Source organism: Cornus florida, unplaced genomic scaffold (assembly GCF_030987335.1).
Source record: "Cornus florida cultivar Cherokee Brave unplaced genomic scaffold, ASM3098733v1 CherokeeBrave_3.0.0_Hap2_Chr11, whole genome shotgun sequence".
Lineage (NCBI taxonomy): Eukaryota > Viridiplantae > Streptophyta > Magnoliopsida > Cornales > Cornaceae > Cornus > Cornus florida.
This window is the reverse complement of record NW_026775581.1, coordinates 89,521,523-89,624,296: the sequence shown is the minus strand read 5'-3', so window position 1 is coordinate 89,624,296 and position 102,774 is coordinate 89,521,523. Positions and strand designations below refer to the sequence as shown.

The following is a 102,774-nucleotide window of genomic DNA, read 5'->3' as shown; positions in this document are numbered from 1 at the left end:
GACAGTAGGAGAAAAGTTGAAAGAAACGATTTATTTTTATTTTTTACTTTTATATATTAGTTTTAATTAAAATCCTTTGAGATATATATATATATATATATATATGGTACTATAGTAGATGATTTGAATTTCTTAGGTGCAAGAGTCGACTAGGGCTTAGATAACATTGCTCTGGTTAATATATTATGTAGGAATGGTTTGTCAATTATCATGGAGATAGTTTATAACATCAAAAGGTCAAAAAAAAAAAAAAAAAATCACAAAATTTTCATGACCGTTTTGACTTGAAAAGAACCATTTACAAGTATAATAGAAGAAACATCAATACACACTAATTTTGCTAGCGATGCATGCTGTTTTACGATCAAATTTCATCGATACACACTAATTTTGCTAGAGATTGTGGTCTCGCGGTTCCTAATGGGGTGTTACCGCAGATGTTGTGATGATCAGCTCCGATTGTTTGTGAGATAGTACTCTACTCCATCAAGAGAAAAATAAAAAAAGAAACCAATCGAGTTAGACTCAACTAGTTTGAAATTTAACATTTAAATTTAAGTTTCGGGCGCGATTATTACTATTCTGGACTTTAAATAATTTACTTGCCATTGCATTTGAGAGCATGAAAGTGGAGATGAGGATTTCAAATCGGAGAAAAACGATTTTATACTTTGAACCTAAATTTTAAGTCGGGTCATTAAGAAGCTCATTTACCGCCAAGAATTTTAGCCTATTAAAAAAAGGTGAAAAAAAAAAAATTTATGGAAGGGGTAATAAAATAAAGAAGTCCATCCCGAACAAAACTGATAATAATAATAAAATAAAGAAGCCCATTTCAAATCAAATTGGACTCAATTCGTAAGGGCTCGTCAATACAAGCTCACGTAGACTCGCTTTTATAAAATTGTACATACACACTGTTTGGTTCCTCAAGTCACGTTTTAGTAGAGTGTACTTACAAGTAAATTTGATAAGTCAATTAAATGAAAATGTTTCATTGGTAATTTTTTGAACACGAGTTCAACCAAAGTCTAAATCGTACTTGAGTTTTTAAAATGTCACAATTTGGATGCGAGCCGGAGATGAGCCCATATACGAGCGAGACCGAATAGTCTAAAGCTTGACCGGGGGGAGAGAAAGATTTGGCAAACCAACTTCAAGCAAGAATAAAGAGAATAAAGATTTGAATATAACTTGAATATTATTAGATACACTTCGGCTAACAAAGGTTCTCTCCCCTACTATCACGGGGCATTTCATAAACAATAGAACTTGAAATTTGAATACAGAGAGAGTGAAGTGATATTGTACGTATTCTAAATGTGTGTGTTTTCTATATCAACCTCCAATGGCATCAATCTCTTCTCCTATCATTTTTACTCCCTCCACGAGCGTCTTCTCTTGAAATGCCGGTCATCATCACTACTCGAACCATAATCTACAGCACCAAAATCACCACTCTTCCTGTGATGATGATGACGATCTTCGTGACAGATGACATTTTTAGTTGCCCTGTGATGGTCCGACAAGAGCTTTCGTTTCTTGGAGATCAAAGCTTCTTCCTTTGCAAAGCTGATGTTGGAGAAGACCCTAACCGTCTGTTGCTTTCGGTGGTCTGCTCTTCCTATTTTGGCACTTGATTTGGGTGGCGTTGCCGATGGAGGTGGTCTCGCACTTCCTAGCGGGGTGTTACGGCAGCGGCTATAATGATCAGCTCCAGTTGTTTGTGAGATAGTGCTCTACACCATTAAAAAAAAAAAATCAATCGAGTTAGACTCAACTATGTTGAAATTTAACATTTAAATTTAAGTTTCGTGCGCTCACAAACTCATATATAGATTATTACTACTCTGGACTTTAAATAATTTACTTGCCATTGCATTTCAAAGTATGAAAGTGGCAATGAGGATTTCGAATCGGAGAACAACGATTTTCTACTTCAATTCATCTTCAAAACACCAATTCCGTAGTATTAAAATTTGAAATATTTTTATTTAAAATTTTGCTTAAATAATTCGATCAATTTATTGATTTTATGAATATCTACGCAAAAAAGCACTCAGTTTAGTGAAAAGACTGTTGTATATTAGCGAACAAAGAAACCACCCATGGAACACATCAAATCGAAGAATGCAGGGCGATTTTCTTGGCCACACCCAGAGCGTTTGTTTCGTGTTTTTTTTTTTTTTAGTAATGCAAGATTTTGTTATTAAAAGAAAGGTTAACATTATTAGACAATATTCTTGTATCCAAACGTATCTAATAGTCAGTCCTTCAAAACATTTACAACATATAAATCTAAAAACTAGAACATTATGTAGGAGAGAAAATAGGAAAGAATCAAAGTAATTTGTGCAGTAACAGTTGCAATGGAGAGGCCGAAGTGGCATCAACAAACTGATAAAGTTGTGCAATCCTAATTGAGTTGTAAATTCTTGTATATTCAGCCCTACTTAAACTCCATTTCTCTGCAGCTAAATTTGGAAAATAATAATAATAATAAATTGCAGAAGAATTGAACTGGCTGTTATAAAATTACAGGGTCTAAGCTCTTTTCATGGAGCATGAAGCCAGGAAAATAAAAAAAAACAATTTTAAATGAATATTGGAATACATCCAATCCCGAATTAGGAATGATACAATATTCTTCTTCCATTTATTATGGAGGAGTAGGCAAGTATTCTAATGCCGAATTGTCATTCGGCCAAATAGTTCCTGCCAATATTTGCTTCTAACCATGAACCTTTATCTGCTCAGAATACATGTATAAAGAGAAGAGAGGGAAATTTGAGAAACAAAAGGACATACAGGTTTTGATTTCAATGAGGGAACATCAGGATGGCTGCTCACTTCCCTATTGAATTCCCGATCTCTGGACGGATCCCTGAAGAAAGAAGAAGGAATAGAATTTATAATCAAACAAAATGAGTATAACAGTGATTCGCTTGTACAAAGCATAAGATTTTTAAGTTACAAAAAAACTAAAACCATAAATAAGTAACAAGAAGCAAATGGAGCTGGAAACACATGAATAAGAACGCTAAATCCACTTCCACAAAAAATGGAACTACACAAGTTCATGGTTTTTAGTTCAAATATATATAGATATATATTTGAGTTGGTTTTTCCTTTTTCAAATAGACTTGTGTCAACTATAATAACCACCCTAAACCACAGTTGACTTGGCAGTAATCACAGTATGCCGCCAATTACAGACAAAGCTCAGTGCTGTGTCCTATCACTTGGCCTACTATATGAAAGGGAAGGGAAGACAATCTTAAGGTATAACTAATGGTCTAGCGCTCTTTCAAGAAAAGAGAGCACAAATAACTATGATAGAAGGAAAAAAACAATGAAGCATACCTTTGAGGTGGGACAAGAGGCAACATATAACCATGTGCTCCAAATGAATCTGGAGGTAAGACACCCCAGAATGGAACGTCGAAAGGATTAAACCCATAGCCCATAGAATCAAAAGTGCAAGGGGCAACACAGCCTTCCATTCCAGCTTGCATGCCAGTCCAGTATGGATTATAATAGGCGGAATGGTCAAACATCATATAGTTCTCAACAGCAAGATCTTGAGAGGTTCCCCACTGCATCTCCGCAGCTGCAAAACACCAAAGACTTGAATGTAATGATGTCCAATCACCAAGACCAGAAAACCTCACACCATTTGAACGTATTATATTTTCCCAAAAAAAAGACATTCAGAAAGAACCTAACTATTAATGAAGTCTCAAGAGGTATCGAAAAAAATCACAAACGTACCATTAAAAGGTAAGCAAGTTTTCTTCTTTTTCTTTTTATTCCCTGAAAAATGAAAGCAAAATATAAGAAGTTGCATGTGAAAACAGGATTATTTCTTGTAATGTCTCTTGTGCAAAGTCCAATTTGGCATGCAAGTACCACATTGGACTCCCTATGGAAAAACGACATAAAACCAGGGAACAATATGCTTTGAAATTTTCAGTATCTAAGGAACAGATACTTAAAAGCATTTTATGACAAAGCCGGAATCTGTAATCAGCTATAAAGGATCACAAGTATCAAACAAGTTTACCTGCCTCACCGGAAACTGGCTTCTGATGCACTTCCCCGTCAGCCGATGGGGTGCTCCCCTTTGATCCTGATTCCCTCGCAGTAATAGACTCAGGCATGGCTTTAGAAACATCTGTGACTCTTACAGCCCTCCCTTCCTCCAAAATTTGCTGCAGTACACTAACAGTTGTGCTCTTCTCTGCAGTTTCCTTAATATTTGGAGTTTCCTCATTTTGAGTCGGTGACACTTTCTCTGCCTTTGAGGCCGACAGCACAGGGGACGGAATCTTAGGCTGTGGACAGAATGCAGGCTTCATATCTGAAATACAACCTCGAGCACTGCCAGAATTTTCTGTACTGCTGTTATTGGATTCCAAATAACGGTTGATAGTAACCCTGAGTGTTTTATTGGGCAAAAGATCATCTGCAAGTATATTTGTGGTCCCACAGACACACGTTGATTTGGAAATGATGCGATCTCTTATACCTGAAGAGAAAAATCTAGTCATCAGAATTTGACCGAACACTACAAATGAGCCAACTAACAGCAAAGATTACAACAAATAAACAGGTAAGGTAAAAAATCCTCATGGTAGTCAACCATGAATTCACCCGAAGAACAAGAAGAAAAGAATGCAAGGCACCCAGTAAGTTCTAATCAACTATAACGGATAAGACCACTGAAGGATCAAGCACAAACATTTGCATTGCATACATATTTTAGAGATAAACAAGAAACACCATATAGTAACTACTAAATGTGCCATTACAAAAGAGAACATCCAAATAGTTAGAATAAAAATTTAAAACTATAGGGAACTGCAGACATATCAATTTGCACAATCAGAACCCAAAGTATCATTTATGGAAAATATAATAGTATTAAACCTTACATTTATCACAAATTTTCTATATAATAGTATTAAACCTTACATTTATCACAAAAGCTTTTGAAGCAACACTTGCTCGTCAACGCAGCATCTTTCATTACTTCTTTGCACAGTGGACAGTGAAGTTCTGGTGGAAGATTGACAATAGAACGAGAGGAAGGCAGCCCCTCAATTTCTTTTTCAAAAATAACCCTGTACAATATACAATTATTAAAACTTTTCTGAGCCAAAAGCGAGTCTTTATAACAATAAAGAAGAAACAAGACCGGTAGCAAAAGAAAGAGATCAGCTTACTCATTTGGCTTCAAAACAGCAACAGCACCACTTGGTAATGCATATGAACCATCTGGGGTTTCCATTAACATAGACCTTGGAATACCAGTAGGAGGTCTCACTCTTTTGATATCAAAATTAGGATCACCATTGGTAGGGCAGTGCTGAATAAAATGCCCTGAATAAAAAAATAAAAAAATAAAAAATAAAAAATCATTTTTGTTGGACTTCCTAATATGGTATATTTTCACTACATAGTCAAATTCAAAACCAGGAAAAACATTTTCGTACCAGGCTCCTTGCATCTGTGACATATGTAGCCTTGAGGAGGTGTTTTCAGCTCCAACACTCCTTAAAAAGTAAAGCACAATTTTAGTATTGAATGCATAATAATTAACTAAAATATTAACATGAAAGTATAATAGCAAAGATTTATAACTAAACAAAAATCCTAGATTTGATTTAATGGCTGTTCCATCAACACAACCAAAAAAAGAAACCACCTCGAGAAAATCAAAACACCAGTAGAACAGCAAAGGCAATAGAGAAGAACATTGAGAATTATCTTGTTATACATATTACATCATAAATAGAAGATTTACATAAAGAGACATGTAAAAGAAAATCACCAGAACTATGTCCACCCCTCATTCTTCTGCCCATATCCCGTCCAAAACCCCTGCCAGGACCAAAGCCATTGGAAGCTTGACTGAAAAATCAGAAGAAATACAACATGTAAGATTCTAAAGTAGACCGTCATCAATGACAAAAAACATTTCATCACAATATGTGGTACAACAACAAAAGCAAGAAATTAACTCACTGCTGCCAATCCAAGGCAGGAGTATCAACTAAAGCCTTGATCTTTTTGTCCTCATCAGCATCACTAAGAGGGGGAGCATCCTGAAAAGGGTTGTTGCACTGAACAAGCGGAAGAGAGGGAGCATCCTGAATTGGGTTGCTGCACTGAACAAGCGGAAGAGGGGGAGCATCCTGAATTGGGTTGCTGCACTGAACAAGTGGAACTGGCTGGACCTCAGGAATAGTATATAAGTCATCTCCAAAATCATACCATTCTGAATTGTCAGGCTACAAAAACCCAAAAGTGAATAAATTATTATGCTCAGACAACACAAGAAACACTGAATTCCATAAAACAAAGCATCATCCATGCAGATAACCAATATAGCAACTTAGACTTACACATCTTATGACAGATGAATCAGTCCCCACAAAGTTACTCTTTACTGATGGAGCATCCTCAGATTTATTTTCCATCTTTGGCCTGTAGGACACAACACACATTCCAAAATCAGCCAAGCACTCACAATTTGTCTTAAAATGAAGGGGGCAAGACATAGAGGGGGCTTTTTCAATCTTAAAGCACCACCAAAGAGAGAAGAACAAAACAATATTCAACTCACAGTGCATCTTAAATAAAACCCAATTTAACCAATACAAATGAAAAGGAATGAGATGGTACCCTTCTGGTTCAATAACCTTTTTGATAACAATGGGTTTGCAAGGTCTAGGAACTCGACGAATTAATACAGAGGTACGTTCCGGAATCAACAATGCTTCATCAGTAAAATCTGAAATCACAAAATAGATAAATCAATCCATAAAAACTGCCCAAAAGGCATGTTCCCCTAGTCCTAACCAATCAGCAATACAAACCCCTAAACCTTAACTGTACCTTCGCTAGTAAGAGGGTCAGTAACTCTGAGATCAAAATCAGTGCCCCTGAACAATTGCTTGGATTCACATATTTTTGCTTTCAAATTAAAAATTGATATGTAAGCCTCATCGATTGAAATTGAGTCGTAATCTTTTGCACTCTTGAACTTGTAATACACTGCTCTATTTATTTGCATTTTTCGAGAAAAAGAACAAACAATGCCCTAAAATTTAGAGGCCAATAAATTCAATAATCGAGTACAATGTTTGAATTACAATGTTTGAATTACAAATTAAGCGTAACTGAAAGGTCCGATCCTTTCAGTGAGAAATCAATGCGTAGTAAAGATTATATTCACAGATTAAAGAGAATTCAATCTAATAAACTCCGCACGAAGATGAATATCACAACTCACGAATCCGTCCGTAAGCTTCACGAACCAATCTTTCCTTCTTCCTTCCGAAGGCACTTTTCTTTCTTTCTTTCGAAGGCACACAATTCTCTGTGAAAATAGGAATTGGAGGAATTGGGTAGGTATATGGTAGGTATATATAGGAGACCGACTCTGTGTTTAGGGTTAGGGGTCCGCACCAGGAAGATGAATATCTCTCGTTCAGAAGCCGAATCGCAACAATAACCGATTCACGAATCCGTCCGTCAACACGAAGCTTCACGAACCAATCTTGCTTTCTTCCTTCCGAAGACACTTTCTTTCTTCCTTCCGAAGGCACACAAATCTCTGTGAAAATAGGAATGGGAGGAATTGAAGGGATTGGGTAGGTATATATAGGAGACCGAGTCTGTGCTTAGGGTTGGTTACATGTTTGTGTTGCCTTATTCAGGGGTGTAACTAATTTAGGATTACACGATCTAGTGGCGTGTTGTTTTTCTTCAATTGAATTGTACAAAGTAATTTTTTTTTTTTTTTTTTTTTTTTTTTTCTACTTCTTAACATTTTTATTTTTGCAATTATGTATTTGCACTTTATTAATTTAAAAAAAAAAAAATTCAAATGGTGGGGTATTTTTGCACTTATGTATTTGCACTTTATATATGTGTGTGCCCGCGCGTATGACTTGATTTTTATTTGCATTTGTATATGTATTAATTCAACGAGTGGGTATTTTTGCACTTAATGGTGTATGTTCCTGATTAAGTCCCTCTTCCTCCTAGTTTGTTGGGTTTTAAATGGGATTTTTGATTCTTATATTTGTCAACTACATAATTTCTTATACTACCATAAGTCTTAAGACTAGGTTTTGTTAGAAGGTAAAATGTTTTCCTTGTAAAATATTGTAAAAAAAAAATAAATAAATAAATTTTTATTTAAAATGTTCTTTTTATTTTTCAGTGTTTGGCAACTCTCCGTAAAACATTTTCTAAATCAACTTTTGTGTACAATTCACTCTCTCTTTCTTAAGTATTCTTCACCAATAAGACATAATACATTTTCATTAACTCTCTCTCTACCTTCCCTCCATCTTCTTTTCGATACTCTCTCTATACCAAAACATGTTATCGACCCAAATTTATTCCTTGACCAACTCAAATTTGTGACCCTCTTTTTATTTCCTCTTTTTATCTCTCCTCTCTAAATGTATACATATAGAAAGAGAATACTGAATATTAAGATTAGTTATTAGAGGGACATAGGGGTTCATGACTTACGGAAATATTTTTGGTAAATTATTTTTAATCATTTGGAAGTAAAATAATTTATATGAAAATTAATTTTTTAACTATGAAATCTTCCAAACACCCAAAAAAAAATGAGAAAAATAATTTCTGAAAAATATTTTACAAGCCTTAATGCATAACACTTTAGCAAATTACTTTTTAGTAACACTTTAGCAACTTACTTTTTAGTAACTTTTTGTTGCTGGTGTGGCTTGAGATGCTGCCATTGCTTCCTGAGATTTAGCATTTAGCTTGGCATGAGCTGAAAATAGAACTTGTGTAGGACACCAGTCTGGTGCCGGTTTACGTAGCAGTGCTCGTGTGAGTTCATTATCCATCGAGTCTTGACCCACCAAGTCCCATGACCAAACTGGGGATCACAACCTTCACTTTATTGAAATATATCATCTATGGAGAAACTTTTTTAATGCAAATTTAAACACACACATATATATGTAGTATACATTTTGGAGTAAAATTCTAGAAATCCCAAGTTAGCTGCAGAACAAACTAAAAACATAAAAGAATCAATAGACAAATTAATGAATTTTGTTGCACCAATTACTGGTAACCATACAATATACTTCTAAGGCAAGAAGAAAAAAATAGATAAATGAAAAATGGCAACTTTTTTAGGGTTCCCACGCACATTCAATAAATTTTCCCTTTATGAGGCACTTGGTAACGGGTCAAATATAACATGTTCCGACCCTTTCCCTTATCAATGACCAAATAAGACTAAAATGCAATGATCAAATAAGACTAAAATGTGAAAGGCAAATAATTAGACATTTTTTATTTATTTATTTATTTATTCAATTTCCGAAAAAAAAATAAATAAATGACATTAACAGTATAGCAAATGAGAAGCCTCACGCGATCAGGGCTTTGATTGAATGGTACATTAAGATGAAAAAACTTGAGATGTGTTTACAATTTCAACACAATAAACATTTCCAATGATACCAAAAACCCTGTGCTTCTATTTAATTCAAGTATATTTAATATTATAGAAAGCTGCAACAGAACAACTGAACAACAAGAGGAGGCTGTGATCGGCTCTATAGGTGTTAAAACAAAAAAAAAGATAAAAAAAAAAAAATCATACATCGGTCAAGATTAACGATGACACGATCACAACATAAGCTAGAAAGAAGAATATGGCTATCTGAATGAAAAACTTTGGATTTTCCCTCATGTTTGGAGATGTAACCGCCCTGCAAACCAGAAAGCAATTTCGTTATCAAACCTCGGAGAAAATGATACCTATGCATTACACACATACACATATATAGAGAGAGAGGGTCGAATTTGATTGAAATAACTCTGTACCGTTCAGGTAGCAAGAACAAATCAAGTATCAAATCCCTCCCGGCAACCCCAAAAAAAAATAAATAAATAAATAAATGAAGAAGAAAAGAAAAAGTAAAAGAAAGAAACAAATTACCTAGCAATGCGTTGAGATAGCCTTTGGAAGGGCAAGCTCTGAATGAAGACAATGCCCGGTCCTGTTAAAACAGCTGTTACGAGATTGTCACCCTGCAATTTCACATCCACATTGATTGACACCAGGTTTTTTAGAATTGAACTTTTTAACAAAAAGAATGACTAGAAAAAAGATAATAATAACAAAAGAAAAGAAAAAGAATTTGCCCGTGTACTCATTCTCTAAACTCCATGAGTAACTCCACTGGTATATAAAACAGGAGATCACCATCAAAATGGTTTAAATATATGAAGAATAAACCTATAACAACAGTGATCACCAGAAACTGAAGGACTTGCATGGTTTAAATATATGGAGAATAAACCTATGACAACAGTGATCACCAGAAACTGAAGGACTTGCATGGAAGAGAGGAATGTTGAAAGAACATGGATAAAGCATAAACAGATAGAAACCTAATATTTGAGCTTACAATTTTTAAGTAGCAAGAACTGTTGAGTGGATTCCTATGACGGAAAATATTTTAGAGTGGGCAAGGTAACCTAGCGGTATCAGCCTCTTACTTCCCAAAGGAAGGTCGAGGGTTCAAGCCTCCATGGAGGCATGCGTGTGTGAGTACCAACAATTGCAACCCAAGGGTTTTTATGCAACCCAAGTGTGCGCCATATCACTTGGGCGTGGGCTACGTCCCAAGTCACATGATCCTCATAGAAGGGGTATTGCCCTTAGCGAGCTCAAATCGACACTTCGAAAACAAATCTTTCTCCAATCATCAAATTCACTTTTGTAAATCCAAGAACTCATTTTGCGAATCTGCATATTCTAGATGGTTTTCTCCCAACCACGTGTCTCACTTATTACACCAACGAATTTAGATGAGCCTTGTACAAAATAAAACTTGCTAGAAAGTTGTACAAATAGAATTGAAAGTTGAAACTACAACATTGATAGAGCGCTCCTACATCCTTGACATATTCTCAATCACTTTATAATAATTATTTTTGTATCTTTTATCTACTAGGGATGCGTTATAATTACAAGAGCTATCTTTACAAGTTCTTGACATTTATATACTAGTCCAAATAGTGTTAAATGTGTATATATAAAATATATTTATCTATATATTCGATAGACACTTGTTACATTCACTTTGTTTACCTAAGATAAGATGTTGATACTTTTAGTGTAATGTATGGAATATATGAGTCTATGACAAAGGTGGAGCATTTCTATTGGATCAAAACCACATTTGTAGGCTGACAATTTCTCTGGATAGGTCGAACTATTGGTGCAAGAGGGAAAGACTCGTCGCTTCTACATCGAAGATGAACTCTTGTTGACAAGAGGGGGTCGAATCTATGTTCTCGGGCAGGAGATATAAGAAAAGAGTCGCTTAGAGAGTGTGTAGAGTGTTCTAAGTGCTTCAAACTACTTGATTCTTTGGCATTTCGAAGACAGAAAGCTGTCGAATGATGAATAAGATTTGACACCCTATATTCCTTGAAGAAATTAAAATAAACATATATATTTCTATGTCTATGTTTGTTTAAAAATAAAAATACATTATAACATTTATATAGTTTAAAAAATTATTAGAATATGTTATATATCTCCTAACATTAAAAAAGTACATTACTAACCATATCTTGCCAAAATGAAGTGTCTACTATAAAACATAAACCCATTTTCTCACGCTTATTAAGTTTTTATAGTTTTACCAAGCAACGTGCCCTAACAATTGAATGAAAAAATGGAAGTGTTATGATGCGTATTCCTATTATGTAAACATTTATAGTAGCATACAAATGTACAACTCTACCACTCTGAGCAAATTTTTGTTATGCCACTCTCATGCTTCACCCCCACATTTCTCCCCACTCTGTTAGCCTCAAGCTAGGCCTGTTTAGGGGCCATTTTTGTACCTTCAAAAATAAAAATCGAAACTCACAAAATAAAAAGAAAATTTTGACTTTGAACTAACAATGATTCAAGCTAAGGGAATTGCAATATGAGAATTTCCCAATTATTTTTTGTAATAAAAAAGTTCCATCAATTCATAACCCTTTGAACGAAACTTGATGATAGACATGAGGGACCCCACAAACTTTTATAATAAAAAATTACTTGACAAGAACCTCGAGCTTGCCACGTGCCACCTCAAAACTCTCATATTGGATTGATGACTTTGGCATGTCAATCTTAGTTACCTTTATCCTCGCACCACTAGCCTTTGTGCTTCAGGGATCTGGTTCCTCGAAACGGGGAGCCAAGAGAGCCAAAACAAGTACATAAACCTCCACGAACCCATTCTTACCCCAATTATAGCAAAACCTCTTTTCCATCACCAACATCAGAGTCCATCCATTAATTAACCCTTCACTGTACATCAACTCCAATGAAGCTTTCACACCAATTCCTCAACACCTTAAATACCTCTGGACTAAGAAGCACAAGTACAGGCAGACAAAGCGACATGGCAATTCCTAAAGGAGTTGCACTAAAACAGTGGTGATAAACAGAAAATTGCAGTTCTTAACACGTCTTTCTCCTAAGACAAACCCTTTAACACAGTCAAATATTCAACACCTTTATAAGTTTTGTGCAATCTTTGCAGTTCTTAACATGACTCTCTCTTAAGAAAGAACATTGAAAATATGCGTCTCATTTTCATTTGTTTGGCCCATAAATTCTTGATATATATGACGCAGATATGTTCGATATGAAGAGAAAATGTGATATTTTTAGGAAAATACAGGTTCCTGAGAGAAGGTAAACAGAAAAAAGATTGAGGTCACTAGACACAATATAAGGAGGAAAGATGTTTGGTAGTTTCATTATATAGACAAAAAGAATGAAAATCTCTTCTGCTTCTTTTCTCAGTTGCCAGCTGATACAAATACAAAGTTACCAAGATACATAAGTTAGATCATCATTAACATCATCATTGCCTTGATCCCAACTGAATGGGATCTGCCACATTAATATACTTCTTTCACTCTTTAATATTACAACTCATATCTCTTGTCATAACTAATTTCATAAATCATATCACTAGAAATATTTGGAAACTGATCAGAACCTATGCAACTATCAAGGACTGGTGTAAAATGAAGGAAATTTAATCAGTCAAGACTCACTAATTTCAAGTAATATTCAAAATTAGAATCACTAGCTACATATTTTTAACATTAGGATCAAAAAATATATACGGAGCAAATAAGAAAATAACAGTAAGAAAAATGAAATTAAAGAAAGGAAAAAAAAATAACAATAACAGAAACAACTTACCCCGAAGACCACCCTTCTAACAGGACCATTATATTTAACTTGTACATTGACTGTTGCTGACATGGCAACAACGCAAGACATATCAACAGCAAGTACTTCATCCACATCAAGATTTTTCTGTACAACTAATAGCAAATAAAAAGCCCCAATGGAGCTTCCACAATCAGTCCAGCAAGGATTAAAAATATCAATTTACATTTTAACAGAATTTGTATAGCTGAATTAAGATTCATTTGATATCGGAAAAACTCAGGGAGTTCCAAAGAAGACATTCTTAATTTTAGCATAAACTGCAATAAAAATCCTATTTTTAGAAGTCTATAAGATCCCGCATGAACTGAATTAAAAAAACACTGCAGAAACACTTTGGATGGCAGATCATACTCCATAGAGGATGAATATCCTATGATTAGCTAGAAAGCAAAAAGCAAAGCATTGCCATTACCAACTTTTCCTTTTCTTTCCCTTTCGGGCAACTTCTCATAATATATTATGCAAATATTATATTACAAGAATAAAAGAGTAGATTGTCCCTTTGTGTCCCCGGATCTGTGTAGGTGGAAGTCAACTTCGCGGAAGATTAATTGTTAGGATAGTACTATTTCCAAAACATCTTATGATGTTCCTAGAGAAATTTAAAGCATATCTGCATGTCAATTATTCAGGACGTACCAAAATATGCTGTGGCTGTAACATTACCTACTTGAAAAATCTTGAGGTTCGTCACCACAAAATGTTTTTAGTGCAGGTCTAAGTAATACCTATTCGTTAATGAATAAATAAATAAAAAGTAGAGAGCTGACTGAGAATAATTGGTAGAGAACAGTGGCAGCAGCATTTTAAAGTGTATAGAAGGTGTGGCGAGCATGGCTCTAAGGCTCAAGGTTTAATTTGGCACGTGCTAGATGAAGTAAGGTCCACTTGGAGTCCTGCATAATTGGGGAAATTTGGTCAAATTGCATAATTATGGGCTTGCATCAATTATGATCAAATTGCATCAGTCAGTAGTAATTACTTTTATTATGCTAGAGTCAAATATTGATTACCTCACCAATGGGTTAGTGGCCTAGCGGTATCAAACCCCTACTTCCCAAAGGGAGGTCGTGGGTTCAAGCCTCGGCAAAGGCATGTGTGTGTGAGTACCAACTAAGAAAATATATATATATATATATATATATATATTGATTACCTCAATTACAGGATGGTTACTTTTATTATATTATAGAGTCAACTTTTAATTACCACAATTATGGGGTAATCTCAAGGTCATAAGATGCTATAAGAAGGGTATGATGTAAACTTCGTGAGGCAGTGAATGAATGAATAAAAAATATCCTTGAGATTTCTTTGTGAGTGATTCATAAATTCTGAGGGTGTGAGGCCTTCTCTAGGTGTGATACCTAGGCCCTGTTGGAGTGATTCCAATAGGTAGCTCAATTCTATTTCTTTTCCCTTTGCTTTTCTACAATTTTACTATCAAACCTCCAAATTTCACCCCTAGTTCTTTTAACTTTCAGCCTTTGAATTCCATATGTCTTTATCTATTTAAGGCTGCTCTTGTATTCTACATCAATAATCCACTGAAAAATAAAAGTATCTGACTTTAATAGAGTAACACTCATGTAGACATGAGATTTCCTTGTTTTTCACCTTACGCATGAAGATCCTTCACAAAAGAAGTGTAAATGTCCCAAGATTTGAAGACAGATCAAATTCTCGGTCTCTTTAGTTTGCATCTTAAGATTCTTAACAATTTTTGTTATAGATCGAAATAGAACTTCCTAACAAAATGATCAACGGAAAGAAAGAAATCTAGCAAACAACAGAATTAAGACTTTAGGTTAAAGTAATAAATAATACATCCATGTGCTAGCTCTTTGAATCCAGATACTATGGCATGCCTCAAAAAACTAATGCACCATGTTAGACAGAATTAAGTTTTCACTTACTTTGGGATTACATTCATTATTAATTAAGGGTTTGCTTCCTATAAATATATTGCAAAATAAATCCAAAAAGTTAATAAATAAGGCCCAGCATTACTAAACAAGCACAACCTCTGCTCACACAAGACACGTCACATAGTAAAACCCATAACTCAAAAGGCCAGGTCATGTTTTGTCCTAGTTGCATTCCCCTAAATATTTAGGCAAAACCTAACCTCTTGAAATCCAACATAAGTGCTTTATGAGACTGATAGTGACTGAGAGAAGCATACCAGATCCACCAGCAGCTATGAATGCAAGCCCTTGGCCAGATATCTTCTGCCTCAAATATCCCTGCAAATAACATCAGCATGCCCATCAAAGTGATAAGCAGTGAGGTAAGTATGCATAATCAAAAGAAGTGCTAGAAATTAAGCAAAAAGACAGCAAGTTAAAAGCAGATCCATTATCTCACTTCAGCACCAGCAACAACATTACGTGCCCTCTGATCAACTGTATTATTGACTTTCACATCATTGATAGAGCAAAGGAATGCATCTGGCTACAAAATAATATTAACAGAGTAACATAAGTATCCAGTAAAACCAAAGGCATTGTAGCCTAATGGTACTTCCTCACCTTCCAAAGTAGAAGGTCGAGGGTTCAAGTCCCCAAAGGGACAAAGTGGGTGTGTGAGCGTGTTTCTTGCCAATAAAAAATAAAAATAAAAAGGTATCCAGCAGACTATGATGAAAAAAATTAAGAGAGACGAGATGAATACAGCATTTCCAGAAGACATCCTATATTGCACACTGCAACATGCCAGGGTATGGGAAAAGGAATTCAGATTTGTGTGTGTGTGTGTGTTTTTTTGTGTGTGTGTTTTTTTGTGTGTGTGTGTGTGGGGGGGGGGGGAACAATAGTGCAAATAGACCAAAAATAAGCAATACCTGGCATAAAATCTCACCGCCAAACATTGCCAAATCAATCTACAAAAAAAAAATTTGTCAAGCAGACGTATATAAGGATAATGGCTAGTAATATTCATTGTAAGCGTAGGATCACAATTCCCGGGTAACATGTAAACTTAGAATAAACAAGATAAATGCCCTATGTACTGAAATTTGGCATGAAACGAACCGGGAGAATTCTTGCAAGGGAAGGTGCCGCAATGCCGACAAAACCATCACTTGAACCAGTATTGAGAAGAACTATGCTACTCAGACTCTTGCCGAAAAGCCACTGCCACATACCGGCTTCATTTTCAGGAACATAAACATTTTCCATCTGGACAGACCCAGACATGTAGCACATGGAACCTACATATCATTCAAACAACAGTCACCACATGATTATCTTGAAAACAGAAAATTTTATAATGGTTTATAGTGTAAAAATCCCAAATAAGATATCAGTTAGTAGAACAACAAATACGGTCTATTCAAAACTTGTGTTCTAATGTGTCAAAGTGTCCTGTGTTGTTCAAGTACAATCATCGAATACAAGGCAGACACAGATTTGCGAAGAACAATCAATAATACAGAATAAACAATTTGATACATAGTGTGGACCAGACAAGACGAATAGCTGAAAGAAACCAATAAATGTTATCCAAAAGACCAAATATAATTTTCATGTTATTGGCAGTATAGCATTCCTCAATCCCATTTGATATTTTAATCTCTTTGTACAAGACAATGAAAACTCATGCCACATATAGTGCGCCATTGGCATCAATAACTAAACTAAAACTTTGAGGCATTTAGATATTTTTTTTTTTTTTCTTTTTTAAAAAAGGGACCATGTCACTATTGCGCAGATGTGCTTGCAACTCAAAACTGAAAATTAACACAGGATAACATCATGCAAACTGTGAAAAAATTAATTCCAGGTAACTTACCAGGCTTAGCAATAATCTTTTCCTGTGGCTTCAACATAATCTGATAATGTGATCAAATTTGTTAAGAGAAAAAAAAAAACTTCCAAATAAAAGGCAAGACTTTATCTTCCAAATATATATAAAAAATAAAAAATAAAAAAAACTTATGGGGATAATTTTATTATAAATACCTGAACTATCTGAGCTTCACCACCCAAAATCTGAAAAGGTGTTACAGCATCTTGTGGACTCTACAATCCATTATCCCCATGATATTAGCAAGGGCACATAAAAATAATCAAGGACGAAAAAACTTACTAGCTCTTTTTATAATTCTTTTACAAAGAAAAAATAAACTTCAAGAAAATCAACCAAAAATAGGAAAATTTTGTATGGAGACTTTCTACAGACTACAAAATGTATAATTGGTGAGCCTAAACCTCAGGTCAATTATGTGAGGCATATTGTCAATCACTGTAGCAACAACTAGCTCTTACAACATTCATTATTGCATTTCATATTAAAATGTGAATAATTTTTTTCCATCTTCATTATGAAGTGAGCGCGAGAAAAATATAATTTTTAAGATGAATCATCAAGACAAAAGATTGCATATTGATTTGTATTAGTCCTAACTAAATTTTCTATATACATCAACATATATAACTATATATGTGTATATAAGCCAGATAGTATTCTAAATTCATTATGGTGAGAATTCAAACTCGTGGTGGAAGTGCGAAGAACCTTAGTGGAACTTTTTAGTGGGACATAAGGAGAATGACCACAGTTATAGCACTTTTAAACATTTTACTAGGATATCAGTCTGCTACACTACTCCAGCTTCAGTTCTGTTTCACTTTAAGCACCAATACTTCATCTAAAAATAATAAATTAAATACATGAATTAATTATATTCATCAATGAAGTCAACTTATTCATTGCACGATTTTTATGATAGGATTGCTCTTTTAGAACAACACTTCAGAATAACCTATTTATAGTTCACTCTACTGGAACTAAATATACTTTTGCTCAGTAGCCATCCTACTCTATTCTAGTTCTCTTTTTCATCAATACAATTTCAAACAACTTTCAAAACTTTTTCTAGATCTCTTTTTCATCAATACAATTTCAAACAACTTTTAAAAATATGGAGAAATACTTTAAACGCCAAAGACCTAAAAATTAGTATAACTAAAACATAATATGTGGAATGTAAATTTGATAAAGTAGTAGAAGATGACAATATAAATATTACACTCAAGATTATATAGTTACTCAAAATAACTATTTTCATTATTTAGGGTCAATATATTAAAAGAGACAATAGAGTGGTTATTAGATTAGTTATATTTGATGGAGTAAAGTGTTGGGGTTGAAAAAGAAACAACAAAAGCAATCATGCAGCGGAAATGGAGAATGTTACTATGAATGATGGGAATGACTAGAAGAGATGAGATTAATAATAAATGAGTGAGGAAAAAAACTACGAATAACACATGTTAATGATAAAATTAGAGGAAGTAGAGGAGGAAGAGTTGCTTGCTACAAAGGTAAGCGACATAGGGCCAACCAAAACTTATGGGATGAAGTAATTCAAAATGATTTTAAAATTTTTTTAATATTAGAGGAGAATGGTTGCATAACAGGAAATAATGGAAAAACCAGAATTCATATGGCTGCCGCTGATCCATCCATACACACACACCCACACCCACACACACACACCAAAAAAAATGAGATATTTGAGAGAATTGTGGATAATGCCTCAATGGCTAGTTTCAAATGGTACAAAATTACAATTCTACCCCATTTTGCTCTAAAAGAAGAATCTATATGGGTCCTCACCATGTAAAGATGAATTTCATGAATTATTTTAAATTTGTCAGTAATTTTGTCCACAAATTATAAACAATGCAGTGAAATGTAATTAATGTTGTTTAAAATTTATTTGACAAATACGGATATAGCCCTAACTTTCACAATTGCGTGCATGGAATCAATGTATTTCAATTTTATCTTCGCATTGGAATCAATTTTCATATTTCCCACTCACGAAATAGTAAATATCTTTCCAATTTCCATATTTTACTCATTGCAAGAATAGCTCTCCATATTTTTCTTTTCTTTTTTTTAAGAAAAATATATATTTATGAAATCTAGAAAAATCTAACAATATATCTCAGTACTTCGACACCTTATATATATATATATATATATATATATATATATATATTAATTTTAGAACATCTCTTATTGTCTTTTCTCTTAACTATTTCATGCCTAAACAAAATATCTCCTCCTCCCCATTTTGTACTCTCTTTTCTTTGCAATAAATTTTAATTTCTCATTAAAAAGTCATTATTCAGTGTTGATCTTATTAATTCAAGATGTTTTGATAGGAGGAATGGAGTTGAGGCCACAAAAGTGGTTGCCCTCAAGACCACTAAAAGGCCATGCTTATTTTGACTTTTAAGTAGATGATTCAGTACACAAGTAATTAATTGAGCTTCACTCAAAAAAAAAAAGGGGAAAAAAAAGAAAGCAACTGTTGTTTTTTGAAGGTTCATGTGCAAATTGTTGTGTGTTTGTCCACGCACACCTCAAACCTTCAACTATTACTGATTAATCCTTGCTATCCCTCCATAAGCCTGCAAAGTAACAATGCCTTACATTCCACACAAGCCCATATTTTCCACAAACTATTGCGGAAAACGCTTGTAATGACATAAGAAATTGGGTTACCTAAATTACAATTGCAATGTTATATCGTCATATCAGCTAAGTGGAATTTGTGTTCTCTTGCGTCCCAACAGCTAAATAAAAACACATATATATGTATACATACATATGAATTTTAGTTCCTCTTTTCTCCAAATTTAATACATAAAGATACATACAAACATGCATATACTCATATATATATATATATATATATATATATATATATATATATATATATATATATATATCAAAATACGTGCATATATATGATAATGAAGATGAAACTGTGCGGATTAATCACTAAAATCAAACAAAAAAAACCTTGAAATTGAAAGCAAATTCGAATTGTAGTACCTGATAAACGTATGGTTGGAAAGGTGTAGAAAAGAAAGGAGCGGCCATGGTGTAAAGAGAGAATCAATTGGAACGGAGATCGAAGAACAATGATTTCAAGACATCAGAGAGATCTGAGCTCGATAATTTCAGATCGCAGGACTACGAAATTCAAATTAGTCAGGAATTGTCGAATGGTTTTGTTTTTATTTTACAAGGGTTTTGGTTCTCCTGATTCAATTGAATTCCAAAAATGCCTTTGATTGCATTGTTTAATTTCTTTTAAGCCTCTGCTGCTTTTTAGCTACAGCATATACTGTGTTGCCATTTCTAAATGGCAATATCGTCATTTGAGAAATAAAAAGTTGCAATTATATGCTGTGCCGGTTAGCTAACGAGTACGGGGCAGCATTGCGCTGAGTGGCGTTATGTTATTGATGTGGCGTTATGTTATTGGATAACACGTTGCCCTCTACGTGGCTAAAGCTTTGAAAATTACTTACTTAGTTCGTTGCCACGACGTCGTATGACTCATATCTTTATCGATATTGTTACACAAGTGGACCGCGGTAATAAAAAATAAAATGATAATGCTGTTTAAAAAAAAAAATCAAATCCAGAATGTTAGTTGAGGTATTTCTCTCTCTTTGATGTATTGAAATCTTCGATTAAACAGTTAGGTTTAAGAATTATTAATTTGTTTATAATTTTAGTTTAACTATTCAGTAATTGTTTAAATTTGATTTGTTCATTTTGATTTACTTTTTAGAACCAAATAAGCTTTTAAAAAGAAAATTAATTTATACACTTCTTACCTCTCTTTTTTGCGGTGGCTATTGCGCCTTGTCTAGTTTACGGTTTAGAGTTTTTGTGGCGGAATTGAGGCGGGTTTGGTTAAACTCTACTTTAAAACGGGTTTGTAATTATTATACCATTCTCGCTCTTACTTCAAAACAAATTTGGAATTGTTATACCATCCCGCCTTTATTTCAGTAAATAAAATACCGGTATTCTGTTTGATTGAGGGGTGCGGTGGGAGCGGGTCGAGTTATGTCACTTTTATTATGTAGGAAAAAATATATATATAGCTTAAAGTGCTCAAATTGGATAGATAAAAAAGTTGATTCAACTTTTAAATTACTAAATAGTAAATATTAATATATTAATAGACACTTCCAACAACAAAGTAATTAGAGTTTTAAAAATAGTCCAGAGAATGGTCCAAGCCCAGTCACTGATAGAGAGGTTCTCTCCCCATGTGGTTCCTATTTATAATGGGGTCAAGGTGAAAGGGACTCTCATTCGATGGAGCTTCTCTTTCTTATTCTTAAGCAAGTCTCCCAGAGCGAATTACATAATAAAAATTCTGTTTGAAAATTTAGTAGATCACACGTATTAGTTAAAGTTTTATGCATTCTTTCTTTTGATCAAATTATAGTAATAATTTTGACAGTTTCTTATAATTTGATTTTATGGTATTTTGAGCTGATTTTTTTTTATTAGATCACATTTATATTGATACATTATTTTCTTTACTGAAAATATGTTAATTCAAAAGAGACCTCGTGAGGAGGGGAAGGTGTCTTCTGTTGAATGGAGGGATAGTAGAAAAGATGGATGAAATAACATATTTGTTTTGTTTGGACAGGGAATGAGAGATTTTATATATATTTTTAGTACCATACAAGTGATTTTTAAAGTAAACAAAGACTAAAATTGATATTACATATTTGTAGAGTAACTTTTTTTCCCTTCTTCTGTAGGGATGGTAACGGAACGGAGTTGGCTAAATCCTACTATGTTTCGTTAGAAAATTCGTCATACCAATTTTATCCTTACTCCGAGACGGGTTTTTAATTGGTGTATCATCCCTGATCCTACTTCGACAGACAAAGTACTGATTACGGCTCGCTTATTCGGTTTAATTGTGAAGGAAGCGTGAGTTATGCTACTTTTATTATGTAGTAAAAAAAAAAAACTAACCCTGTGTTCAAATTGGGATGATAAAAAAATTAGTCCCACTTTTAAATTACTAAGTAGTGAATATTAATATATTAATTGACATAACGAAAGTTTTAAAAATATTAAATATATATATTTTTATATATATAAATTTTTTAAAAATACATATATATATATATATATAACCGGAGCGAGGGTGATGGCGGGGCCTCCATTAAAAGGGGACGAAAACGCGCCCAGTCACTGCCATTCCTATTCTACTCTTTCCCCATTTTGGAAGAAAAAAAATATTTTCAAAAAACATGGGTCAGGAGGAATGCTCCATCCCTCTCTTTTTTTCCTTCCTTAGAAGTAAACGTATCATTCCTCAAATCATTCATCTCTTCCATCTTTCCCTAAATCATTCCTTCCGATCAAATATAAATATAAGTATTAAATTGCCTTTTTACTTTTATAACTAGTTTGAGTCTTTTGACAGTGCATGCCCTATTGGTAGTTGACTAATTGATTGGCTCTAAAATCTTCCACAAATCTAAAGTTGAATTTCAACTTGGTGAAGATTGTTAGCACAACAACTTCCCAGCTCGTAAGTCTGTAAAATATGTTATTTGTTAATTTTTACTTACCCAAAAAAATAAAGAAATCTTTGTGAAAATTACTTACCAAATAGAAAATTTTAAATTGACTAATATACTTTCCCCATATTAAAATATGTTATTTGTTAATTTATTATACTTACCAAAAAAAATAAAAAATCTTTGTGAAAATTACTTATCAAAAAGAAATTCTAAAATTGACTAATATATGTACACATATTAGGTGTTTCTTCACCGGTTTAAAGAAAAATGAAGAGTCTTATCCCACCTTCATTGACTAGTATCTTGTTTTCAAGATTTCATCATTCGCGGATTCACCTTAGCTGCATGAAAATTTCATTAAAGGTTTTCATATATATATATATATTAAGATAATACTTTCCTCCTGACATTAATGTGTCATAATATCATTACACCTATTTTTACATTTTGAGAAAAAATAAATAATTTTGTCGTTAATGTGTCATAATATCATTACACCTATTTTTACATTTTGAGAAAAAATGAATAATTTTGTCGTCTTCTAAGTGGGTGTCACTCTCAAACTCCCGTTGCTTCCCTTCCTGTACACTCTCACTCCCGTTTTTATTCCGTGTGACTTATAGTGCACCTGCTTTTTATATGACCTAGGCCTTACTGATGAAATAAAAATAAAAATAAAAAAGGCATGTTTGCACTTATATGGAATGGAAAACAGAAAATGGAAATAGTTTCGAAACACGCCCAAAATATACAATAGCAATAGTTAGTCGTTAGCGTGAGCTGTTTGTTTCCCTCCGTACGACCCTTTTTGTTAAGTCTCGAAAGCGCCTTTTTGTTATTCTTTTTGTTATTTTGTCCCACACATTCTTCCACTTTTCTCTCTCTTTCTCTCTCGTCGATCTTCACACATTTTCCGTCAAAGTTCGCCTAGAAAATCTGTTTGCAATTCTTACACTTCTAATCTTGCTCGGAACTTATTCCGACGTCGTTTTTTTCCGGTCTCTCTTTACGCTTCCTCCATCAAAGGTATAGTGTTTTCATTGGGCATTCAATTATTATTTTGTGATTGAAATTATGTATTTGTTAATTTATTTTATTTATCTGATTATAAAGATTCACACACACATGTATACATGTTTCTCCTTCATTTTTTCAAATTTCTATTTGATTTGTTGTCGTACAATTTGAATTGAATGTATAGAAATTTGTCTTAATTGTTAATTGTGTTTCTATTCCATAACTCAGCTACTTGATCATTCTCCCTCTAATTTCATGATATTAGATTGAATATGGCATCTTTCGTAATTTATTGATATTTATATGTATAACTAAATGCTGTGTTTGATGTCCTAGAAAAAGTAAGAAAATGGACTAACTTAGAATTTTTTTGTTGTTGTTGTTCTAGACACATAAATAAAAACCTCTACCATGCTGTGCCTAATGCTTTTATTTGGCGTAGTTGAGCTGAGTTTTTGTTTTTGTTTTTTTCTAAATTTTGTTGTGGTTAATATCAAAATTCACCTATAAAAATAAAAAATAAAAAATAAAAAAATCACTTATCAGCACTTTCCTCATCAACAAAAACGATTAATAATTCATGCATACAAGTTATAAATTTGTTCTTATTTTTCAATGAGCTAGTCTTTTGGTGATGTGTTCTGTTCTTACTTCTTATGTTCTCAGAGTTAATGATCTCCCATAATAGAAGTGTCTGATGTGTGCAGAACTTTAATTACTTCTTTTTTAAAAAAATAATAATTCGAATGCACAAGCATAAACACACTCCCCTTAACCCACACCTGTTATATACACAAACAAATCCTTTAACATTTATATATTTATACATCATTGCGTTTTTCTTTTTCTTTTTCTTTTTCTTTTTTTTTTTTTTTTTTTTTTTTTTTTTTTTTTTTTTTCCTTTTGGGACATCCTTCAATTTCTTATTAATTTTCTTTTTATGTCCGAAGACTCAGAAGCTACAGAACAGAGAACTTCTCTTAGACAGAAATCAAATTTTGGCTGATTGAGTATGGAAATGTGTGGCTTGTTGGTGTCCGTAAGCAACCAAGTGGAGTGAATTTTTGAACATTTGGAGCTTAGTTTCTCCTGGGGAAATATGTACATTGGTTTTTCATGCTTACAACTCTTGGACTTGCATATTAGTTTTTTGATTGGCGAAGTTCAAATATTCTAGTACAAGCAAATTCCGGTGGTGGTAGATGAATAAGTTGTTACGGGTCATACTTGTTTTCCTGATGTTCAGACTTGATTGGAGAAAGTTTTTTTTTGCTGGTGCTGTAATTACACTAGTTGTGGTTGTAATTCAAATTCATTCACTTCCTAATCTGCTGACCGTATGGATGCTGTCCCCAGCAGCAACATTCTCTTCATATGAGCCCTTGAATAGTACCATGCATTTGGGTGAAAACCCTTCCTCGGGAATGGTTCAACAGTTTGAGCCCATTCTGGTTTCCCTCAGCATTGCTAAAAATAAGTCTGCTGAAGTAAAACAAGATGATGAAAAGAATGATGTGCCAAGGGCTGTAGTTACTCCTCTCGGTCCTCCTCCTCCTAGTAGAACCTTGCCCACTCGCTTGCTGGTACAATCTCAAATTTCTAATCATAATATATGAAGCTTTTACCTCTATGGTCTTGCTAACATTTCCTAAAAAATATTGTTAATTTTTTAGAAAGACATAAGGTCATTGAACCCAGAAGAGGCACTTGTTTATGCTAAAAAAGAGATCCTGAATGCCTCAAATGTCGCTGATGATCCAGATCTCTATGCCCCTTTGTTCCGGAATGTTTCAGCCTTTAAAAGGTACATACCATGGAACTTCTATAAAATGTTACTTTGTCATTGTAATAGTAAGACATAATCTTATGAAAGCTTCATGTTTAGTTTCTATGATTCATTCAATATATTATTGTATACCCTTTTTTTTTTTTTGGTGTGTATGGGTGGGTAAATTATTATAATTGTATATACTGCTTACAAAAAAAAAAAAACTTGAACTAACATTGGAGTGTATACATGCTTTAGACTGTGAACTGTGATGTTTTAAAGATGTGCATGGGGAAGTTTTTGGTTATTGGACTGGCAAAAGAATATATAATTTACTATATGGTGCATAATTTTTTGAAAAACTATTTGCATAAACATTATGTTTAAAACAATAACTATGTCCAAATTCAGGAGCTACGAGTTAATGGAACTCATACTCAAAGTTTACATTTACAAAGATGGAAGGAGACCTATTTTCCATTTCCCCTATCTCCGTGGAATTTATTCGTCAGAAGGATGGTTCATGAAGTTCATGAAGGAAAGTGAGCAGTTTGTGACGACGGACCCAGAAAAGGCTCACTTATTCTATTTGCCATATAGTGTGCGCCAGATGAAGAGGGTTCTTTACGTGCCTGAAGCACGTAACATTAAACCACTAGCAATCTTCCTCAGGGACTATGTAAACATGCTTGCCACAAAGTATCCTTTCTGGAACCGTACTCATGGATCGGATCATTTTCTAGTTGCTTGCCATGATTGGGTATGTTAATTTTATTAGACCTGCATCTCGTCTGTTGAAATGCTTTGATGTGTCAGTTTGCTTTTAGTTACATTTAAGAATCAAGGATAAATCACAATGCACGGTGCACTCTTAACATTGAAATTTTCTCTGGCCTGAAGTGAGTAACTTGAATAATAAAAGATGCTATAATAATTTGTAGTTCACATATTTCCTTCGACATTTTGGGATCAGTTAGAAGGAGTTTTAAACATGCTTTTGAAGGCATAATTGTTCATATGGTGTAGATTTAGAGGTCCAATCCTTCTACTCATGACAGGCCAGTTGGTATACTCTCTTGACCAGGTTGTCATAACCAGTACTAAAGACGTTGAATTTCTTTCTATTTCATTTCCATTGACTACATTCTTATTAATTTAATTTCTCCCCTTGGCTAGCTATTGAATAGACCATTGCTTGGTGCAATGGTAAAAGTTTAGATTGAAAAGTGCAATGGTATAGTTTCGAGTATGAGTATAATGTCAAAATTAGGTTTGTCTCAAGTCATCCTCAAAGCACTTTGTATGGGCAAGACCAACACTGGGTAATGACCTTTTATTTTCTTTTCTTTTTTATTAATCTTGTCGGAGTTCTTGCATTGTGAATTATTTCAGCACACAATATGTAATAGAATAGTGGCCAAAACTGCAGACTTCCATTTTTCTAGAAATTGTCCTCTGAAAAAGTTGAAATCTTTAGTGTCAGTTAGAGTTGCTAATGAAGCAAACTGCTAAGGACATGCATTAACCAAAATTGCTGCATGTCAAAATTCAAGATTTGAATAAAGAGCTACTGCATCAGCTGTATTCTTAGGCTCTGTGAGAGGCAACACTCTTATAAGATGTCGTCTAACTTAGCTGGATCCGAACAAGATGGAATTACAAACTACTAGCCAACCCCAAATGGTTGGGATAAGGCTTTGTTGAGTTGAGTTGCCATCTATCTCAGCCAGTCAGCTGGTGAAGTATGAGATGGGGTGTGGTCGTTCCACATATATAGGAAGACATGTTTCACATAACAGACAGATGAGTAACAACTAAGAGTTGCTCTCATTGTATGTGCAGAGAGAGACGGGGAAAGATTTAATCAATCCTATTTTGGAATTTCAGCTCCACCCTCTATTTCCTTATTAAATTGCAGTTTGTTCAAATAACTCCCATCCTCTCTTACCTAACTTTTGTCTGATTTTTTTTTTTTACTTTTTATAGGGCTCGTACACAGTGACTGAGCATAAAGAGCTAAGCACAAATACCATAAAAGTTCTCTGCAATGCAGATGTGTCCGAGAAAATTTTTGTCGCTGGAAAGGATGTTTCCCTAGCACAAACCACCATAAGGCATCCCAGAAGGCCTCTGCATGGTCTTGGTGGAAGAAGAGTGTCACAGCGCCCAATTCTCGCCTTCTTTGCTGGAAAGATGCATGGTAGGGTCCGTCCCAAACTTCTCAAGTACTGGCGTGGCAAAGATAAAGATATGTGGATTTCTGGGCCTCTACCCAGTAAAGTCCCCAGAAAAATGTCTTATGCTCAACAAATGAAATCAAGTAAATATTGCATTTGCCCAATGGGTTATGAAGTAAATAGCCCCAGGATTGTGGAGGCTATATATTTTGAATGTGTCCCAGTGATTATAGCTGACAACTTTGTCCCTCCATTAAATGAAGTGCTAGATTGGGACGCATTGTCTGTGACTGTGGCCGAGCAGGATATACCCAAACTGAAGGAGATTTTATTGGCTATCCCTATGAAACGATACCTTACCATGAAAAATAATGTGAAGATGGTGCAGAAGCATTTCCTTTGGAACCCAAGTCCAATCAGATATGATTTGTTCCACATGGTTTTGCATTCAATTTGGTATAGCAGGCTGAGCCAGATTGAAGTACCACAATCATCATAAACTCTTGGGATTCTTTTAGGTGGGTTCTAGTACATGAAGTATAGCTAAATTTGAATGTGGACCTGGTAGAATTAGTCTAACTCGCAACAGCTCGTGCTTATTCCAAGACTTGAGTGGCATACCTCTTGTGATTATGGAGGAATGAAACAACAGCTGTTGAACTGGGTTCTGGTTTGCTGTTCAGAATCGTAGTACATTGAGCTGAAAACAGGGTTGAATATTTGGTGGGAAAATTGTGACATCTAGAACGAGGAATGGAACATGCAAATCATGCAATGGAGGTACTGCATTATTGGTAGTCTGAACTGCTACTGTTAATGTTGTTTTGCCACATGATTACTTAATATAGTCAGCTTCGACCCCACTTGGCTTCAAAAAATGTGTACTAATAGATTCTCTTTGCTTGTGCTGTGACCAACCAAAGGATCCATCAGGGTGACAAAGGAGCTGCTGCCACTTTACCGATTAAGCATATCTGAATAATTTACCGCGTTTCTGTGAAATGACAGCAGCATTTTTGCACTATGATGCGTTATTACCATAAACTAGATGAAACTGTAGAAAAGATACTCCTACGATGAGAATTATATCTATCGTTTGCCTTACACAATGATTAGACTGAAGCAAAATAGTAAGAAAGTGACAAGGAAAAATGCTGTTAGTCCCCAGGAAGATTAACATTTCATGATTCACCATTTATCCCACTCCCCCCCTATGTTTAGCTTGCGAGATCTTAGGTTTTAAATTTTTTTTCTAATCGCAGGTAGAATGAGAAGTTCTGTAATTTTTATAATGCCCCCGAGATGACCGGGCAGTTCAACAAATCCAATTGTTTTGTATTTTAATAGAGACACAAATGAAGGTTCAATGTACCAGATTTCTTTATCTTGGCTGTCTCTAGAAGGTGAGTATAGCCAAGAATACAGAATTGGAGTGATTTCTTCGGAATCTATAACATGAACACTTTGGTGTTCATTACCATCGTATGATTTTAATGGCGGTCTTTTCATAGAGACAAATCCAGCTGTTTTTTCCTTTATTTCGTGACTTCGATGTTGACTTGGTAATGGAGTCAACTACGTTGCTCTTGTTGTCAATAAAGTGTGCCATTTTACACAGACTCTGCTCAGTTCTTAGTGGACTCAATTATTATCTTTGGCCATGTTAAATCAAAGTTGTTCTTAGGCATTTTGTTGTATATGGAAGCTTGGTCCAGTACGACCTTGGTTGTAAATGCTGCTTAGTTTTCGAACTATAATTGTGCCAAGAAATTGATGTCTATGTACCAATACTAAAAGATTTAGTTGTTTTAGGCCTTTTATCTTGGTATTTGGCAATCCATGATTGTTTAACTAAAGAACATATATATCCACAAGCACACTGTTAAAATTCTGCACCAATTAAAAAAAATTCAACGGCAGAAACTTTACTATATATTATCCAGACCTCCATTTTTTTTATCTGAAAGCCATGGATCCTCATCGAGTTCAAGAAATTTATTCACCCACTCTAACCCGTAGGTGCCTTCACTCGAGAAATCAAAGAATTCATTTGCATTGAAGCTAGGATCCATGTATCCGCTTCCATCAATGCCTTCTTTGTCGGCCTCGTGGATGGCCACAGTTTTTTGAGGCGTAGTCTCTTGTGCCGTTGAAGTTGCTGCTGTTTTTTCTTTATGTTTCATTTTCTTGCTCAAATGTGAATTCCAGTAATTCTTGATTTCATTATCAGTTCGTCCTGGAAGTCTCCCAGCAATCAATGACCACCTATAAAAAAAAAAAAAAAAAAAAAAAAAAAAAAAAAAAAAAATAGAACACATAAGATTAAATATGTCAATTTAATCATCTTAATTTTCTTTTGAATCATTAAGTAGAAGCAAATGAACTAATGTTGTCGTTTCCATAATGCTCATAGGTTGAGACAACTGTATTTAAACTACATTATGGTTTTTGTCACTTTGTATTATCACTAACCTGTTCCCAAGTAGCTTATGAAGCCTAAGTATCAAGTCCTCTTCTGCATCAGATATGTTGCCTCTCTTGATGTTTGGTCTCAGATAATTCAACCACCTCAATCTACAACTCTTCCCGCATCTGTTCAAGCCTGCAAGAACACGAATCAAAATTTAGAAAAATGCGGTTCATGAATTGTGTTAGAGCATAAAACTAGGATACATTACCTGATTTAATTGCTACTGTTTTCCACTTCTTTGCACCATGGATTTCTATATACTGGGCTAGTTTTTGATCTTCCTCAGCTGTCCACGCCCCTTTGTTAAAGACATTTTTACTACTACTAGATCCTTCGTTCTTCCGAGCCATATTGTACACACACAGAGATAGATGTATATGCTTTGAGTTTGAGAAAGTCTGTCAGCTAGCTGAAAGTTAGCAAGAGAGAGAGAGAGAAGTGTGGGTGTGCTGAGTTTTGTGCAACCTAGCTAAGAAAGGTAGCTGTCTTTTCAGAGAGAGAGATTGCAATTGAGAAGAGATGTACTACTGTAGGTAGGGTGAATGTGAGAGAGAGAGAGAGAGAGAGAGAGAGTCAGTTTGTTTGAAACTTTGATGTTTGAGTAATCGAGAGTAAGTCAGCAGGGATTAAAATATGGACTGGGGGGTATGTTGTTGGTTAGGATTACTGCATAGTCAGTCCATTCTATCTACCCTTCCCCTCCCAGGGAGGAAAATGAAGGAACCTCAACTACCTTTCACACACTGTTTGAGAATGGGAAGTAGATTGTAGGAGGGCAAGTAAGTTAAGTTTGTCTCCAGCTTCAAATCAGTTGAAGAGAGGAAAGGAATATGCTTTCAAACATAAAGTCCGTTTGACATGCGAGTTTTGTGACACCAGTGTTTTGGGTAGAAAATAGAATCATGTTTGATAACAAAAATTTGTCTTTAAAAAATTAAAAAAAAATTACGTTATGAAATATTCGAATAATATGAGTACAAATTAAAAAAATAATATCAAACCCGTCTTAAGTTTCCCTTTCTTGGAGGAAAGGATGAAGAACAGCTCTGTCTTGGAGGATGTGACCCCATCATGACCACCACCCAAGAGAGACAAAAACCATTACTAGCAGCAGCTTAAGGACATTAATGGAACACGTGGATCAAAAAGAATTTGTGTGGATGACACAAGGGCTCATTTCTCCCAATTATTTGAACCCTTTTTATATTGTAATTTATATTATTTTTGCGGTGAATACCATAGAGAGATGTCATCAGAATCCTAGTGGTCCATAACCCTTAAAGTTAATTATAATTCCCTCTTGCAAATATTAGTAGTACATATTTACACTTTTGCCATAAAGTTACCCCTTCTCTTCTCTCTAAAATTAATGCCAGCAGACCTAGGTTCTTGTAACTATTGTTTTCTTCAAAGAGAAACTTTTAGTTTTGCTCACACATGCACGTTCTTATGAATTTAGGAAATTGATATATTCTTTTAAAAAAATTCAAATTTTTTTAAAGGTTTTTTTTTTTTGTCCAAATTTTTTGGTCAACATTACAAATTAATACTATTCAACATGATCTAGAGGGTTTTGGATGGAAAAATTAGGTTCATGTACTATATTGAATGTTCTTCAAAGACAAACTTGTTCACCATCCATTGCTGACTTTGTTCACCCATATATGGTTGGATGGATCATCACGTCTTATCAAAAGGGGACAACTTGTATTGATTGATATGCAGGGGTTTTAAGTTTGAAACTTCAATCAATCTGAATTTTAGAAAATTGATATAGAATTTAAAAAAAAAAAAAAATCAAATATTTGTAAAAAAAATTAAGATATGCACGGTTCAGTTTTATAAAAGTAATTTTTAAGAAATTATTTTTAAAAAAATTATAAATGACAGTTATTTGGAAACTATCAAATGGATACAAGCTATAATTGCGTTTTTAGAAAATATTTTTCAAGTTCTAAAACAATTTAAAAAAAAAAAATTATTCTCCGAAAACAGAACTAATTTTTTTTTTTTTTTTTTTTTCAAAATTTTTGTTTAACAATTACTTCAGTATTGGATGGAAAAATAAGGTGTTATAAATCTGACTTGGACATTACTCCGTACATGGATGGAATATATCAATTTCCTAAATTCATAAGAACGTGCATGCGTGAGCAAAACTACAAGTTTCTCTTTGGTGATCTTTTAACTTCAGTGCACCAAATAACTACTACTTCAGCTGATTTTTTCTTTTTTTTTTAGCACGCTTTTGCTGAATAACACCAAAATACCCATTTATACAATCCAAAATTTTCCATTCTCGTCAAATCTTTTACTATTTGGTTGAATTGTTCATTTAATTTATTCTGCTTTGATTGTTTGGTTGAATCAAAATTTTATTATTTTTACAGGGACAATATTAATATGTCATTCAGCACCAGTGGGACACGTGGTAGAACTTGACCCATAAATGCTGAAAATTCATAATACATCATAGGTTATTAAAATATGCTTTCTTTCTTAGGAATAATAAAATTCTGACAATATATATATATATATATATATATATATATATAATTTTTGTGAATACAATATATTTGTTGTGCTTTTATTTCAGCAACCTAAAATATGTTGGTTCTAAAAAATACTATATAAAATAGGGCAACAGAGAGACAGACACAAATTTGAAGGTGTGAGACTGTTTCGTAGAGTCGTAAGCCAATGAAATTCCGTAGTCAAATCATCAAATCCAACAACAATAAAGAGAAGCACGTGTCCCTCGGCTTTGTTGCTGCTTTTTTCTTCTTTTATTTTCTCTTCCTCTGTCCTACCCCTTGTCCTTTTCTCCAATGACATAGAAGGAATAGGTCAAATTTCTTTTCCTTCCATGCAAAAGATGAGTAATTATAATACTAATAATTATTAAGATAAAGTGTAAAAATCTCTCCTAAACTTTACTCTCTCACCTTAAAAATCCTCCCGAATTAATAGTTTAACTTCTTAAATTATTAATTTTTTTACAAAAAACATCCGGTAATGTTTCATTTGATTTCTCAGGCCAATTAGGCGTGTGATGCACACATGCTAACAATATATTTTTAAAATGACAAAAGCTACCCTTATACTATTAAATGTATAAAATTAAAGTTGAAAAAAAAAAAAAAAAAATCCCAAATTAAAACCAAAATCTGTTCTAGTTCACAGCCGTCACAAACCAAACCCTAAGACAAAACCTCTTACGCGATCTGAATTTCACCATCGCCGTGTCCTCAGCCACATTCTCTCTCTCAATATCGTCGTCGCGACCTCATCAACGCTGTGAACCTGTTGTCGCCGCCACTGCTGTGAACTTGCCGGCAGCGCACGCCTCCATCTCCAGCGTCGAATGGGCCTGTTGAGGAGTCAACGAGGATGGGTATTTTGCAATTGGGTTTGGTGAGTTTGTTACTCACTTTGCAGGCCGGACGTGTTCAAGAAGGCTATAAAACATGGCTTCTTTGTTGAGGAGTTTTTCGGGCATGTGGGAGGCAACACAGAGAACCTCTATTTGGAAGAAATCAACGAGGATGGGTAGTAGTCCAGGTTCCGATCAATGAACTGCTCGTTGGTGTCATTTGTTTGAAGGTAGCAATTGTCATCAAAACATGGTTTCCAATAGCGAGTGGTGACCAGCGATGCCGATGGGTTGTCTTCACCTTGGTACTGTAAATGGTGAAAAATTGTCATCAAAACATGTCTTCGAAGAACGAGTGCCGACCGGCGATGGCGATGGCGATGGCGATGGCGATGGCGATGGCGATGGATTGTCTTCACCTTTCGTACTGTAAATGGCGATGGGGTTTCTATTTGGGGGTTAGGGTTGAACTGGCAGATTGGGTTTCAAATTGGTGTTCTGAGGAAGTTTGGATTTCAGCAAATTGGGAAGCCAATTGGATTTCGGCGAACTCCTCATCGTCGCTCTGCTGCTGATGCGCTGTGATTGTTCCCGGAGATGAGGAGAGCAATACAGACCTTGACTTGATCGTAGTCGTAGCTGGGGGATGTAGTGGCGCCACTCCAGGAGAGCGGTGTGGGTAGGTGTGGCGGTGGAGGCCGACGACCTCTGCGCCTGCCCGGCCGATGGTGTTGTAATACGTATGTAATGTGTATAATATATATAACATAGTATATAATAAAGCACCAAAACGCTGTCGTTTCACCAGAGGGTAATTTTGTAATCTTATTTTTCAAGACTTGCCTGTTGTCCTTAAGTGTAACTTTTTAATAGTTCAAGGGGGCATTTGTTAATTTAGAAAATTTTTTTGCACTTTACCTTAATTATTATTATTTTTGGTTTAGGGGAATATTATATTATAATGCTAATAATTATTATTATTTGACAAAGACACATGGTTCTTTGTTTAAAAAGAAACACACATCTCATGAAATAGCCAAATTTGTGGTCAACTTGCCTAACATTTTCATAATTCACTTTTTAGGAGAATCCACTCCCTTGTGTACCTATTGTATCTTTTTCTTCCACAGGTGAGGGAACAAAAAAGAGAGAGGAGAGAAAATCATCTTTATTAAAAAAAATTATTATGTTTTATTTTCTAAAATAACTTTTCTTTTTTGGTGTATGTTTGGAAATTTTTATATTTATTTAACTTAAAAAATCTTTATTTTTTTTCTTTTTGGTTGAAATTCAGACGAATTTGTGAAATCTGCCCCTACTTATGATGAATCCTCCAAAAGTGCGAAAGTACCACTTATGCGTTCTAGTCATTATCCTTAATAACATAAGACAATTTGTTTCTGTGTTTTAATTTTAGCGGGATTGTGAATTTATTTTCTCCCTACCAACTCTTGAGTCATATATATCAAAGAAAGTTAGAAGAATGATGGTCTCCTGAAATTCAGGCACCAGTGGAATGATTTGTCCAGTTATTGAATAATAATTCTTCAACTACTCCATGAATTTGGACTAATCTCAACTTTTCAGGAAGCTAATCTTATGATTTTTCAACTACTACATATATATATATATATATATATATATATAGGCATAGCTCACCATGATTCTTAAGTAATTCTTCTTATTTTATATATATATATATATATATATAGGCATTAGCTCACCATAATATTTTCTTATTATAAAAAGAATCTAATAGATATTTTTTTTGGGAAATTAAGAATCTAATAGATTATTTATAAAATATTAAATTAAGTACCATGTGGGGGCATGTAACATAAGACAATTTGTTTCCGTGATTTAATTTTAGCGGGGTTGTGAATTTAAGTTCTCTCTAATAACTCTTGAGTCATATATGTCAAAGGAAGTTAGAAGAATGATAGTCTCTTACAATTCAGGCATCATTGGAGTGATTTGTCCAGTTATTGAATTATAATTCTCCAACAACTGAATGATTTGTTCTGTGATAATTATTCTTCAACAACTCCATGAATTTGGACTAATCTCAACTTTTCAGGAAGCTAATCTTTTGATTTTTAATAATATATGCAGAGCTCACCATGATTTTTGAGTAACTATTTCTACATTAAGGTTCCGTTTGTTGGGACGTAAAATATTTTTAAATATATATATATATATATATATTTTGATATTTGGTTGTCGTAAGATATTTACGAAGAAAAAAAATATTACAACTTCCGTCCATTTAAAGTGAGACAGTGGAAATAAAATTTAACAAAAATAATTTATCCATCAATTATCGACAAGTTATTTTACATGTTCCGCCCGATGAACTTGACCTCAACCTCGACGTAGACTTTTGTCAAATACTGACAAAGTAAAAATAAAAAAATATTTTATTTGAAAAAGAAAAATATTTTCTAAAAAGAATATTTTAGGGGCCTAAATGTCTTATAATATTTCTTATTATAAAAAGAATCTAATAGATTTTTTTTTGGGAAATTAAGAATCTAATAGATTATTTATAAATTATTAAATTAAAGTACTCTGTGGGGGCGTGTAAAATGAGGAGAATGAAAATACTGTTTTTGGTTTTTTTACCTCTCAAAAATTCAAAATAGAAGTTTCCAAAAGTTAGGTAGAAAGGAGATTTCTTTTCGACTCTGTGGGGTTTCAAATAAAACTCTCTTATGTTTTGAAGTGCATATTATAGTCTTGAAGTGCATATGTTTTGAAGTGCATATTTTTTGGGGAGCTAGTTCGCATATTATAGTCTGCCCGTCTATATGTATGTATATTCATATATGTATATAATTTACTACTCCTTATAATAGTAATATTTTTAGAATGATAGAATACTATTTTCTGATATTTGTATTTTTTTTTTCTTCCCTTTTCTAGTGAGATTACATAATAAACACCATTTTTTATAAATGAAAAAAATGATTAAAGTGAGCGTGTGAGTATTTAAGATCACAAATGAGAAAATAAGTATGTGAATGTCTTGTCAAAGAAAAAAAAATAATAATAATAAAGAGATGTTAGTTGATGACTATGAACTCATTGATGTGAACCGTAAATTATGTCTAATAACATTTTGTGCAATGGGCAATGGTGGACCTAGGAATTCATATATTTAAAATAAGATAATTCTTTTGATAAAATAATAAATATAAAAATCTAATATTAATTAATGTTGTGTTTGGTACGTAATAATAGAGGGAATATAAATAAGAATGGAATAAGAAAAAAATTGGAATGTAATGATCATTCTTCTTCCATTATTTGACTTTATATATGAAATGACGTATGAATGGATTGATAATAATCAATTTTGTTTGGTTAGACTAATTTAAAGCTTAAAATGGATAAAATTTCAAATTGAATTTTTCAAAATACCACTCTCAATGATAAATCAATTAAATTAACAAAATAATATTTTTCTATATTTTATAAAAAAAAAAATGGGTGGCGCTTGTGATGGTGGAAAGACATGATGGTGGTTGTGGTGGAAAGTGACAACGATGGCAAGCAATGGTGGTGAGTGTAGGTGGAAGGCAGCGGCAATAACAATGGTAGAAGGCAGTAGAGGTGGCGAAAGGCGGCAATAGTGGAAGGAGTGGAGGTGGCGGTGGTAATGACAACAGTAGTAGTGGAAGACGGTGATAGTGGTATCAGTGGCAGTGACGTTGGTGGAGGTGACAGTAGTGAAAGGTAGTTATGGTGATAGAAGGTGGTGGCAAAAGATAGTGGAAGTGGCGGTAGTTAAAGATGGTGGAAGGCGATGGCGGTGGTAGTTTTTAGACTTGAAACATGAGTTTTTTTTTTTAAAAAAAAAAAATACTTGGAATAGATGGAATAAATTTTAATTACAAAAGAATAATCATTGCCACTTTAAATTTCATACAAAATAAAAAAATAGTTAGAATAGGCATTCTATTGAATTCATTTCATTATATTTCAACATACAACGTAAGTGCAACTCTCAATCCCTCCTACCGTTTAGAATTATTTAACAATTTAATCATTTGAAAGAGTCGATACCAAAGTATGAAGTGTCCAAAAGTTAGAGAGATTAAATTGGGAAGACAGATTGGAAGTGTGGGGCAAATAGAGAATTATTTCAAAAATTTATATGAACAAAATAAAAATAAAAAATAAAAAAATCCACCTACCCTTCCTCACGTGACTCCATGGTTGCAAAGGGGAATCCCAAACCAGTTGAAGAGAGGTTAAAATACAGCTAGCTAAAGGAGGACCCGAACTGACAATTCCATTGTCATCTTAGTTGGTCTTTTGTTTTTGCTAGGGAATAAAAATATGCGAAAGCAAGAATGTGAAACCTTCTTTTTCAAAATTTTTACCAAATGGACCAAAAAGATATGGTCTTTTCATACAAAGAATATTCTTATAACAACGACACTAATTGAACACAAAGGTTTTTGTTTGAAAGATAACAGCAAAAGCACTTTTTTCTATCACCACTTTACTTTTTATTTCTTTTAAAGAAATCCACAATTTGTTTTTTAAAAGAAAAACACCATCACAATTCCAACTTATTAAAACAGGTAGTCTTATGCGGCGGGCATATTATATATATCTATATCTATATTTATACTATTATTAAATGTGTAAAGTATTTTAATATTTCAGTATTTATTTATTAATATAAAAAAATATTTATTAATTAATATAACACTCTAAAAATTAACTAATAAAATTCAAATTACCTATTTATTCTAAATTTATACTGTTATTAAAAGAGTTTTTATAAATTCAAATTACAAATTCTCTAATAAATCTATAGTATTATTAAAAGAGTTTCTATACAAGTGTAACACAAAATATATATCTATATCTATATTATTATTATAAAAGATAATGACATTCATCCGGCCCGACCCAATTATGAATATGTCTTTATTAGGAGATGACACATGTTATCATCCTATTAATCCAAAAAGCCTATAAATAGAGGCATTGAGAAAGGAAGAATGGTATAGAAATTGAGAATTCTAGAAATCCAAGGAACAGCATTTAAGAGACTCAACCAAGCCTTGAAGAAGCCACAATTTCTTTGAAGACAACAAGCACATCTAAATTCGTAGATCAAGATTCGTCAACACAGTATCACATCTATCAGAGAATTGTACTTATTTTTTTATAATTTAATTATTATTTGCTTCATATGTAAAGAATACATCAGAGAGTTGTATTTATTTTTTATAAATTAATTATTATTTACTTTGTAAAAGTGTTAATGCATTATAAAATATTTAATAAATCAATTGGTATCAAATTAATAAATTAATTATTATTTACGCATTGAATTAGTCGATCCATAATCAAAAAAGTGTTTGTGATTGTTCCAGAAGAAATGAAACAAAAGATACGGTAGAGCTAGGACAGTTATTGTATTGAAAATACAAATTCTTGTTGTGCCCCCAAAATTTATTTTGGTTCGAATCATTAGCGGAAATAAGCAAATGATTCTGTTGATACATTCGAGTAATTAAACTTTTTACAATTAGTAAGCTGGATTTATTGTCATAATTTGCATTTTCCGGCAAAATCGACCTATTTAAACCATACACTCCTGAAAGATAAGTGGATATAGGAAATCGTGTTGCCCGTAAAAGTGTTGATGCATAATAAAATATTTAATAAATCAATTGGTATCATGATAACATTTTTTTAACTAATACTGCAGTGGGTCTAACAGGTTGGGCTAATAAGAAACTCATATCTATAATTTCATTTAAAATTATATTTAAATGAATATTTGGACTTAATGGAATGGCTTCTACGGTTCATGCGGGTTGGTTTTATTGGGGGATTATTTAGGAAACTCCCACATGAGTGGGTTTTGAAATTCACAAGATGTTGACAAAATAATTCAATTTTAAATATGTTATCTTTGATATAAATAAATTATCAATAAAAATTATATAGGTAAAATAAAATAAAAACTCGAACACAAATTACCTTGAGTTTTTTAATAAAAGGAATTCTAATTAGATAAGGATATATTTTTTAAAAAATAAAATAATTTCTCTATTTTATTTTCAAATAAAACACATTAAACAAGGATATATTTAAAGAGTTTGTATAAAACTTTAACACAAATCACCTATTTATCTATTTATTATTAATTTTTTAATAAAAGAAAATCTAATTAGACAAAAAATTATTAATATAAAAAATATTTATTAATTGATATAGAAAATAAATATTAATTCTCTAAAACTTTGCCATAAATTATCTTTTATTATGAGTTTTTTAATAATAGGAAATTTAATTACACATGGATATATTTAAAGAGTTTCTATAAAACTCTAACACAAATTACCTATTTATTATTTTGAGTTAAAATAATAGAAAATCTAATTAGACAATAATTTTTAATATAAAAAAATTATTAATTGATATATAAAATAAAATAATTTTTCTAAAATTCTACCACAAATTACTTATTATTATAGTTTTTTAATAAAAAGAAATCTAATTAGACAAAGATATATTTAAAGAAAATAAAATAATTTATATAAAACTTTACCACAAATTACCCAATTTTTTTCAATAAAACTCTATCACATCAGATAAAAATATATTTAAAGAGTTTCTATAAAACTCTAACCCAAATTACCTATTTATCAATTTATTTTGAGTTTTTTTTATTAAAAAGAAATCTAATTATACAAGTATTATTAATATAAAAAAATATTTATTAATTGATTTAAAAAAGTGGTTTTAAAAGAGTTTCTATAAAACTCTAACATAATATACCTATTTATCTATTTACTATGAGTTTTTTAATAAAAGGAAATCTAATTAGACAAGAATTATTAATATACAAAAATATTTATTAATTGATTTATAAAGAGTTTTTATACAAAATTTTAACAAAAATTACCTATTTATTTATTATGTGTTTTTAATAAAAGAAAATCTAATTAAACAACAATTATTAATGTAAAAAATATTTATTAATTAATATAAAAAATAAAATAATTTTTCTAAAACTCTACCACAAATTATTTTTTTTTTTTGAGTTTTTTTTTTTAAAAAAAAGGTAATCTAATTAGATAAGAAATATTAATATAAAAAAATATTTAATAATTGGTATAAAAATTGTTTTTAAAAGATTTCCTTTAACATATATTACCTATTTCTCTATTTATTTTGAGTTTTTTTAATAAAAGAAAATATAACTAAACAATAATATGTTTAAAGAAAATAAAACGATTTTTATAAAATTTACCACAAATTAATGGTTTTATTTTCTATAAAACTATATCACATTATATATTTATTACGAGTTTTTTAATAAAGTAAAATCTAATTAGACAAGAATATATTTAAAGAAAATAAAATAATTTCTATAATACTCTAATACAAATTAGCTATTTTATTTTCTATAAAAATCAATCACTAATAACGTTTATTTATCTATTTATTATGATTATGTTTACTGAAAATAAAATAATTTCAATAAAACTATACCACAAATTACCTATTTTATTTTTTTCAAAACTCTATCACATATAACCGGTATTTATATTTTTGTTATGAGTTTTTTAATAAAAGGAAATCTAATTAGACAATAATATATTTAAAGAAAATAAAATAAATTTTTAAAAGAGTTTATATAAAACTCTAACACAAATTATCGATTTATCTATTTATCAAGAGTTTTTTAAGTAAAGAAAATCTAATTAGAGTTTTTTTATTTTTTTAAGTAAAAAATAAAATACTTTTTATAAAACTTTAACACAAATTATAGTTTTTTAATAAAAGAAAATTTAAATAGACAAGGATTTATATATATATATTTAAAGAAAATAAATAATTTTTATAAAATTCTATCACAAATTACCTATTTTATTTTCAATAAAACTTTATCACATTAAATAAGGATATATTAAAAGAATTTCTATAAAACACTAACACAAATTACCTAAACTCCACCACAAGTTAATTATTTTATTTTCTTTAAAACTTTATCACATATAACCTGTATTTATCTATTTATTATGGGTTTTTTAATAAAAGGAATTCTAATTAGACAATGATATATTTAAAGAAAATAAAATAATTTCTATAAAACTCTACCTCAAATGACAAATTATTTTATAAACTCTACCACTAATTACCTATTTTATTTTCTATAAAACCATATCACATTAGACAATGATATATTTAAAGAAAACATATAATTATATAATAATACATATAAATAAAATATAAAAGTGTAAAGAGTTTTAGCATTTTAGTATTTATTTTTTAATATAAAAAAATTATTAAATTAATTTTAAAATAGAACTCTATCACATATAAACTCTGTGTAAAGAGTTTTAGCATTTCAATATTTATTGTTTAATATAAAAAAAATTATTAATTAATTTTAAAATAAAACTCTATCACATTTATCTATTTAATATAAGTTTTTAATAAATAAAAAATCTACTTAGACAAGGATATATATAAATAAAATAAAATAATTTCTATAAAATAATTAAAAAATATATAAAAACAAAAATTCGATAAGTTACAAAACATTCATGACGTGCACCGTACGTGCCTTTTGCTAGTGTATATATACACACACGCCAAAAAAAAAAAAAAAATCTACCATCATCGGTCTTCTATCTCAAATGTCTGGTAAGATTGGTCTTATGTATGAAGAATAAAGTAGAGAATACATACTCGTGCCTTTGTGATTGACTCCACGATTTTATTGCATTAGCCTCCTTTTCAAAATTCAAAAGTAGGATTAAAAATTTTATATTATTTAATAGTACAATTCTTTCTTTATTTCAATTTTTTTTTTGGAACAAAAGTATAAATTTGATAACATGCACACTCTCACACCAAAGCATCGTTTGCAAATTAATTAATAGTGAAAAGTGAATCCATTGTGTATTTGATTAACATAATTTTAAAAAAAAATCATAGAAAATTAAACTCACTATAAAAAAAAAAAGAAATGACATTATTATAAATTCATATAATTTTCTCTAGAAATAAAATTTTCCGTTAAAAAAAAATTATGAAAAAGTTGTGTGATTATCAAAAGTACATTTCCCTCAAAAATTTCTTTTTCCTTCTAAAGTATTTAAAAAATTGTCATTTCATTTCTTTTCTTGTTATTTCCATCACATCTTATCTTTTTACACTACCTTTGGGGAGAGCTATCATCTTTTTATAATTAGTTTGGTAAAAAGGAAAGGATGGAAGTATGAGCCATCTCTCATCACCCAACATTTTCCTTCCAAAATAGTTTGGTAATCCGTCCACCGGAGAAACCACCAGATTGAATGAATGAGACTGCGAACTCGACGGAGAATTCTCCTTGATCACCGGAATGTAACTGCTGGCCTGTAACGGTCATGTGCTTCAAATTGCTAGGCTTGGATTGGGCCTTCCCATGGTTTGTCTTTAGTGTAATGGGCTTATCATGTAATTCCATTGGGCTTTGGCCTCTCTTTGTAGTTAGCACTGTGCTAACTCCTCTTGGGCCACTTTGTAACTTTCTTCTTTTTAATATAATTAATCTTTACCTTTCAAAAAATAAATAAATAAAGGAGAATAATGAAAATTTGGAAATAAGGCTGCTAGATAAACTTGCAAAGACATCTTTAACCTCATTTTAATGTACTAATTTAAATATTCAAGGGCTTATAAGACTTGGCTCTATCATATTTTATGGAGTTTGAGCTAATGAAACAAAGCCTGATACAAACTAACGGTAAGAATTCCTCAAAAATAAACTTCCTCCTAACGATTTATTTTTATGGTCTTTTTAATGTGTCACCATATATCGGATTTCTAAATTTCAAAAATCTCATAAATTTCAATAATCCTTATAATTTTTCATTGATTGTCCCCTCATCTCTGAATACATGTTTTATATTTTATTTTTAGATATCTCAAAATAAGAATATTTTAGAAAAGTTCAGATATGCTTAAAAATATTTTTACTTACTAATTTAAATCTTTAAAATTAAAAGGTCTTGAAATAATAGGGGTGCATATGGCCCTTCAAAAAGCTGCGACTCAAGCTACAAAACATAGAAACTTTGTGTTAGCAGAAATAAAAAATTGGCTGATCTAGTATGGAAATATGTGGCTTGTTCGGAATCTATAACATGAACACTTTGGTGTTCATCACCATCATATGATTTTAATGGCTTTCTTTTTCACATTGACAAATCCAGCTGTTTTTTCCTTTATTTTGTGACGTTGATGTCGACTTGGTAATGGAGTCAACTACGTTGCTCTTGTTGTCAAGATAGTGCCATTTTACCTGGACTGTGCTCAGTTCTTGGTGGACTCAAATTACTATTATTCTTGGCCATGTTAAATCAATTAGACTGAATCATCAAATCATAAAATGCCCTCAAATTTCAAAAACTACAGTCATTCCACAACTGATGTTCTGAATTTATTGTTCTCTTGAGCTGTGACATTCTGGTGGTGACATGAGTCAATTCAAGCTATCCTTGATGGGAAAATTGAAGTTTTAAAACTTTGCGAGGGGTTTTTATATATGGATCTTGATTAATTATTTAGAGACAAGTTTTATGCAAAAATAAGAAGATGAATTATTCAATTATTATATTAAAAATTAAATCTTTCTTCTAAAGTGAATGTTTTCACTTATTGTAGATCTTTTAGTTAGATCATTTCTCCTATGATTTCCTTCTTCTTGTCAGTGATCTTTCCTTTAGGAATCATTCATAAACTTTAATGAATGACCTTGGAGGTAAGGCTTGTATAGCCTCCTTTAAATGAGAAAGTTAACCCTAAAAATCTAGAAATAAAAATTAAAGACAATATATTTTTCTCAATCTCTAAAATCACGTAATATCTCAAATCTAATGGACTTCCAATATCAAGTTGGGCTTGGGCTTACTATTTTCTTAGCTACTATAAATTAATAATTGGCCTGATCCATTATACCATGGACCCAATTCAATTAATTCACAAATCAATTTCTATACTACTAAAAGAAATTAATTGGACGTACTCCAATTAAATAGTAAATAACCTCTAAGTCAATGTTGCATTTTTACCCCTCTATGCATAATTATTTATCAGATTATAAAGCCATCAATCCGACTACATAATTAATATATTTATTTTGATATCTTTGATTATTTCCAGCTTGATCACAATAAAAATTTATTTGACAAAAATAATAATTTAGTAAATTAATACATTGAAAATATTTTGTCTAAAATATACGAAGGCATTCGAATTTAATTTGTGATCAACCATAATCAATAAAAAATAAATACAAGTAGCACTGATACAAATATTGATAATATAACCCTTTAACTATTAACTACATAACTACCAAAAGTGCTGGTCTTTGGATCTCAAAGCATCCGCCGAAAAATCAAAGTAATTATTAATTAATAAAATAGTTTATACTTCTCTCATGTTTGAGAGTCAAATGTTATGACAGTGATAGAGACCAATTGCATACGACGGCTCTCACAATATATTTCAACCTATCGTGGATTCAATTTAAGTCTTAGTTAATTAAATATTTATCCATAATTACCAACTTTGAACCATTTATGATTAATATTTTATAACCTTGTATTAATTGTCATCACATACATATTTAAATATATCTTGTAATCAAGTAGACACAATCAATTCCATAATGAATCGAAAAAATAATACATTACATTCACCAATTGTATAATACATTAATAATAATATTCAGATAAGGAACAATGACTTTTACATGCAGTCCACGCAAAAATTTGATATGCTGGGGCATACAAATCCCAACAGCTCCCACTTGCCCTCATAGCTAATTCGAATCACATCTAACTCTTATATTTTCTATATGACAATTAAAAATCTTGATCGGTAAAGCCTTTGTGAATGGATCAGTAAGCAGGTTGTGTTCCAATGTAATCTTGGCAACGAGTATATTTCTTTGTTTTACTACATCACGAATCACATGATGTTTCCTCTGAATATGTCTTATTCTTTTATAAAACTTTAGGTCCTTGGTTTGGGTTATAACCGTACTATTATCGTAATAAGGAGTCATATGCCGATCTATATGCTCCACAACCTATAGTATAATTAGAAAGTTTCTCAACCAAACAGCTTCTTTTGCTGCCTCAGAGGCTGCAACTATTTGCGGAAAAAGAAGAAACAAGATGAAAAATAATCTATGTATACCTTTTAGAGGATATGATACAACTTATTTATAACACACTCTTAAACAGCCAGCTATACAAAGTCAATGGCAACTATACAATCCTGAATTGATTTCTAGAGATCCTACCTACCACACAAAATAAGAAAACTAATTAACTAATTAAAAGATACAAACAAATAGTGAATACACGGTAACTACAGCTCAGCAATACAGCTGTAATGCCAATTAGTGAATAATTCTTTTGTAATTCTAACACTCCCCCTTAAGCTGGTGAGTAGATGTCAACTATTCCCAGCCTGCTTCTTAAATCTTCAAAGAGTACCGTTGTAACTCCTTTTGTGAGTATATCAGCCAATTGTTGATGAGTTGTTACGAACGGAGTAGTAATCTGTCCACTTTCAATTTTCTCTTTGATGAAGTGTCTGTCCACTTCGACATGCTTAGTGCGGTCATGTTGAACAGGGTTGTGAGCTATACTTATTGCAGCTTTATTATTACAAAACGCTTTCATAAGAGATGTAGATTTTAGTTTAAGTTTTTTTTAACAACTTATGTATCCATAAAATCTCACAAATTCCCAAAGCCATAGCTCTGTATTCTGCTTCTGCACTGGACCTGGTAACTACATTTTGCTTCTTGCTCCTCCAAGTAACCAGATTGCCTCCTACGAAAGTACAATAACCTGTTGTAGATCTCCTATTAGTGATTGAACCAGCCCAATAGGCATCTGTGTAAACTTCCACTAAGAGATGTTTAGATTTTTTAAATAGAAGTCCTCTGCCTGGTATAGCCTTTAGATACCTCAGAATTCTTTGAACAGTTTCCATATGACACTCCAAGGGAGAGTGCATAAATTGACTTACAACCCCTACAGTATAGGCAATGTCTGGTCTTATATGGGATAGATTAATCAATTTCTCGACGAGCCTTTGATATCTCCCCTTGTCAACTGGATTTTCTTCAATGTTAAGTCCCAATCTATGATTCGGATCAATTGGAGTCATTGTTGGTTTACTTCCTAAAGATCCCGTTTCCTTAAGCAAGTCAAGAATGTATTTTCTTTGAGAAACAAACATACTATCCTTTGACTTTGCTACTTTCATACCTAGGAAATATTTGAGTTTTCCTAAGTCCTTAATTTTAATTTTTTTTGCAAGTTGAGTCTTCATATCTTTAATTTCTTTGAAGTTGTCCCCTGTCACAATAATATCATCAACGTAGACAATGAGAATTGTAATCTTTTGATGAGGAGAATGCTTGAAAAATAACGTATGATCTCCTTGACTTTGCAAGAAGCCACACTTTACGAGAAACTTTGAGAATCTTTTGAACCAAGCTCTAGGAGACTACTTTAGCCCATATAAAGATTTTTTTAACCTGCAAACCTTCCCATCATTTGAATCTCTGAAATCAGGAAGTAAATCCATATAAACCTCTTCTTCTAGATTACCATGAAAAAACTCATTTTTTACATTAAATTGATGTAAAGGCCAATCTATATTAATAGCAAGAGAAAACAAAATTCTTACTGAGTTCATTTTCGCAATCGGGGCAAATGTTTCTTGATAGTATAAGCCATAGGTTTGAGTGAACCCTTTGGCAACGAGTCTCGCCTTATATCTTTCTATTGACCCATCTGATTTATACTTCGCCGTGAAAACCCACTTGCATCCTACAGGCTTCTTCCCTTTAGGCAGATTTACAATTTCCCAAGTTTCATTTTTCTGTAGAGTTTTTATTTCCTCAAGAACTGCTCCTCTCCACTTCAGGTCTTTTAGAGCTTCAGAAATATTAGCAGGAATATTTTCTGTAGAAATTTGAGAAATAAAAGCCTGAAAGGAGGGGTTAATTTGATGATAAGATAAAAAATTGGAAATTGGATGTTTGGTGGTACATAACCTTACCCCTTTTCGGATAGCTATGGGAATATCTAAATCTGTATCAACCTGTATCAAAGAAGGATTAGGTGAACTACCTGACCAAGGACTCACCGGGTGCTTACTTTCCAACTCTGGAGTTGAAAATTGATTGTGAGTGAAAGTGTCGGGCTGTATAGTCTGACTAGATTTTCTTCGTAAGTACACAAGTGGAGTGTTTAGCTAAAACACATTTCTGTTCTCCTCTGGTTTTTTAACTTAAAGATCCTCCATTATAATCGGTTGTTCTGGTAGAGTACTAGGAACATAATCAAGATTTATTAAGAGATCATAGGAAAGATCTTCCTTGGCATCACTAATCTCCCCCTGAAGATCAGACCTAGGATAGTAAGAGAAATCTTCAAAAAATTTGACATCCATTGTGACAAAGTATTTCCTCGTGGGAGGATGAAAACATTTGTAGCCTTTTTTGTTTGGGGAGTAACTAAGAAAAATGCATTTTAGTGCTTTAGGATCCAGTTTAGACCTTTCTCTACTTAGAAGATGAATGTAAGCAACGCACCCAAAGACTTTTAAAGGAAGGCAATTGAAAATGCTTTCATTTGTGGAAAAGGATTTAAGGCATTTAATCGGAGTTTTCATATTGAGTGTTTTAGAGGGCATTCGGTTGATCAAGTAAGCTGCCGCAAGGATAACGTCACTGCAATAACACTTAGGTACACTCCTAGAAAACATTAAGGTTCTTGCCACTTCAAGTAAGTGTTGATTTTTTCTCTCAGTTATCCCATTCCGTTGAGAGGTATCAATGCATGAAGATTGGTGTAAAATCCCATTTTCATTCAGATATGTTCCCAAGGTTTCATTAAAATACTCCCCCCCCCCCCCCCCCCCCCATTATCGGATCTAAGAACCTGAATATTGGTGTGAAATTGATTTATAATCATCATATGAAAAGACTTGAAAATATTACTGACCTCAGATTTTTTCCAAAGCAAATAAATCCAAGAAGTACGAGTGCAATCATCAATAAAACTGATAAACCATCTAAAGCCAAACAAGGATAGGATACGGGAGGGTCCCCAAACAACACTGTGAACCATAGAAAAAGGAATAGCAGAAATTTTATTACTAATTGGAAAAGGAACGTGGTGACTTTTAAAAAGTTCACAGATTTCACACTGAAAATCCGAAAGATCTAAACCAGAAAACAAATCAGGATATAACACTTTAAAAGACTTAAAGTTCGGATGACCAGATCTGAAATGGAGCAACCATATCAGATTTTCTTTATTACTGACTAAAGTATGGGCCTGAGCAGTCACCTTTCCAGGATGCAGATAATACAGCCCATCTCTCTCTTCACCACTGCCAATCTTCTTCCCCGAGGCTAGATCCTGAAACAAACAAGAAGTAAGAAAAAAAGTCACTGAGCAGTTTGGATTTTTTGTGACTTTGCTAATGGATAAAAGATTACAAGTAAAATTTGGGACATGTAGGACAAATGAAAGAGACAGAGTATCGGATATAGGGATAAAACCTTTTCCATAAATAGGAGCAAACGACCCATCGGCAATATTAACCTTATCTTTGCCTGAACACGGATTATATGTTAGGAAATCATAGGAGTTATCAGTCATGTGATCTGTAACTCCAGAGTCTATAATCCAAGGTTTATTGGCGCTACTCAGGAGGGCAGTGGGGTTAGTACCTAACTGAACAAAGTGGCTAGTGGAAACAGAATTATTAGTAGAAGAATTTGATATACTAGAGAAACCAGCACGCCTCAAGATTTGGTGTATTGCATCGAGTTGTGCTTTAGAGAAAATCTAATCATTAGAGAAATCCTCTGTATTATTTTCTATAGAATCAGCCACTGCTTAAAAGGATTTCCTTTGCGGTGGGCGACTTCCCTTGTCTCCAGTGGGAGGTTTCCCATTCAATCTCCAACAGATTTGTCTAGTATGCTGTGGTATGTTACAAAAATCACGCCACCTTAAGTCGGTTTCTCCCTTTTTATTAGGATTTTTATATAGTCCAGCATTAAATGGAACTCCTTCAGTTAAGAGGGCTGAGACTTCGAAAACAACAGTTTTAGAGAGAACTGCTTTCCGATCTTCTTCATTACTCACATACGAGAAACTTTCCACCAAAGAGCAAAGAGGCTCCTCTTCAAGAATCCTCCCACTAACTTCATCAAAATTTGAGTTGAGTCCAGCAAGGAATTCAAAAACACAATCCTCCTCCAAGATCTCAACAAATTGTTTAGCGACTTCAGCATCATTGATCTCACAGCATTGGTGAAGATCTAGCTCTTGCCATAACACCATAAGAGTATTAAAATACTCTGTCATGGAGGAATCTCCCTGCTTGGTGTTTTAAATTTTCCTTTTTAGCTCAAAATTTCGTGGAGCCCTTCCTTTCTTAGAGTAGCTCCGAGTCACACTGTTCCAGATTTCTTTTACAGTGGAAAGGAAAAAAAGTTGTTTACTAATTCTTGGAGTCATGGAATTAATTAACCATGTCATGATTTGGGAATTTTTCGCTTCCTAGGAATCATAAGAAGGATCGGATTCTTTGGGTTCTTTAATGGTCCTTCAAAGGTATCCCATTTTCCTTCTACTTTTGAAGAAAAGCTACACTGATTGGGACCACTCAAGGAAATTTTTTCCATTGAGTTTCTCAGGAGTAATTTGGAAGGTTGGGTTATTAAAGTGAATCACTGGTTTTGTCACAACAGGAGCTGGAGTTTCTGCCATTTAAGAAGAAAAGAAAGAAAGAATAACTATAGAAGAGAGCAGCCACAAAGAGGCACAAAGGCTGGGCTGGAAGAGAGGAAAAAAAAAAAGGCACAAAGAAGTCAGATTCAGCAACCTTGCTCTGATACCATATTTGCGGAAAAAGAAGAAACAAGATGAAAAATAATCTGTGTATATCTTTTAGAGGATAAGATATAACCTATTTATAACACACTGTTAAACAGCCAGCTATATAAAGTCAATGACAACTATACAATCCTGAATTAATTTTTAGAGATCCTACCTACCACACAAAATAAGGAAACTAATTAACTAATTAAAAGATACAAACAAATAGTCAATATACGGTAACTACAGCTCAGCAATACAGCTGTAATGCCAATTAGTGAATAATTCTGCTTAATTCTAACAGCAACGTACTCCGTTTCTATGGTTGAGTCAGCAGTACAACCCTGCTTAACACTCTTCCAATTAACTGCCCTTCCATTGAGTTTTAACACATATCCATATGTAAATATCCTTGCATATAGATCAAATTGGAAATCAGAATCCGTATATCCGATTGGAACCAGATCATCACCTCCATAAATGAGCATGAGACTCTTAGTTCTGCTAAGGTATTTTAAGATATTCTTCACAGCTGACCAATTGTCAAGTCCAGAATTGGACTGATATCTATTGACAATCCATATATAATAGCATATGTCCGGTTTGGTATAGACCATGGCATACATGAGACTCCCAACTGCCGAAGCATATGGTATCCGCCTCATTTGCTCAATTTCCTCATCAGTCTAGGGAGGGACTGGTCATTGGAAAGAGCCAATCTATGTCTAAATGGTAAAAACCCTTTCTTAGAGTTCTCCATTCCAAACCTGGTCAGAACTTTATCAATGTAAGACTCTTGAAACAAGCCTATTTTCTTTTTAACCCGATCTCGCAAATGCCATGATAAAGATAGAGAGCAATTGTATACGACGGCTCTCGCAACATATTTCAACCTATCGTCGATTCGGTTCAAGTCTTAGTTAGTTAAATGTCCATCCATAATTACCGACTTTGAATCATTTATGATTACTATTTATAACCTTGTATTAATTGCCATCACATACATATATAAATATATCTTGTAATTAAGTTGACACAATCAATTCCATAATAAATCGAAAAATAATACATTACATTCACCCATTGTATAATGCATTAATAATAATATTCAGATAAAGAATAATGACTTTAAAGCAACAATTTGCTATACTAGGGCATGCAAATCCCAACACTCTTCTACCGTTTGTTCAACTTAAATTCTTGAATTCAAAACTAGGGTTTTATGTCACAGTATCCCAAACCCAAGCCAGAAAGCGGAAAAATATGTCATTTCGACGAAAATTTGATGCTCGGGCCTCATCGGGGCCTGGAACTAGATGTTAAAAAGTTTTTCTGGGAGTTGGAGAACCAAGTTGTTCTTAGGCATTTTGTTATACTAGGAAAAGGCACGTGCGATGCACGTGTTGAATGTTTTGTAGATAATGTAATAGAGTTTTATAGAAAATAAAACAGCCAATTTATGGTAGATTTTATAAAATTTATTTTATTTTCTTTAAATATTTTATTGTTTAATTATATTTTCTTTTATTAAAAAAACTCATAATAAATAAATAAATAGGTAATATGTGTTAGAATTTGATAGAAATTCTTTTAAAAACTCTTTATATATCAATTAATAAATATTTTTTTATATTAATAATTTTTGTCTAATTAGATTTCAATAAATAAATAAATAGGTAATTTGTGTTAAAGTTTAATAGAAACTCTTTTAAAACCTCTTTTTATATGAATTAATAAATAATTTTTTATATTAACAATACTTGTTTAATTAGATTTCCTTTTATTAAAAAAACTCAAAATAAATAGATAAATAGGTAATTTGTATTAGAGTTTTTATAGAAAATCTTAAAATATATATTTGCCTAATGTATTACAATTTTACTAAAAATAAAATAGGTAATTTGTGGTAGAGTTTTTCTAGTCTAATTAGATTTTCTTTTATTAAAAAAACTTATAATAAATAAATAAATAAGTAATTTGTGTTAGAGTTTAATAGAAATTCTTTTAAAAACTCTTTTTATATCAATTAATAAATATTTTTAAATTTTAATAATTCTTGTCAAATTAGATTAGCTTTTATTAAAAAAAAAAATCATAATAATAAGAAGTTTGTGATAGAGTTTTAAAAAAATTATTTAATTTTTCATATCAATTAAAAAATATTTTTTATATTAATAATTTTTGTCTAATTAGAATTTCTTTTAGTAAAAACTTGTAATAAATAAATAAATTGGTAATTTGTGTTAGAGTTTAATATAAACTCTTTTAAAAATTCTTTTTATATCAATTAATAAATATTTTTATTTAATAATTTTTGTCTAATTAGATTTATTTTTATTGAAAAATTCATAATAAATAGATAAATTGGTAATTTGTGTTAGAATTTTTTATAAAAACTCTTTTGAACCTCTTTTTATATCAATTAATAAATAATTTTTTTATATTAGTAATACTTGTCTAATTAGATTTTCTTTTATTAAAAAACTCACAATAAATAGATAAATAGGTAATTTGTAGAATTTTATAGAAACTCTTTATTATGTATATATTAGTGTTTATATATATATTTTTTATAAAAATAAATAAATACTGAAACTCTTTGCACATCTAATAATAGTATAAATAAAAATTATTTTTAATAAATACTGAAACTCATGAGCAGAGCTTCTGTATTTTACTCTGTAATTTTAGATTTATATAATTCTCAATTTATCTACTCCTTCCTCCGTGCCTCTATTTATAGGCTTTTTGGAATAATATGATTATGACATATATCCTTTTCTGACAATGACATAATCATAACACGGTGGGCCGGTTATATTGTGATAATTACCCATAAAAAAATAACTATTCTTTTTATATTGAACTAAAAATAAGAGTTTTATATAGAATGTGATTGATTTTATTAAGTAATTTTTAGAGTATTATAGAAACTATTTTTACAAAAATTATTTTTATATCAATTAATAAATATTTTTTTATATATATAAATAAATACTAAAATAGAGAAACACTTTGCATGATTTTATTAGATAATTTTCAATTAATAAATATTTTTGATTTTGATAATTGTTGTCTAATTAGATTTACTTTTATTAAAAAAAAAACTCATAATAAATAGATAAATAGGTAATTTGTACTTAAATACTGCACATCTAATAATAGTATAGATAAAAACTCTTTTTATATCAATTAATAAATATTTTTTTATGTAAATAAATAAATACTGAAACTCAGAGTTTCCGTATTTTACTCTGGAATTCTAGATTTCTAGAATTCTCAATTTCTGTACCCATTCTCCTTTCCTCCATGCCTCTATTTATAAGCTTCTTAGATTAATAAGATGATGACATGTGTCCTTTTCTGATAATTACATAATCATAACTGGGCTGGACCGGTTATATTGTGATAATTATCTATAAAAAATAACAATTCTTTTTATATTGAACTAAAAATTAGAGTTTTGTATAGAATGTGATTGATTTTATCAGGTAATTTTTAGAGTTTTATAGAAATTATTTTTACAAAAACTATTTTTATATTAATTAATAAATATTTTTTTATATAAATAAAAAAATACTGAAATATTAAAACACTTTGCATGATTTTGTCAGATAATTTTCAATTAATAAACATTTTTTATTTTAATAATTTTTATCTAATTAGATTTACTTTTATTAAAAAAAACCTCATAATAAATAGATAAATATGTAATTTATGTTAGAGTTATATAGAAACTCTTTTAAAACCTCTTTTTATATCAATTAATAAATAAGTTTTTATATTAACAATACTTGTCTAATTAGATTTCCTTTTATTAAACTCATAATAAATAGATAAATAGGTAATTTGTACTAAAGTTTTATAGAAACTCTTTAAATATATCTTTGTCTAATGTGATATAGTTTTATTGAAAATAAAATAGATAATTTGTGATAGAGTTTTATAGAAATTATTTTATTTTCTTTAAATATATCTTTGTCTAATTATATTTAATTTTACTAAGAAACTCATAATAAAAGCTAATTTATGGTAGAGTTTTAGAAAAATTATTTTGTTTTATATATCAATTAATAAATATTTTTATATTAATAATTCTTCTCTAATTAGATTTTCTTTTATTAATAAAATTCATAATAATAAATAGATAAATAGGTTAATTTATGGACCATTTGATCAAGCACAATTGATTATAGATTGAATTTTAATTTTATTAGGTAATTTTGAGTTTTATAGAATTTATATCGTGGGATATAATAATTAATGAGAGCTCTTTATTGTGAATTAAACTCTTTTTATATTTTGTTAATTTAAATTTTATTAGGTAATTTTGAGTTTTATAGAATTTATATCAATTAATAAATAATACTAAAACTCTTTGCACAAAGGTCGAGAAAGTACTACAACACTTGAACTTAGCCAAAAGACCAAGAAAGGTTAGCCAAAAGGCCGACCCAAAAAAATTTAGTACTACACTTGATCTTAACCAAAAGGTCGAGAAGGTGTGATTATTATTTCTTTAATTCTATAGTTTTATAAGAGACTTTCATACAATTCTTTTTACTTAAAACCAATGTGGGACTTTGTAATTTAAATTAAACTCTTTTTATATTTTGTTAATTTGAATTAATTTTAAATTAAACTCTTTTTATATTTTGTTAATTTGAATTAATTTTAATTTTATTAGATAATTTTGAGTATTATAGAATTTACATCAATTAATAAATAAATACTGAAATAATGAAATACTGAACACTTTGCACATTTAATAATAGTATAGAATAGATATAGATATGGAAGCTTCGTCTAGTACAACCTTGGTTGTAAATGCTGCTTAGTTTTCGGACAATAATTGTACCAAGAAATTGATGTCTATGCACCAATACTAAAAGATTCAGTTGTTTAATTTAGGCCGTTTATCTTGATATTTAGCAATCCATGATTGTTTAACTAAAGAACATATATCCACAAGCATTCTCTTAAAATTCTGCACCAACTAAAAAAAATTCAACGGCAGAAACTTTACTACAGACCTCCATTTTTTTTATCAGAAAGCCATGGATCCTCATCGAGTTCAAGAAATTTATTCACCCACTCTAACCCGTAGGTGCCTTCACTCGAGAAATCAAAGAATTCATTTGCATTGAAGCTAGGATCCATGTATCCGCTTCCATCAATGCCTTCTTTGTCGGCCTCATGGATGGCCACAGTTTTTTGAGGCGTAGTCTCTTGTGCCGTTGAAGTTGCTGCTGTTTTTTCTTTATGTTTCATTTTCTTGCTCAAATGTGAATTCCAGTAATTCTTGATTTCATTATCAGTTCGTCCTGGAAGTCTCCCAGCAATCAATGACCACCTATAAAAAAAAATTAAAAAAAAATAGAACACATAAGATTAAATATGTCAATTTAATCATCTTAATTTTCTTTTGAATCATTAAGTAGAAGCAAATGAACTAATGTTGTCGTTTCCATAATGCTCATAGGTTGAGACAACTGTATTTAAACTACATTATGGTTTTTGTCACTTTGTATTATCACTAACCTGTTCCCAAGTAGCTTATGAAGCCTAAGTATCAAGTCCTCTTCTGCATCAGATATGTTGCCTCTCTTGATGTTTGGTCTCAGATAATTCAACCACCTCAATCTACAACTCTTCCCGCATCTGTTCAAGCCTGCAAGAACACGAATCAAAATTTAGAAAAATGCGGTTCATGAATTGTGTTAGAGCATAAAACTAGGATACATTGCCTGATTTAATTGCTACTGTTTTCCACTTCTCTGCACCATGGATTTCTACATACTGAGCTAGTTTTTGATCTTCCTCAGCTGTCCACGCCCCTTTGTTAAAGACATTTTTACTACTACTAGATCCTTCGTTCTTCCGAGCCATATTGTACACACAGGGAGATAGATGTATATGCTGTAAGGGTGTGTGTGTGTGTGTGTGTGTGTGTGTGAGAGAGAGAGAGAGAGAGAGAGTCAGTTTGTTTGAAACTTTGATGTTTGAGTAAATGAGAGTAAGTCAGCGGGGATTAAAATATGGGCTCCCAGGGAGGGTAAAGAAAGAACCTCCTCAACTACCTTACACACACACAGTGTTTGAGAATGGGAAGTAGACTGTAAGAGGGCAAGTAAGTTGAGTTTGTCTCAAGATTCAAATCATTTGAAGAGAGGAAAGAAATATGCTTCCAATCATTGGGCCCTTTTGGCATGCGAGTTTTGTTTGGGTAGAAATTATAACCATGCATGTTTGATAACAAATATTTGCTTCAGTTTTAACGGTACAATTACTAAACACATAATATTATCAATTTGGTAATACAAAAAATTTTGATATGTTATGAACTATTCAAAATCAATGTCAACTGTTTTAAACATGATATGAACTCAAATTTAAAAACTAATATCAAAAAAATAATATCAAAGGTGCCTAAAGTTTCCCTTACTTGTTCTTGTTGTTCTTGATTTGCTCACCCATGTATGGTTGGATCATCGTGTCTTACCAAATGGGCACAACTTGTATTGATTGATATGCAAGGTTTTGAAGTTTGAAACTTCACTCAATTTGAACTTTATATAAATTTTTTAAAAAATTCGAATATTTGTAACAAAAGTTTAAGATATGCATGGTTCAGTTTTATAAAAGTAATTTTAAAAAAATAATTTTAAAAAAAAAATTATAAAAACAGTTATTAAGAACTATCAAATGGACACAAGCTATAATTGTGTTTTTAGAAAATATTTTTTAAATTCTAAAAAAAATTAAAAAAAAAAAAAAATTATTCTCAGAAAACAGAACCAATTGTTTCTTTTTTCTTTTTAAATTTTTGTCTAACATTACTACAGTATTGGATGGAAAATTAAGTAGTTATAAATCTGACTTCGACATTACATGAATGAATACTCATTTTTTTAACGGAAAAATAAGGTGTTATAAATCTGACTTCGACGTTACATGAATGAATACTCATTATCTTTGCGTACATTTCACAATTATTGATTTTAACTTTAGAGTGCACCAATGATTACTACTTTTGCTGAATAACACCAAAATACCCATTTTTACAATCCAGAATTTTCCATTCTCGTCAAATATTTTAATATTTGGTTGAATTGTTTATCCAGTTTATTCTGCTTCGAATTTACGGAGTAATTGTTTGGTTGAATCAAATTTTTATCATTTTTTTACTGGGACAAAATTAATATGCCATTCAGCACAAGTGGGACCGTGGTACAATTTGACCCAGAATGTTGTCTGTCCCATCACTTGTCCTTTTCTCCAATAAAATAGCAGTAGAAAGAGGTCAAATTTATTTTCCTTCGATGTAACAGAATACAGTAGTAATTATAATGCTAATTATTATTATTATTATTATTACTCCCTCCCTTTCACAATAGAGGTTCATATTTAAAAATTAAAATTTTTAAGGGATATGCAATTAATGCATTATTCATTTTAAAATTATCAAATTATTCTTTTTAATTTAAATATATATGTTACAAAGTTTAAAATTTTTTAAAAGATAAAGGATCATGAAAATATAAAAAAAATATGTTTCGACTTTTCAAAGACAAATAATTTGGGACATGTAAAAATGAAATAATGGACTACTAATATGGGACGCAGGGAGTATTGGTTTTGAGGAATATTATATTATAATGCTGATCATATTATTATTACCTCCGTCCCATATTAAAGGTCCATTTTTAGAAATAGGAGTTTTTAAGGAGACATGCATTTAATGCATTGTCCCCTTTTAAAATTATTAATTTGTCCCTTCTAATTTAAATATATATAATTATAAAGTTTGAAAATTTTTAAAAAGGTAAAGGACAATAGTAGAAATATAGAGTTTATTTGTTTTAATTTTTTAAAGAGGACAACTAATTTGAGACCTTTAAAAAGAAAAAAATGGACAACTAATATGAGACAAAAAGAATAATACTATTGACCGTTGGTGAATCTCTCACTCTCTTTAGGATTTTTTTGTCGAAAGTTCCCTCCGCTAACATAATTTTTTGAAACGGCCCGACTTATGATGAACCCTTCAAAACTGCCAAAGTACTACTTATGCGTTCTAACCATTATCTTAATAACACAAAACAATTTCTTTCAGTATTTTAATTACTCTTGAGTCATATCAAAGGAAGTTGGATGATAGTCACTTAAAATTCATGCATCATTGGAATGATTTGTCCAGTTATTGAATAATAATTCTTTAACTGAATGATTTGTTCTGTGAATTGAAGAATAATTCTTCAACTGCTCCATGAATTTGGACTAATCTCAACTTTTCAGAAAATTAATCTATGATATTTAATAATATATGCATAGCTTTCCACGATTCTTAAGAAATTCTTTCTACGTTACATGTCTTATAATATTTTCTTATTATAAAAAGAATCTAATAGATATTTTTTTGGGAAACTAAGAATCTAATAGATTATTTATAAACAAAAGTACTCTGTGAATGAGAAAATTTAAGGGGGTACTTTCCATATTTTTATTAAAAAATATATATATTATTATAATATATATATATAAAATATAAGAGAGAGAGAAAATCCAGGGGGAACACGTGCCCTCCTGGTCCTTAACTGGCTCCGTTCTTGAATTTGGCAATGGAAGGTGGTGGTGATGGAAGGGAGCGATATAAGTGTTTGGTGACACATTATAATAAATATTTTTCTTAATTAAATTATTTTTTAATTTATTTGGTAACAATTTTCTTAAAACACTTCTTTTGCTAATTTTACAATAATATCCTTTAATATGATGTTATCATATTTAATAATAACAATTTTATTAAGGAAATGGTGTAATTGTGATTATAGAAAATAAAATGGACAAATTTGTCTAATGAAAAAGAGTTGCCCAATCCAATTTCATAAGTTACAAATCTACTCAACTAGATTTGGCATCAATTTAAAGTGCTTCTTATGGTTACTAAACACATCTAAATGCAATTTTTTAAAATAAAAACGTTTAAGCTAGATAAGCAATCCCAAACCGGCTCTATCTATGCATTTGTGATTAGACTACGTCAACGGTGGGTGGAGATTACTCGTCTGTAAATAAGTAAAATACTATTTGATAACTTAATTCAGTGTTTAATTCTGAAATGATTAAGCGCTTATTTAATTAAGTGTATTTGGTAACGCAATTTGAATATTATTGAAAACGATAAGCACCGCTTAAAATTGGATAAAATTTTAAGTGACAGAGATATTACTTATTACTTAATGCTGAACGCTTAAAATTTTAAAAAACATAATAATAATAATAATAATAAATTTATTTTTTATTTATTGCTTAAAAATTTGAATACTTAAAATTCAGCTCTTAAAAATTTCAATACTTAATTTTAAAGTATTATTTTTTTTTGTTCATCTTATATATGGTCAAAAATCGTCTTATAATTTTTCATGTATACTTTTAGAATCTTCCACTTTAATCTCCTCATACCACGTGTACACAAATAGAACCTTCCACTTTCAAAGGTGCAAAAAAGTCACTACCAGAAAAGTTCATTGAAATTACCAAAAATGGAGAAACACTAGAAGGATTTATTCATCTTCTTAAGTTAGGATGTCTCAATCTTCTTGGGGTTTGATAGGAGATGGGTGGATATGCTGATGGATTGTATTACTTCTGTTTCTTACTTTGTTCTCATTAATGGGGAAATGGGCGATACGTTTTCTCCTTTTAGAGGTCTGAGACAAGATGACCCTTTGTAACCTTATCTTTTTCTTTTCTGCACCGAAGGCCTTTCAACCCTGTTCCACGAGTCTTTACATAGAAAACAACTCTTTGGCCTTAAGATGGGGAAATGTTGTCCTTCTATTTCACACTTATTATTTGCCAATGATGCTCTCATTTTTTGTAAGGCTAAGGATCTAGAGGTAGGGAGGGTGAAATCTCTTCTTGACAGATATGAAGCTTTAACTGGTCAATTTATTAACCTGGATAAATCTTGTTTGTATTTTTCTCCAAATACCTCTTTACCTCAAAGGGCTCAATCCAGTTCTTCTCTAGGGACATGGTTTGATTTCATTTCTGAAAGAGTCTCTTCCAAAACCAAATCTCTCAAAGGTAATTTACTTTCCAAAGCCAGCAGAGAAGTTCTGATTAAGGCTGTTCTTTCAGCTCTCCCAACTTATGCAATGCAGTGTTTCAGACTCCCCAAGACCAATTGCAATGTCTTAACCAGTAAATTTCTAAATTTTTGGTGGAGCGGTGAAGAGAAATCTAACAAGATAAAGTGGATCAGTTGGGACACCCTTTGTAAATCTAAAAGAAATGGTGGCATTAGTTTCAAAAATGTTGAAGCATTCAACTTGGCTCTTCTGGCTAAAATGGCTTGCAGGATGGAGGTTGGTGATGGGTCTCTGTTGTATAAATGTTTTAAAACGAAATATTTTAAGAATTGTAACTTTTTGGAGGCCCCCAATAGAGTAAATGCTTCTTGAGTTTGGAAGAGTATTCTTTCACCGAAGGAGGTTATTAAAAGAGGCATGAAGTGGCGCACTGGTGATGGTTCAGCGATTAACTGCTGGGTTGATAATTGGCTTCCAGATAGGTCCAACCTTGCTATGAGTTCAAGAAAACTGGGCGCTATTTTCTCTTCTGTGGCAGATTTGATCATCCCATCAACCCATCAGTGGAATTCATCCTTAGTACGTCAACACTTTAATCGGCGTGACAGTAATCTAATTTTACAGATTCCTTTAAGTGTGTATGGCATGGCTGATTTTAAAGTTTGGGTCTCTCTACAGATGGTCAGTTTTCGGTAAAGAGTGCTTATCATGTTGCTCTCTCAATTCTTAATAATTTTCATGTTTCCCAATCTGATGTAGGTAGTAGTTCTGATGCCCGTAAAAGCACGATTTGGAAAGATGTGTGGCATATTTAGGCGTATAGAAAAATTAAAATTTTTATGTGGTAATGTCTTCATGAGCGGCTGCCAGTAAACAACCAGCTCAGTTCTCGTGGGGTTACAGAGGTGTCTTGTTGTGCTTTCTGTGGTTTTTGTGATGAGACAGTTGATCACCTTCTTTGCACGTGTCCTTTTGCTTGCACCGTGTGGAAGTTGAGTCCTTTCAGATTTGATTTTGGTGGCCAACAGCCTTCCTTTTGGCCCAAACGGTGGGTCAACCTTTGCTCAGTTTGGAGCTCTTCCGACACCTCTGCCAATTGTATTGGGCTTGCTGCTTTTATCTGTTGGTCCATTTGGAGGTGCAGGTACGATCTCGTTTTTTCAATGAAATTTTGGGACCCTTTTGATGCTGTTCAAAGGGCTCTTAAGCATTTTTAAGAATTTCGTGAGGTTTCTCGTCAACACAGTCTTCTCTCTTTCCATTCGTCTATTGTCTCCTCCCTGTTGGAAAAGTGGTCTGCCCTAGAGAAGGGTTTTTACAAGCTTAATTTCGACGCTACTTTTCACTCATTTTCTCATTCTTGAGGAGGAGGTATGATTCTCAAAAACCATTTGGGTCAACCCATAAAGATTGCCTTAGTGTTTGTTGCTCATGTAAGTAATTCTTCTTTGGCTGAAGCTTTGGTGCTTCGTGAGGCTCTTTTGCTTCTAAAGAGTTGGGGCTATATGAATGTGGTGTTTGAGGGGGACTGCCAATCAGTCATGAGATTGCAGCCCACTGTTGAAGCCCTCTGTGTGGTGTTTAATGATATTTCAGCTCTTTTGAAAGAATGTGTAGGTTCTTCTTTAGCTTGGATTCCTCGTGGAGGAAATGTTGTAACTCACTTGTTGAGCAGGAAGGCTCTTGAAGCCAAATGTGGTGATCTTGAGTGGAGTATCTGGCCCCAGTGGTTGTTAGATACTCTTCTCTATGATTGTATGTGTTCTCTTTCTTAATCGAAGTTTCCTGTTGGTGTTAAAAAAAAAAAAAACCTCCATTGGACCAACCTCCACATGTTTTTAAATAATGTTGTCTAAAATGTCTCCAATAATTCGGTAGCATTTTTTGTTTGTTGTAGGGTTCTCTTCCATTCTCCATCCAGAAATGTACTTATTTGGCAAGTTGGTTTCTAATAATGTTGGGTAAAGTGCAATAAACCTCCTTGTCTTATTAGGTAATTACAAAAAATCCCTTTAAATTAAGTATTGCCTCTCTGAATTATTATAGAAACAGACTGGCCCATACATAAAGCGAGGGATGGTGATTTGCAATAGAAAGAGTTAAGGTAAAAAAAAAATAATGATTGTTGTGTCAAAAAATAACATTTTGGATGAAATGCATCATTGGAGCAGAATTATTAAAATATAGTATTTTGACACTGTAGCTCTTCTCAAAATATAGATTTGAGATGCAAAAATGACATTTTGCATTGGAGATGATCTTAGGGTATGTGAAACCTACCACATTTTTTGCTCGTACCCTTTAGACCTTCCATATGCTCCTGTGTCGGTAATGGCTTTCACAAACTCCGGTCGATTAGCTAGGGCTGACGTCACTCCTAATGACACTAGCTTTTATTAAAATAATAATAAAAAATATCTAAATAATTGATTGATAATTTCGTAAAATTTTGATTGGGCTCCGATGTAATATATATATATATATATATATATATATAGGGCTCCGATGTAATATATATATATATATATATATATATATATATATATATATATATATATATTAGTGTATGATTATCGTAAAATGTTTACGAAGAAAATAAAAATAACTAATTCATCAATTTTAAACAAATTATTTTACAACTCACTAGATGGACTTAATATCAACCTTGACCTAAACCCTTGTCAAGAACCGAAAATTAAAAATATATATATATATTTAAAATAATATTTTCTAACAACGAGATTGATTGAACATAAAGGTTTTTGTTTGAAAGATAACAGCAAAAGGACTTTTTTCTATCACCACTTTACTTTTTATTTCTTTTAATTTAAAGAAATCCACAATTTGTTTTTTTTTTTTAAAAAAAAGAACTCACAATTCCAACTTATTGCAACAAGTAGTAACTTATGCGGTGGGCATATGTATATATACATGTATATATAGTATATAAACACACACAAAAATCACCATCATCAAATGTCTGATAAGATTGGTATCATGCATGAAGAAGAATAGTCGTGCCTATGTGATTGACTCGACGATTTTATTGCATTAGCCTCCTTTTGAATATTCAAAAGTACAATTAAAAAATTTATATTATTTTTCACATATACATATATGTATAATATATACAGAGTATATTATATTGGTTGAACCACCGTGAACCAAGAAAAAGAATAATCAGACTTACTTTCAATTTTTAAATGTTTACTAGACCGAACGCAAGTAACTTCTTTGATTAACTGAGTTACAAGATTTAAAAAAAAAAACTTTGCTAACAACTCCGGGCCCACATGGATGTAACTTGTGGAGTGTCCCATGAGGGCAATTGTTTTATATTTTTGGACCCACAAAGATGCACATAATTGTGTAGTCTCAATCGAACGATACTGTCGTCAACACATATGTTGTCACATAGATAATGGCATACGATGATGGTCCAATGAAAATTTGGAAGAAAAAATGATCATTGTCCTATTGTTGCACTTGTCACTAAGTGATCCAAATATAATAATCGTATACAGTGGTACTGATTTCCAGTCTTTTGGCCTTAGTCAATACCGGCCATATTTAAGGCTGTGGTCATTCCCTGCTAGACAGGCAACCCCATAAAACAATTCATCCATCAATTATTGGAATATATAAAGGAAACAATTATGTTTGTGTATAATATATATACACAGTATATTCCTCCTCCTGAAAATTCAAAATAACAATTCTTTCCTTATTCCAATTTTTTTCTTTTTGGAACAAGAGTATAACTTTGATAACTAGGCATCGTTTGCAAATTAATTAATAGTGAAAAGTGAAATGAATGAAAGGAAATATATTTTCCATTGTGTATTTGATTAACATATAAAAATAAAATAAAAAATAAAAAAAAATCATAGAAAATTTCCAACATGAAACTTACCATAAAAGAAATGACATTATTGTAAATTCAAATAATTTTCTCTAGAAATAAAAATTTCCCGTATTTTTTGTTAAAAAATATATATATATATGAAAAAGTTATGTGATTATCAAAAGTACATTTCCCTCATAAATTTCTAGAATTTCCTTTATTTTCTTGCTATTTCCGTCATCACCATGGAAGTGATATCTTATCTTTTTATAATTAGTTTGGTAAAAAGGAAAGGATGGAAGTATGTTTCCTTCCAAAAGTGGGAGAAAGAGGAAGGAGAATAATGAAAATAAGGCTGCTAGATAAAGACATCTTTAACCTCATTTTAATGTACTAATTTAAATATTCAAGGGTTTATTAGTAAAACAAACTACTTTCTTCCCTACGAAGCACTAATCAATACATGCATCATTTCTGAAGTGAATACAATAATTCACAGAGCACCCGTGAGTGACTTAGCTCTATCATCTTTATGGAGGGTTGAGCTAATGAAACAAAGCCTGATACAAACTATCAGTAAAAAATTTCTTAAAAATTAACTTCCTCCTAACGATCTATTTTTATCATCTTTTTAATGCGTCACTATATATCGGATTTCAAATTTTCAAAAATCTCATAGATTTCAATAATGCTTAAAAATTTTCATTGATTGTCCCCTATCTCTTCGAATACATGTTTTATGTTTTATTTTGAGATATCTCAAAATAAGAATATTTTAGAAAAGTTCAAATATGCTTAAAAATATTTACTTAATAATTTAAATCTTTAAAATTTAAAGGTAGGGGCGCATAATTAGATATGGCCCTTCAAAAAATTAAGATTCTTAAAATGAACACTCATTTTTTAAATGAAGAGGATAATTAACTATTAAGAAGCAATAAAATCAGACTAGCTACAACTACTCATATCTTTGTATACGAGCGAGTTTGATATGGGGTATATATTAAAAACAAAATTAAATTTTTTGATATAATTTTACAACCCTTTAGTTCCGCGCTCTAAAAACTTATTGTCGAAACAAATATATGTAGAGATATAATGAAGTTGCAATATACTCCGTAAAAAATAAAAAAATAAGTAAAAAAAAAGGTGGTTTATATGGATTGTGACATCCGCGCTCCAAATACATCCACCAGCTGTCCACTAATATTTTTATTAAATTGAAATGACAGAAAAGCCCATCTTTCCTCCCTCTCTCTCTCTCTCCCCATTCAGGGTTGTTTCTTCTCTCCTCTGACCTTCTATCCTATACGGCTCCTGAATTGTCTACTCATGGCCTCCACTTGTAAATGAAGTTGCCAATTCGAAGTTTTAATCCTATGTTTAGTAATCTTTCCATTTGCTAAATCTTTCTACTACTCTCATACTTGAATCCAACTTAACAGACCCAAATATCCCAGTGAAAAAGTGACATCAAAAGGCTCGAGAATATACCTTCAAAATTGAAGCTTTGAGAGAGAGGAGGGCTCCAAGATTGTAGGGATAAGAGAGCGAAGCAAAAGGATGTAGCAGTGATTGGTAACGTAGGAAGAGGATAGAGAGACAGAACACTTTGGGGCGCAATGTATATAGGGGCTTTATTGTCATTTCATTTTTATTTATTATATATATATATATTTTTTTACTGAGAATGAGGGTGGAGCACTTTGGGGCTGGAATATCACCTTCCATATTATACACACATATTTATATTTTATCCCTTACCCAGACCAATAGCACCGGACCAGGCAAAGGAATAGCCCCAAATTCATGAAACATTACATATATTTATTTCCACCTTTTCTCCACGGCATCAATTGGGGTGAAGAGAATTAATTGAAAAATTGGAATATAAATTTTTTAGGTAAATAAAAAAATACTTACTGCTCCCAGCTGGGCAGAACAAAGAAGGAATCATCTGCCTTTTCAGGCTATATTACAATACCCTGATACAGAAAGCAAACAATCATAACTTATGGCAAGAGTAAAATAAAGGGAAAGGAAAAAAAAAAAAAAAAAGATTGGTACACAATTTTACTTTTAAGAGGTTTTCCACAACAAAATGAAAAAAGTTGGAGAAGAATGCTAGGCATGTCATACTTATGACAGATACATTATAATCAAGAAGTAATGCACATGCTTAGAATGAATTCTTGGAAAGCGTTTTGCAAATTGTTATTCATCTTTATCTGTCTTCCTACTTTATTGAAAGCTAAATTTTTCTTCTTCTTTAACAAAGCAACTCTTATTTGATTCTCCCAAGACAGAATCCGTTTTAGTTCAATTATTTAAAAACAATTTTCAATAATTTGAAATTATTTAGAGAACTACAAAGGCTATTTACTGAAATTAAACATTACTATTAAACTAAGATTTTCATAGAACAATTCTCAGAAAATTATCAACAATTTCAAAAAATTCTCTCTCATGTTCTATTCACCACCTCTCTTTCTCTTCTTTCTAACTTGAAATCTCCATATATAGACTACATTTATATATAAACCATTTGATTTCCGAACACACCATCTAATATATCACATTTATGTGTCATCATCAACCAGATAAAAAAATAAAAATAAATAGTTAATACTAATAAATAAAAAAACTGAACAAACAAACATTTACACAAAAAAAATATGAGCAAATACCAAATTGCATTTCTAATGCTTAAGGTATAAACTTTAGGGCATGTCCATCACGAGGGCACTCTCACCATGAGCACGCCCTCTCAACGATTGAATTGAAATGCTTCTCTCAATTCAACATCTGACCATAGCTTTCTTCTAAACTTCAAATTTCAATTTACAATAAATAATTCGTTTTAGGTTACATAACCAGTAGTTCCAAAATGGCAAAACCTAAGCTGGTTAGGTGTCTTACCAGTGAACCTTGTGCAAGCAACTTGGAGAAAAAGCAACTTACCAGAGTTAAAATAGCGGCATTCCACTGGACTTCTGAAATAAAAAGTTAGTATTTTGATTTTCTTTTTTTTTTTCAAAGCTCACTGTTTACTCATTAGAAGACATTTTCAGGGAAAACTTGTCTTCTGGATAAACAAAATTTTAGACAACAAAACAAGCCATTCTACAAACCTAACAGAGAGTCTGGGATAGCTGTTAATATTAGGTAGCCTTGTCTAGGACTCAATGTCACATGACTTCTATTTCCAAATCCTCCAGTAAGTATTGTTATATCAAAACATGAAAAACTGTAAATCAGATAACTTCTAAGACTAACTATTTTCCAAATAAGGTTATCAATAATAACAATGGCAATAGCTAAAGAAACATAAGAAGTATAGTTAACATCTCCCAAATATAATTCTGATCATGCTTCTCCAAGTAATATTTTATGTATGTTTAAATATTTATAAGAACCAAGTACTGTAGGTTAACAAAAGCAAAAAGACCCTCCACTTCTACTTTTTACAAGAAAAAAGACCATTTTAAGTCAAAAATGGTATGAAAGATAAGAAGTGACCTCTCAATAAGAAGTGAGATACCAAAATAAGCAGTAAGCAATAAATTTTTGGTTAGATCTAATCACATGATATCAGAATAAAACAGAAAGGCGTATGAATATTTTCTATTTTGGAAAGTAAAGCAAAAGTAAGTTTAAACACTCAAAATCTAATTTATCAGACACTAGAAACATAAACCCAAAACAGTAGTAGTATTGCAATCTAGAACCAGAAATATCAGGCAAAGCACCATTGAGCTCTGCCACAAAAATGAACAGTAGTAAGTAGAAATGAAAAGAAATTAAAACTGCATCATAGAATAAAATTAGTGAGAATAAAATTCTGACACTGGTAGAACCAGTGGTCACCAATAATTCATTGTATATAGAACATGCTGCCATAAACTCGAACTGTACATCAAGATAAGCAGAATCAATGTATTTCAAAACCAAGGCCATATTAGAATGAATAACTGGTACATACCCTTCACTAATTAAATATGGATACCTTCCATTCCCCAGATGAAAGGAGCATGAACCAAGCAGGCTTCAAAAGCATAAAATTCGATGTATCTTGGGGGCCTTACAAGCAAGGAAATGTTATAATTGACAGCAAAAGAAAATAAAGCAATTTGAGAAAAAGAGCTTAAAGAAAATGACATATTAAAATCATATTAAATGAAGTATCACAAGACCATCTGTTACTAATCATAAAAGTTCAAACAAAACCAGGTATGAAAATTATTAGCATCAAGTTGGGTTGAGGTCAGAAACCACCATCAGCACAAGATGAAGTCTACATGCACCAGAGAAAGGAGTCGCGTCATTACAATTTTAATGTCCTTGAAAAGCTTCTTCAATGCATTAATGGATAAACTGAATTTGGCTAAAAGTCTCTGCAATTGTAACAACAGCATGGCAAGATTAGATATGCATCCGAAACTTCCAACTAGTCGAAATCATAACAACAGGTAAGAAAACGAGTTGACAAGAGCTCCAAGAAACCTCAATCCTGCCAAAGAGTATGATCAACAAGAAAAGTTAACAAATTAGATGAAAATGATAATGCTGCCAATCACAGCAGGAAAAAAAAGTGGAAACCGCTGATAATATAGACATGAATATCCAGAAAGCTCTTGGTTGTCTCCATATATTATATTTTATAAATCTTTATCCGATATGCCCTGATCGAACAGATGGAAGTAATCAAAGCCATAACCTTTAGCATGCTGGTTATTAAATCTAAAGGACTCATTCAAAGCAAAATGAATAGCTCCACCTCCTTCCATTCCTTGTCCAGTGAGGAAAATTAAAAGGTACCAGAACCAATGAAATTCCAATGTTAATATCCAAGAAGAACAATATGGAAAAAATAACAGCCAAAATTGGCTGCCATGAGACTAAATCCCAATTAAGGTAGCCATTTGTCAGTTTGTCAACAAACCAATTAAAACTAGGGGTGCCAATTTTACCCGCCTCGCCCTGCACCTATTGGGACGGGTATGGGACCCCTTTAATAGGGTTTGGGATGGGTATGGGAAAAACTAATAAAACCAAATCAGGGTTCGGGTCAGGGACGGGGTTCTATTCCATCCCACCCTGCCCCGATTATGATATGAAATTACCTCTTTACCCTTATTTACCATAAATATTTCTCAAATACTAGTAAATATATAGCTCACATTAGGGTTTCTTCAACTTCTCAATCAGCCGCAGCCCCAGAACCTCCCCCACAACCTCCACTGCACTACGCCCCCATTCCCTCTCTGACTCATTCTACACCCCTCCTCAAATACCTGTATATATATATTTATAATCAAGACATGGTATTACTGAAAGTATTGGTCTGAACATCTTTACTAAGCAATCCGATCTCCGCGTTGTCGTCCTCTTCTCCTCTCACATCAACTACATTGTTTGCTGCTCTCGGCTTTACTGGATCCTCACTCTTCTATGGCCGGTGATCGGATAATGATCTCTCTCTCTCTTCTATGGTTAGTCTACTATTTGTAAATATACATGCATATATAGATATGGTTAGGGTCTTCTTCAGTATTTACACACACATGCACATATATATCTTCGTGCTCTCACGGGGCGGGACGGGCGGATCGGGGTTGTGAGTTCTATTACTAAACGGGGTGGGTTGGGATTAAAACTTCAAACCCGTCCTAGGTTTGGGACGGGTATTGGACCAAGAAAAATTAAACAGGTAGGGGTTAGTTCAACCATACCCACCCAATAGCCATCCCTAATCAAAACTAAAGCAATATGATTAGCATTTACCATATATGACTTTATCATTTAAATATCATAAATAAAAGTAAGACATATAGTTGAACTATATATATATATTATTAGTCATTGATCAAAATAAAATTGCATTTAAATTCTCAAAATCCCTTCAAATTTTCAGCAGCCATTAAATCCCATATGCAAGGTTTATTTGCACCACCAGCCCCTTGGCCTACACCTCCCCAGAGGTAGGTTGAGGGTTCCCAGGTGGGGTAAAATAGGTGCATGGCATTGCTTACTTGCCAAAAAAAGAAAAATTGTTAATTTGCCCCATTTATAACTTCATGCAATTATATGCCAAACTTGTTTTTTTTTATATTGATGCATATTCCTAGGTTGGTACAGGAATGAAATCACAAAGTGGCAATGAAAAGCTTTTCCTTTGCAACTAAAGTGGATCCATTTAGTTTCAAAAACTATTACAATACAATAATGTAAAAATGATTTGAATTTCAACCTAGTCAAATATTGTATACTTACATTACGTTTCAACATGAAAACATCATCTCCATTGGAATTGTGTCATTTCATCTCAGCCATGAACTTTTCATATTCAGGGTCTGTACCATAAGTTGTCTGCTGACTTTGCTCTGCAGATGCAACAGGTGGCGGAACTGGTGGGTTTGAAGCCCATGGCACATTTGCAAATTTCTGTTGGTCCACTGTCAAATGAGACACAGGTGGAGGAGGAGGAGGAGCTACAGCATAATAAGATGGGTAACTTAAGGAAGATGGAGGATATGTAGTTTGAGAGTTTGGTGGCATTCCAGTCATCGAGTTTCCATAGATATTGTTAGCTGTAGATTGTGAGGTCACATCATTCTGAGATTGCACTCCAGGGGGGTAGCTTTGCTGGGCTTCACTAGAAGGCATATTCAGAGGCGGGGCACCAGGGGCAGCAGCTTGTGTTGGTGGAGGATAATGTCCACTGTAAGGGGGCAAAGGCTGACCTTGGATGGCGGCAAACATATTTGGTCCAAGAGGAGGCGGGGGATAAGGAGCATATGGAGGAGCAGGTGGTCCCCAAGGAACAGGAGCCCCCATATAGCTGCCAGGTGGAGGTGGTGCACTCCCAAGAGAGCCACCTGATGCCATTTGCTGAGACGGGTAAGCACCAACTCCTTGATTAGGAGCAGGATAAATGGACATCTGCGGAGCAGGAGGTCCAGGGGCCACAGCAGGTTGTGGTGCTCTGCCTGCAACTCTTACTGCTATTACTCTCCCCTCCAGACGATAACAATTCATGCTAGCTATAGCTTGATTGGCTTGAGCAATATCAGTATACTTTACAAAACCATATCCTTTACTCAATCCAGTCACCCGATCCTTTATAACCTTAGCCATCACTATATCACCAAAAGGTGCAAACAATCTGATCAAAGCATCATCATCTAGAGTAGGTGGCAAGTACCCAATATACAAATTTGTATCATCAATTTCTTTACCAATCTTAGCTGCATTGCTGCCCAATCCGGGATGTGACGTGTTCCCAATACCTCCAGCACCATTACCACTGGCCCAAGGGGGATTGCTTCCTGAATTGTTGGAATCCATAATAGGCAATGCTGGGGTTTGCTTGGTAAGGGATTCTGGGCCTGTCCCTCCTAATTCTGCTAAGAAGTTCTGGTACTCATCATCCATTTTCTTCCCTGCAGTCCCTTTCACTGGGCAATCAATAGTGGGGTGCCCACCATCACCACAAATCTTACACAGGACATCACTCTTAAAAGTCGACATCCGAGCTGGACATGCATACTGCCGATGACCGGGCTCTCCACACAACCTACAGAACTCATCTTCCCTTATTGTTCCATTCAAGGCAGCAAGCTCCCGAAGCTGCTGTCTCTTATGCTCATTGAGTCCTTCATCAACTGGTTGCAAAAGCTTCTCCACCATCCCCACAGCAGCATCAAGTGCATCTTGTGTATCTGCTTCCACCAAAACGTGCAAGTCCTCATTCTCAGCCGGATCAAATTTCAAATCACGCTTCTGCCCCAACCTACCTTCCTTAACAGACCCCTTCCCCCTAATCACAATTTTCGCTCCCGTCTCCTTCTCCATCCTCTTTTGCGTATTTCCTCTAGGCCCAATTATAAGTCCGATGAAATTGTAACCCGGGTATTCTTTCATTGGTATGTAGAGCTTCTTGTTAAGCTTCGGCGGCCTATAATCTGCTGGTGGCTTAAAAGCAGGGTTCCGTTTGAGAATTTGTGAAATTATCTCTTGTCTCTCTCTATTAAGCCTTTCACGTGCACGATACTCTCTAGTGTTTATTCGAACTCCCACATTATCATATATAGGTTCAGGGGAAGGCGATCGACCGCCGTCGGGTCGTTCGTCTAGTTGCAAACCAGATTGTAACATTCTACTAATTTCAAGAAGCCTAGCATTTAACACTTGAATTTCGGGGTCAAGGTCCATACCTCCAGTGAAGTCTTTCATAAAATCAGGCAGTTGAAATACTGGTTTTGGTTCGTCGTCGGCCCACCGTGACTTCCTCTTCTTGGTCCCGCCACCGGCGTCCCCATTCTGGCCTTCAGAGTCCGTCGTCGGAGGGTCCCACCTACTGCGTCGCCGTCGCCGACTTGACGTTTCCTCTTCGCCGGCAGAATTATCCTTGTCTGTGCCACTCTGGGTGACGTTAAATTCTGACGTCAATGCTATCTGGAGCTCTTGATTGGGCAAAGTCTGGTTCTGACAATTGTCCTGTGATTCAGCTAACGGATTCGGATTCGATGGTTCGGATGGATTCATGAAGTTGGATTCTGGAATTTGTGGAAGTATTGGATTGTTTTCCTGAGCTAGGGTTTGTGGAGTTTGAATTGGGGCTTGATTGTGTGGATCTAGGGTTTCAAAAAGGGTTTGAGGAGGGTTTAGTGGAGGTGGGATCTGAGAAGCGTAAGCTAGGGTTTCAAAAGATGAAAAGTAGAGGTTTTGGGAAAGAGGCTCAGATGGAGGACAGGGTGGAGGTTCGGAAGGTAGGGTTTCAGAGGGTAGGGTTTGTTGCAGAGAATCCATGGTTTATTCGCTATGTAGAGAGAGATTTTAGTTGTGTTGGACACAATTTACATGTAACACTGTTTTATTTATAGTACAACTATTTATATATTTTTAATTGTTAAATTATTTATTTATTTATTTTCAGATTGTTAAATAGGAATAATAGTTTGTCTTGAAGAAACATTATGAGTGACTAAATGAGTAACATTCAGATATTGAATTATTTTATTTTATTTTTTAAATGGAGAATAATCCATTAATGACAAGTTTAAATTTGTTAATCAATAATATTATTAGCTATTAAAAAATAATGACGTCAAGCGTACATGTTTAACAATTTATTTCCATGAAAAAGATAGTTTTTTTTTTTTTGAATAATTTAATTGTAAAATAAAAACCTTTTTAAATATTTAAACATATTGATTATTGACTTCTTGAAGTGTTGATGAGATAAGGAACTGTCGTCATGTTTTTTGGTTGTTTGAAAATTCCATTAAAAAAATCAAATAATTACACAAGTTATGCTTAATTCATGCATTCACAATGCACTGCAAAAATAAATAAAATTGATTGTTCTCAACATTACATTGGCATATGATGGTTATGAGTCCTATGACCAAATTAATGGTGGAGCTAGGAGCCTAGGAAACTAAGTGGGAAAAATGTCATAAAAATTCAAAAACTTAAATGTTCATCGGCACTATTTGTATATATTTATCATTTTTTTGTTAAAAAAAAAACAAATTCTTATACATTTATAATTATCCTCAACTAGTTTTTATAATTTTGCCAATCTTTTTAATATATGAAATACCCTCCATAAATTGCAAGACTCTGGTAATTTTTAATAATTTTAAAAATCAATTCACAAAAAGATCAATCCTTTATGTTACTAAAATCTATATTTTTTTTATGTGACCTAAAATTGAAAAAATATATATTGATCTCAAGCATTTATCTTACTGATTTTGGGTGTAAGAAATGTAACTGAAGAATATGAGGCAAAGTGGAAGAGGAGATAAGATTACTAGTAGGGAAGACATGAACAAAATGTAAGTTGTGAGAGTAAATTATTTGCAAAGGGGTTCCATGAAAGAAAGAAAGATGTCGACAACAAAAAAAAAATGTTTAAAAGTTTGGGGCAAAGTTTTATTTTCTTTTATTTTTTAATAATTCGAAGATGGAGGCAATTTTATAATTTTAAGGTTTTATATATTCAAATTAAAAATAGGTAAAGTGCATAAAAAAATAAAAATTAAAAATTACAGCTACTATATTTTAAAAAAATGTGCAAAAAATACCCCTACTATCTAGTATGTGCATATAAATCCACAACATTTGAAAAAATGTAAAAATTACCCCCTAATATTTATTGACCGTTAATTTTGACTTTTTTATATAAAAAACCCAAAATATCCTTAATATACTCTTAAAAACTGAAACTATTATTTATTTTTTTTAGTGTCTCAAGGTATTTTAATTTTAAAATTGATAAAATGTCTTTATTTATTCAAATTTAAAAATTTAGGGTTTTTCCCAACATGAGTTTGGGAAATATCCTAGAGCTGAAACAGAAGTCTTGCATCACATGGTCTTTTGGTATTCAAAATACCACTTTAGCATATTCCACCACTTTTTAATTATAACCACAACCAAAAGATGTTTGAATATTCTACCACTTATTGACTATAATGTAACTAAAACATCTTATGCTGCATATCCATTATTCCACCACTTTTTTTATTATTACTGTAACTATAATCTTTAATTATTCCACCAACTCTAGTGTGCCAGTTTTTTTTTACTTACAAGATTTGGGACAAGTTTTCGAGGATATTTTGGAAAGTAAATTACTTTTTTATAGATGAGAATTTTGGGTTCATTTCGTGTTTATTTGTTTAATAAATAAACCGAGGTGGAGTTTAATTTTGGGCTTATTTTTTGGGGCTCCGCTCTGGGAAGTTGCTGAATTGAAATTATACACATCAACCCAAAATTATTTATTTTCATAAGCCAGAATTTCAGCACCCATAGACCTAGCATTATTTCTCTTTAAGCCCAGTCAAGTAAGACCAAATACAAAGAAGAAAGTTTGTGATATTTGCAAATACATATAGGTATTATACCCTGAAACAGGCCCATAAAGATGGGCACAAAAGCTAGAGTAGGCCCAAAACAAGCAGCCCAAACTCAAGCCCAGAAACAAAATCAACAATTTGAATCAAAATGCAGTAAAACCGTTGTAAGAAAAGAACCTAACCTGCATGTTAATGCTTAAATAGAATGTATATTTTTATTACTGAGTAGAAGTACATAAATTAGAAGGCCATAAGTTACATTTTATGATGTCTCCTTTTCAGAAGAAAGGTTGAAAATTCAACCTTGCGGAGAATAATATTATGCCTGTCATTTACTGATATATTGTGCCATAAATATATATATATATATATATATATATATATATATATATATATAGGAAAAAAATATATATATGGCGACATTTAATATTGGCTGCCCTGCTTCATCCTTTCTTTTTCTCTACTTCTTTGACACAGCTAGCCTGTATTCCACTCTCCTCAAATTACATTTCTTTCCACATTTTTTTTGCTTTTCCGGGTGAGGATATATTATCATTTTTGTGTTCTGGTTTCAACAATTTTTTTGTGGTTTTTGTGAGGAAAATTTATAAAAGCTCTTGTAAGTCACATTCCACCTGATTAGACCATGTTTTGTGATGAATGAGAAAATAATAAAACTAATTTATTATCTTTCAGGACGTGTGCTATGGGTGGATTGAAAGCAGAGCATCTCTATATTTCAATTAGTCAAAAATCATCAAAATTTATGACTAGTGGAGAGTCAAATGATGAATAAGTCAGACAGTGACATAATTTATGGCAAGTGATTAGCCTGAAGGATTATTTCATATTTGCAAAGTTAGGTTTCAAAGAGAGTTTTAAATTGATCGCTTAAATTTATCAAAATGAGCCAAGCCATTAATCGTATTTTTGCATTTATAGAATGCTTCTATTGCTAAGATTTTTGATTCATGACATGGTTACATGAATCTATAATCATTAATTTAAGAGATAATTTTTTTTTTTTTTTTTTTTTTAATTACCAGACAAGAAGAGTTAGAATTTAGATTAGTAGATATAGAGAGTCGAAATCTGACACTTCAAAATCTACTGAAAGTACTAACCCACGGGCTATAGAGGCATCTGGAATTTAAGGGATAACCAATGGTTAATAAAGTAAGTGATGTAAAGCTCATGTGGATTAATGAATTTTACGTAACATATGTAATTTATTAAAAAGTCCCATTTCGATGAAGTTTTTGGATAAAGAATTCAGATTCTGGCAAGACTCAAGCAAATGTTCTAACCTTTTAGTCCAGATTTCGATGACGATTTCGGTGATCGAAATTGAACTTCCGACCAACATAAGAAATGCTTCAACTATCTTCAAAAAAGCGATTATGCACATTTAAATTTTGATTTGCTCAATTATACATCTCAGATTCAACCATGTTATCACATTATTTTTATTTTATTACTTAAAAATTAAATTATAACAAAAGTTTCAAGAAAGATTATGTTAATTTCAAGAAGTTGGTTTTATTAATTATTAGAATCCATCATAAAAATGACATTATATTCAGTGTAGGAGAAGATAATTACAAAAATATATAAATATATGATAAATAATAATATCCTAAAATTATATTAGTAAATAAATTATATTGTTGAAACTTCTGTTATAATTTAATTTATAATTACTAAAATAAAATAATGTGATAACATGGTTGAATCAGAACTGCATAATTAAGTATGCACAAGAAAGAGATCTGCCTGGAGGATCGCGGTGGGTGGTAATAGAATGCAAGATTTTTTAATTTTTTTATATTATAATTTATGAGATCATGGTGACAAAATATATCATGTAGTACAAGGTCACACAATACCGATGATCCTTGTGTGGGGTACGCAAGTACACCACGTAATGCAAAACATATTCGAGTGTCGACATATGAAGGCCCATAGTCCTCTGTAATTCAAGGTCACTTCACCATTCGATGATCTTTGTGTGGGGTCCGCAAGTATACCACGTATGCAAAAGCATACTCCGTATTTGAGTGTCGACATATGGATATGGAGGACACTAGGACAGAGACCAGAGAGGCCAAAGGCAAATTTCAGTGCACCAAGTACCCCTCGTCACTTCAGGAAAAAAAAAAAAAAAAAAAAATTTAAGAAGTATCCTCGTCGCTGGTGTCTACTCCAAAGTGGGCCTTGAATTGTAATGTCATTTTGACAAGACTTACCCAAAAATAAATAAATAAATAAAAATTTCCTTAATAACACACGAGGATATACTTTGTGAAAAAGATGTTGGGTTATTTTCCAAATGATAAAAAAACGTGTTTTGAGTATTTTTGCAAGTAGGTGAGTGCAAGGGTGGAATTATACAAGGGTTAACTTGAATTATAATTTCAGTTTAATTTATTATTATTATTATTGTACATAAGTTTATGATCTATTTGCAATATTGCTTTTTTTCTTAATTCAGTGTATTTTATAATCCTGACTCTGCCCTAAATAAGTATACCACGTATGCAAAAACAAATTTGAGTGTCGACGTACATACGGAGGCCAGAGAGGCCAAAGGCAAATTTCAGTGCACCAAGTACCCTCGTCACTGGTGTCTACTCCAAAGAGCGCCTTCAATTCTCATGTCATTTTGACAAGACTTACCCCAAAAAAAAAAAAAAAAAATTCTTTATTAACGCACAAGGATATATTTTGTTGAAAAAGATGTTAGATTATTGTCCAAATGATAAAGTGACGTGTCTCAAGTATTTTTGTAAATAGATAGAAATAGGTGAGTGCAAGTGTGGAATTACTTAAACGTTAACTTGAATTATAATCTCGGTTCAAAACTTTTTATTATTTATATGCAAGTTCACACTCTGATTCATTTATAATATTATTTTTTCTCTTAATCTGGTTTATATATAATACTATCGTTCATCTTAATTCGGTCCATTTTATAATTTTAGCTCCACTCTCAATAAGTGTCACCTCAATAATTATATTTATTTCCTACTTATTTTTCTTATATTTATTTTTATGGCTCTTCCCTAGGCCCAAGGTTCTCTAAATTATTGGTTTCGCATAGGGTCCTATAATAGACATTTCATTAATTACCCAAAAAGTAATAGTCATTTTCATTGCTGTTGGTCCATGGGAATGAGTGGACTTGCGACAACGTGGAGAGAGACAACATGTCACACACACACCACTTTAATTTCTAGAATGACATATTGCAATTTGCAACTACAACATTATTGGTTTTCTTGAAACGAAGTAGATTACAACTATAATACATAAAACTAGAATCCAAGAATAAGTGCTCCGTGCAAGACTTAGTTATCCACATTTGTGTACCTTTTTTTGGATTTTGCTCTAACATTGTCAAGGACTTGGGCACATAGTATTTCTAATTGGGAAAACTTCATTCTCTCTACTGTTTAACCAAGAAAATGTGTAGCAGCCTATTGGCTATAAAAATGTGTCGACAACCATCTAATCATGAAAAAAAATTAATAATAAAATATCTAATTATATAATGTGATTTGGACAATTCTCTATGACTTTTCACATCATCAATTTCACTTTCAATTTAGGTTTTGCCAACACGTGGCCAATAATTTATCACAATGAATTAAACTATGTTATTAGGAGACAATATATCAGTGTGTGATAGATGTGATACTCCAATAACAAGGCATAAGTAGGTGTGTAAATTAGTGTCAAAATAATAATAATAAATAAATAAATAAATAGTGTGTGAAAGCTAAGATATGGGGGTAGAAATTAAAAATTGAGTCAATTCAATCATTCTCCAAAGTAAAATTAGCTGTATTAAGGTCATTTGTTTGAATGTAAAATAAATGTAATTAAGGCTACATTTGTTTTGATGTAAAATATTTTTAAAAAATATTATTTTATTTTTTGGTATTTAGTTATCGGAAAATATTTACGAAGAAAAAAAAAATATCAAAATTTAATAAAAATAACTTTTCTATTAATTTTCGACAAGTTATTTTATATGTCTCACCGAATGGACTTGACTTCAATCTCGACATAGACGTTTACCAAAAATCGACAAAATAAAAATAAAAAATATATATATTTTTCAAAAAAAATATTTTACACCGAAATAAACGGAGCTTTAGATAAAAAGACCGAAAAATTTAAACGGTGTGATTAATTTTTTATTAAAAAAATATTTTACGTCCACGTAAACTAGGTCAATGTAACTAAACTTATTAAAGATCAGTTAACAAAAAAAAAAAAAGTAAAAATTGAGTACTGTACATTATTGCACAAGCAGTAGTATGCAAATAACATGCATTCTCACGCTTGCAACAGTGACCCTTTTGTTTTGACATCAAAAGTAATGATTTATCTTGTAATTTGAATTGGATTTTATCTTCCAATAGGGAATTTAATATTTAATTGGAAAAAATAAAAACTAAAAAACAAAAGAGAGACTTTTTAACTTTTAGTGCATTTTGGTTAAAATCTTATTTTGACTTTTAGTACTTCCCACGTGTTATTCCCTTAGGTGGCTGAGTACTGGTTTCATTTCAACTAGTTTTCCTTTTTATCGATCTATTCTATATATTCGTATATCATATAAAAATAAATAAATATTAATAATAATAATGCTTGTCGCGTTCTGTATTCGGATAATGGTTCTTTTACCAAAGTCAAAAAGTAATTTTTTTCTAGATAAAAATGATTACTACAAAAATGATTAAGCTTCTCAACCGCGTCACCAAAAACGTGATGTTAGTTAACACATATGAGGGTGAAAATTTTCCAACGCTAATCTGCTATTGAGTTTAATCATACATTATAATTTAAGAATGGCAATTCGTATTTACGAGAGATAATCATGTCCTATTAAATTAAGGATATTGTATTAAATAATTCAATTCAAACACCATTCGCTTTATAATAGTGTAACTCTCAACCCTAACCCGACCTATTTATTAAACGGGTTATTAAACATATAACATGTTTAATGACTTACTTACAAAAACAAAACATTATATTATTCAAATTATTAATAAGTCTTAATCAAACAATAAATACTAAAAAAATATAAGTTTCAATCAAACTAAATTACTAAATAATATTTAAGTTACAAAAATAGTAAATTATAAGACACAAGTTTAGATAGTAATTTTGGAACTCAAATAAATATTTATTTATAACACGTATAGTTAAGCGTGTATAAACGAGTTGAACTCTTCAACCTAAACACGATACGATTAACTAAACGGATTAATCGTATCAACCCATTTACGATCTGAACTCGTTCAAGATCAACCCAAACTCGCTTAACTCGTATCATATCATGCTGATGGGTTGTGTCAAATTTTGCCACCCCTACAGGCTACATTACATGTTGTAAATGTCACATTTTTAGTGATATTTCATGTTAATTATGCCATCGAAACTCACTTTACAGCCAAAAATTTGAAATTTCTATTCAAAGTGCTAGATAATGTTAGGGTTAAGGTTTTCCCATATACAACAGCTCCCCCACTTACCCATAGTTTACCATATATAGGTTTTTTGGTGCAACACTCACACACCTACCTCTATCCTTAGCTATATATGCCCCTTATGTACTATTGTATTCATTATCACATATCAATGCAATACATTATATTTTATTGTCTCTCTATAGTACTTCTGAGTTATGTGTCTTTAATGAGCGCACCAAATACATTGATACTGATTGTCGTTTTGTTCGTCATCACCATCTTAAGAATGTATTGCAGTTGCAACGATGTCTTTTAAGTAGGGGTGAGCAAATAATCCGTCAATCCGCCAATCCGATTCGTGTGGTTCGGTTCGGTTTTCAGATTTCATGGTTCGGTGATGGTTTGGAAAATTTGCAATCCGGTATTCGCGGTTCGGTAAACGGATCCGAACCGAACCGTTGCCTATTAATATATATATATATATATATATATATATATATATATATACAATATTAAATATATTTATTACTTACCACCGTATTTTGTTTTTTCTTTTATTCATTATTCTTTTAAGTTAACCCTATTTTACTCTCATCTCATTTCATTACACTTCAGCCGCGCCTCTGTCCCTGAGCCTCTTCTCTTCAGTCTTCTCTCTTCACCCTCTTTTCTTCACCTTTGTGACTCTCTCTTCAATCTTCACTCTTCGCCTCTGTCTTCCTCCTCTTGTATATATATATCATCATTGAGATCTATATCTGTGTATAATAAACCGATGTTCTGGAATATAAGAATGAAGGAAGCATGGTAAAGTGCACAGAGAATGAAGGGTCATCATGTCTCCCCCCCTGATGCTTCTAGCTTTTTGATTTGGGGGCCTGGATCAGACCTACATTTATATATATTTTTTTATTTTGCTATAAATCTCTTATACTTTTCGGAAAAAAAATATATATATGCTGGTAAAGTCTTATTATATCATTTTTTGTATTTTCTTGCATCTGTTAACAAGCACTGTTGGATGTTCTAAATCTTTATCATCTTGGTGACTCTTGTTATTCCTTGCTTTGATTTTTCCAGATCTGAATTCCTTTCTTTGGTATATTTGGTTCCTTGTTTTGATTTTTCCAGATCTGAATTCCTTTCTTCGGTATATTTAGTTTTTACTTTGGGTTCAGATATAATATTGTTTTGGAGATCTAATATCGTAGTAAGTTAAATGATAAGACTTAAGTTTGTTTTATGCCCAATCCATGGAAACCGATCCGGTCCGATCCGTGAAGTAACGGATCGGTTTGGTTCGGATTGAAGGTCTCCACGGATCGGTTCGGTTTCAATTTTCACCAATCCGTGGGGACCGGTTCGGCTTGAACTTTATCCCCAAACCAATCTGATCCGAACCGTAATCAAGCCTACTTTTAAGAGCACACCAAACACATTGATATTGATTGTCATTTTGTTCGACATCACATTCTTCAGAATGTATTACAGTTGTGGTTTATCATTCCTCATGATTGTATATCATATGTTTTTATCAAATTGCTTCCGTCATGCAGCTTTTGAGATATAATTTTCAAACTCAAGATTTCTTTCGAGATCTAATTTTCAAACTAAAATGATTTCATACAACCTATCCTAATTTTGAAGGAAATGTTGAATAATATAAGGGTTACGGTCTTACAAGAGCCTCACCTACCAATAATTATCATGTACATATAAATTTAATTACACAACACTCATATACCTATCCCATCCTCAACTATATATGCCCCTCAATTATATATTTCCTTTGTATTACTCTTATATTCATTGTCACATATCAATTCTTTACGTTATATACATATATCTGACGCGCAAAATAAAAGAAAACAGTAAATGAGGTGAAACGAAGACAATAACAGTTGTTAATTCAGAAAATGACAATTGAAAATGGATGGGCGCAAATCCTCTGATGTAATTATTCATCCAGTCCTCTGTTGTCCACTGTCTTGTGGCCTTGGTTTGGCCACATATTTCCTCATAAAATAGAAATTAAGTCCATGTTTGGCAATTATATCACCATTTATAAGTAACATTTCACCAACATTTATAAGTAACACCATAGGAGTCTAAAAAGTAACATCATCATTTGTAAAATGGAACATCACCACTTAGGTAATTTATAAGTATATATATATATACATACATACATACATATACAAGAATGCTTTGAGACTAAAGAACTGAATATATATAAGTATATATATGTGATAACCCTCGATTCTAGAGCTACGGGTGATCAAGTCCGAGCACAGATCCGAGGGATATCAGACAATTAATATGTAAACAAGCAGGAATAAAATTTGAATTAAGAATAAAATAACAAAAAGCTGAAAGAATTCTAGAATAAAAATCATCAACTTAAAATAATAAATTAATAACATTTAAATCCTTCAAATCTGTACAACTTGGGAATCCATCTAGTGGACCCCTAATAATTCCAACTGGTAAAACATTTACAGAATTAAAATCCAAAACCAAAATAAGAAAGAAAATCCTATGTAGTCGAAAAAGTGAGTGACTGTATCTGCATCACCACGATCAAACCCTAAGCCTGGTACTCACGAACACCTGAAAAATAAAGGTGGGTCAGGCCCACATACAAGTTCCATCCTACTACAATCCGTACATAAACCCGATACGCAGATACATCCTAGATAGCTCAGCAATAACTAAAATAGTCCATATATATACATATACACTACAGGATGCTCACTAGCCTATAACATAGTTCAACCTGGGTAGAAGATGACATAACAATACGCTTTCCAGCAGCTAAGTACCTAGACCTACCAGGGAACATCAGCTATATCTAGCTACCTAACCTTTGCGTTATACGCACCCTAACCGTGATCAGGAAACTCAAGCTCGTATCACGGTACCATAAGTATATATATATAAATTCCTATCCAAAACCAATGTTGTGCCGGTCAACAATTCGTCGCCAAGACAACGACATATAATTAGCATTTAAATGTTTTAATTAAGTCCTTATCCTTCTTAGTGCAGAAAAATAACAAAACATCCGTTATGTCGTTCAACTTGTTTTAGTTGACAGGACATGCATCCATGTAGGATTTAACTGTTTTAGTTAATCCATTCCGTATGTATGAAGGGGTAGGACTTAGCATTTTGATCTAATCCATCCCTGATATGTCACCGTCCCATACCGGTACATATAATGCATATGATTCATGTACAATGCAGAATCACTCAAACATCCAATCCATCCAAAACCAAACATAATAGAAATCAATTATAGACAAGACCCTATTATGCATCCAGTATATGACTATATTTATAATGAAAACTCCTTTTGAAATTGTTAAAATAATAAACAATTTAATCCATCCATCTCCATATAATTGACAGAACAAGAATTTATAACAGTTCAGCAATTACCATTCATAGCATGATATAATGATTATCAGAATTATAAACTGAGCAACATTTATGCTAGAAATTCCAACCAATCCTTCCATACTAGTTCACTCGAATTAATACAACAAGACTAACAATTAAATCCTCCTAAATCCCTGACAGCATGCCAATTCGTGTATAGATTTCATGCTGCCCATAACCACAACCTAACCAACATTCCTGAGACTTAAGTATGTCTTAGATATCATTGATATAAAATCCTAAAAATCCCTTTTATATCAATTCATTTAATTTGCTAAAACAAATAGCAACTCAATCCTCCTTCCTCTCGGACAGCATGCGCATTATATGATTAGGTTTCATGACGCCCCTTAGGATTAGCATCCTAGCATAAACCAACTATTTTAGGATTTTATCAAGTTAATTTTAAATATTTAAAACCCCACAACAATTTTCAAAAATTTCATTTAAGCCCCTTAACTCAGAAACTTACCCGAAAACACCCCGTAGGGGTTTTATTAAGGGCGCCGGCTCCCCCACCATGGGAGCCGGCTCTAACACTTCCAGAGCCGGCTCTCCCCCATGGAGAGCCGGCTCTCTCTTCATGGGAGCCGGCTCCCACACTTAGGGAGCCGGCTCTCCCCCTAAGAACCCTCTCTGCTTCGTCTCTGCTTTGTCCGGTGATCTTCTGTGCTTCCGGCGAAGTTTGTGATACCCCCTAAGTTTGGAACACGGATTGATCAAGTCCGCGCACAAAATCAAGGGATATCAAAACAATTTAAGTATTTAACAAGCACAAAATACAAAGATGAATAATAAAGAATAAATAAACCGCTGAAGAAAACTAATAAATAAATATTACTTAATGATTCTCCAACAATTACAATTCGGAAATCCCATAACTCAAGGACCCCTTAAAACATTATCCAATAATCCAATACTATTTAAAAGTACACAAGATGAATAGACGAATGACAGTCTCCCAGCTGCGGATCCTCAACCTCGAGACTGGAACCTCTAATAACCTGAAAAATAAATCGTGGGTTAAACCCTACGAGCAAGTTCACTCTACCAGGCCTCTGAAAACCAATAAGCAAATCATCTCTGATCAAAACCAAACCTAATAAAGTTTTAACTTTAATAAAGCACGATATACATGTCTATATATAATTATATATACTATACTAATCACATCCATTAATAGGTTTATTAAATTTTCATACCTATTAAATAATTATTAAAATAATATTCATACCTAGACCAATCTACCATTTCATTTTATAAAAACTCCTTTGACCTTAATCCCATCCTAGTTAGTTGTTTAATCATTTAAACAACAAATTATAATAAAAGAAATACTCTATTTAATCCCAACCCGATAATGATTTTAATTGTTTAAATCACATATCCAAAATCCAAGTTTTGACAAATCATCCACGTCTTCCCCAATATTATTTTATTAATGTAAAATAATACACTAACCAGTAAGTACTAAACTATTCTCATTTAAGAATATCTAACCCTAATCCAATCCATACATACAACAACCATAGATGATATTTTAATCATCTAACACATAACAACGTAATTATGCTTTGGCAAATCAACCATGCCATTGTAAATATTTTTATTTATATATTGGCAATTCAACCATGCCTCCATAAGTATATTTATTTATACATTGGCAATTCAACCATGCATCCACAGGTATATTTATTCATACATTTAATTAGCAATTCATCCATACTTTCCATATATGTATTCTATTCATACAAATATTTAGGTAATATATTTAATCATTTGACAATTCATCCATGCCCACACTTTAACCATGAATTAACTTTAAAATTAACAATACGCTAAATCATACATAGCCATCACATGCATATTATACGCATATCATTAATTTAACAACCAGCCTATTAAGATATGCCAAATAAGAATGATAATATTAATCATCTTAAATGATTTATATATATATATATACCTACACATATGTTATTTAATGTATATATGTGTTTAACACCTTCTTTAATAATCCTTGATTATTTAAAATCAATATACATACATACATACATATATATATATATATATATATATATATATATATATTCATCCTTCCATACAACTCATAGACAAATTAAACTATATATATACATATATAAATAATTTTATATATATATATATACACTTCCTTCCATAACAAATTATTAATTTATTATATTTACACAAATTAGTGCAACTAAATATGTCAGAAATAGTTTCCTTTAAATACTCCATATTGGTTTAAATAGTTTTCCGACACTTTCTCACTAAAACATAAATATCTCCTAGTAGGATGGGAATCTGATAATGAAATTGGTACCATTGGAAAGAAGACGAAAAATTCTTGAATTTGAGCTTAAGAATGACCCAATTTCGATTTAAAATGACTAAGTTATGACCGTTTTAATTTCTAGTGTCGAATTAGGCCAACATAGTTTCCCACGCGCGCCCACGTGCTTACTATGCACTTGCACGCGCTGGATTCAAGCCTCCTTGTGTGCTGGTATTGAGTAAGCTCTTTCAGCTACCGTGAGCTCACCACACTGAATCCATCACTTCCTTTATGCCGCATCCAATGGTCATAAATGAGTGCGCAAATGAACACACTCACACTAGATTATTTTCTATTAACTATAATAGATCTAAGGTCCAGATCAGCGAGTGCACCATCTTCTCATGGTCTGCAATACACCAAATAATCCCATAGTTGACCAGACCACTTCTATGGTCCAGATACACCTGCGCACCAAACTTTTATGCGCCGCGATGCACCATATTAATTCACATAAGTTTAATTAATCAAATGGCCCTAATTGGCGTATACACCCTATTATCCTACACCGCGCTGCACTGGATCAATTCTTTATTGTGCCGCCGCTCCACATGCGCCAGTTACCTAGTATATATATATAATTATTTTCCTACCAAATAATAGGAAAATAAATCCTAATAAATTCCTAAAAATATCAGAAAAATTCCAGGAAATTACAGAACAATTCTAGAAAATAAAGAAACCATAATTAACTCTCTTGGGTCACAAATCCACCTATAGATTGATTTTAAAATATACATAACCCCTATATATATCAATTAAAATCCAATAATCTAAAAATCAAATATAATAGTTTATACTTTTTAATTATTCCGATCTAACCATAATTTTTAAACAAATAAATTTAATTAAAGCCTTGATACTCAAGGTGAAATCCTTATGAGTTCTAAGAGGAAAGTTAGAGAAAACTCGCCTGAAGGTTTCGAAACGAAACCGACGCTTTAAGCTTTAATTATCTCTTCCAATTCCGACGTCCTCCTTTTCAGATCCGACCTCCTCCTTGTCAGCCCTTCTTCTTCCTCTCTCTCTGTCTGTTTTATTTTTCTAACGTGTAAAACCTTTAACCCTAAAGCCTTATGTGTATTTTTATACACCTTAAATTCCAAATCCTATTCCAACTAGTATTATGAATTAAAATAATAATCTTTAAATAATTTATATCTATAAACATATATATATATAAATATATATTCCTTCCACAATTAACTCATTAGTTAATTAAATCATATATACTTATAAATATCAATAAATATATATCTATATATATATCTTTCCATAACAATTATTAATTAATTATATATATATATATATATATATATATATATATATATATATATAATTGATACAAAAGTGATCATTTAAATAATTAAATAACCACGGACCTTCATTAATTAACCCAATAAGGTTTCATACAAGCCCAAGACCACATCTTTTGGTCCAACTTTCCTTAAGCCCAATCCAATTAATTTAAATAAATAAGATAATTAATTAAATACAGAAATTAAAATAACTAATTACATGAAGCACATAAACAAACAAGAATTTACAACTAAGTCATATAATACCAATAAAATCAACACACCAATAATTCAATCAATAATCAACCACACAAACAATCAATCATCATACATAATCACGAAATATAACTTAATTAAAATAAGATAATTAATCTAGCATTCAATAAAATAAAATAAATCATTGAAAAATAAAATAAAATAATTAATCCTAATTAATAAATCTTTTAAAATTATCGGGGTATTACAAAGTTCAACATCCCTGTCCAAAATATTTTTAACATACCTAGGGTTCAATTTAAGTTCTTATTATCCTAGAAACTCCTCTCCTTCCAGTATGAATTAATCAACAAAAATCTAAACCAAAACCAAAAACAGTTTATGTTGCCTCTGTTCGTCTTCCTTGATCCCGGTAAAGTTCTAACCTCTGTTCCAAAGTTTCCTTAAAATTATTAAGGTTCAAGATAAGTCCCAACAGTCCTAGAACACCTCAATTTTAATTTTTAATTGATTTACAGAAGTTTTGTAATACCCCTAATTTTCAAAAGGATAGTCTCGGTATTTTGTTTAATTGTTTTCTTTTCATTAATTGTTTTATTTAATGTTTTAATTGGTTTAATTGTGTTCTGTAAATTCTTTAATTATTGTTTTATTTAGTTTTTGGTTAATTGGTAATTAAAATAAATTAAAGTAACTTGTTTTCCTAAATTCACGTTACTGTAGGATTGGTGGTAAGTAACCGACATGTTTTTCACTTAGATGGTGTTATGGGCCGATTAGGTTTTACATTAGGGCTTCAATTAGCTTTAGGTTTGTGTAACCTTATAAATAGATGTAATAATGTTGTACTAGGGTTTTAAAAAAAAAAAACAAAACAAAACCCAAAACACGTCTGTGGAAATAGAGATGAGGAACAGAGGAAGTTTGCAGTAGGAATCGCCAAAGATCGTAGAAGACAACGTGGAGATTTTTAACAAAAATCTCAAAAGGCAAGTTCTATCCTTATTCTCTCTCTTAGGTTATGTGTTCTTTGCATTCTTAAATAATTCTAGGATTAAATTGAATCAATTAAAACAAAAGATGTTTTTGTTCGTGCTAAAAAAAACTGAAACATATCAGTATGTGTTGTGTGCATGGAAACCTGTTAAAACATGAATTATACTTGCATGATTGTTTATTTAAATTCCTGTTGGGGATGTAATAAGGGCTTAAACATAGACTGGGAATGTTTAGAGGTTTAGTTTCAACCTCTGGAAACCATAGTAGAAGGATATGAAGGGTGCAGAAGACGTCCGGATCGGAGAAGACGGGGCAGAGAGGGAGAGAGCCGGCTCTCCCTAAGAGGGAACCGGCTCCTTTTTAATTTGGAGGCGGCTCCTTTGGTTTGGAGCCGGCTCCAATGCTAAAGGAGCCGGCTCCAAACTTTGGGGAACCGGCTCCTTTATGCATTTTTCATTTTTTTTTTCGTTTCCAGCCAGATTTGGTTACAGGGGTTGGTTTTCTGTGGTTTCAGTTGGGTTTGGTGATGTCTATGGGATGTATGGAGGATGTTTAGAGATAATTATTAAGGTCCCAAGAGCTGTTAATAAAATTATTTACTTGGGTAGCTCAGACAGTAGATGGTTTAAATAAATTAATACACTGGCTAGAGTTAAAGTTTCTGTTAGTAATTTTCTGAGACGGATAATATAATTAAAACATGTTTCACTACATATCATGATCATGTACTCGAATTATATTTGTTTTGGATGAGTTGGTATCGAGTGATTTAGGTTTTAAACAAACTTAGCACTACTGGATTCTGGGAACATTATAAGTTAAGCACGTATATATACCTACTGTAATTCGTGTTTTGATGTTTTCATGATTACTATTAGTATCAGTTGTTGGAGTTATGAACTTAGTTGATAATTACTTTAATATCTGTACTATCAACTGTTGGAGGTATGGACTTCGTTGATGTTTACTCTAAATGTCTGTAATATCAACTGCTGAGTATATTGAATGCTATTTTGAATTAATCTTATCACTATATCCGTTTTTATGGAACAACCTAAACTGTGTAGGTTTATGTACATACTGTGACTATGGGAATTGATGCTTACATTAACATTGTTAGTATCAGTAATGGATAAAGCTGAACATGATTATATATATATAGTTGACTGTGTTCCTAGATGCTTATACTATGATTTTAGTATCTGTGATGGAGATATGGATTCAGTTGAGGTCTACTTTAATTATTGGTATTATCAACTGCTGGATGATGGGATGGTATACACCGGTATGGGACGGTGGTATACTAGGGACGGTTTGGTTCCAAAATGCCAAAACCTACCTACTCTGGATTAAGAATTGGATTAACTAAAAGTTAAGTCCTATTGATTGTAGTGTCATGGCAACAACTAGTTGAGCGGCACTACTAGGATTCAGGATGGATTTTAAATATATTGTTATGGTACCTCGATATGAGCTTGAGTCTCAGGATCGACGGTTAGGGAGCGTATATGCATTGAGATGCATAGCTGGATACGATGGTTAGAGGTGTACCCTGTTTAGGTTCAGGTATACATGCCCACTTCGTGTGCGTTTTTAGCATGTTACCTCTATTCAGGTTGAGACTGGCCTGTAGTTCAGTGAAAGTCCTTTAGTGTGACTATATATATATACACTTACGGAGTATTAGTTATTGTTGAATTGTTTAGGATGCACATGCGTATCGGGCCTCTGTTTGGATTGTAGTAGTATAGAACTTGCGCGTGGGCCTGACCCACTCCTATGTTTCAGGTACACGACAGTTCCAGGCTTAGACGTGTTCGTGCTGAACAGAGGTCTCTATTCACTCTTCCGACGATGTAGGGCTCTCTCCATAGTTTTATTTATAGATGTTTATTGTAGTTGTTTTATCTTCCGTTTGGATGTTTAATAGGGTCCATTAGAGATGAATTCCCGAGTTGTAAACTGATGGAGTTTTGGATTTTGGGTTGATGGATTTTAATAATTATAATATTTTACGGATTCTATTTTTAGTTCCTTTCAGCTTTAATTTCATTTCTTAATTCATTTTGTATTCCGTGTTCATTATAAAATATTAATTGTTTGATATTCCCTCAGGCTCGGGCCTGGGCCTAATCAACCCGTGTCTCGGATCCGAGGGGTATCACAAGTTTAAAACAAACACAGACCAGTTTAAGCAAGAAACCGTTTTCAGTTTAAATAAATATAACACAAGTTACAGTCCGGTGAAACATGCATCAACCATCCATTTTAAGAGTTGAATTAAACCCTGGAGTCTATAAAGAATGCACAGAACACAATTTTATATGAAAGAGATAGACTGAAACTTGCTTTTAAGGTTTCGGCTTGAAACCTTTCACATCGTCTCTAAATTCTGGCGAATCCTCAGATCATTCCTTCCTCCTCTGTTCACTGTTCTTCTTCCTCTGTTGCTTCTTGACTCAACCCACGAGCAACACCCTTAACCAAACTCTCTAGACCCTCTCTGTTTATTTCTCCAGCCTCTCTCTGTTTTTCTCCTCTCAAGACACAAGTACGTGAATAGGGTTTTTCCCAACCCTAGCAACGTATAAGATTATATATAGGTTTCCCAATCTTAAGTCTGATTGTAACCATACATCTATAAGCTTTAATTAAACCCAATGTAAATCGGCTACTCCAACCTCATTAATCAAAATTCTAAACCTAAACTATATGGCACACATAATAATTTAAAACAATCAAGTCCACCTAAGTACACAAAACTTAATACAAATAATCCATACAAACTGTAAAATAAAACATGTCATTTAAATCACCAATTAATCAAATAATTAAACCAAATAACAATCTAACAATTTATTTAAAATAAATTCACTAAATACCAATTAAACAATTAATTTTAAAATAAATAAACAAATACAACTTAAATAAATACTCACTTAATCAATTAAGAAATCAAGCACACAATTCAGATAATTAAATAAAAATACAATAAAATCCTCAATCAAAATTCCCAAATTAGCCTTTTGAATACTAGGGGTATTACAATATATAACATCACCATATTGAATTGAGTTAGATTTATGTGTGACTATTAGTTTTTTAGCACTATGTAAATACCTTTTTTTATGATAAAGTGGTGAATGTGGCAATTAATATTAAACTTTGCTAATTTTTTTGTTTTGATAGTGAAGGTGGTTAGTGTGGCAATTAATATTAAACTTTACCAAATTTTTTCCAAAGATATGTTAAATAATTTATACCTAAGTATATGTTTTTTTTATTTTTTTTTTATTTTTTAATATTTGGAAGAAAAAAAAGAAAAAAAAGAGATGTGACTCTTTTTATTATTTTTGGAAACATCAAGTGTTTTGTTTGTTATCTAAAGTTAATTCAAGTGATTTTAATTTTGGTTTAAATTCTTTAAATTAACATGTTAAAGTGTTTTTAACATATTTTTATTTCAAATAATAACATAAATGATAGGTTGAATTGAGTTATGTTTATATGTGACATCACTTAGTCTACATTATGTGTATACCATTTTGAGGGTGAAAATAGTTTATTTTGTTAATTTAGCTATCAACAATTTTTACTATTTAAGTGGTGATGTTGCCTTTTTACAAATGGTAATGTTACTTTTTAAACTTTTATGATGTTACTTATAAATGGTGGTAAAATGCTATTTATAAATGGTGGTGTAATTGGTATCGTATTTGTTAGTTAAAGAATGATGTAGACAAATATGGACCACTTAAAAGTTATTGCTAGAAACAGCATGGGACCTGCATAGGATTCGCGCCCTCGTTAAAAATGATGGACATATGTCACATGAATAGCTACTAAGTTAAAGAATCGCATGCCAGGCCAAAATTCTCTTGGACGCTCAGGTTTTGGTACCAAAGCTACAGTGAAAGGTTGACGAATATGGAGACACACTTCTTACTCTCACTTTTTTTTTTTTTTTCAGAATGCTTTAATTTGATAAAAATAATGATGAAATTATTGACATGCTTGTGGTGGTTTTGTCTTCGTAATTAGAAATTCTCTCTCTCTCTCTCTCTCTGAAACTAGGTCATAAAGAGAGTGGTGCATCAAGAACATACCATGGTCTCAGTCATTTCTTGAAAAGCATTCACACAGATGAATATACGCGTTTGCAGCTCAAAAGGAAGTGAAAGATAATTTTAGCACTATATCATGTTCTATCTAATTTGATAAGAAATTATTACATGATCATATTACAAGTCTCGATTAATCACAATTCACACTTACGTGTTAATTTTATTTAAAATTTTAATTACATGTCATATTGTAATTGACCGAGACCATATAATTTTGGATCATATAATAATTTCTTTTAACTTTATCGGATCACTCATTTTCAAACTTTTTACTAGCCATTAGAAATTTAGAACTCTTCTATGAAAAACTTCCTTGTGCCCATTGCACAGTGCAGCGAATTTTTTTTCCCATGTCACACCCCAAGAAGGCAAAACAGACGAAGAAGAAAAGGAAAAATTAGTAACAATTAAGTTACTATTTTCACTTTAAAGATCAACGACTTTTATATGTCAATTAATTATTAGTAAGACCATACTTATTTGTTAAATTTGTGTTTATCATTTGTGATTTGTGATTATTATCCTATATGTTGTTTGATAAAACTGAAAATTTTAAGAACGGAATTTTAAGTGTTAAAATTTTTAAGTGGTAATTAAAAAATAAATATTTTTTGATATTTTTTTTGAATTTTCAGTGTTCAGTGATAAGTAATGTCCTACTCATTTAAAATTTTATCTCATTTTAAGTGGTGTTTACCATTTTCAATGGTATTCAAATTTCGTTATCAAATGCACTTAATTGGATAAACGCTTAATCCATTCAGAATTAAGCGTTGAATTGAATAATATTATTATTTTCCATTTAATAGTTAAATTTATCTCTCATATTCTTAAGATTTAGTTAATTAATGCATATTACAATAGAAATTTTAATTATGACTAAATTAAGTTAAATTCAATTAAAAAATCTTGTGTATATTCCCGTTAAAAAGAAGACGAAGAAGAAGAAGAAAATTATATGAAAAAATCAATGGTATTTTTGGTATTGCTCTTATTATTAAATTGCTCATTGTCTCAAGTATGTATGATTATTTCTCTGAGGTGTTCATTTAGCTATTGACTAACATAAGAGGGCTCTTGTCACATTCGAACCCGTTGCTTTTTCTCTTGCATGTTACATGTTTCCAAAGTTTATTAGCAACATTTTGAAGAAAGTTTACAATTAGCAACAAGATATATAGAGAGAGAGAGCTTTATCGACTAGCATGTTACATGTTTTCGCGCACAATCTTGTGTGTTGACCAAAATATGAACAATATGTTTGCACCAAAATATAAACCAAGCCAAATTATAACACCTAAAATGAGGGACCAATCAAAGACAAATAAGTTACAAGCAATTATAAATTAAATAAAAGAAAATAGTACTTTCTTTTTTTTTTTTTCCTTAGAGCACATATAACTTTTTTTTTAATTTTTTTTTATTTTTAGAGTACATATATCGGTCCGACAACACACACATTATTCAAGTTAAGAGTGTGATTCGAAAGCGAGATCTCAAGGACTTACCTTTTGGATCCCTACTAACACCTATATGTCCCTAGAGATAAGAAAATAATACTTACTTTAACTGAAATCTAATACTAAACTTTTTGCATTCCGCATAATGTACTGTGATGAAAAATCTTAAATCGAAGACTTAAATTCGTATAATATTACATGATTGATATTATTAATGCTATTAAATACTTTTCTAAGAAAGAAGACTCTAAAAAAGTTGTAAAGAAACTACAAATAATGATAAATTTTGAAAGGAACCCATAAGGATATTTTATTTGACTATTTTTTTTTTTTGGTTTGACCAAACACACTCTCTTAGTCCACTAATTGGAGATTTAATATTGTGATGACATCACGAACATAAGCACTAATTTCATATGCACTTATTTGCCTTTAGAGGGTCATTTTCAAATTTGAAAGTAGCTTCTACACATTTGGTCCACAAACCATTAATTACTTAACTGTAAATTTAATACAAATATTTAAATAATAATAATAATAATAATGCAAATACATTTTCAAATCCCTTTTTGCCTCTTTGTCCATATCACACGTGCGTGAAAATTATAGATGTATATATCATGCTAATTATACAGGGCCATAGGACATTGAAGGAGATATTGATGTGAGAAAATGCGTGGACAAGAAAATTAACATACAAAGGGAGCACAAGTCTATATATCCATTTCATCGTACATACATATATGTATGTATATATGAAAATAATATATTGTTGATATAAATATAAATAGATAAAGACCTTACCAAAATGTTATGTGTACATACAATGACAGAAAGCTATATAGTTGAGTGATAATGTATGTATGTATATATGAAAATAATATATTGTTGATATAAATATAAATAGATAAAGACCTTACCAAAATGTTATGTGTACATACAATGACAGAAAGCTATATAGTTGAGTGATAATTCATTATCTTTTAAAATGACAGGTTGGAATTCTTGTAAGTACAAATAAGTTAGCTAGTGTGAACAGATATTGTATTAGCCTCGGCCAATCACGGCACACATTAACTAAAGCCCAACCAATCACTAGACTCGCCAAACATGTTGGCTTAGATTCAGTTAGCCAGTGACATGTATTCATTCTGAACTACAACATAACAATTTAATTCCTAACAACATGAATCAAAGCACAAACCTTAATTTCTTCGTTGCCATGTGATTTATATCAACGCTAGTCACTTGACTTGTGTAAAAAGTTAATTGTGATTTGGTGTAACGAGTGAACGCTTATCCATTTATTTAAAAATTTAAATTATTGAATAGTACGATATACCTACCTATTTATATTCAATTACTTATTTATTTAGATTCGATGTAAGACAAATGACCCTTATTACATTCTTTTCTATCCAAATTTGCAACGCTGGGCGTTGCGGCTCGGGCCACCCTGCCTACCCAAGTGAGTCACCCGGGCACCTTTTGGACAGGACGTTTGACGTGCTATCGAATTAAGGATTGGGTCTGGCTGTGATACCAACTGTAACGGATCGGTTCAAACTGTTAGGTAATACTCCATACCTACTCATTTATACTCAATAACTTTTTCATTAAGATCCGATATGAAATAAATGACCCTTATTACACCTAGACTAATTGATTGCGTCTGCTGAAATTATCCCAGTAAAAGGCTAGTGTCTCCTCACATTCATTTAAACTTTGAATTTTAATTTCTGAGCTAATGGGTATTTCCTTAACTTTCAGACATGTTTTTATTTATTTATTTATTTAAATTTAATAAATGGATATATTTTGTACAGCCTGATGTGGATATACTCATTTGTCAGTTTTTTATTTTTTTATTTTATCATTACTCTTCATTTGTGTGGAACAATTATCACCACCACATGATGCATATCCATGGGGTTTCATTCATCATATGGACATCTAAATTTCAAAAAGTAAGTAAAACTAATTAAATATATATATATATACACATTTAGACTATATAAAAAGTCTATAAATTCACACTTTTGTACATGGGAATTTTTCAGTTACATCGCCACATCAAAAATAAAAAAATAAAAAAAGAAAGAAAGAAATTATATTTACATTATACGGAGTACTTGTTATATATACGACATGAAAGGGAAATGAAGAGGTAAATCCAAATCCAAACTCAAGCATCAATTTACATATTCAAAGGGTAGCTTATTACCAAACCTGATAAGCTAGCTTCTTGAATTAGGCTTTGATAAAGGTTGCAACATTTGGAACCAAATGGATTGCATCTCTCTAGCAGCAATCCCAAAAGAAAGGCTCTTCAGAGCAGAATTCACCATCGGAAAACTCGGCTCCGGTCAGCTGCACCGGCAAGCTGCAATGAAACCCTTCAATTTGATGACAAAGCTGGTCGAGATAGAGATCAGGCAATTCAAGAAATGGATCATCAATCTCTCTTAGAGCTGATGTTGATGACTCTCTAGTGTCATGAAATGTCTCTGTAACATCTTGTTGGGACAGGGGAGTCATCAGCTGGCTCAGGCTCTGGTTCAGCTCGGCTTCGGCTTCAAGGCTTCTCGGACGACGACCAGCCTCTAGGGCGGCTGCTTTGGCCGCAGCCGCTTGGATATCCTTCGGTGAATTGGAAGCCGGCCGGGGCAGATCATGAGCTAGCTCCGGGAAGTTGAGATAAGCCGAGTGGCCTTTGATTGCAATGGCGGCTACATCGTGGGCCCGAGCCGCCATTTCCGGCGTGGCGAAAGTCCCGAGCCATATTCTTGATTTCTTCTTCGGCTCCCGGATTTCGGACACCCATTTGCCCCAACTCCGCTTGCCTACGCCGCGATAAGCCGGATGCTTCCTATAATTATAACTATTCTTAGCCATTTTGCTTGTGTCAATGTCATTTTCGGCTTCTTGAACTCTCTTGGAGCCGGAGGAGCAAGCCGTGGCGGTGGTGGAGGAGGAAGCGGTGGCGTTGGTGGAAGAGGAAGAAGTGCTATGATTTTCACACTCTATATTGAAAGTTTCTTCCATTGTAGAGGGGACCTCTCTCTCTCTCTCTTTTTAATAGTATTAGTAGAACCAGTGGGGAATAGAGTTAGGAAAATGAGCTTCTTATAGATCTTTTTCAACAGAATGGAATAAAGAAATGGGGCCTAAAATAAAGAAATGGGGCCTAAAATAAAGAGGCGGTGTACTTGGCTTCATTCTTGTTTTTTTGGAAGGTATTATACACTATGGGTACTTTGTTGCTAGGTTGATTAATCAATTTATTATTATTATTTTTTTGTTTGATTATTGATATTATTGTATGGTTTGGTGTAACAGTTCTTGTTTATTGACCTTTTTACATTAGCATGAATTAATGATAAAATATTTCTGATTTACCACGTGATTAATTGTTGTAAAATGAAGAGAAGACCAGAAGAAAATTTCTTATTATATACTACTTCCGTCCCAAAAATAGTGTCAGTTCAATTTGTAAGGGTCACGATTTTTTAAAAGTGACACTTTTTATGGGACGAATAGAGTAATATGCATGTACAGAATACGAAAATAATAATGAATTAACTATAGTATCTATATTTGAGCCACGAGCCGTATAAAATAATTGATAAACTAGCACATGGCACAGTTTTACTTTCAACTTTTATGGTGGATCAATTATAAACTTTTAGGTGATATTTTGGATGGTGTATTTTTTTTTTGATAAGTATGTATTTTTTTTTTATAAGTATATTTTAGATGGTGTATTAAAATAAATTTAAAGAATTTTGGTATCACAAAGACCACAAGGGCGTGTAATGACGCAGTATTATATATGTTGTTTTTCATTTAAAGCACATAGATTTGTATTTATTTATACGACTATCAATTATTGTGGAAAACCCCACTCAAAATTTCTAACATCATTGATAGGAATGACAATTTGACCTGCCCTCGCGGTTATCCGCCCCACCCCCTTTTTGACAGTTTTGAGGGACCATTTTGCTTATATGAGTAGAAATAGTTTCATGTAATAAAAACCCGCGCGGGAAGATCACCGCGCACCGTCCCGCCCCGTTTAGATAGGCAAATTACTTAAATATCTTTATTTCTGATAAGGAAAAATATAAACCTACCATACTCTCGGTTCAACAAGTAAGAATAATCCTACTATAACTGGAGGAGGTCAAAAGGATTAAATCATATCCCAACAAATCTGGTAATAAATCTCTTATGATTTCGCACAAGCGGAAGATAAGGTCAACCATCGACATTAGCGGAACGATTTTGATTCCAATCGACAGCCACAAATAGGGCATCAAGCCATTAAAGGAGGTATGACGTAAAAACTATTATTAATCACTGCCTTCTTTTTAGACCTCCGTGACTAATTTGATTGTCGGAGAGCTCTTGGCAGGCACCACACCGGTGCCATCACGGTTCATCGATCTTCTCCTCTCTTCTTTGCAGGAAAACGATATCGTATCGGACTGCGCGAATTTCAACCTCAACAATTTCAATAGTATATATATTTACCACTATATATTAAATACCCTATATATCAATATTAATGTAACAAATGAATTTGATTAAAATGAAGGTTGCAATGGTGAAGAATTGAAGATAAAGGGAAAAAAAAAAGAACAAATCTATTTTAACAATAAATAATTTATGGTCTTAAATGGGGAGGGGCGGGTTCCCGCGGGGGTAAAAATGTTAAACGGTTACGGAGATGGGGTGAAAAGTTCCTCTGTTTTTACAGTTTTGGGTGGGGACGGAAGCGGGGTTTTTAAACGGTTGTGAGGGCGGGGGAAGGTACACCCGCCCCCGTTGCCATCTCTAATCATTTACGAGCCTTGTGTTTTGGAAATATTTGGTAATTTGCATTTAACCACTCTTTAATTTTTAATTTTTTTTTTCTTCTTCTTCTAATATCATACATACATACATATATATATATACTAGTAAAAGGCATTAGATGAATGTTTTCTATCTTATCTAATTTATATTTTCATATACTTTTTAATGGTTTATAGTGTTATAAAAAAAACATAGGCAAAACAGTTTCAGATCCAGAATGCCTTAGAAAGTAATAATTGTCACAGTTGATCTTAGCCAAAAGGCCAAAAAAGGTAATTATTATTTCTTTAGGTTTATAGTTTTATAAGAGGTTTCTATATAATTATTTTTACTTTATCTTAGCCAAAAGACCATGAAAGGTTAGTCAAAAGACTGACCCAAAAAAATTTAGTACTACACTTGATCTTAGCCAAAATGGCAAGAAAGGTGTGATTATTATATCTTTAGCTCTATAATTTTATAAGAGGCTTCCCTGTAATCTTTTTTTACTTAAAACCAATGTGGGACAAGAAAAATGAATTTTATTAGGTAATTTGTAATTTGAATTAAACTCTTTAAATTAATTTTTATAAATTTTATTAGGTAATTTAAATTTGAATTAAATTCTTTAAATAATTTTTAGGTAATTTTTTGTTTATAAAAACACTTTTTTTTTATATTAATAAATAAATACTGAAAGCCAAAAGGTCGAGAAAGTAAGTACTACACTTGATCTTAGCTAAAAGACCTACAAAGGTTAGTCAAAAGGCTGACCCAAAAAAATTTAGTACTACACTTGATCTTAGCCAAAAGGCCGAAAAATGAATTTTATTAGGTAATTTATAATTTGAGTTAAACTCTTTGAATTAATTTTTATAAATTTTATTAGGTAATTTGTAATTTGAATTAAACTCTTTAAATAATTTTTAGATAATTTTTTGTTTATAAAAACTCTTTTTTTATATTATTAATAAATAAATACTTAAAGCCAAAAGGCCGAGAAAGTAGTACTATACTTGATCTTAACCAAAAAACCTAGAAATGTTAGCCAAAAGACTGACCCAAAAAAATTTAGTACTATATTTGATCTTAGCCAAAAGGCCAAAAAAACGTGTGATTATTATTTCTTTAAATTTATAGTTTTGTAAGAGACTTCCATATAATCCTTTTTACTTAAAACTAATGTGGGACAAGAAAAATAAATTTATTAGATAATTTGAAATTTGAATTAAACACTTTAAATTAATTTTTATAAACTTTTTTAGGTAATTTGTAATTTGAATTAAATTCTTTAAATAATTTTTAGATAATTTTTTTGTTTATAAAAACTCTTTTTTTTTTTTTTTTTTTTTTTTTAATAAATAAATACTGAAATACTGAATTACTGAAATACTAAAACACTTCGTACATTTAATAAAAGTATATATATATACACTAGTTAAAGGCACGTGCGATACACATGTTTAATGTTTTGTAACTTATCGATATTCATTGTATAATATTGTCGGATATTAATAAATATTATTTTATATTAATAAAAAAATACTGAAATATTTTGAAATTCGCAGTAGAGTTGGAGTTTTGTAAAGTAATAAATTGTTTTAGGTTTTTGTATTAATACTGAAATATTTATATTTTATTATTTATTAATTAAGAAATATTTTTTTATTTCTATATTGAAATTGGTGGTAGAATTTGAGTTTTGCAAAGTAATATATTCTTTTATGTAATTTGAATTTTATTAAGTAATATTTAAAAAATTATATATATATATATATATATATATATATATATATATATATATATAATAGTATAGATTTGAATTTTATTAGGTAATTTGTAATTTGAATTTTATTAGGTAATTTAAAATTTAGTATAATTTTAAATTTGCGATAAAGTTATTTAATTTTCTTTAAATATATCCTTATTTAATTAGATTTCTTTTTATTAAATAACTCATAATAAATAGATAAATACATGTTATATGTGATAGAGTTTTAAATAAAATAAAATAATTAATTTGTTGTAGAATTTTATAAAAATTATTTTATTTTCTTTAAATATATTCATAATAAATGGAAAATTAAAGGTTATATGTGATAGAGTTTTACAGAAAATAAAATAGCTAATTTGTGATACAGTTTTATAGAAATTATTTTATTTTTTTAAAATAAATTCGTGTCTAATTATTTTTATTTTATTAAAAACCTTATAATAAATAGATAATGTGACAGAGTTTTATAGAAAATAAAACAGCCAATTTGTGGTAAATATTATAGAAATTATTTATTTTTTTTAAATATATTATTTTTTAATTATATTTATTTTATTAAAAAACTTATAATAAATAGATAAATAGGTAATAGGTGTTAGAGTTTTATAGAAATACTTTTTATATCAATTAATAAATATTTTTTTATATTAATAATTCTTGTCTAATTAGATTTTCTTTATTAAAAAAACTTATAAAAAAAGATAATTTGTGGTATAGTTTTAAAATTTTTATTTTACTTTTTATATCATTTAATAAATATTTTTAATATTAATTATTCCTGTTTAATTAGATTTTCTTTTATTAAAAAACTAATAATAAATATTTAGGTAATATGTGTTAGAGTTTTATAAAAACTCTTTTTATATCAATTAATAAATATTTTTTATATTAATAATTTGTCCCTAATTAGATTTCATTTCATTATAATACTCATAATAAATAGATAAATAAATAATTTGTGTTAGAGTATTATAGAAAGTCTTTTAAAATTTCTTTTTATATTAATAAATAATTTTTTATATTAATAATACTTGTCTAATTAGATTTTTCTTTTTTAAAAAACTCTAAATAATTAGATAATCAGGTAATTTATATTAGAGTTCTTATAGAAACTCTTTAAATATATCTTTTAATGTGATATAGTTTTATTGAAAATAAAATACTTAATTTATGGTACAGTTTTATAGAAATTATTTTATTTTCTGTAAACATATCCTTGTCTAATTCGATTTCCTTTTTTTAATAAACTTATAATAAAAGATAATTTATGATAGAGTTTTAGAGAAATTATTTTATTTTTTATATTAATAATTTTTTTTCTAATTAGATTTTTTTTTTTGTTAAAAAACTCATAATAATAAATAGATAAATAGGTAACTTGTGTTAGAATTTTATAGAAACTTTTTAAATATATTATTGTCTAATGTGATTGAGTTTTATTGAAAATAAATTGGGTAATTTATGGGAGAATTTTATAGAAATTACTTTATTTTATTTAAATATATCCTTGTCTAATTAGATTT

The 102,774-nt window shown here is 31.8% G+C and overlaps 7 protein-coding genes and 1 pseudogene across 10 annotated transcripts; 2 read left to right on the top strand and 6 right to left on the bottom strand.

Annotated features, from left to right (window-relative positions):
- Nucleotides 1-1,199: 1,199 nt before the first annotated feature.
- LOC132283739 (E3 ubiquitin ligase PARAQUAT TOLERANCE 3-like) lies at nucleotides 1,200-7,757 on the bottom strand. Of its 2 annotated transcripts, XM_059785749.1 has the most exons (13): nucleotides 6,901-7,757; nucleotides 6,688-6,796; nucleotides 6,408-6,489; nucleotides 6,028-6,293; nucleotides 5,834-5,913; nucleotides 5,496-5,555; nucleotides 5,226-5,382; nucleotides 4,975-5,123; nucleotides 4,064-4,528; nucleotides 3,772-3,813; nucleotides 3,364-3,610; nucleotides 2,809-2,884; nucleotides 1,200-1,739 (listed from the first exon to the last, which is right to left on the bottom strand). In XM_059785749.1, the coding sequence occupies exons 1-13, from the start codon at nucleotides 7,076-7,078 to the stop codon at nucleotides 1,377-1,379; spliced, it is 2,274 nt and encodes a 757-aa protein (XP_059641732.1). In that variant the 5' UTR covers nucleotides 7,079-7,757; the 3' UTR covers nucleotides 1,200-1,376. The 2 variants fall into 2 exon arrangements, with proteins under 2 accessions (XP_059641732.1, XP_059641733.1); XM_059785750.1 differs by lacking the exon at nucleotides 6,901-7,757 and having other exon boundaries at nucleotides 6,705-6,769.
- A 1,656-nt stretch (nucleotides 7,758-9,413) lies between these two features.
- On the bottom strand, nucleotides 9,414-20,367 carry LOC132282807 (uncharacterized). The gene is made up of 10 exons (XM_059784598.1): nucleotides 20,180-20,367; nucleotides 17,290-17,349; nucleotides 17,120-17,159; nucleotides 16,360-16,538; nucleotides 16,170-16,208; nucleotides 15,695-15,781; nucleotides 15,513-15,573; nucleotides 13,295-13,419; nucleotides 10,007-10,098; nucleotides 9,414-9,776 (listed from the first exon to the last, which is right to left on the bottom strand). The coding sequence occupies exons 1-10, from the start codon at nucleotides 20,225-20,227 to the stop codon at nucleotides 9,662-9,664; spliced, it is 846 nt and encodes a 281-aa protein (XP_059640581.1). The 5' UTR covers nucleotides 20,228-20,367; the 3' UTR covers nucleotides 9,414-9,661.
- A 3,197-nt stretch (nucleotides 20,368-23,564) lies between these two features.
- LOC132284793 (probable glycosyltransferase At3g07620) lies at nucleotides 23,565-29,514 on the top strand. 2 transcript variants are annotated; one of them, XM_059786920.1, is made up of 5 exons: nucleotides 23,565-23,724; nucleotides 24,666-25,298; nucleotides 25,389-25,519; nucleotides 25,895-26,243; nucleotides 27,470-29,514. In XM_059786920.1, the coding sequence occupies exons 2-5, from the start codon at nucleotides 24,918-24,920 to the stop codon at nucleotides 28,157-28,159; spliced, it is 1,551 nt and encodes a 516-aa protein (XP_059642903.1). In that variant the 5' UTR covers nucleotides 23,565-23,724; nucleotides 24,666-24,917; the 3' UTR covers nucleotides 28,160-29,514. The 2 variants fall into 2 exon arrangements, with proteins under 2 accessions (XP_059642903.1, XP_059642904.1); XM_059786921.1 differs by lacking the exon at nucleotides 23,565-23,724 and having other exon boundaries at nucleotides 24,487-25,298.
- Nucleotides 29,515-29,540: 26 nt separating this feature from the next.
- Nucleotides 29,541-30,760, bottom strand: LOC132284794 (transcription factor MYB3-like). Its single transcript, XM_059786922.1, has 3 exons — nucleotides 30,339-30,760; nucleotides 30,133-30,262; nucleotides 29,541-29,925 (listed from the first exon to the last, which is right to left on the bottom strand). The coding sequence occupies exons 1-3, from the start codon at nucleotides 30,478-30,480 to the stop codon at nucleotides 29,589-29,591; spliced, it is 609 nt and encodes a 202-aa protein (XP_059642905.1). The 5' UTR covers nucleotides 30,481-30,760; the 3' UTR covers nucleotides 29,541-29,588.
- A 24,654-nt stretch (nucleotides 30,761-55,414) lies between these two features.
- LOC132285981 (transcription factor MYB3-like) lies at nucleotides 55,415-56,454 on the bottom strand. The gene is made up of 3 exons (XM_059788226.1): nucleotides 56,200-56,454; nucleotides 55,994-56,123; nucleotides 55,415-55,805 (listed from the first exon to the last, which is right to left on the bottom strand). The coding sequence occupies exons 1-3, from the start codon at nucleotides 56,339-56,341 to the stop codon at nucleotides 55,478-55,480; spliced, it is 600 nt and encodes a 199-aa protein (XP_059644209.1). The 5' UTR covers nucleotides 56,342-56,454; the 3' UTR covers nucleotides 55,415-55,477.
- A 12,083-nt stretch (nucleotides 56,455-68,537) lies between these two features.
- Nucleotides 68,538-73,268, bottom strand: LOC132287047 (splicing factor-like protein 1). 2 transcript variants are annotated; one of them, XM_059789510.1, is made up of 2 exons: nucleotides 70,667-73,268; nucleotides 68,538-68,787 (listed from the first exon to the last, which is right to left on the bottom strand). In XM_059789510.1, exon 1 carries the CDS (start codon nucleotides 73,202-73,204, stop codon nucleotides 70,709-70,711), a length of 2,496 nt encoding a protein of 831 aa, XP_059645493.1. In that variant the 5' UTR covers nucleotides 73,205-73,268; the 3' UTR covers nucleotides 68,538-68,787; nucleotides 70,667-70,708. The 2 variants fall into 2 exon arrangements, with proteins under 2 accessions (XP_059645493.1, XP_059645492.1); XM_059789509.1 differs by having other exon boundaries at nucleotides 68,538-68,903; nucleotides 70,667-73,267.
- Nucleotides 73,269-81,538: 8,270 nt separating this feature from the next.
- LOC132287595 (small nucleolar RNA snoR100) lies at nucleotides 81,539-81,644 on the top strand (annotated as a pseudogene).
- Nucleotides 81,645-96,654: 15,010 nt separating this feature from the next.
- LOC132285491 (ethylene-responsive transcription factor ERF038-like) lies at nucleotides 96,655-97,794 on the bottom strand. The gene has a single exon (XM_059787684.1). The coding sequence runs from the start codon at nucleotides 97,684-97,686 to the stop codon at nucleotides 96,943-96,945; it is 744 nt and encodes a 247-aa protein (XP_059643667.1). The 5' UTR covers nucleotides 97,687-97,794; the 3' UTR covers nucleotides 96,655-96,942.
- Nucleotides 97,795-102,774: the final 4,980 nt, after the last annotated feature.

Coding starts and splice junctions, on each gene's coding strand:
- LOC132283739 (XM_059785749.1), bottom strand. CDS start 7,078: ATGCAAATAAATAGAGCAGTGTATTACAAGTTCAAGAGTGCAAAAGAT. Junction 3,814..4,063: donor GCCAGTTTCCGGTGAGGCAG/GTAAACTTGTTT, acceptor TTCATTTTTCAG/GGAATAAAAAGAAAAAGAAG. Junction 1,740..2,808: donor CCTCATTGAAATCAAAACCT/GTATGTCCTTTT, acceptor TTAATGGTGTAG/AGCACTATCTCACAAACAAC.
- LOC132285491 (XM_059787684.1), bottom strand. CDS start 97,686: ATGGAAGAAACTTTCAATATAGAGTGTGAAAATCATAGCACTTCTTCC.
- LOC132282807 (XM_059784598.1), bottom strand. CDS start 20,227: ATGGCCGCTCCTTTCTTTTCTACACCTTTCCAACCATACGTTTATCAG. Junction 13,420..15,512: donor CATAGCTGCTGGTGGATCTG/GTATGCTTCTCT, acceptor ATTTGCTATTAG/TTGTACAGAAAAATCTTGAT. Junction 9,777..10,006: donor CTATCTCAACGCATTGCTAG/GTAATTTGTTTC, acceptor TCTGGTTTGCAG/GGCGGTTACATCTCCAAACA.
- LOC132285981 (XM_059788226.1), bottom strand. CDS start 56,341: ATGGCTCGGAAGAACGAAGGATCTAGTAGTAGTAAAAATGTCTTTAAC. Junction 56,124..56,199: donor AACAGTAGCAATTAAATCAG/GCAATGTATCCT, acceptor GTGTTCTTGCAG/GCTTGAACAGATGCGGGAAG. Junction 55,806..55,993: donor CATAAGCTACTTGGGAACAG/GTTAGTGATAAT, acceptor TTTTTTTTATAG/GTGGTCATTGATTGCTGGGA.
- LOC132287047 (XM_059789510.1), bottom strand. CDS start 73,204: ATGGATTCTCTGCAACAAACCCTACCCTCTGAAACCCTACCTTCCGAA.
- LOC132284794 (XM_059786922.1), bottom strand. CDS start 30,480: ATGGCTCGGAAGAACGAAGGATCTAGTAGTAGTAAAAATGTCTTTAAC. Junction 30,263..30,338: donor AACAGTAGCAATTAAATCAG/GTAATGTATCCT, acceptor GTGTTCTTGCAG/GCTTGAACAGATGCGGGAAG. Junction 29,926..30,132: donor CATAAGCTACTTGGGAACAG/GTTAGTGATAAT, acceptor TTTTTTTTATAG/GTGGTCATTGATTGCTGGGA.
- LOC132284793 (XM_059786920.1), top strand. CDS start 24,918: ATGAATAAGTTGTTACGGGTCATACTTGTTTTCCTGATGTTCAGACTT. Junction 25,299..25,388: donor CCTTGCCCACTCGCTTGCTG/GTACAATCTCAA, acceptor TTAATTTTTTAG/AAAGACATAAGGTCATTGAA. Junction 26,244..27,469: donor TAGTTGCTTGCCATGATTGG/GTATGTTAATTT, acceptor TACTTTTTATAG/GGCTCGTACACAGTGACTGA.